General features: G+C 39.3%; 9 protein-coding genes across 16 annotated transcripts; 4 read left to right on the forward strand and 5 right to left on the reverse strand.

Moving 5' to 3' along the window:
- Nucleotides 1-585: 585 nt before the first annotated feature.
- Nucleotides 586-16,034, reverse strand: asxl2 (ASXL transcriptional regulator 2). Of its 4 annotated transcripts, none has more exons than XM_036592559.1 (13): nucleotides 15,815-16,034; nucleotides 13,121-13,203; nucleotides 12,838-12,840; nucleotides 9,917-10,025; nucleotides 9,295-9,436; nucleotides 7,749-7,867; nucleotides 7,251-7,371; nucleotides 6,860-7,000; nucleotides 6,609-6,769; nucleotides 6,400-6,496; nucleotides 6,180-6,285; nucleotides 5,453-6,077; nucleotides 586-5,347 (listed from the first exon to the last, which is right to left on the reverse strand). In XM_036592559.1, the coding sequence occupies exons 1-13, from the start codon at nucleotides 15,869-15,871 to the stop codon at nucleotides 3,473-3,475; spliced, it is 3,639 nt and encodes a 1,212-aa protein (XP_036448452.1). In that variant the 5' UTR covers nucleotides 15,872-16,034; the 3' UTR covers nucleotides 586-3,472. The 4 variants fall into 4 exon arrangements, with proteins under 4 accessions (XP_036448452.1, XP_036448450.1, XP_036448453.1 ...); XM_036592557.1 differs by having other exon boundaries at nucleotides 6,860-7,033; XM_036592560.1 differs by lacking the exon at nucleotides 12,838-12,840.
- A 1,190-nt stretch (nucleotides 16,035-17,224) lies between these two features.
- On the reverse strand, nucleotides 17,225-22,575 carry kif3cb (kinesin family member 3Cb). 2 transcript variants are annotated; one of them, XM_036593757.1, is made up of 8 exons: nucleotides 20,848-22,575; nucleotides 20,644-20,745; nucleotides 20,423-20,545; nucleotides 19,464-19,582; nucleotides 19,190-19,306; nucleotides 18,988-19,096; nucleotides 18,719-18,876; nucleotides 17,225-17,614 (listed from the first exon to the last, which is right to left on the reverse strand). In XM_036593757.1, the coding sequence occupies exons 1-8, from the start codon at nucleotides 22,297-22,299 to the stop codon at nucleotides 17,506-17,508; spliced, it is 2,289 nt and encodes a 762-aa protein (XP_036449650.1). In that variant the 5' UTR covers nucleotides 22,300-22,575; the 3' UTR covers nucleotides 17,225-17,505. The 2 variants fall into 2 exon arrangements, 1 of the variants encoding a protein (XP_036449650.1); XR_005008558.1 differs by lacking the exon at nucleotides 17,225-17,614 and having other exon boundaries at nucleotides 18,772-18,876; nucleotides 19,191-19,306.
- A 786-nt stretch (nucleotides 22,576-23,361) lies between these two features.
- Nucleotides 23,362-26,565, forward strand: slc30a1b (solute carrier family 30 member 1b). 2 transcript variants are annotated; one of them, XM_036593758.1, is made up of 2 exons: nucleotides 23,362-24,224; nucleotides 24,878-26,565. In XM_036593758.1, exons 1-2 carry the CDS (start codon nucleotides 23,639-23,641, stop codon nucleotides 25,753-25,755), a joined length of 1,464 nt encoding a protein of 487 aa, XP_036449651.1. In that variant the 5' UTR covers nucleotides 23,362-23,638; the 3' UTR covers nucleotides 25,756-26,565. The 2 variants fall into 2 exon arrangements, with proteins under 2 accessions (XP_036449651.1, XP_036449652.1); XM_036593759.1 differs by having other exon boundaries at nucleotides 23,362-24,092.
- A 9,744-nt stretch (nucleotides 26,566-36,309) lies between these two features.
- Nucleotides 36,310-45,684, forward strand: hadhab (hydroxyacyl-CoA dehydrogenase trifunctional multienzyme complex subunit alpha b). Its single transcript, XM_036594194.1, has 20 exons — nucleotides 36,310-36,437; nucleotides 37,435-37,476; nucleotides 37,643-37,713; nucleotides 37,801-37,934; nucleotides 38,120-38,258; nucleotides 39,746-39,865; nucleotides 40,062-40,164; nucleotides 40,266-40,388; nucleotides 40,483-40,601; nucleotides 40,810-40,866; nucleotides 40,987-41,096; nucleotides 41,242-41,376; nucleotides 41,472-41,643; nucleotides 42,276-42,362; nucleotides 42,446-42,586; nucleotides 42,753-42,821; nucleotides 42,907-43,102; nucleotides 43,212-43,326; nucleotides 44,144-44,289; nucleotides 45,048-45,684. Exons 1-20 carry the CDS (start codon nucleotides 36,368-36,370, stop codon nucleotides 45,191-45,193), a joined length of 2,295 nt encoding a protein of 764 aa, XP_036450087.1. The 5' UTR covers nucleotides 36,310-36,367; the 3' UTR covers nucleotides 45,194-45,684.
- A 1,537-nt stretch (nucleotides 45,685-47,221) lies between these two features.
- LOC118824202 (ras-related protein Rab-10-like) lies at nucleotides 47,222-53,445 on the reverse strand. The gene is made up of 6 exons (XM_036594201.1): nucleotides 52,921-53,445; nucleotides 52,166-52,226; nucleotides 51,864-52,002; nucleotides 51,397-51,486; nucleotides 51,140-51,241; nucleotides 47,222-49,043 (listed from the first exon to the last, which is right to left on the reverse strand). The coding sequence occupies exons 1-6, from the start codon at nucleotides 53,045-53,047 to the stop codon at nucleotides 48,960-48,962; spliced, it is 603 nt and encodes a 200-aa protein (XP_036450094.1). The 5' UTR covers nucleotides 53,048-53,445; the 3' UTR covers nucleotides 47,222-48,959.
- A 1,169-nt stretch (nucleotides 53,446-54,614) lies between these two features.
- Nucleotides 54,615-64,624, forward strand: tmem62 (transmembrane protein 62). Its single transcript, XM_036594195.1, has 14 exons — nucleotides 54,615-55,040; nucleotides 55,670-55,784; nucleotides 57,343-57,480; nucleotides 58,419-58,464; nucleotides 58,829-58,970; nucleotides 59,069-59,193; nucleotides 59,639-59,761; nucleotides 59,875-60,030; nucleotides 60,242-60,401; nucleotides 60,867-60,980; nucleotides 61,068-61,173; nucleotides 61,264-61,359; nucleotides 61,706-61,824; nucleotides 62,521-64,624. Exons 1-14 carry the CDS (start codon nucleotides 54,846-54,848, stop codon nucleotides 62,836-62,838), a joined length of 1,953 nt encoding a protein of 650 aa, XP_036450088.1. The 5' UTR covers nucleotides 54,615-54,845; the 3' UTR covers nucleotides 62,839-64,624.
- Nucleotides 64,625-65,139: 515 nt separating this feature from the next.
- On the reverse strand, nucleotides 65,140-69,254 carry ptgr2 (prostaglandin reductase 2). The gene is made up of 9 exons (XM_036594199.1): nucleotides 69,081-69,254; nucleotides 68,820-68,938; nucleotides 67,978-68,169; nucleotides 67,714-67,884; nucleotides 66,685-66,894; nucleotides 66,404-66,525; nucleotides 66,037-66,124; nucleotides 65,897-65,936; nucleotides 65,140-65,800 (listed from the first exon to the last, which is right to left on the reverse strand). Exons 1-9 carry the CDS (start codon nucleotides 69,118-69,120, stop codon nucleotides 65,736-65,738), a joined length of 1,047 nt encoding a protein of 348 aa, XP_036450092.1. The 5' UTR covers nucleotides 69,121-69,254; the 3' UTR covers nucleotides 65,140-65,735.
- Nucleotides 69,255-69,991: 737 nt separating this feature from the next.
- Nucleotides 69,992-105,037, forward strand: mideasb (mitotic deacetylase associated SANT domain protein b). Of its 3 annotated transcripts, none has more exons than XM_036594191.1 (13): nucleotides 69,992-70,069; nucleotides 78,866-80,839; nucleotides 87,014-87,292; nucleotides 88,602-88,953; nucleotides 89,509-89,575; nucleotides 90,584-90,726; nucleotides 92,755-92,858; nucleotides 94,484-94,559; nucleotides 95,171-95,259; nucleotides 96,656-96,799; nucleotides 96,898-97,023; nucleotides 97,599-97,783; nucleotides 101,190-105,037. In XM_036594191.1, the coding sequence occupies exons 2-13, from the start codon at nucleotides 79,229-79,231 to the stop codon at nucleotides 101,425-101,427; spliced, it is 3,414 nt and encodes a 1,137-aa protein (XP_036450084.1). In that variant the 5' UTR covers nucleotides 69,992-70,069; nucleotides 78,866-79,228; the 3' UTR covers nucleotides 101,428-105,037. The 3 variants fall into 3 exon arrangements, with proteins under 3 accessions (XP_036450084.1, XP_036450086.1, XP_036450085.1); XM_036594193.1 differs by having other exon boundaries at nucleotides 96,901-97,023; XM_036594192.1 differs by lacking the exon at nucleotides 69,992-70,069 and adding an exon at nucleotides 75,043-75,818.
- Nucleotides 105,038-116,642: 11,605 nt separating this feature from the next.
- On the reverse strand, nucleotides 116,643-121,910 carry crip1 (cysteine-rich protein 1). Its single transcript, XM_036594202.1, has 5 exons — nucleotides 121,758-121,910; nucleotides 118,065-118,159; nucleotides 117,796-117,853; nucleotides 117,187-117,239; nucleotides 116,643-117,002 (listed from the first exon to the last, which is right to left on the reverse strand). The coding sequence occupies exons 1-4, from the start codon at nucleotides 121,795-121,797 to the stop codon at nucleotides 117,199-117,201; spliced, it is 234 nt and encodes a 77-aa protein (XP_036450095.1). The 5' UTR covers nucleotides 121,798-121,910; the 3' UTR covers nucleotides 116,643-117,002; nucleotides 117,187-117,198.
- Nucleotides 121,911-127,711: the final 5,801 nt, after the last annotated feature.

A 127,711-nucleotide genomic window follows, 5' to 3' on the forward strand; every position in this document is an offset into this window, starting at 1 on the left:
ATCAAACCACTCTGAATGGCTTTACCTCTCAATGACTGAATAATTATGCCGAAATAAAAAATAGTTGAAATCCCCCTTAAAATAGTGATGAAAGGCTGTAAGTGATTTTTTTTTAATAACTCACTGTTTGCAAAAATAAACTAAAAGGGAACAGGAGGAAAAATCAAACTCATGGTAAAAATAAAATAATCATAAAAGCTAGTGACATAATGGATATGGTTACTCACTACTATACCATTTATGCAAAACCCACTCTGTACCAAGGAGAGTGTACAATGGTGTAATTTATCACAGTAACACTGCCATATTACCCATGCCTAAAAAGCACTCACTCAGTACTGGTCCTAGAGTACTACAGCTGCTCTGTCTGCCCAACTAAAGTCATCAGCCAATTTGCAAAACTTTTCTGAGTAGAACTGGGCAGAGAAAATGCAAAACTACACAAGGCAGTTCTATTCTAGGACTGAAAAACACTACTTTTTGGGGCCACTTACTGATCCTTGAGGGACCCCTGAATTAACATTACTCCAGTCGTATATTCTTCATTGTTAAGTCCAAAAAGAAGGAGTCACTACATTTGTTCATTTTGATGTATTTTATTCTCATTTATTGATAAAATACACTTCTGCTTACAAGTGCTGATTACATTTACTATATTACATTCACCTTTATTTTACATAAAATATTTGAAATCTTAAAACTAAAAATGACACATTATAGGGAGGCACCCTCCACCAGATTTTCCGATCTCCACAACTGTGATAAAACATTGCATCTCACATCACAACACCTCAGTCCAGAGTGAGTGAGGAGAATATTCCTACTAACAGGTATGTCATCAGTCATGTCAAAGTTTTATAAAGGTTGGGGACATATTGAGGTTTATCTACAGAGGGTGGATGAAAACAGTTTAACCGTGTGGGCTGAAGTATTTTATGTAATTGTCATTAGTATTGGCCCAGAAAAATACACATTGCTTATTTACTCAATACCAAATTAAAAGATTAATCACAATTGTCTACCACTAGGGATGTCCAAAATTCATATTCAGATAAAATTTTGAGTTAAATGTAAATCACTGTTTCCAATAATGGTAAATCAAAGGGAAAACAAAATTATCACAGTTCTGTTATGTCTCTACTGTGTATGTGTGTGTACATACATGTTTATACACACTGTAATCCATACTGCATATATCAACATGAAAAAGATCATATACATTTACCCACTGACATGACAAAGATCAAAAATCACCTGAAAAATACCCTCACACCCAAAGACAATCCATACAACTACCAAGCTAGTCTGGACTTTTTCCATACACCACAAGCAAACACGACACTGTGGAACCAATGTGTGTGTGTGTGTATATATATATATATATATATATATATATATATATATATATATATATATATGACAGAGATAAAGCGATAGAGAGAGAAGCTAAGATCTTTCAGTCGTCAGTGTGACTTAGAAGTTAAATTTGAATGATGCCAGCTAACGCCACGCAAAGATATTTACTTTCAAAGAAAAACCCACTTGAGTAGCAGGTAAATGTATTCCAGGCAAGACTATCCACATGAAACAGATAAACAAAGACAAGTCTCTTGGGGGAGCATATATTCTTGGGAATTCTGGTACAAAAATCATTTTATAAAGTGTTATGTACACCCTGGATAGAGGCATAACAAGATGGGACAGTTAATATAAAGATAGTAAATACCCTGTTTCTTTAAATGTTTTGTAAAATGACTTGTAAATAGTATTTTATATTAAAATATATTAATTAAAATATATTACTTTTCAAAACTAGACAGACATTAAAAACAAAATCTGATTATCTAATTCCCATAAATTGACTTTGGTATATTACCAAGCAAAATCTTTTAAAATTGTCTTAAGTAGAAGGCAGAAAATTTGACAAAAACAACTGATACCCAGATGCATAACATGCAAACTTTTTATGCACGTTTAATATACTATATATGTATCAAAATGTACCTGTAAATCTGAATTGTTTAAGGACAGTCTAATATTTAGAGTTTAGACACAAATTATAGTGTGATTTGTCTCAAGAAATTTCTCACAGATAAAAAGCCTTAGTAATCAAAGTGGATATGTTCAAGCAAGATAACTGAAATCGAACTTTAAAAAAAGAAGAATTTCTCAGTACATCTCAAGGAAAGCCAATATTTACAGAATAAAACCAAAAATCTTCATATTCTCCCTTTTGAGTGTTCTACTGTACTTCATTGCTCACAAACATTTTTCATTTTTTATTGTTATTCTGTTTAAAACATAAATGACATTAAGTTTAAAGAATATCTACAGTCCCAGGATTTTTTTAAGAGGCATTGTCAGTTCACACTCCTCACTGGAGCAGCGTAAACAACACAAGCATGATCAGATCTATATAGTGAAATGACAGAGACCTGGGTTTGCTCCTGAGAGGGAACATTAAATGATTTGATAGAGAAGTGCTTCAGCTCCCCTCAAACTCAAAAAGTTTGCATTTATAGCTGATTAGCAAGCAGTCCATTCAAGTTAACAGTTTTAGTAATACAAAAGTGCAACCCTAAAAAAGACATATAAGATTTTCTCTTAGATGAGATATAAGGGACTTTGATGTTGTCTTAGATTTAGATGAATGAGCCTTTTTTTAATATAAATATAAATATACAAATTATTGCCACCTTCAATCATCAATATAAACCGGTTCTTACATTCCACCATATCCCTAAAAAATTTGTTTTAAAAGAAGTGCTAGCTTGTGATATTTACTCCCTTCTGCTCCATAAATAACTTCTTTTTTCTTTTAAATCTACCACTGATTATATTCACATCTAATAGTACCACTTTAGCCTAGACAAAAGGCAGGTCAATAAGATAAATTTTATATTCACAGTTATTCTTGAAAGTAATTGGTATTTCAGCTCTGTGATTCTTTTCTTGAGTTACAAAGACATAAACTATCCAATTTGCCCTGCTGGGTAAGCACATCGAAATCATTACTGTTTTGGATCCAACAAGCCGCACAGTTCTTTAAAAATTGCTATTGAAAGAAATTACAAGGGGAGGTCATGATCTTCACAGCTACAAAAATAGTAATATACTGTTACTTTCATTTCTAAAATTTTATGTTACAAAAATATTACAGAATATGATCAGCGTTTACATATTGCCACTACTCAATGAGTCTTGCATCTAGATCAAGGTGCTCACTTTACAGTAAACTGACTGAGAGGAAGTATTACTCTGCATTGCACAAATTATGTACATGAACCTCTAACATACTAAACAGCATAAAAGCCTGACTCCTGTATGAAAATAGTTATATGATCATATAACCACAGTGAGAACTTCAACACTGAGCTGAAAATTCAAAAACTCTCACTAAACTCTTTACTCAAATGATTGTTTTTTTTCAGATATTTATGATCACAATTGTCACCATTTGTCATCATCACCATTATCGTACCACCAGACATGAGACACACAGCTTGGAGGGACCAATGCAGTCATCATGACAGAAGGCCCCACACCCCTTGCACATGATCATAGCCTTTAATCGACAGTAGCACTTTGACTGAACATCTTCCATTCCAGAAGCTTCTATGAAGGCCTGCTCTGGTGATGCTTCACCTTTGCTCTGATCTAGAAGGTGACCAGCAGGTATGGCAGTGACAGTCACAGAGAAAGACATCATTCCCCCGTTGGCACTCTCACGACTGCAAGTGACTGTAGGAGAGGTGCCAGTGTTAGCAATGCTGTTATTTAATGAGGGAGGCACAGACATGCTGATGGTGCCACCATAGAAAGTACCCATTACAGGTTCTTGCCCATCATTTGAATTCTGTGACTGGAAAGATTTCACTTGTGGGTGACATTCGCTCAACTGATGTGGCCCTGAGATACCCTGTTTACTACTGCAGACATCAAGGTGCGGTCTTGGAGATGTGTCTTTGGTTTTTGTAGAAGTGCCACCTTCTCCAGTACTGGATGAACAGCTGAGCGCCGGAGACTCCAACTTTATTTGAGGACAGTGTTGGTATCCTAGTGCATCATCTGGTCTTGAGATGAGATATCCCTGCTGTTCAACTTTAACCCTAGGAGGGTTAGAGTGTCCTGAAGAAGAGTGAGCACCTCTACTCAAATCAGCCCCTTCTTTCTCTTCTCCTTCCACGTTTTCTCTCTTTAGGTTGGCCAGATGGGGCCGCTTGCTGCTCTCAGACCCTCTGCCATATGTGGAGATATTGAGGAGGTAGTGTCCTGTCATGGCAGGTTTGGCCACCCTCTTTCTTCCGAAGAGGCCTAGATGGAACCTTGGTTGGTTATTGCAGCTCTCTGGATAGCCTAGTTGATAGGGCTCAAAGTGAGACGGCTGAGGGACTGACACGGAGATCTGGCTCTGCTGACTTCGATGTCTCAGAACATGGATGATCTGCTCCTGAGTGATCTTGTCTAGCTTGTCCATACTGATCCCAGGTCTGCCAGACATCATAGATTGACCTGAAGAAGCCTGCAGTCTAGATCTGCTAACATCCTCTGTGTCTATGGAGTTCTCCCTGCCCAACCCTTTTGTGGTAATGCCCAATTTCCCGTGATCTTGTGCTGGAGTGGTTACTGATTGCACCTCGGTTTTGGCAAGTGGCTTTGGAAGAATCTTTTCAAGGGGAACTTCTTTACCTTGAAGGAGCTGAGTGACCAGAGGATTGTTGGCAGGGATTGAGGAGTGAGATTTGGTCCCTGACAAAGGTGCTTCTTGTGCTCTCTGATTATGAGCCAGTGTGTTTAAAGGTGGTAATTGCATCCCACCAACTGCCAGAAGGGTATGATGATCCTTTGAAAGTGGGTCTGATGCACACTGAGTGGTCTGGGAACCCATCAAAGACCTGTTTTCCTTTAAAAACAGTTGATTTGCACAAAGACTTTGAGCAAAACCAGAGTCTGTCTGCCCAGTAGCACCTGAGGAGGGAGATGTTTGGGAGAGAAACCCTGTGCTTTCAGGAGCAGGAGAAACAGAGCTAATCTTTACTGGTGATACAGACTGGCTTCTACTACTTGCTGGTGAAAATTCCTCTGATAGAGACCGGGCTGGAGAAGGTGTGGAAGTGCCTCCAGTTGAGCCAGGTCCCGAAGTGGCTCCTCTGGTAGCTGCGCCTGCTGCTGCTGCGGCTGCGGCAGCACGCTGTTCTCGAGCTAATTTGGCTTTAGCTTTGATGTCAGCTAAAGTGCGAGCACCGGTGCCTCCAGGGCGGATACTGGGTGGTGTCAAGGGATGGGGAGTCCTTGGAGAAACTTGGCCTGCAGCTGGGGGAGCAGGCAGGATTCGCGACACAGGGATCTAAAAATATAAAAAGTAAATTCAGTATCAAACAAAAAACTACAATCAACCAAAATAAACCGAAACTGCAAAATGAAAAGCAAAACTGTAAAACATGAAACCTACTTTTAGAGGGGGTACTCTCTGTTGCACTGTTACCGAAGCTATTGCTTGAGGTAACCCTTCTGGTGGGGAGAGGCGAGGTTTCTTCTCTGCTGTTTCTTGTTCACTAGAGACTTTCCTCTTCAAGGACTCCGTGGTAACAGCAGAGGTTGGTGATACAGTCCCATCAACTTTAACAGACTCAGTCTCCAATGCATCTTTTCCTTTAGGACTGATACTCACAGCTTCCTGATGAGGTTTTGGGGCATCAGACTTGGTCTCACTTACTTGAACATTTTCATCTGTTGCAGCTGATGTTAAAGGTTCTTCTTTCAGTGCAGTTGCTTCAGACTCTTCTTGTGCCAGCAATGCAGTCTTTGTGTCTGGAGATGTCAGCGTCTGATCTGAGGTGGAGTGACTTGCTATGATTGATCCTGTACAGAAAGACTCTGATTCTACATGGCTTATAGGTACTGTTGATTTAACCTCTGTGGATCTCTGCTCCTTTTGGCTGACCTCAGCAGTGTGGCTTGGCTTCTGTGCTTCTGTTCTTGACTCTGATCCTCCAGACAAGGTTAAGTCTTTAGCTGGTACAGAAGTGCCTTCAACCTGTGTCAGCTCCCTGGATTCTTCAACACTCAATCCAGACCTGGAATGAAAAAGTCCTTTATATAAAATTCATAATTCTCTCTCCAACATGGCCTTTGATCTTCTCGGACTTAACATGTACTGAATGTACAGACAAACTTACTGTTCCCCATAGTAGCTTTCAAAGAAGTGCTCTTTCCAATGCTCCACCTTTTTCTCTTTCTCAATCTCTTGCCGTATCCTCAGTCTTAACTCAGGGGTAAACTCACCTGTGGGTAAACATGTTTTAAATATACCATCTAACATGTGAGGCACAAGGTGACCTATAGTTAACAAGCATTTGAGCAAGGTTTGTTTTATGTACTACAAATACAGAAACCAACCTTCTGCCAGCCTCTCTTTCCAAGATTGTGCAGCAGATGTAAAAAACTCATTGTTCAAAGCAGAACTGGTTACCCTCAGGAGACCATCCATACAAGACTAAAATAAAGGATGATGTAAATCCGCCATTAGTGTTAGGTAAATCACTGGTGTGTTTCTTCAATTTAATTGTCAAACAAAGTAATGACAATGTTCTTCTTTTTCTCCCTACCTGTTGGTCAATTTCTGGCAGCAGCTTCAGAAGCTTCTGTTGACAATCTGGGGGCAACATGGAAAATGTGTGCTTGTTGATTAGGGCCCGCAGGTTAGTGTTGACCAGAATGGAATCGGGAGTCTCCACATCAATCTCACATTTGGTTCGTCTTAGCTGGCCTAAAGAAAAATAATAAAATAATTATGGGAATGATCAGTTTTGACAATTCCAGATAGTGACACAAACAATGGATAACTGAAAACACTCACGGGCACTGAGCCGACTGGAGCGCTGAGACATCTTCCTGGCACCAACAGTGTGGCACACATCTGCTTTGACAGAGGAGGAGGAGCTAGAAGTAGAATTCTGGGGACTGGCCGGGCAGCGCTCAGACTGTTTCAGTTCCCAGCCTACAGTAGTGAGAGAGTCTGGATATTTCATTGCTGCGCCAACACAAACGCATATGCATAAATGAATATTATTATATGTTATGGGTACAACACATTTTAGTAACACGTTACATAACAAAGCTGGCAAGTGAACACATTTGAAAAAACATATTTAGGCATGGGTGTAATCATGTCATTTGTGATTTTTCAAAAAGGAAGGAAGAGCTATTTAAAGCTAAAAAAAAAGTACAATGTGTGCTGGAGAACATACCAGATTTGGCAGATGCTGAATCAGTCATGTCTTTGACAGTTTTAAGTAGCAGTCGAGGGTTGGAGGCTGTGGAAATTCCACACTGACGGCGCTGATTTCTCTGCTGCTGTTGTTTCAGAGCCTTAAAATACAGAGAGACTTATTGTGAAAAAGGACTGTTAACAAGCATTTCTTGCAGTAACTGATGGTTAAATCACTAACGCTGTATTGCTACATCTGTATTTATTAAGTAATAAGTCTTTCAAGACAGAAAGAAAAAGTCATTTATTATCAGATGCAGATTGGGACTGTTAATTGTAATTGTTATTCATTAACCCCTAGAGCTACACAGTACAGTCATGCAACAGACAGTTCTACACATAACAGATACTAAGCACATATAATAACACATAAAACACAAAAAAACAATATTGACAACATTGAAGTGCTTTGTTGCATGTATGTTAGCTTGTAGAGGAAAGCTCAAACACAAACAGAGAAAGGCTGAAATGCTGACACCTGTTTAAGTGCCTTCTTGCTGTGTTTCTGGGATGAAGAGATGAGCTTGTTGCTAGAGACTGAGGGAGAGGAGCAGCGAGACTGTGGAGATGATGGTTGTGACTGCAATTTTGCTGGCCCTAAGAAATAAAGAAGAATACTGCACTGAGCGTGTTCAAACACACAAGTATACACACTCACACCTATCTCTCTCTCTGAGTTAATTAAGGTCAGTTCCATTCCATTCACGTGTACAATACAAACGCAGTTTGTAACAGATGTTTATCTTGTAAAAGTGCTGAGCCCTAATTTAACATATCCAAGATAGGCATTTTGCATTTACTGGGATCTTGCATCATTTTGCAGATAGTTAATGTAGAATTCATTTCAACATACTGTATATCTACAGTTCTGAAAATAAACCTTAAAATAAAATGCTGACCAAAAGCATTCAGTACGTTTCCTAATACCCTACAGCGGCTACTATAGTCACCATTTATTCTGAACATCCATGCTCAAAATGTATTACCACCTTAAAGCTATTATTAAAATACAACATTCAAACATTCATAAAAATAAAGCTACTTGAAGAAAAAAAACGAAAGAAAAATTCTATGAGTGTGTTCAGATGATTATTTCCTGGTCTCTGCAGTACTCATTTCAGTCTCGCCTGCATAACAATATTAAAAGTTTTCAACTATGATCAAAGTTTGACTCAGATATTCTACTTACGGTAATTTGTTCTGTATATCTCCACTCTTATAGCATGCATTATTCTGTAATATTCACAAACACTTTTGAAGGACAGCCTGGGGTAAAATGTTCTGTTAGCTTAACAACTCTTTACAACTCTCAAGTGTATGAAGATGAGGAAGTGGTCTCGATTTGCAGAAAAAAAAAACATTTCCTGTTTGAAGGCTGATTTGATCTGCATGAATAATGTGCTCACAAAAAGAAACTCAGCTGAAATATCACACTAGCAATGGTTAAAAAAAAAATCAGTGAACACTTTCAAATTTAGCCTACATATTAAACTAACAATCTATAAGAGAGGATCCATACTGTAAGTGAAAATATATTTGCTACTGAAAATTTGAAAACATTTTTTTCTAACTCATTACAACTCAGATTTTAGCAAATGAATTACAACAACAACAAAATATAACAACACTAATGGCTACAAGTGTAAAGGACTTGAAGATAATTTCTAATATTTTTAAAATATATCATTAAGTTGACATGTTATAAAACTATTTAGAAGAAATACTTAATGGCAGTAATACAATTTAAGTACATACAGTCAAGATGTGCCCATTTGCTATTGTAGATTTATAAAAGTATACTGACAAAGCTTTAGTTTATCACAGCATATGCAGATTCAATTTGAACCTGTAAAGACTTAAATGTAGAGACCCAAAATAAACAATTATACTTTTCCTGAGTAATTGGGCCATCTTTAATATGACTACATTGCTGACATAACATATGAACATGTTTATCATTTGAATTTGCATTGGTAGAACTGTGGAAGCTATAATTACATATTGTTAATAAGAAAGTGAGGTACCTCTTCTCTTCCACCTTCCTCTGCGGCCCTCTTTGCTGCTGGCACTGTTGTTGTTTTCTGTGCTTCGAGCGTCAGACGTGTTATCGCTGCTATCTTCAGAAGCCTCCTCTGAAAGTTCTTTCACCACATCTGCAATGTCCTTCTGCTCAGTCATCATATACAGAAACAGATGTCAAGGCCTATTTTCTCCTAATGAGTCACCGTGCTGCTCTTTAGTTGTAATCCACTCAGTGATTTGCTACATCATTTTTGTATATTTCATACATAAACATTTATGACCAATAACTATGCAGGGTGAATACACACAAGATCAATATTATTTTCAATTGCACATCCATAACAGTAGTACAGTCTCAAGCTTTGTCACTAGTTAGCTATGTAGATAAACGCAAATGATGGGGTAATGTAGTGGCACGGGTACAAGCTATGAACAGGGGTCAACGGCGCTATGTTCTAGCACTTTAAACATGGTTGTGAAAGATCGCTATTTTCTGTTTATGCACATTATGTTGTAACATTCACACGTCTTCCTGTTTGAAATGATAACCAAGGCTTGATTGCAGGATGTTCCTTTTCTTCCAAAGTCCTATTAGGTTTTGGTTTCTGTTTTATGCGCACTAACCTTCAGTGTATAGACTCCCATTCGACCAGGGACTTTGTAGAAAATCCCCTCCTCACCCCGGGAGTTTGTGTGGAGCATAGCATTGAGGCAGGCAAGGGGGGATGTTCCACTGGATAAAATGAAAGTACAAACCACAGTGTAACCTCTAAAGGGCTGATACATGGAAAACACAACAAACCATGCATTTTCACCATACTTACTGTTGATATGTGCAAGAGGGAAAGGGTATGAAATTAATTTAACAAACCAGTGAGATTTATTTGCAAATTTGTTTTTAAAAAGGTAATGTACATTATTTCAATCTTTAACATACCACTAAGAAGCAAAGTACTTTTTGTATAGAATGAAAATATAAGAATAAAATATATTCCATCAACTCAGGGCAAAGGGCATTCCAGCGAGGACTGTAGGTTTTTTCCATCAATAAAAATAGTGAACAGAGAACTGATTAAGCAGGGGGTTTATTGTGCCCTCAAACAAGCGAATGCTAATGATGTAAATGACGAATTAACTAGCTAGCAACAACAACAGTCTACTTAACCTATGAATAACATTTTAGCAAAGAGCAGAACTACACATCGATTAACATGTGGTCATGGGAAGAAATGAAAATATACTTCAAGCAGAATCTCTGTGAAATGGAATGAGCATATTTTGTTTTCAGTAGTGGCATGTTTAGCATCTGACTTTGTGTCTTACCTTTTGGAAGACAATACGTTGAATTTAAGAGTGAGTAGAATACTGCATGGCTTTTTAAAAAGTGCTGAACAGCACAATAAATGAAAAATAAAAATGAATTTATTACTTTTTTAACTTATGTTTGGTTTGTTATCTTTTTACAGTGTATTTTACTCTGCACTTAATGTTGGTACAAACAATAAAACTAGCATACCCTTATGTATACATGGATAATTAAAAATACTATAATATTATGCAAAATCATAGTCAGTTATTCATTAGTTTTGTGTCATTGGGTGCACAGAAATGGCAACTCTCAGGCTCTGTTTTCTCTTCAAATTATATACACTCTATAACTGTGAATAACAGACTTGAGTATGTGGCACAAAAATTCCAATAGAGTCGAACTGCAACGAAAGGCTTTCCCGTAAAACAAGAACGCCCACATCAGGAACGCCCACTGATCATTCACTGGCCAATATGTCTGCAAAATTTCTTCTCTCATTGGTGGATACAACTCAATGGGGAAAATACACCAGTATTTGTAAAGACATTACTAATACTAAATTAATATTGTTTCTACATGTTTACCTAATGAGCATTCGGCATTTAACAGCAAATATGCATGAATCTATAGCTTCTAGTGATTTGTATAGAGTTCTGTCTTGCAGTTTTGTGATCCCCGACTTGAGCTTGCGGTCTGAATGCCTATCGTAACAGTAGCAATCAGCAGTGTTTTCAGCAGTACTACGCAATCTGCTCCATACCAGCCGTTATTTCAATTAATGTGTAATAATGAATTATAAGGTTAACGTCCCTAATGAGAAAAAACATAGAAACCATTAAGAGTTTCTGTTGGTTCTTGGGGGTTTGTGATGCGTTCTGGCTTTTCTTGATGGGTTGATAATGTAAAGGATCCTAATGGTTTACTAGATGACCTGACTGATTCCAGACACATCTCTAATTCTACTTGGAAACTATAGTGGTCTCTACTGGTAACCATTAGGAGGCAAAAACCATTAGATTTTAATCCTAATGGTCTTTATTCAGCAGGGGCTACCGTGGTGTTGCCAACTTGCACAATATAACTTTGGCAAGGTTACCATGTGCTTATTTTCCACAAGTTTTTAGGTTGTGCTAAAACGTTAATTTAACAGTAAACTTACCAACATCATAATTTGTAATGAAAGCGCTCGTTGTTCTTGACCTTATTAATCTTTCCCATTTTTTTCGCACTGTTCTGTAGAACGCGTTTTAGGGCCACTGTTAATAAAAATAAAAATAGTAGACTTCGAGAATAAAGTCGTAATATTTCGAGAAAAAAATATATATATTTTGTAGAATAAAATCGTAATGTTTTGAGAAGAAAGTCATAATATTTCGATGATAATATCGTAGAATTAGGACATTAAAGTGGGATATTACCAGGAAAGTTCGCAATATTATGTCCAAAGGTTTGCAAAAGGAAGGTAACAAACCTCCTCCTATTAAAATGAGACACGCTGAGGAGTGTCTCCCTGTCTCTCCTGACACATCAGCACCAGCCTGTTATTAGTATAAGAAACGGCTGAAAAGGCTGAGTAGGAAACTGTGTTTATTTAGAATAAAGAGCCAGACGGACTCGGAGGAAACTGCCTGTCTGTTTTGTTGAAGGAGAATCGCAGGTAGGGTCGTCTACACAACTAACTAACTATTGATGGTATCCACGCCATTCGAAGAGGGCATGAAGTTTCACAGACAGTGAGAATGATGATCAAAATGATCGATTCACAAAGAGACAGGAGTGAGTGGAACTCGCTCTGCGTCTTCGCTGTCACCAGTACAGCAACCAAGACCCCAGCGCGTTATGTCAGCCCCCTACAGTTAGCCCGCTTTATCTGACGTCACACAAGGGGCGTTTCTGGGGGGTGTATCTGCATCACAGAAACGCCCTCATATGGTGCTGCAATTAGACCCTCCTCAAAAATTCAAGTCTGAGAGCTGTGTACAGGGCTGAAGGACCAGGGAGAGAAATGCTAAAAGACAGCACAGGAGCACCATCGTAACACTGCCTTTAGTTATGGTCATGAGGAAGCGCTATTGTGAGAACTACAGCCAGTGAGTACTCTCTTGTTGGGTTTGTAAAGCCCTTTGCATGCTGTCAATTAGGGGATGGTTAATCGCATGCAAAGGTATGGGCCCAGGTCTTCTAGATTGAAGTTAGTGTAAAGAAAAGTGGGGGATAAACTTTTATTTAATCTTACCTTCTGGAAGACAATAGGGACAGTGAAACAAAAAAAAGAGATGCAAAAATTAGAAATGTATGTGCGTGCACTCAGTGCACTTGCCCTGAAGAAAATGACAGTGAACTTGATGAATAAAAACTACAATCAAAACCAAAAGAAAAAACATTTTCGTCCAGATGTTAGCAAGACTGAACAATCTGAGGTGATTATAAATGTGTACTTGATTGTGAAATGTAAAAAAAACCAAAAAAAAACAATATGCGGATGTTGACAAAAAGCGTGTGATAGATGATGACCTCACCTTATCTCCTTAAGTCGCTCTCGCTGAATCACCTGGAGGATCTCTTTATGACTCATTGGTGTGTTAGGGTACTTTTCAAGTACCTGCAAAAGAAGAGGAGAAATAAAAGGTGGTGTGTACTGCCTCAGCCCAAAATAAGCAAAAACAAGTTCAAAATTAGTGTAACAATTCAACAATAAATTCATTGACATATTGCAAAAGTTCCTGCCCTTCATTTACCGTGCTTTAAAGTACATTATGTATTCAAAAGTGTCCAGACACCTCTAAATCTTCTAATTAGTGAATTCAGCTACTTTAAGGTGCACCCAATTCTGAGAACAGCTACACATGAGTCTAAGCGTACTAAGCTAAGTGTTGGCTAGAGGCGTATTCAACCCTCCAGGATCGGGCTGTTGAGTGGTGGAACTGTGTTTTCTGGAGAGATGGAGCTCTATCTAATACCGTTAGGATGACTTGGAGTGGCGTTTGTGACGCAGAACTAATCATCTATCATCAGTACTTGACTTCACTAACAACAGTGATTCTCACAGCAATGTTCCAATGTCTAGTGTAAAGCCTTCCCAGAAGAGTAGAGGCTGTGACTGCAGCAAAGGGGGTACAAAGTTCCAATTAATACCTTTGCTTTGGATGAGCAGGTGTCTACAAACTTTGACATACAGTGCATTACACATTATTGAGATCTCTTTCCTTTAACTGTTCTTTACAGTAGTAGATTATTAGGTTCATATCATTATAGGGAAAAATGTTAGGAAAAAACATTACATTGCTTAGAGATATACTTGGGTGGCAACTAATACATCACATGATTCTGATATTTTAGCAGCTTTGCTGTGAGAACGCCTAATGATCAGTGTATAGACTTACAGGTAGTGTTTATGAAAATGCAAACACACCCGGAAGATCAGCCATGTTCACCACAGTGTGCAGGGAATCAATGCCAGTGTGTTTCACTGTGTTCTGAGTAATGCAGACACCTCAGCTGAGCTGAGACTTTGCTTACAGGATGAGGTCAGTCACTGGACCAGAGCCTGAGAGCTGTTCCTTCCCCAGCTGTGAGAGGGGTGGTGAGATTTCTCATTTTTAGAGCAGATTAGTAATACCAAGACTTCAGCCAACCATGACTCATTTCCTTTGTCTAAGACCAGGTGAAGAGAGACAGCATCTTAAAAGTGCAAAAAAGCTTTTAGCTAAGCTTTTCTTTGGTTGAATTTTTAATTAAAGGCCAAGTGACCGTCCACTCGCAGCCACTTTCACATTCAGACCCCGTTTCCACACCTTTATTTTTAAAGTAGGCTCAATTTCACTCTTCCAGAATCACATGGCCAAGCTGGGAGATGGGTAGTAACTAGTCACATTCACTCAATTATGTGTACTTAAATAAATGTGAATTTTTCCTACTATTTCAATTTATAATACATCAATTTACATTCAGGTATCTTTATGAAGATTTAATTAATATTAAATTACTTTTTCATCAACGTTACATTTCTGATTTAACACAGCTCAGGTTTATCTTTTTATTGCATGTGTATCAAAAAGACAAGAATCGCTCCAAACAAACTTCAGTTCCTATGCTGATTAACATTGGATGCACTAAGAGGTTCCACTGCAGTTCTGTACGTTGCTCTTAAATAGCTTTTTGACCTGGACTTTTTTACTCATACACAGGTTAGTTTTGGAAAGGTACTTTTACTTTTACTTCAGCCATTACTTTACAGAACTAACAACACTTTTACTTGAGTATGGGGTGAGGCTACTCTACCCACCTCTGGTCAACCACAGAAACAATGTGACATATGTTAAGTACTACTTTATTACTGTGTAAACCACTTACATTAACTCATCTATACCACTGTTTCTGCCTCGAAAGGCTACAGCTTCGCAGTATTATTTTAATATAACATTAGCTCCGTGCTTGTTGACAACAATACGTCAAACTTTGACTAGCTTTAATACTTTTCAACTGGCCGGGAAGTTCATTCTCATACCTAAGAAAAATATATTATTGGGCTTGACCGAAACACACGTTCAAACATTTCACAGGAAAACTCAGTGTTATCAGCTTGTCAGCTGTTAAAGTAAACCGAAATAGCCGTAGCCTCGCACGTACAAACTGTACGTTAGCAAACTGCTAACGCTGGCTAACTAGTTGGCTAGCCAGCCCTCAACATGCTAACTCAAACTAACCAATAAAATATGCCTTGAAGTAGCTGACATCATTCGGCCAGCTACACAAACGTTCACAGAGTACAAAATGTGCAGCACAATGACACGTCTTCAAAAGATTAATCGTGAAAAACCGCCTGTTTGGTTATGTTTTCACTCGCTAGCTTAGTGGACTGCTAACGCTTAGGTGAAGTGTTGAGCAGCTAGCTTAGCTTAGCTCAGGCAATGTTAGCTGGACACATAACCTAAACGTCATGCGCGTAGCTACGTCTGCAGTTGTAACATGAAAAATAGACCCTGGGAGAAAACTTTATAAACCGAGTGTCGCGGTAAAGCAGTATATATCTTTATGCTTCGGTGTACACAGGTCGAGGTGACTCTTTCAGCGGCTTCGTAGCCACTCAGGCCCCGGTTCGCGCACTCCTCTCTCCGCCTGCACCAGCAGCAGGTCATGAACTCATAAACACAGTTGAACAAGAGTGGGAAACAAGCAAAACACACGAACAGCAACAGCCCCGCAGCTTTTACCGTTTTCGCCGCCTCTGCCCACGTCCTCCCCTTTTTCTTCTTCTGCCGTTCCCTCATGTTTGCGGTCGGGGTCCCGAAAAATCGACCGAATGTGAGAGCGCGTTACTGTTGAAATGGTAATGTTGCTTTTAGTTATCGTGCAAGACCCACCATCTCTGCCATATTGGGTGTTTTACTGTAAGTAGCGGGTCACGTGACTCGGCGAGACGTCATCTTACTGTACCGTGACAGAGCGGGGAAAACACCTGAAGGTTACTGTGTTCACTCTCTCACTCAACTGTGTAGAGCCCTGCAGGCCCAAAGCGATTAACGCTAGTTTACTGTAAACGCTGGAGGTAAAAAGGCAGCAATACAGATTTGATAGGCCTTAGTCTCACTCAACTCTCTGGCGCTGTAGTGCAGGTTTTTACGTAGAAAACTTTCACTTCAAGCTAATCCCTTCGTGTCAGCAATGTAACACTGTCTTTTCTTAAAAGACAGTGTTACATTCACAATTTCTACATAATTCACAATTTCTTCACAATTCACAATTTCTACATAATTCAGGTGTTAGGATCTAAACAAAGTCACTCAGAGTGGTTTGGTGTGAAATGGTGCACTGTGGAGAAACTCACCAACTCAGATTAATTACACTGGAGGTGATAGGAACCAGAAGCAAAAGCAAATATAGCCATTTTATTTACTATCTATTATGTAAAACAACCACTGAACCTGCACATGCCTTGTGAGGTTTTATATGTAGTGTTGATAATCATGAAGTAGTGGTAAATCCACAAATAAGTTTTCTTTGGATATTATTTTACCTTACCATGCCATGCCTGTACCTCATCGCTATAAAATAATTTAAAAGTATATATGTTTTAGGTTAAAACCTTATCTCATTAACAATATCTCAGGTAGAGTATCTATAAACATTTTGGGTAATAACTTTATGTAAGGTAGCTTTTAAAGGCATTAAACTCGTCAGACATTTGGTTCCTATCACCACCACTGTGAACAAATTTGATTAGGATTTTCTAGAATGGTGCATTTTGTTTCAAACCATTCTGAACAACTTTGCGTGTATTTCAATGACTGAATAATGCAGACATAAAACAATCAGTGGAAATTCCCCTTAAGCACCATGACCAATGACAGGGTTTTCCTGTGGTTGATACCTTGGTGCTTATATAATTAGTTGGTATTGTCTTCCTCTAATGGTGTCACTGAGTTCACTTTGTAATAGAACTGAACCATTTTATGGTAATTATATCCACTAGGGGTCAGTGATGTTAGAAAATAATAACTTGGTGGTGTGATTGAATGAATGTTTCACTCTCCATTGTAACAGGAATGAGCTGAAAATCCAATTATCAGTGATTGTAGTATTAGGCTGCATGCCATTTAAATTAATCAGACTGCAGATCACTGTTTTGTCATGCAATATAACCATTTATCTTTGTCATGGATTTTATTCAAGAGTGACATTACTGGATTATACATGACACATTTAGATCAAAGTTCCAGGTAAACAGGAGAAAACTGTGCTTGGAGTGGTTGATCAAAAGTGTGCTTTGACAGAAAGTTAGTGTGCATAAGTAAAAACTGAATGATCTTGCAGTAAAGCTCACAGAAAAAAAGAATAGAGCAAATGAGTCTGTTGATAAAGCTTTGCATTTACGGCATGGCAAAACCACTGTGTTTAAAATACTTCATGGTTGGAGCATGGCTGCGCATGCTCCCATGGTAGAAGGTGGGCACTGAGACCCAGAGGCCACAGAGCTGGTTGATGAAGTAGAAGGTGGACTTGGTCCTTGATACCTTGAGAGAGAAAAAAAGATCAAGGTTCAAGCACCTAAAGATGGTCAACATAAAAGCAGTAGAAGATAAGCTCCCTGAACAAGAAGTGCATAATTTCTGGTTAAATGGTTAAGCGTCTGATTTCCTCAATGACAGGTAAGAATGGCACCAGTCTCTTGAGTTCCTGTCCATTTAGCCCACCTTTTCAATGACTTTGTGTTTCATATCCAAGCAAAACAGAACACTGACATTCCCACATTGCAGGATGACAACTGTAGGGTGTCTGTATGTGACTCGTTCACAACAGATATGATGGAACACATGAATTCGAAGTGATGGGAATCAATGGAGTTGATTGCACACAGTGATCCCAATTCAAAAACTAAGACATAGAAAAGGACATCTGGCAAAAGTAGAGTGCAGTATCAATTATAATTGATCCTAGCAAGGAAATTTGGAGACACTAGCTAAATTAACCAACTTTACTCATACAGTGTGCACGTAGGTGCCGGCAAACTTGAACATCACTGGGTGGAAATGAGTCCAAAGTTTTGGAGTCTCTTGATTCCCAAATGCCAGGAATCAAGGAATTGATTCTTTTTGGGACCGACTCCCAGCCCTACCTCATCCCAGCTCTCACTTTGGAACAGCAAGTTAAATGCTGAAGTCGGTACAAACAAATGTAGGCTGGGAGGTGCATCTAGTTTATGGTAGACATGGATAGATTAGACAAGAGACTGGTGTAATCTCTACCTGACAGGATTGTCATAACCAAGCATTAGAGAAGAAATTATGCAGGTGGCTCATTTTTTTGTGTGGTGAGCTTACACTATTTGTCCAAAAGTATCTGGACACCACAATTAGATATTCACAATTAGTGAATTTAACTCTTTTAAGCACACCCTTCCACTGACCCATTGCTGGCTAAGGCATACATTTGCCCACACAGCTTGTATAATCTCATTGAGAAACATTGCCAAATAGAATGGGAAGCACTGGAGCAGCCGCACATGAGCCTAATGTCACCAAGCCTCTTTATTACCCTTGATTTTAGAATAAATGATGAGCGAGCAGGTGTCTACAAACTTTATACTGCATTTTGGCACATGATTATTTGGCACTCACCACGATCTGGCCCGCATGACACGGGATGCTGTTGTCCTCCTCCTGTGGTGGCTAAAATCACGAAGGAAGTCTCGCGTCCTCATTTCTGCTCCTTCTAAATCCAGGGGGACCATGACTGGTGGCGACATATCCAGCTCCAAAAGCATGACATTCTCTGCCTGTGTAGCACCAAAACCTGGTTATCTCATGAATGGTTCTTCAGCAAATGTATTTTTGCAATAAATAATCCCTCTAAATTGCCTGCCTATTAGTGGTCACTGTGTACCAACCCGGTATCTGGAAGGAGCTCCTGTTGCCACAGCAACCTGCGCATGTTGGCTGATCGGTCTCTTGTATCCCGCTACAGAAGTTGGCCTTCGTCTGACACGAGGAGAGTTGCTGGGGAATAATGTGAATAATATGAATTTATTTGTGAGTCGTGGTATATTTGATGAAAGTGTTAAGAGTGTGGAATGCAACTGTTATACTCACTTTTCAGAGGGGAGTAGGGGTAAGACTTTCCACTGGTCCTCCTCACTGTCATAGTGGAGGCGGTTTAAGATCTTGTTTTTGTCCTCAGGAGGAATAAAATTGTCAATAATGAGATTCCTACAAAAATAAAAGACAAACAAATCACATAACAAGACAAACAATCATGCTAAAATGGGTCTTGCATTGGATTTACTGCTACTATATCCATGCATCATTGTTTATGAATAACTTTGGGCTATACATTTTTTGTGGAAGATAACTGTAGTAGAAATACTTGAATTTCATCTCTCTTGTCAGCTCATTCAGTGTCTGCTCCAGTTCCTGTCTTGTTGTCACATGTTCATCATCGATGTCTCCTATCTCAGCTCTCACCAACTGCAGTTTGCTATACAGCTATGTAAAGAACAACAAATTATATATTAATATTCATATAACAACTGTGATCTGCATACAAAAGGAAGATACTGTTGGTGCCATATCCAAACCCCTCAAATTTTCTTTTTACGATTTTAAAAATGCAATTATGGTCCAAGATGATATAGCATAAAATATTACATTGACACAGGCCTACGTTAAAGTTCAGAAAGATCTTTTCCTTCTCCCAAAAAAAGATCCATTCCAGAGATTTTAGATTTTGTTATGACAGCAATGAGATAGGCTAGCATTCAAAAGTTTGGAGTCACCTGTTACATAACAATTGTTATTCAATAATCAATTTAATTTAAACTTGTACACAATGTAGAATGGAATTAAACAGTACAACTTAAACCAGTGTTTCTTCACAACTAAAAGGGCCCATATCCTACATTGGTCTTGTATTTTTCCCCCCTGAGGCCCACTCACATGATTTTATGTACCAAAAACAGTCATAATTCATGTTTGCCTGACCATTTTCAGCCTCTTTTTTATCCCTTAGAATTAAACAGGCTGTTTTTTCGTTACTGTGCCTTTAAGAGACTCAAGATGCAGTCCAGGTTGAAACATCCTTTATAGCTTCAGTATGATAGTTTTATAGCTTTAAACCACTTTATTCTAAGTGGACAAAAATGGTGACTGCTTTTTGAACATGAGGCATTCGTTTAGTTTGAAAGCTATCAAATATTCTCATCATTGTAGAATCATCTTAGAGATGTATCTGCAACAAAACTGGTTTATAACATTCACACTATGTTTATAGCTTCAGTTTTGTTCTAATGTGTACAGCTTGAAGGCCTAGTTGAAGACCCGCTTCACCTTCTTTAGCTTTTTGGTCTTAAGCTCCACCTCCTGCTGTAGAGAAGAGAAAGTTTCTTTCAGTTCCACCGTTTCTTCATCCTGCTCAAACATCAGCTGCTGCATCTCCCTCTCCTGCCTCTCCTATGAGAGGTCACACACACACGCACAGCAGTATCTGGTTATTGAGATTACTTTGCATCAGCTGAACACTGTGGTTAGTGTGCATTTCCATTTATTACCTGCTCTGCAATCTCCTGTCTCTTCAGCTCCAGCATTCTCTGTTGCTCGTTGGTGTGGTCGATGATGTTCTTTCCTCCAATCAGCAGCTTACTCTCCAAGGCCTAAAAAACAACCATAGCAAATAGGATCCAAATTATAATTCAGTTTATTGCCTCAGAAAGAATGCTCAGGCTATAAAAGGCCTAATATGTATAGGCTCTAACCTTGTATTTTTCAATCATGATTTCCATAGTCTGCTGCTCCTTCAGTAATTCCTCCATAGTCTTTGCCTTCTCATCCACCATGCCTAATTTCCTCCTAACCTCCGGGCTGTCGTTGGCAGCGGTCTTGGCCATCTGCCCCACCTGCTGCTTCCACCAGTATTCCTCAGCACTCTCTTCCTGCACCATCTCAACAACGTCCACCTCACGGTTTCTGGGTGTCTCCACCTCCCCACTGCTCATGCTCCTCTTCATCCTCATACTATTCCTCCGCCTCCTCCTTTCTTTCGCCAGCATCCCTCTTTCCTCCAGCTGGGCCTTCAGGCGGGCTATCTCTTCTTGAAACTCTCGCAGCAAAGCATCTTTGGGGTCCTCGTTGATCTTTGGCCTGTTCCTGATGTTCTTTGCCCTGTTTGCGAATCTCAGGGTGGTGAGGGTCTCCTCATAGTGGCATGAGGTGGGCCCTATTGTAGCCACCATGACTGTTTTGGAGTTCCCTCCCAAAGAGTCCTGCAGTAGGCGTGTGAGTTTGGAATCCCTGTACGGGATGTGGGAGTTTTTCCCATCCACCAAGGCTGATATGACATTTCCGAGAGCGCAGAGGGACAAGTTTATTTTGGCGGCCTCTTTGAACCTCAGGCCCTGGACACCTGTCTTGCTTTGACGTTCGCTGCCTGCCAGGTCCACCATGTTCAGCTTGCCCACACGAATGTGTTCCTCTCCATCAATGCCCATCTCACTGCATTCGATGGTTATAACAAAAACGGCATGTGACCGTGAACTGCGCTCATTCATTTTAGTGAATCCAACAGACCTGGACTGATTCCCCAGATTCATCACATGCTCAATTTCTTTGATGTTTTTGGTCACCACTGAAGAGAGGTCTTTGACGTACACGCCTTGCTCTGGGTTTTCCTTAAGCTCCAGCTTTTTATTGTTGTCCTTACAAAGGAGGTCCCTTATTTCATCCTGGTATATCTCCAGATAAGACACCCTCACCAAGTACTGCTGATTCTGAGATCTGGATATGTGAGTGAAAATGTGCTGGAAGGAATTTGGAATGACTCCTCGTTTCTCCGGATCTGTGGGCAGACCCTGCATGGTGTATGTCTTCCCAGTGCCAGTTTGACCATAGGCAAATATAGTTCCATTGAAGCCGAGCAAGACTGAGTCAATCAGGGGTTTACACGAATAATCGTACAGGTCACTTTGTTTTGATGCCGTGTCGTAGACGGCGTCAAACGTGAACGTTTTCACCAGAGTTCCCGGCCCTTTGGGGTTGTGTATGCTTACCTGTCCCAATTTCACGTCCACTTCCACTATTTTCTCGTGACTCATCGCCTCTTCTTTCTTGTTTACAGGGCGGCACCGCACCACAACCTTAACGGCTTCTGATTTCTTACCTACCGACATGGACCTCGGTCTCATCAGCACCGCGCTGTTCCTCTTAGACATTGTGCACCTTCAGACTGAACCGAATGTAGATGAAAAAACACGGCTCTACCAGAGCGGAGGCATCATCCGTGAACGATTCTCCTCCATAAGAGAAGCGAGCAACTTCCCACGTAGTCCAAAAACGGCTTCTCCGTGAAGCGAACGTATATCCACTGTATGAGCATCAGCTTAAACTCCGATAGACACCCGCATCGTCCCCAGTGATGATGACACTGACGCGGCTGTGGTCGGCTGTGTGTGCAGGCGAACGCCGCCCTGCTCTCTACCTTGCTGGTCCACACCCTGCATGGCTGCAGACAATGGACTCACAAGCTGAGCATCATCCTGCCTGCTGCCTCCGCTTACGCATTCTAGCGCGTATCACACTCAGTTAATATCACACTCAGTTCAATATTCGGCCATTTTTTTGCAAGTTGAATCATTCGGTGTCATTATAACGCAGCCTATAATGTTTATATACTGTGGTGGGTGGGTTCTAGCAATTCTAATAAACTTTGTTGCGCATCCATTTTTTAAATGAGAGAGGTGGGGATTTCTAGCACGTATAAAATAAATAAATAAAAATAAATGGATGGATTTTATTGCATTTTACACTGAAAATAAATGGTGCTTTGAATTCACCTGATTCAAATGTGTCCTTTGCACATAAAATGTGTCACATCATCTCAGTTCATAACAAAAGAAGTACAGTGACCGACAGCAGTTTTGTTGATGTAATATATTTTATTTAACTCAATAGCATTTGAATCAGGAAACTTTTTTCAGTGTTTATATTGCTAACGGTGGCATTTATTGTTATGAATAAATAAATTTTAAATAAATAAACTAAATAGACTAAAATAAAATAAAAAAGCAAGTTTTTATTTAGACAAAGAGCGAATTTTTAACAATTCTGTAATGAAACTTATACACACGTTTCCATTTTTGTCAGTTTTCTGAAAAGAAAGTGAGGGGCTGCATAGACTTAACTGCGGTCGTCCAATAGGAAATGGCGGTGGGCGTGTCCCCCCGCGACCGAGTGCAAAGTTAGCCGGCAAAGTGCAAAGTCTGTTTAAAGGCTCGGAGGCGAACAGTTAAAGTGGGATTTCCTCTCAGTGGGTTTGTGTAAAGCGATGCCGTTTCTCGTCTCTTATTTCCTGGCGTTGTTTAAAACGGCATTCCTCCGCGCGTTGCCCATAGCGACAGCGCGTCAGGCTGTTTATTTACAGCCTGGTTTTTGAGCCGCCGAGGTTGCTGCAGGACTGGCCGAGCGCAGAGGGGCTGAGGGGGCCAACATGTAAGCCAGTACTCGCCCTTTTCTCACAAGCGCCTCTTGTTTTGCATTGCTCGGGGTAGAATCATGGCTCTGGGGCAGAAGCACGGGCGCCTGCTGTGCATGCTCTGCCTAACTTTCAGCTTCTTCGTCGTGGAGCTCGTGGTGAGCAGAGTGACCGCGTCTCTGGCGATGCTGTCCGACTCCTTTCACATGCTGTCCGATGTGATCGCCCTGCTCGTGGCGCTGGTGGCCGTGCGCTTCGCCGAGAAGACCCATGCCACCAGCAAAAACACGTTCGGCTGGATCCGAGCCGAGGTCATGGGCGCTCTGGTAAACGCCGTGTTCCTCACCGCGCTCTGCTTCACCATCTTACTGGAGGCCGTGGAGCGCTACGCGGACCCCCACGAGATCGAAAACCCACAGGTCGTGGTGTGGGTCGGTGTGGCCGGACTTCTCATAAACCTCCTGGGGCTTTTCTTGTTCCACGGTCACGCTGGAGCTGGAGGGCACGGACACTCTCACGGCGGGCACACTCACGGTGGGCACTCTCATAGGAAATATGATAAGTCCGATAAATCAGCAAAGAAGGAAGCTCAAGAGGAGGCTTACAACCTCATGGTGAAAAGCCACTGTGGTCATCCAGGTGACCATGCTGTCCAGATTGAATCAGGTATTAGTTTATCAGACAGTCTAGTTCTCTTGATTTAACATCTGATGCTATTGTTTAAATTAGTTACTTGCTGTAGTTTCCATAACAATATAGAGTGAATATCAGTATTATATATTATAGGCCTGGTAATAACACTTTTTTCATTTTTCAGTTACATTTTTTATCAAAAATGAAAAGTTGGCATGTTACCCTTTAATCCAAATGTTGTCAAGCAGCCAAGACATATTTGCTGCCTGATGTTTGCTTCTTTAGTTTTGCTCTGGAGCTACGTGTCTAATAAAGTAGAAGTCAGTGCCAAAAGAAAAAGATTTTGGATGACATAGACTTCCATTATTTGTTGGCTTTATTAGCCTCATAGCTACTTACTGTGCCTTGGCCAAATGACTGCATTTGTCTTCGCCAGTCGGCAACGCTTTGGGTTTAATTTTTCAGTGAACCATTATTTAAAAAAAACTTGTTCCAATTTCAGGTGATGCTTAGTAGTTTGTTCTTTGTAGATGTACAAATGGACTAAGCAGTGTAAATTGAATAAATTGATTGCTTCAGTTTTTGCGTGCTGTACATTATCCCATTTACCTAAAACCAATCTAAGTTCATGCGAGTTGTTCATGTTTGGCCATTTTGATATTCATTTCCGTTTTGACATTTTTCAGACATCATCCTAAGCCATAACCTGGACGTCCAGATGAATGGTGACATCTCGCTGGAGTCACTTGAGCCCAGTACAGATTCAGCCTCCCAGCTGAACATGCGCGGAGTCTTCCTGCACGTGCTGGGCGACGCCCTCGGCTCGGTCATTGTAGTGGTCAATGCTCTAATCTTCACGTTTGTATGGAGGCCGTGCCATGGGGAGGAGACCTGTAGTAATCCCTGCTACAACAGCCACTGCTCTGACCACCAGCACACACATTCAGAAATGGTGGGTTTGTCCAATGGCACTGCTGGTGTTGTCTCGGTAGCTGGACCCTGCTGGGTACTCTACCTGGACCCCACGCTGTGTGTAATAATGGTGGTCATCTTGCTTTACACCACCTTCCCCCTTTTAAAAGAGTCAGCCCTCATTCTCCTGCAGACTGTGCCCAAGCAGATTGACATGCAGAGACTGGACGGTAAGCTGAGGAGCTTAGAGGGGGTCCTGGCTGTCCATGAGCTCCACATCTGGCAGCTGGCCGGCAGCAGGATCATCGCCACGGCCCACGTCAAGTGCCCTGACCCGACCTCCTACATGGACATAGCCAAACGCATCAAAAGCTTCTTCCATGATGAAGGCATTCACGCCACCACGGTCCAACCAGAGTTCTCCTCTGACGTAACGGAGTCCAGCGTCTCCGAGTGTGAGCTCCCCTGTTATAGCCAGTGTGCCCCGAAACTCTGCTGTGACACAAACTGGAAATCCGGGTCTGAATCGGAAGCACTGGTAGGCACAGAGGATTTCTCCAGTCAAAGCACTCCTCAACAACACACTGTCAGCTGGAATATCAAGCAGGAGCCAGAAGTTGTTCTGCAGGCGCAAATGGAATCTACAGTTTAAGTCCAACACTGAAATGACACTCAAGTTAGCTGTATTTTAATGATGTTTATTACATATATTGTTCAAGCTACTGTGTTGAATTTGCCAGTTGCTCCAGAGCAGTTGTTGAGACAGAGTCAAATCTGCTTATGGCAGAATTATTCTGAGAATGGTGTACCTCAAAGCCATGTTAGTTTTCTAATCACAGTACTGTATGTTTACCTGTTTAACAAAACTAAATACAATTCCTGAGGTTACTTCTGGTCATTGATCAGTTAGATGTTTATAAAAGATGAGAAAAACGTCTATGCAAATAAAGCGTGCATTAAAGGAAAGACTACTGTTTCAATCGATGTTGACATTTTAGTAGTATAGTGCAATAATTAACTGTATTATTTTGTAGCTGTAATTTCAAGGAGTTTGGAGCACTTTATAGCCATAATGTTCACTTCTTGCACATCAGTGGGAGTGCTACCCAAGTGCTTTATGCAGTATAAATATGTATCAATAAAGGCATAAAATATTTACATTGTGTGTTATCATAAAGTTATTTTAGTTGAGTATTATGACACTGTTAGCTGTAATGTCCACCAAGAGCCAGAAGTTGGACGGCAGACACCAAAATGTCCAATATGAACATGAATTAATAAGCCCAAACTGAAAAACAAGAAGGGTTTTCATGAATTTCCCTCAAATGAGAAAAAGTTATTTACATCCTAATAACATTGTTACATATATTTTTGCAGGAACTATGTTGGACTAGCCTATAAGTCCAGAGCAGTAGAACAAACGAGAGTCAAATCTGCTTATGGTAGAATTATGTTTCTGAGAATGGTGTACCTCAAATCCTCAAAGCCATGTTTTCTACCCAGAGTGCTGTATTAATAACTAGAAAACAAATGAACTAAATGCAATACATAATATTCAAGATTGCTTATGGAGTTAGATGTAAATCAATACAAATACAATATGAACTGAAGGAGATACAAAAGAGTATGCAAAAGTTTGGATGTCCCCAGTCAAACTACATGTTTTCTAAGTGGAAATAAGTTAACGCATCCTCTACAGAGAACACGTCTGCCCTTTTTAATGCATTTTAATTGCTGTTTATTTGCTGAATTATATATTGTGAATAACATATTGTGAATTCTATATAATTGTGTGTATGTGTGTGTGTGTGTGTGTGTGTGTGTGAAAAAGTTATAGCACATTTTAAAATTTACTTTTTAATTTCTTTCCTAATAAGGTTAAACCTAGAAAAACTCCAGAAATCGCGCACTAAAATTTGCAGAAAAAAATGCCACATTTAAGCTTGTTCCCTATAGAGGATCAAAAAAACTTCATTTGATCAGTGGTTTTGAAACTAGTCAGACTGTACACTGATTTGATGGATGTTGATATTTGGGTAGTATAGTCCATTAATTGTTTTGTATTACTCTGAAAATCTAATTTTAAAAAATTGGAGCACTTTATAGTCTCAGTGTTCACAGAGTGTTTTTATGTATTGTAATAAATATGTATCAACAAAAATGTAATATTCTTACATTGCTTATAATCATTCCATTATTACACTAGTGTCGTTATAATGCTGCCTATAATATTTATATACTGTGGTGAGTAGGTTCTAGCAATTCTAATAAACTTTATAACACCTCCATTTTTTTTATTTCAAGGAGGTCAGTAGGAATCAGTGTAAAACCTGTTCAAAATATAGGCCTCCCAATCATTTCACCACTAGTGGTTGTTAATACTTGGAATGTTTTAGCTTTTTCTGTGGCCAAGATGCCAGCACACATAATCTGATTAACTGTTAAATGCTTTAAGGGACGTCATTTATTATAAAACTGCTGCCAAACTACATATAAGTAATATAGCAACATTGTTTTAATTATTTAACTAGTGTGTAGCATTTGCATTGTGAGCATTGAGTTTTCTGCGATTAAGGCTGCAGACAAATGTTATGTATGTTTAGTTGGGAATGCCTGACTCTCATGCTGTATGACATCTTATCCCCCTAGCGCAGCTGTCTAAACACAGCATGTCTCAGATGGACCTTGACACCATCTACACATTCACACATCCATTGTGACCCAGTATACAAACACTGTGATTACAAGAATTGTTTGAACGCCTCTCTTACGAATATCTGCTCTCGTTTAGGGCTTGTAGTAGTCGCTGAGAAACAAAAGTGTTGGGTTAGAGTTGAGAACACAGTGTGGTTTAACTTAATGAGGGCAGTGTGATGCAATCACTAATGCAGTGTGTGGGGCACTGTGTCAAAAAACAATGGAGAATAGGCCTTATTCAGTTCAAGCACAGTCCTCCAATCAATCCTCTAGGATAAGAGACCAAAAGTTATGTTTAACATTATGTACCTTTTAACAAGAACTGATTTACAATTATACAGCTATCAGACCCTGTTTTATTTTGCTGTGAGGTAATACATAAACTACTGACAGCACTGCATGAGTGGGAAGCTTATGGGGTTTGTGTATGACTCCCTTGTTGCAGATTATCATGTGAAAATAGTCCTGAGTACAGCCAGGAGAATTTCATACATCAGTTACAATGGAGTTACTGTGTTCCACAGATAAACAAAAATAATTTTGTCATTCGCTACAATGATGCATTGTCCATGTTAAGGGCACAACCCTGTTCATAAGATTGTGGTGCTTACCCTTTTTTTTCTCCTCGTTCACTTTCTGCGTTAACTTTGACCTACTCCTCAGCTGAGCACTTAGTCAATAGTGAATCTCATGTTTTATCTTGATATAATCACAAAATGGAGGTCAGGACTGTTTGTACAATTTAAATTGCGTGCCTACTCGAAAGGTATTGTGTATGCAGAAACAGAGCCTTTGGGTCTTCAGTGAAAGAGGGGTGTACCCTAACTACAGTAGGTGTAGAATGGTTGGTGGAGAGTTTGAAGAAAAGTGTGAAATGTTAACTGGGTTTTCAACGGACTAGTCTGATGATGCTGATAAGGTTTAGACAGTGGGGTTGATTGTGGTTTAATTGATTGAAAGACTTCATTGATTGCCTATTTCTTTCTTTTGTATACACATTGCTGAAAGTTATGGTAGGTGCTGCCGAACTGCATGTTTTGTTGCTTTCTTTCAGTTTCAGTTTCTATTTATTTGCTGAGTTTAACATATTGGAAAAAAAACGTGAAAAATAAAAATGGGCCAGAGCATTTGCACAGTTTTTTTGTTTGGTTTGTTAAATTCAGCAAATAAACAGTAATTGTATGTGTGTGTGTGTGTGTGTTATTTTAATTTCACAAATCCACAAAATAAAATTTCACTGTTGCATACAACTACACAACAACAACTACAACAATGATGATAATAATAATAATAATAATAATACACTCATAGCCAACTTGTGTCTTATAATGTAAGACATGAGAGGTGTTTATAGGGTAACTTGGGGGGAAAAGGGACTACAGGGTATAATCACCCTCCACCAATCTTTATTTTTTGATTCTTATCAAAAGATGGAGCCAAATCTAATTTTAATATATTAATATACTGAATTTGTATATTGAATGTAGCAGCTTACAGTTGAACCCCATTTTCTGGTAGATTTGCAGAGGAAAAGTTTTTGACCACTGGTCTACTGTTGGTTTTATGGTTTCAGTTTCTTCATTACGCAACACAACATATTAAATGATCCAGTTTTGTATTCATTTCAGTTTTTTTTTGTGTGTGTGTGTGTGTGTGTGAATGATCACAGTGTAGATTTTACCACGGACCAGTGACTGGTGGGAAAACACAGCAAGAAAGCACACGGATGACAAGTGAATTTCAGATTGTCAAAAAAAAATTTTTCTCATATCTGTGCCAAAAACTGAAGCCTGAAGCTCAGTAAAATGGCAGACAATTTTAAGCAGCAGTGTTACCCCGTGAGGTGTTGGCATAGTAAAGTGTTTCCTCAGGCCTTCACAATTCCAGTCTAATTATTCACAACACAACACCTCCACTTTATTAAATACAAGCAATAGTTCATGGCCAAGGGGCGCTGTGGAATGTGAATGTAGGATCTCCTGGAAAAGTGTGCAATGACACAGTTCTGATATTATCCAGTTTTTGGAGATGGGCAGCTGGTAGCACTTTGTTTACAGATGTTGGCTGCAATAACATTGTTCTTGATGATTCTGCATATTCTTCCAAAATCTGTTACCTCCATTCAAACGCTGGCTGCCTAACACCACAACATGAGCTGTATAACATTCAGACCAGCCGTTCATTTAAGAGGCTCAAGAAAAGATAGAAGTGTTTCTGCAAAATGACGGACTGTAGTGTGAAGTTTGTGAACGACATTGTGCAGTCTTGCTGTGTTTTTTATAATTCTATGCAAGAAACCAGAACATGTTTACTCCAGAGTCGGACGCAAATGACCAACCTCAAGCTTTAAGTCGGGCCATGTCTGAAACTTGTGATGCTGATGCAGACAATGTGAGACTTGTCTTAGTAGCATTCTGTAAATAATGTACACATTTAAAACTTGTACCCCACCCACAGAGTGATGAGATGGAAGACTCTTGATCTCTTACTGTTTTGATCTCATTTCGACAAAGCATATGGTTTTACCTTGTTATTAATAAATGCTGCTTTTTACAGACACTTATATTAATCTGCAAAATGGCAAAATAGAAAAGCTGAAATCCTTAAATCCATTTAACATGCAGAAAATTTTATGTTCGCTGTATATTGGATGAAAATATTTAGTCTAAATGTTTAAAATGCAAATTTGCATTTTCTACCATGAAAATTACGCCATGCCATATGATATATATGATATATGAACATTAGGAATGAGTTTACAGGAACATTAGAAATGAGTTGTGAAATACTTCAAGTACAAACTTCTTTCTTAATTTCTATATTTTTTCTATAGTTTTTTCTTTTGAACTATGATAGGCAATCTGTTCATTATTTGAAAGAAAATGCTAAATTCTTCCAAACTGTATGTATACATATATCACTGTATGACAGACTTAAGTGGGGTGCTATTAGCAGGGATGGCTCTGTTGTCACCTGAGGTTAACCAAACCTTTACATGTGACATACAAGTGCTATAACTTTTCCCATAATAAGCGAAGTTTCCCTGTTACTCTTCGTTACTCAGTACTTCTGCCTGAGCTTTTTCTTTTAGCTTTTCTCTAATGTCAGTGGTGGGACTTTCCCTGACTTCAGCAGGTCATCCACACCAAATGACCTCTTAATTTTGACACATCGCTGTCATAAGTCCAGATGTTTAACAATGCCCATGTTTACTCCATAGTCCAGTGCTGTCTGCTACCTGCCATCATTAAAAATGTTGTGGTTTTACATATAGTGCCACTGTTTACACTGACAAAAATTCACTGGTTATTTACAATACTCATACTGTATTATACCCATACTGCATTTCTAATGTAGTATGTGCACCCACATGTCTTAGGATGCTCAGTTTTGCTACAATATGTAGTACAACATAGAAACATGTTCACACTGTGAACCGAACATCATATTACAGGAGTTACTTGTGCTTGCACCAGTCATTAAAGGGGATTTTTCAAAACTTCTGCATAATTCAATGGTTAATATGTAAACAACGCCATTCAGAGTGGTTTGATGTGAGATGCCACATTCTAGAGAACTAAGTTGTGAATTGTGCACAATGGTGGTGATAGGAACCAGATGTCTGAAGAGTTTAATGCCTCCAGAAGCCTCCAACAGAATGTTATTACATGAAATGGTAATGAAAATGCTGCCTGATGATCGAGAAATTGTTTTACAATAGTTCTGAGATATGATTTTGGACTAAAAGTTTTAATAGTAAGTAGTTTTAATAGTTTGATTTACCACTATTGTGACCTTATCAACATTATATGAAACTAAGAAGACAGGTGTAGGTTGACTAGTCATTTTGGATAGTAAATAAAATAGTTATATTTGCATTGTAGACATCACAACCCCTGGTTCCTATCACCACTGTAGAGAAACTAGAGTCATCGGGTTTCTCCACAATTAACTATTTCACATTAAACTGCTCTGGGTGACTTTGTTTGCATCTCATCTAATGTATTATGCAGAAATTTTGAAAAACTGGTGTAATTCCCCTTTAAGGCTACAAAGATGGAAATAACCAAATACCTATTACTTGACATTACAGGATGAAGTAGCTAACTGAAACACAAAACACCATCATAGTGTGTAATATACATTCAAACATATCTAGATGGTAGAGGAATTCCAGTTTAATAAACTAAATCTATGTAATTAATATTTTGGATGTAAACAAAGCCATTCAGACAGGTTTAAAGTAGTGGTCGTGAGAAAAACCAGGGGTCTTCATATCTACCATACAAATGCAAAACCATTTCTACTCCATATCTACAATGCAAATACAGACATTTTATGTACTATCTAAAATGACTAGTAAACCCACACATGACTGAGTGGAAATCTGGAAAAAAAGATGTAATTTACATTGGATTTATATGAATTTTTAAACATATTTTAGGGCATAAAGCTTTAGGCGTCTGGCTCCTATCACCACAGCTGTGAACAATTATGATTAAGTAAATTTCTCTAGAGTAGAGCATTGAACATCAAACCAAACTTTGAATCTTTACCATTTTACTCTGCAGACATTTTGAAAAATCAGTTCTGGGCCCCGATTGTGGAGACAGTACCAATTAATGCCCCCTAGCGGCCAGGCGAACAACCACACGCATTACTGATGTAGTGTGTTAAGGGCATATATTGCAATATATATAATGCAATATAATCTGTTAAAACAGCCTACTCATTTACCTTTCTTACTGTCTGTAATAACTCATATCATATGGTTGTAATATATATACAAGGTGTCACACATACACATTTATGTCTATAAATGTATATATTTAAATGTCTTTTTGTAATCAGTGTTAGAAGACTTATGTAGATAGGTAGATAGCTATTCAGTGTCCTGGTCATTTTTACAAAATTGTATATCCCACATTATATAAGACAAATAAGTTGTAATAGATTAATTACAATCACAAATAAGTAAACGAAACAAAGACATTATTTGGTAGTTTAAAACACAGGTTGATAAGTCTCTGACTGAAACGAGATGATGCAAATGAAAGCCCTCAACTTTCATCATACCAGTAAACGCCCTCTTGTATACTTGTTGATAAAAATTGATCACTGCAGTGCATTTGAGATTTGTCTTAATTCTCAATGAAGTGCTGACAACCCTTTTCAAGACAGGAGCTGTGGGATTGTAGGCGTTTAAAAATTTCCGCTGTTCCATGATGTCCACAATGTTGCCATCCTGCGTATCTTGCTCATATTGGGCAGAAACAACATGTGGCAGTGACTGATAACATCAGCCATAATGATAACCTATCACATCTGTTACTCTGATCTTTCAGCATCCTGTAGTCCTTCACTTTAGCCTCTGCGAAAATGGACTTGGTAATATCAGATGAAGGTGTCAGTTATTCCTTTAACATAATGCAGTTTATAAAAGCCAACACGTTTTGCAAAATCACCCATCTAGGGTATAAAACATTTTTAAATATTAAGGTGCCAAAAAGGGTTCCTCGGAGCAGTGCCATAGAATATGGGTGGGGAACTGAGGACTGGAGTCCAGCACAGTTTAGTGATTTCCCTGTTGAAGCACACCAACCAAACCTGGTAATTACCTGATGAGGAAAATCAGGTATGCTTGAGCAGGACGATCACCAAACTATGCTTTGGATGACACTGAGGTCACTACAACATGCAATTTTATTATCTTAAAAAAGCTTTCCTCTGTTTTAGGGTCCTAACCAAACATAACCATACCTGTAGTACTGCAAGAACCACTGATCATTCACACAACATGGGGCAGGGGAAAATGTAATTCCCATGAGAAGTTTGATATTTCCCAGAGGTTTTAATTGCTGGGGTCAAACTGACCCCAAGGATAAAAGATGTTAGCAAATTTGAAGATAGCAGGAGGATTAAATTCTGGTGTTTTGTAAATAAGATAGAATTTTAGATAGAAGACAGAAATTTAAAGATGCATGAAGAACCTCTAGATGTAAAGGGCATATACTAGTTACAAGTTTTTCCTGGTGCCATATGTCTATGTCCATGTCTGTTTGGTTGTTTGGAGAAATTGCACATGTACTACATGGGCTGTGGATTGCACTGAAAATCTGTGTAACTTTGAGAGCAAGTTTACATAGTTTGGCAACATTTCTGATAAATGCATCCAATTCATAACTTGACTGGCCTGATGCCTGTTTCACTATCCAGATGCTTGAGTACACTAACACTGGATGTTGTGTACTGCCAACCTACCTGACTAAAGCCATCAGTCATTTAGCCAGCCTTTCTTGTGTTTATAATGGGTGTGTTACACACTCAGGTATGGATTACTGACTGGGGCCAGAGCCCAGGGTCCTTTGACTGCTAGAGGCCTCAGACCCCCATGGGTTCTGGAAAGCTCTAGGTGGCTCAAATACGTAGGACACTCCATCGCACATGTAAAGATTAGATTAACAAATGGTCTTGAAATATGTGCAAATATCTTATTATTGACTAATGTGTTTTTGTTGTTGCCATTCAAAAGGGCTTTTAGACAGTGTTAATATTTCTTATACCTAGGAAATATAGTTCTTTGGCTTTTATGTCTCTGTGAGGCATGTGGCAAGGATGCAGTGCCATTCATACAGACTTGTTTATGCCCAGTCTAGTCTACCAGACATCATGGTGGCCTGCACTGTAAGCTTAGATTAATTGACAATACTCCACTTTTTCTGTCCTGCTCAAGCTTGAATTAGATAGGTTAATTTGATCTTTATAGAATAATTGTTCTTTATAAAATAACATGTTGGCATCAGTTAAAACAACTTCATTACTTCAAATGAAATGTTTTTGTACAGTAATGAATAAATGGCTTAGATAAGATTAGAATTGCCCACTTCTCAGGATTCTAATAGCTTAATGCATGTTTGCCATTCTTATATCATTCATGATGTGATAGGCCAAACTGGTAAACTTGAACCCAAAACACCATCATGGTGAGAATAATAACAACATGTAAAATGCATTCAAACTTTACATTTAACATGAGACTATGCTATGACACAAAAATAACAAAGAGAAATTATATTTATAAATTAGAAAAAAATAATGAATTAACAGAATTTAACAAAACTACTATGAATGCTGGGAGTCTTCTTGGGCACAAGACTCTTCAGTCTGTAGGATTTATCCAAATGAACTGATCTTAACTAAATTTACCAAAGGATTATAACTAAGGATTATGAGGAAATCTAGCAATGTATGTGTTACTAGATATGAATGAATTATTTTTAATAAAGTAGTAAGGTAAAAGTTATTGCAGTTATTATGTTTTATGGTGTGTGGTACAGGACTTGGAACTGGGTTTTCCATCTTCATAAAACTGGGTGAAAGGTGATCATTTGAGAACCTTCAATGTCTTTAGCCTGAATGAGGGCGACTATTGCTGATGTCGTTAAGAGGGACACCATCTTTGTTGACTGAATCTCACCAATGACACTGTGTTTAATTTTGTTTCTGAGCCCATCTAAATCTGCATTATAGCAGTTTTATCAGCAATTATGTATGTAGTTTTTTACTATTTTACATATAATTTGCATAAATTATATCAAAACTGCTTTGACCAAGTCTGTTTTAGATGGGCAAGATACCTACGGGTGCTCTTAACCCCCATCACCTGCTCTCTTTCTCTCTCTCTCTCTCTCTCTCTCTTCTCTCTCTCTCTCTCTCTCTCTCTCTCTCTCTCTCTCTCTCTCTCTCTCTCTCTCTCTCTCTCTCTCTCTCTCTCTCTCACTACATCAGCCTTTTAGACTCTTTGGTTTTAGTTTTAACCTTCTAGACTGTTTAGTTTTATGCCCTAGGTAAGCCTAAGTGTTTTAAGCGTTTTTCATTCAGTTTTTAGCCATTCTTTCAGTTTTTCAGTTATATTTCCTTTTTCATATTCCTGTAATCCTGAAAAACACTTATTAAATTGTATCATCTTTATTTTTTTTACTTTTAAATTCACTGTGTGGTCTTATCCTTTCAGTTTAGGTGTATATTGCATCAGAGAAATTTTGAATGCGTCTATTTTCATACATTTCTAAGCTTTGCTGTGGTAAATTACCCAACAGTGTGTGCTGGTGAGGTTACCATTTACCCTTCCATGACACAGTTTGGCTTGAAAGAAAAGGTAAAGAAATCATTATTTAAATCTTGCACAAAAATGTTCAAATCTGTGACAAACTGTTACAATGCAGACACAGCAGGACATCACACATTAATATCTAATTGTTGAACTGCACAAAAATCTAGCTGACTGGAGGTCGTAGTGGTGTTGCAAACGAATGACCCATCTGTCATCATACAAGTCCTCTTATACACATATGGCCAGAAAGACGTTGCCGGGTCTATTAACGCACTGTATTTTACACTCACCGAGTTTAAACGGGAGTTCCTCTTTAAGAGGTCCTCATCCTGAGCGGACCGCCTCCTTTAGGCAAAGAGGGAGGAGTCAGTTTTGCTATAGCGGCTCTGATTGGTCGAGCAAGTCTTGGCAGACTTTTATTCTTTCTTCCGCTCGTCAGCATTGACCTCCCAAGATGGCAGGAGTGCGAGCTTTGGGTCTTCTGTCCAGACTTACAGTACGGCAAAGATACACTCTTTTTTCAGGTATCCACACTTCACAGGCTTATACCTGAAGTTCAGTAACTACACTGCACGGCCTTTGTTTTTCCCTCTAGTTCCTCACCTCAGTTGGGAAGCTATTAGGCTAATTCATTGGCTAGTAACGTTGGTAGCTGCTGGCTAACCTTACTGCTGACCCTCAGCGGGCTTAACATTTCCTTCAAAATACGGTACATAGCGTTTTATCGTCCATGGCTGCTCGGAGCTATGCGCACATTTAATAAAGCAGTTAAGGGCTCGAGTTTATTAGGTATTTTAATTAACCTAATTCGCTAGCTTAGCTTGTTAAGATAGCTAAGTTACCATGGTTGTAATTCAGGCGTTAGCTGGAAAGAGATGAGTAAAGGGGCGCAGGCGAGTAAGTGAATGAATGAATGAACGGGGTCAGCTGTCTGTAAACTCTTTGCTTGGTTTTTGCATCTAGCTGCTCGGTTCTTGCTCTAACAGTGGTTGTATTAACAATAGTGTCCCTGCTGTTCTGTAATCGGGTGATTTCACACTGTTAGTCCAGTTAGCAGTTATTATCTGGCCTTCTCATTTTGCCATTTTGCTGATGTGTGCTGTGAAAATAAACCGTGTTTCTTCTACTGCCCATTTTTTAGAGTTGATTTCTTAAAGTTATAAGGACGTTTCTGGCAAAGTCATTACTCGGGATATTGAGCTTGTGGAGGATATGGGTTAAAGTTCACTCGGGTGTCTGCTGTCAGTCAGTGTTTCTGTCCGCCCCCCCCGCCCCCAAGCATTCCGCCGCCGATTGACTGTCCTGTCTTAAGCAGGCCTGGCCTTACCTGACCCAACACTGTTTGTTTTATTTTTATCATTTATTAATGGATTAGGAATATTTATTAAGGGTAATTTTTATAAACCAAATGTTCTTTGTAATAAATGAATATTCACAGTTGAATGTAATTAATATTGTAGGTACTCGGTTGAATGTCTGTTAAAATGTAGATCTGTTTTCTGCTTTTTTTTTTATACAAAGATACTTCTAGAAGAAACTTCAGTGTTGCATCCTCCTTAATGGGTAAATGTTTGTTGATTATATTTCTGTCTGCCTATCTGTCTGTCTAAATTAAAGTTGCAATGAATGCAAGTTGCCAGTACTGATGATGCATGTTGTTACATTGTGTCCTAGTATTTTGTTTTCCTGAATATGTTAGAAATAACTTGGAACTTGAATCTGTATTCAGCTCGTACACACGTAAACTATGAGATCAAGGGAGATGTGGCCGTTATTCGCATCAATGACCCGACCTCAAAGGTAAATTTGGCTTCAACATGTTTACATTGTTGTTTTAAGTTTAACAAATTTCTTTTAATCAATTTTATCTATTTCTGTGTTCTCCAGGTTAACACCCTGTCAGTTCATATGCAAAAGGAGATGACTGAAATTATGGATGAGATTTGGGCTAACAATGCAATCAAAAGTGCCGTACTGGTCTCCTCCAAGCCTGGCTGCTTCATTGCAGGGGCTGACATAAAGTTAGTAATGTGTACCCTACATACCATTATCATGTGATAAAGTTTTGGTTTTGATTATAAGCCCATCAGCCTTTTCTGGAATATGGAAGTTGAAATGTTAATCCTGTGGTATTATTGTCCTGTGCTACTGTGTATGAGTGTTCTTGTTGATGTTTCATTTCCTTAACTTGTCTGCATTGTTTTAGCATGATCCAGGCCTGTAAAAGTGCAGAAGAAGTAACTTATCTCTCTCAGGAGGGGCAGAAAATGTTTGAAAAAATTGAAAAGTCCCCAAAACCTATTGTTGCTGCCATCAATGGATCATGTCTTGGTGGGGGGTTAGAGGTAAGTCACATTCAGAAACATGTCATAATATTTTTATGTTAATTTTATGTCTGTTGTTCACTATATACTTTATCATGCCTGTGTTTAATAAAAAGATCAAGCTGAACGGTTGCAATTTTATGTCAGATTGTTTCTTAAATTAATTTCTGGCTGATTATTAATACTTTATCAATATTAGATCATAGTTTGCCATTAGTATATTATAGTTTATTGTCTTCCTGAGAGGATTTTTTTTCCCAGTCCAGATACAACAGCAACATACAACATGTAAAATCCTATCAACTAGTTTTAAAGTTAGTTTGATGGCATACACTATATGGACAAAAGTATGGGGACACCTACACGTTACACCTACAAGAGCTTTTAGACATCCTATTCTAAATATACAGGGCTTTTCGGGGGCCTGTCAAGTTCTTCCATACAAAACATACCCAACTTTGTCTTTATGGACCCTGCTTTGGGGAACAGTCATGCTGGAACAGAAAATGGCCTTCCCCAAACTCTTCCCACATGGTTGGAAGCATACAGTTGTCCAAAATGTCTTATGCAGAAGCATTAAGATTTCCCTTCATTGGAACTAAGAGGTCTAGGACATCCCCTGAAAAACAACCCTGTAGTATTATCCCTCCTCCACCAGGCAGGTAACATTCTCCTGACAATTCACAAATCTCCATTCCCTCACAAATGTTTGTAAAGGCAGACTGCATGGCTAGGTGCTGATTTTATATATAATTTATATATATATTAATTTTGTCCATATAGTGTAATTTAATTTTATGACATTTGTTAAGTATCAGTCATTTTCAGTGATATTCAGAGTTTGCAAATCACAATAGGAAAGCTAGTGCACATAGTAAAAATTAGCTCTGGAGTAATGGTATATTCTGTGTTTTTTAAATGATGTACAAAAAATACAACTGTTTAAAAGTTTGGAATCACTGTTTTTGAATCGTTTGGTTTTAGAGAAATGTATAATATGAATTTGGCATACTAATCCTGTGCAGTTTCATAGTTTTCAAGTAATTAGTAAGAAGCTAGAAAACTTTAAAATAATTAAGGAATCTTAAACGTGTCCAGAATGATGAGTCGAGTTGTAAAAGATTGTAAAATGACTAAGAAAGCTGTATAATGTTGCGAATTAAGATATGATAAATTATGTGGAAATGCCTCATATTTGAAAAATGATTATTCTGTGGTAGACAACGTGACAGAAAATTGTTGTAAATAGGTAATTACAGTATATAGTAACGAATAAATGTTGAATAAAACATCTAAATATAGCTTGGTGTTTAGTTTGTTTGATTTAAATTTATATTCAAAAGGTATTGTTGTATATAAACTACACAAATTATTAATATGTGATTCCAAGCTTTTGGACGGTAATGTGTATGCCTGTACTTTGATCTTTTAGAATTTTTTGTGCTGAAAAACAGATGATATTTAATGTACAGCCTGATTCTGAGAAATTACTCTATACTCCTTTATAGTTAGTCATCGCCTGCCAGTACAGAGTGGCTACAAAGAATAAGAAGACAGTTCTGGGCACCCCTGAGGTCTTGTTGGGTCTTCTGCCTGGAGCTGGAGGAACACAGAGACTGCCAAAAATGGTCTTTAGTAACAAATAGAGTAAACAGAGCAATATTAGCACACTAATTAATTTATAACTTGTAACATTCACTTCAAAGTTGTATGCTTCCTGTAATGTATTCTCTGATAGATTATAATTATATGGATTATGAATTTGATTTGTAACAGATTATAACTCTGTATGTTAACAGGCCTTAAATGTTTGTTTCCATTTAGGTTGGTCTTCCTAGTGCCTTTGATATGATGTTAACAGGAAGAAACATCCGTTCAGACAAAGCCAAGAAAATGGGCCTGGTGCACCAGTTGGTTGACACCCTAGGTAATAATGTTTCCTTTCAGTTTTTTTTTTCTTGCAGTTTTCTCTGAAAAATACTGAAGGTTCATCAGCTTTTCAAATGAACAATCTGAAATGTAACCCAGGTCCCGGATTGAAGAGCCCAGAGGAGAGAACTATTGAATACTTGGAGGAAATAGCTGTTGACTGTGCGCGTGGAATTGTCAATAAGAAAATCCCACTTGCTAAAGAAAAGAGCGTGATGCAAAGTATGTTTGTCTTTTCTTTTTTTTGTTGTGTTCTTACTGTTCTCTGTCCTGCATATAATAGATTTCTCTTTGCAAATAATGTGCATCTTTTCAGAAATACAAGACTATGTTATGAGCTACCCGTTTGTGCGAAATCAGATCTACAGCACTGTGCAGAAAAAAGTTATGAAACAGACAAAAGGATTATACCCTGCCCCTCTGAAAATCATTGAGGTAAGTTCTTCTAAATTAAAAATATACATTTAACGTTACTTTCCCAGTGAACTGTGTCATTGTAAGTGAACATCAGGAAAGAAAGATTATAGGTGACTGTCTTTTCCCGTCATTATAAAATGTGGTTTTAAGCTTATATGGGTCATTTTTCAAGGCACATTCAGAGTCATTTTAATGTCTACTAATGTGACCTTACTTTGTTCCATAGTGTGTGAAGGCTGGTGTGGAGCAAGGATTAGATGCAGGATACCTAGCAGAGTCACAGGTAAAATGAATTCACTTGTAGAATGTGTTTTTTCTTCTGTATCTACTGATTAGAATTACTTTAGCAATCATGTAAATTCACATATTTCACTTTATCTTTCATTCACATTCCACTTTGCAGAATTTTGGCAAATTAGCAATGACGTCTGAATCCAAAGCACTTATTGGACTGTACCATGGCCAAGTTGCTTGCAAGAAGAACCGTTTTGGAGCCCCTGAAAAGGATGTTAAGTAAGTGCCTACTCTCAGGATTGGGGTCAGCTCTAAGAATAGACTGCTTTTGAAATTGGCCTACTGAACAGCCTGTTTTGATTAGTGTTTTTATGTTTTTGTAGACAGTAATTGGTGTCTTCCTTAACCAATCCCTTCTTTATAGAACACTGGCCATCTTGGGAGCAGGGCTGATGGGGGCAGGCATCGCTCAGGTGTCTGTGGACAAAGGCATTAGTACCATTCTAAAGGACACTACACTGGAGGGACTCAACCGGGGGCAGCAACAGGTTTACAAAGGGTGTGTAAGAATTTAACTATATATCACATCATAAGAGATTCATGCGTCTGTTTGAAAGAACACCATGTTACATCAATCCTTGTTGTTACTCCTAGACTTAATGACAAGACCAAGAAGAAGAGCATTACCTCATTCGAAAGAGACAGCATACTGTCCGGTCTTACTGGACAGCTGGACTACAGTGGCTTTCAAAAGGCCGACATGGTTATTGAGGCTGTGTTTGAGGACATTGCCATCAAACATAAAGTCTTAAAAGAAGTTGAAGCTGTAAGTAGACCATTAATATGTAGTATAGTCAGTTTCTGTGTAATTTATAGCCTGAGGCTTGGCAAGTATCTTTTTTACTCTGCATTTAAATTACGTGATGTTTAAAGTGGACAACAACTATCAGAGCTGTGACTTCCTAAGAGCTCTTTGCCACCAGTGTGGTACACCATATAGACTCATAGACTCCGTAGACTTGTGTATAATAATCTTCATTTGCTAGAGGACAGCTGCACAGTGTTGTAAACCTAGGGGAAGCAGTTGGGGGAAGTAGGGAAAGAAAAAAATACACATTTATTTAACATTTAAAAAGTCTGTGACTACTGAGTGGTTAATGAATTGAATTGGATGTGATTGGATGACTCCAATACAGATGGAATTGAATTTTCAAGTCAGAAGCTCTGAAACGGAATCTAAAACTAAAATCTGTATCGCATTTACGTGTAATCAGGTGCTCTTATCTGGAGCGACTTAAACAACCGAAACAGTTCATTTTACATTATCATGTTGAGGCATGTTTCTTAAGAAAACAGTGAACAAATCACATACTACCACTTCATTGAGTTCAACATCCATCTTTATGTATAGGATGTGTTTCTCATTTTTATTATACATGAATTATTTCATTCTAACAGGTCACTCCTCCTGAATGTATATTTGCCACCAACACGTCAGCCCTCCCAATCAAAGACATTGCAGCTGCCAGTACACGACCAGAGAAGGTAGGTCATCTTTCAAGGCGCTTTGAGGATTTTGAGATATTTTTTAGGTATGCTTGCAAACATAATCTCTCTGGTTTTCTCAGGTAATTGGAATGCACTACTTTTCTCCAGTGGACAAAATGCAACTTCTGGAGATCATTACTACTGATAAAACTTCTAAGGACACCACAGCCTCTGCAGTTGCAGTTGGCCTGAAACAAGGCAAAATCATCATTGTTGTTGGGGTGAGTTACCGTGTTTATCATGTATGACACTGAGCTGGCTTGACAGACCCTTCTTTTTGTGTGTTTTTGAAATTTAATCTCAGCTGTATAATCAAATTAGAACTACCAAATACTGTACAAAGTTACATTTTGAAGTCCCCATTAAACAAAATCCTTTAATTTACAGGATGGACCTGGGTTCTATACCACCAGATGCTTAGCTCCCATGTTAGCTGAAGCTGTCAGAGTACTCCAGGTATGTTGAGTGTCATTCTGTAAATGTTAAGATTTTATTTTGTTCTAAAACTATAAAGTAATGTACTGTACCTCTGTGGACACAGGAAGGAGTGGACCCCAAGAAACTGGACTCGTTGACTACAGGATTTGGATTTCCAGTGGGTGCAGCCACCCTAGCTGATGAAGTGGGCATTGATGTGGCCGCTCATGTGGCTGAGGACCTGGGCAAAGCTTTCGGCTCTAGATTTGGTGGAGGAAATCCCGAACTTCTGAAGACGATGGTGGAAAAAGGTTTCAAAGGTAATAGAAATCAAGATTTATAACATTTGAAATTTGTTGGAAAGATGTCAGTCATTGTGTACATATTGGGGCCCACGCTGATTTTGGGCCCACACTGATATTTCGCTAGGCCGCAAGTCTGGTAAGGGATGCTATTTGTACCAGCCTGGACTCAAACACAAAGATATCAACCCAGAACTTGAGGAGATTCTTGAGCTTTACAAGATGACACCAAACCCTGCAGTGTAAGTTTTTTCTTCTTCACCGCAAGCTGTGTTCTCACTTAAAGCCCTCTAACTCTATCTTGGAAAAGGCTGCATGTTTGGCTAATGCGTTTACAGTATACCTCAAACCAACACAGAAACAAACTCAAATGAAATGAGAGTTCACTGTTTAGAGTACACTAAATATCAATACTAATTTAAATTGGGCTACCTGCTGCTTGTTCAGAGGCAGAGGCATTGTTGAACATTCTGAATTGACTTACATTTGCATCATTCCTTTACAAAATTCTGTTTGAAAGGAATGCTGGGAATGTTTCCTGCGTGATACAATATATCCAATGTCACTTTTTTTTTTCCAGTTAGACTGGGACTTCTATTACTTAACCAATTTTACAATAAAAAATAATAAGAAAAATATATACAAATAGATAATGGTTTCTTTCGTTTGTTGATTAGTTATTAGGCAACTGTAGAATTCATTAATAGTCATTAATAGTAATTCACAAGTGGCAGGCCTTAGCTGCTTCTGTTTAATTATATGTGGTCATTCTGCCAAATTCATTCAATTGGTAATTGGTTGCCTCATAACGGACTGCAGTTTACTTTTCTTGAAGTGTTTACCTGGTTAGACTGACTGCATATTGTCTAGTCCTCCACAGTTGCTATAACTTGTACTGCAAATGAACCAACAATGGTTTCATTTAAAAAATCAGACACATCACTTACAAGGCTGTGCAGTGCAGTAGTGTTGATGCTTTGAGACTCTTCCAGCTCAGTATTTTAGAACAGTTTCCTTCCTGTTTCTGCTTTTCTGATGATGTTTGCTTCCACTGAGCAGGTCATCAGACTCAGACGTGCAGTACAGACTGGTGTCTCGCTTTGTGAATGAAGCTGTGTTGTGCCTACAAGAGGGCATCCTGGCCAACCCAGTAGAGGGAGACATTGGAGCTGTGTTTGGTCTGGGATTCCCCCCTTGCCTTGGAGGTGAGAATCACAAAATTTGGAATTTACTACTACGTTTAAGCCTCAGAATTATTATCATCTTGCTACGTATTAATTTTAACTAATTACTTACATAATTATTTATAAATGAATTACATTGACATTTCATTTACATTTTGTATTGACTGCATGTCTCACATTTACAAACATTGCAAAAGGCAAATGATTTTTTTTTTCTTTCTGTAAAACAAGACTGTATGCACAAAAGTAACTTTATAATAAATAGGTTTGTCATATCAAAATGATTTTTTAAAAAGTCTAGAATTTTGACCATGTTTGCAGTAAAGAGAAAATTGTGCAAAAAAATTGTGTGAATTTTTTTTCCTTAATTATTCCTTTATGGTTTTATGTTATATTACATAGTAACATTTTTTACAGATGTAGTGCACCATGTTGGACCTTTCTATTTATACTTAATTTAAGATCAGCATAAATCAGTTACTAAAATAAAATGGTGTCATTAACTAACACATTTCACTATAACAATTTCTGTTGGTGTTCACGGAAAAAAGAATCAATACAGATATGTGGCTAACCTGGTTCTGGTTCTGGCACATTGCATGTTTTATGAATGACGATTTGTATACATTGGCAAAAGCCAAACACGTACTGACTAGAATGTAACACATGATCAAGTAAAAACACAATAACAAAAGCAAAGAGCCAATTCCTCATTTATTCCCACACAATGTAGTTTTTAACTGTGATGCCTGGTAAATTATGTTATTCTGTTTCCACAGGCCCTTTCCGCTTTGTGGACACCTTTGGCGCTGACAAATTAGTGGAGAAGATGAGGAGGTTTGAGGAGGTGTACGGGAACCAGTTCACTCCATGCCCGCTCTTGCTTGATCATGCCAAAGATCCAAGCAAAAAATTCCATAAGTGACCTAATCATGTGCCATTAATGCCATTTATAGAATGAATTCTGTTTTTAATGTAAACAGAACATGACCGACTTGGTGCACTTAGAGAGAGAGAGGGGTCAGAATGTGTTATCATGTGAAAGGCCTCTACATGTTTAATGAAAGCAGATAATTACTATGTGCTTGACTAATATTAAATAGCCTTTTTACTGAATTATAATTTTGAGTTTGAGTTGCTTTTGTAAATTTAACATATTTGATAGCTTTGTATTTCCAATGGTTGTAAATGATGGTGAGAACTCAATAGGTTAAGGACATTTCTGTACAGTGTCAGACCAGATCCTAACAAGCAAAAACTGTCAATATTGTCTTTTCTCTTGTGCTTGATTTAGTTCAAGAGCATTCATTTATCTGTGAAACTGTTTTGATTTTTGGTGAATATTGGCACTTGCTGAGATCTCACTTTCTCTGGTTAGACAACAATCATGAGACAATAAACAAATGTTTGAAAGTTTCTGTTGTCACCAAATAATAAACATTCTCGAAATGTTCAATGTTAAAATGCTAAACATTTCCAACAAACTTTGGCTTGCACACTTGTCACACCTTGACCAAATATGATCTGGATGTGGTTTTGGTGTCTGTTAGTCTATTGTGTTATAGTACAGTGTAGAAAGCATCATCAGTTTTTAATCTTCATTGTGCTTTATTGCATGTTTTGAGTTCTGTTTCACCCTGAATAATATGTAGATTATACTTATAAAAGGGCATGCAAGTATTCAGAATACATATCCAGAATACAGAAATGTAGTATTCATAATCAGTCTAAGTTACGTTTTGTATAGGCAGTGTTCAGAATAGTCACCTTTTACATTTTTAAAAGAACACTTTTAGAAAACACCCTGTGGATGTAAAAAAATATATATATATACATCTTACGTTTAGACGTTTATGAACAGCCAATCGCTGCACATTTGTCCAAAGGAGGAGGAAGAAAACTACGTAAATATGCATAAAATGAAGCTTTTGTAACAGTGAAACCCAGTGCTGTTAGAGCTTACTGGAGTAATAATTGTTTTGTATGCTTAATATCTGTAGTATGATTTACTACTTCTGGGGAAAAAACTGATAACCTTCATGTGATTAACGCCACAAACATCTTGAAGAAAAATCACCCAGTGGGTGTCCACTATCTATACAGTCAGTACCTGATTCATGAGAAGCTCTCACTGACCATTCCAAGAGCTGTTTAAAGAATCCTCTTTGTTGACACTCAGTAATGTCTTCTGGGTTTGTCAAAAGGTGTTACAAAATGAATGGTCCCATGGTTTTTCAATGCAAAATCATTGTTTGTAAATGTGTATTAATTTTATACACACACACTCACATATATATATATATATATATATGCACAGAATGTTTAGACACTGCAGTCATATATTTGAGTGCTTCTGACCTCCCGATATAGGACTTTCTCATGGCGCCGTATCTACATTCATTACCTTCATAAATGTCACTCAGCAACTCGCCAACCAATCAGCGCTTAGTGGTAGTAATGCAAACCAATCAGCAATCAGTAGCAGCAATATTAATCAATCGGCTCTTGGTAGCAGTAATGCTAACGTCCTACGGCTCAAAACCTGTTAACTAGAAAAACTGAAGCATACAGGTAACTTTACTTAGATTTTTTCAGTGGTATAACGTTACATCCTTCACCTTTTCAAAATTAAAGTAAGGTCCTGCACAAATGGTTATAAACAAGCTTAATTTTTCGGATTTAGCCGTTTAGCTCATTTCATCCCCAACATAAAGGACTCGCCCGCAGACGCCCTCTAGTTTTGAGGTCATGTTTTAATACAACAGGAGAAATAGGAAGTGGCCAGGCTCTCCTCAGACGAGCTCTCTTTACCCTGCCCTAAAGCAGGTTAGGCATGCAGTATAAATGACTGTGTGCGGGTTACAGTGATAAAGTGTCTCCATATCAATGTATTTGCTTAAACAACTATTATTATTCTTGACGCTGATAGTTTAATTAAACACAACAGGCTGAATGTTTGTGAAAAGTGAGTTTATTGCACTACAAAACTAACATCAAAACCCATCACTCCCTTTATATTGTAACTACAGAGAATTCTGAAGGCAGAAACTTACTTATTACTCATTTTGCTATTAAGTCACCAGGCTAGTTCATCAAGAAACATCCCATTCATCAGTATGATTTTTCTCATTTTAGAGTTATTAAAAATGTAAACCAGGATTGGTTCTTAGGCTAAGCTAAGGTAAACACTGACCATCCACAACGTATCCCTTTAAAACCGTAAAATAATAAGAATCTAATACATTTACTACCCAACTAGTCAAGTGTTCAATCTCAAGTGTTTGATTTGGAATTGCCAGTGGCCACCCCGGCAAAGAAGCCTAGAACTGACCCTGACATGAACCAGGATAATTAAACCATCAGTAAAAAAAAGTGCAAAATGCATCAGTAAGAAGTTACCATAAAGCTGTTATTTTAGATTTAAATGTAAAGCCAACATAAATCATGTGGCTCAATTAATCCACTCAACACAGAAAATACTAATAAGTCCCTTTTGGGATAGTATTAAGAGAAAATGTATAAAATGCACCCAAACCACTGTAAAGATCACAAAAATAATCACTTATAACCAAGCAACTTCCCATGCTGAAATACCTCTGGTTAGTATATTATAAATGCAGCGTAGAAACATTAGTATAGCTTTAACCTATCCTTGCCATCACCCAGAATGTCTTCTAGAGAAAAGAATGCAATTGAAACTGATATTCAAAGAGTTGCTGGAAAAAAGAAAAACTTTTATGGAAATGACAAATTCTGATACTGCTTAAAAGAAGAATATGCAATTTAGAGCAAATAAAGAGCAGCTATTTAACTGAATGTGGTAGTAACAGGGCATGGTTCTTTTTAGGAGCCTCTTTTATATTTCCACAATGGACCTTTGCAACTGGGACTTCAGAGAAGTCCCTAAAGTGCACGATCTCAGGCAGATGTAATACACGGTCAGTGAGCTAGAGCAGCATTTGTTCACACAACATTCATTCTGGAAAGTTCAAAGTGTGCATCATCACTTTTAGTCTACACAGGAAGGGATTCACTCAGTTTAATCATTTTTCGAACCAAACATGAGATAAAAAGTCTAGTCTAACCTGTAAGCGAATGAAATTTATTAATAAAATATAATGAAGACCAAGAGAAGGTCGGTCAGCGCCCTTACAGCTACGGTATGTGCACTCAGCATTCCTCGTTTCACAAAAAGGCTCTGGAACAACAGAAACCTTGCTGTTGCTGGTGGTAAGGCACAGCTTTTGAATTGGATAAGGGGACATGGTATAAAAACATTCATTGACAGTAAAATTAGTAAAATTAAAAACTATCCAAGAACCTTACCATGAACTAAGCTCCCACATCTCCAAGTGGCATTTAAGGCACAATTAGTGTTCACCACAACATGAATACTAAGTGTTATATGTCCCTTTCGTACTTAGTTCTCATTTATCTACTAGTCTGTGATTATATGTATTTTCTCCCTTGCACAGTGCTGTTGACAGATTATCACTAAATGTACCAAATGCCCTTTTTGTTCTTTTAATTAATAGGAAATCAGGCCCTCTTTTTTCATTTGTAGAAAAGCTTGTCAAGTAGAGTGAAAGGTAAAAGTCTTATCCAGCATAATGGGCATTTAGGTTAACATTTACATTTAAGTTTTAAGAGACCAATCAGAAGTGGTGTAAATCATGCGAAGGGTTTTCTGTTCAACTGCAACACCTGACACCCCCTGCAGAGCCACTTCTGTTGTTCATATCAACATTTTCATTGGTGGCTTCCTTTCCAGGTGTCTGAAAGAAGAGTAGAATAGTAAAATTTAAAAGACAGTTTATATACAAACACTGAAACGATTCTAACATTTGTGTCTAGACGACTCTGGGCCAGACGTACATATAGCAGTATGCAAAAGTTTGGTCACCCCATATGTAACAAAATACATATTTTGTGAATTTTTGAAATGAAAAGAAATATTCTGAAACATTTTTGGGTCGGCCTGCATGCATAAAACTATCCACAGATTTTTAGTGATGTTCCAATCAGAGGACTGTGAGGGCTTTTCCAAAAGCTTCAGGTTGTGTTTCTTGAAGTAGTTAATGGTACATTTTGAGGTTTGTTTTGGATCATTGTTCTGTTGTAGATGCCAGTCTCTTCTCAGCTTCAATTTCGGACTGTCATTTTTTCTTCCACAATATGCTTAGGTCTAGGAGAATCTATTTTTCCGTCTACTCGTACAATGTTTCCTCTACCACTGGCTGTCACGCAGCCCCAAAGAGTAAGAGTTCAATCCCCATGCTTGACAGTTGCCAGATGTTTTTTTTTTTCTTTTCATCAAATGCTACTCCATTTTTCTTCCAAACTAACCTTTGGTGATTGTGGCCAAACAAAATCAGTCTACAGCACTTTTTTCCAAAATGCCTGCATATTTCAGAGGGTTTCCTTCTGACGACTCTTCTATGCAAATCAAAGTAGAATGGGGTCCTTTACTGTGATCTGAGGGTTCTGCTTTGCCGTTCTGACCAGCATACAAGGAGCTCTATCAGAGTTTACATGGTCTGCCAGAGCCTCATTTGACTTTCATATGTAACCTTAACTGCCATTTCTTAATGACATTTCAGGCAGTGAAATGTGTGAGGAGGAGCTTTGAGATCTTTCACACCTTTCACCTGCTTTGTAGGCATAGGTTAGGTTGATTTTCAGAGCCATCTAAGCCAGATGCTCCAAGAAGCCCATTGAGTGTTGAGTGTTAACACAAGATGTTAAGAGTCAGACAGTTTATTACGCTGTGGAAATGTCGTCAGCTGACTAATCGTTCTGAGACTTAACAGCTGGAAAGGTACCTTCAAAAGCTGGAAAACTTTTGCACATGCCACAATTTCTATTTTTATATATATTTTTTTAGTTTGTAAATGATGTGTTTACTTCCAAAATCAACAAAATTAGTAATCTGTCCAGGGTGCCCAAACTTTTGCATAAAACTGTATGTGAAATGCACGCGATGCAGCCACAATACATACTCAAAATTGACATATGGAAAATTAAGCCTGTAGCTAATCATGCAAACTGTGCATAACACCCCAACACCCCATTTGTCACCAAAGAGACAAAATTGCGAACTCAGTAATGGAGATAGTGGTGTTGGTGAATAAAGTTCTTACCCTCCAAAGCATGTACAGGAAGGTAATTCCACTCCAGCTCAAAAAGTACAGCTTAAAAATTACAGGTTACAATTGCATATTGCTGCCACCTTTCACACATTTCGCACAGTGCCTTCTTATATATGTACATCTGGCCCTTAGAGTTGAAACACTTATTTTGTTGGCAAACATTCTTTTACTTGTAGCAAATTGAATGAGATTGTGTTTTTCTGTTGGCAATTATTCTTTTAATTTTAGTAAATGAAATATGTAACTTGCAATAGCTTCACCCATTTTCTGTATGAATCTCTCTCAAACGCATATATAGGGAGAGGGGCACAATTTTCGTGCCTATGGCATGTAGACTGCATGTTTCGGCTCATACGCCAGTTTCATACAGAACACATGGGCAGAATGCGTTCAACTGGCACACAAGGCCCTCCATCTTCTATTACATTTAAACCATGTGTCAGACTACAGTCCTGGCAGTTCAGCGCACAGCAGAGTGAAGCATTCCATCTCATTAAACACATATGATTCACCTCAGCAGCTAATTAGAAAGGCCTTTTTGACTTGAATTCAGATAGTTTGAAGATGGAAAACGCTAATCTCTGCAAAGCTGCACCCCTGAATGAAACTTAAGCACTAAATTGATTATATAAACTGACACTACACCACACCACAAACAGCAGCAGAAGTAAAAGAGTTTTGTATACTCTACTAGAAATACATTTGCCATACAGATGACTAACCTTTCGCAATATTTCCTCAGCAAGTGTCAGGAAAGCTTTTTCAATGTTGATGTTCGCTTTTGCACTCGTTTCAAAGAACCGAATATTGTGTTCTGAAGCAATCTAAGAACAAAAGAGTCAAATATTAGGACAAAATTAGACAAAATCGTCCAATATGTTAAAAACTCAAACCTTAAGCATACATTGTATATATCCACCAGGCCGTTCACACATCTGCTGTGTAGCAAAATCTTGTGTACCTTGTCAAAGGAATTTACCTGTTCTCCCTTTGCTTTAGGTACCACACGCATGTCTTCCATATCACACTTGTTACCAAGCAGCATTCTTTCCACATCCTCATTTGCATGCTGAAGAAAAAATCAAGATCTATGTTATCAAGCATACAATCCACATGACAGAACACACTAAAACTACTCTGTTTAGTTTTGCCTTAGTTTCCTGAAAAAAAAAACGTCAAGCATTTTATGTAGAGACAATTTACTTCCGAGGAAGAAGCATTAAACAACAAACACAGATCAAATTGGAGATACTGCACAACAAAGCAAAAGCACATATGTACAAAATATCAAAAGGTGTCCCAACCCTTCAGACACACTGGCCTTCATGTTAAACTGCAGTCACTGTAAGATTAATCTATGATCTAAAGGGCTAAAATGACTTCTGCAAATGAGCACATCAGTTGCAGGAAGTCATATTAGCCCATCTGTTGTGGTTAGTGGCCCACCTCTTCAATGTTTCTCAGCCATTTGCTGATGTTCTCAAAGCTTTTGGCATTGGTGATGTCGTAAACCAACAAGATCCCCATGGCTCCTCTGTAGTAGGAAGTTGTGATTGTGTGAAAACGCTCCTGTCCAGCCGTATCCCTGATGGGAAACCATTTAAAATGGGCAAAATAAAATCACTTATGATACCACAGTTAAGCATCCAGTTTCAAACAAAGATATTTTCAAAGTCAGCTAAAGCACTTAACATTATTTATGTTATTATACAAGACATATTAATACATTTTCAGTATTAACCACCTACCATATCTGAAGTTTGATCCTCTTGCCTTGCAGCTCAACTGTCTTGATTTTGAAGTCTATTCCTGAAAAATCATAGAACAAACATTAAGACACCATTTTTCCAGTAGTTATGTAATCTCATCACTACATGAGATTTATGGTATAAATGGTGGCTTAACTAAATACTCTCAATGAATTTAGATTAGGGATACTCAGACGATCATAACATGGAGCAGGCAAGGTGCTAGGATGGGCTGGGGTTAGGGGATAATAAGCATTTCTTAGGTCAGACATACCATATGTCTAAAAGTCTGTAAACACATGGTCATCCAGGGTTTATATTAGGTATTGGAACACTTGTAAGGATTTGGCTGCATTCAGCCACAAGAGCATTAGCGAGGTCAGGTAGTGATGTTAGCTGTACGATTAGTTCTAGATCATAAACACCACTCGAACCCATCCCAAAGGTACTCGATAACTCCAGATAATGCAGTTTCACTGCTCCACAGCCCAGAGCTGGGGGGCTTTACACCCCTCTAGCCGACGCTTGGCTCTGGGCACGGTGACAGCTTCTCCAGAGCATCCGATTCTATTAGCAATGCCTTTGTACAGATATAAGTCATGCAGTGTGTGCAACGGAACCCCCTGAGGAACCCCTCAAGCAATGGGTGCAACCTGAAGTGGCTGAATTCACTATTTAGAAGTGGTGCCTGAATACTTTTGGACAATATTACCTTACTCGGTAGCTAGATAAACACGCAGTCGTGCTTTACTTACCGATCGTTGAGATAAACGTTGTATTAAAGGCGTCGTCAGAAAAGCGAAACAACACACAGGTTTTTCCTACTCCTGAATCTCCAATGAGCAGGAGCTTGAACAACAGATCATAAGTCTTCTTAGCCATTTAGCATAGAGATTCAGCGCGGACACCTCTTCGGTCAGCGTGTCCAAGTAGAAAGAAAAGCTTTGTGATGTCTGAATTTGAAAAGGTTACCGACTGTATATCATACTACCCAAATGTGATACTAAAAGCCAGCTCGATGTTGCTGCTGTCAAAGTTTGTTAGCGCTAACTAACTTAGCTATTAGCTACAGCAGGGCCACTTTCACGGCACAACAGAAGTAACCTACTAATTAGCTTAGCGCTAGCTTGTAAATCGAGGGCGATGACAGTATTTCCTCGGAAAGCAAATGCAAACTTAAACTGATTCTACAGCAGATAATAAAATAAAGTAAGTTTACGCCTTTCCCAGTTACGACTCAGACCCGACATCCGTCGCGGAACAAGCAGCGACCTGCGCATGCGCAGACTGTTTATGTTGGTATGAGGGTAGGATGTCCGGTCAGCGTTGATCAATAAAACGTGTAAATACAAACTGTGGACTTTTTCAAACATTGGCACGTATTTCAAACTCCACCATACACTATACACTGTTCTTATGTTATATGTACCATTTCAAACAGTATCACATAGTGTATGCAGTTTCAAACATTACATTATGTACTTTTGCTATATTTGCTATTGTTATACTTTAATATTCAAAACCTAGTCGTATACCAAACCCCAGTTTAACTGTACAGAGCTAATCTAGTGTGAATGTAGTTGGGCAACATTTGCGGAGGTGCTGCGTCTACGGCCAGCCATTTTAATTTCTGACGTTGATTAAAGAAGACCCTCATAAAGCTATCTATCTATCTATCTATCTATCTATCTATCTATCTATCTATCTGTCTGTCTGTCTGTCTGTCTGTCTGTCTGTCTGTCTGTCTGTCTGTCTATTTAGCCTTTGTCTTAGTGTTTAACATGTTGATCTTCCAATGCCCTGTTTTGAATTTATAAGTCTTTTTGATGATTGATTAATGATGGTTGATTAATAAAATAATAAAAAAAACGAATTAATTAGCAGGTCCTGGCGTTGGAAGTAAAAAAAAGCTTGTAATCTAAAGTTTCGTAATGTCAGATAACTTTTAACAAGTAAAAATGTTATAAGTGCTGGTAAACATTGCTTCCTGTGCAAATTCCATTATTTAACGTAAGAACAGGAATGAATATTTTTACATGTAAGAACTACACCTTTACATGTAATAAATTCATTTTAAATACTGAGAACAATTAGAATAATTAGAACTTTAACATCTCAGAATGTATTTATTTGTTTATTTATTGTGAAAACAGAATTAGCGCTGCTAAAATTTCATTCATGCTAGTAAAAATACTCTTATTAAAATAGGAAATCGGAAAGAGTCGGAAAAAGTCATGACTTTTTATAATTCCGATTTACACATCATTTTACACTAGGGCAAACATTATTACTTGTTCAAACTTAATGCGCTGATTTGTAATAAAAAGAGCATTAAAATCTATCAGTGCTTTGCTGAATGGGTGAGAGTGAAGCCTCTCGTCTGTGGAGGATCTCTGGCCTCGCTCTAAAACTACAGCGAGGCGGAAGTGTATGTTGCGGACAGTGATGACAACGCGCCGGTTCGCCCTATTACAGCCCCCCTCACTCCCTCTTCACTCCCCACCTCACTCTGCTCTCCTCTCGGCGGAGGGGGTTTAGGTGGTCAGGATTTCCCATGACGCTCCGTCAGTACGGGAGCATAGGGGCCCCGGCCAGCGGTGCCATGAACGGTACATGTCAGTGATTTTCTTTGTAGAGCTGACATTTCCGTCTCGTTAGCCGTAACTCTGCTCCTGTCAGGATGCTTAGGCTGTTCACTCTGCTGGTGGTGGCCGGCTTGGTGCTAGCGTGCCTTACTTCCTGGCTGTTGGACAGCTATGACACTACCTGGCACCCCAAACGGAGTTTAGAGGAACCTGAAGGCGAGCAGAGTCAGAGGAAGAGCGAGCCTCCTTTTCCCGGAGGCGAGCTGGAGAACATCTTCTGGTTTGTGCAGGTGAGCGGAGCTCCGTACTGTTAGACCAGCCCGGTGACTAGACAACATGTCTGAGACGGTCAGATCAGGGAATGTGGTGACGAGCGAGGAAGCGAGACTGCCAGAGGCCACAGCATCAATCTGTTGTTAAAGCTAGACATAATGCACTGTAAACATGTAGCGTTTTAACGCACCTTACTGTAACATTAGCGAATGCAAGGACGTCCTTTGAAGTAACACCACCAATTTAGCTTTACTGTTCTTGCACACCATGTTAGCGTCTGACTAGAAAAATCCGGTCCACATTAAATAGTTCAGCACTTGCAGTCTGGCGATCGCTTGCAGAATAGCTGCTGCATCATTTAAGGTAGATCCGGGATTTCGTGTTGGAAGCCAACTTGAGCCTCGTCTGCAGACCTTGTTAGAAAAATATACAATCACTGAAACACTGGCACACGATGTTGAGTGAAGCAAAGACTGCTCTCGGTCCTGATTTGCATCAGCCCGTCTTCCTAAACGTCTGAGAGAACCTCATACCATATAAATGAGTGTTTTTGATTTATGTGTATGTTTTTTAATGTTCTGTGTGGAGAGCGAATATAAACGCTAGTAATGCGTTTTGACTGCGTATGTGTTGCTGTTCTGTGCAGGTATCAGATATTCATATCAGTCGCTTCCATGATCCAAAACGTGTGCCGGACTTTGAAAGGTTCTGCGCTCACACTATTATTGACGTGATCAAACCGGCCCTTGTGCTGGTTACAGGTGAGTAAACTATGTTAGAAGGGACAGTTTGGTGGACATGGTTTAAGCCAAGGCCTGGACTAAGCTGTAGTGTTAGAGGGCCCATATGCAACATATTTTATTATATTTCAGCTTTTTTCCCTCAGAACCATATTTTTATGTTTTTATGTACCAGAAACCGTCATATTTTTACATAATTATTTCCAAACTCGTTTTACTATTTGGAATTAAATACGTTGTTTGTTACTGTGCCTTTAAGACTGATATATGTAAATGACCTCTGTTCTAATAAGCTGTCGTGTATTGCTGCTCATTTGAAAAGCATTATGATCTGAAACACTCCTTGTAAGTTAAACATCAATGGGCAGGCTACAGGCTGATTTGGAGGATATATTTAAATGTGATATATTTTTTTTCATCATAAAAACAGAGAATTTCAAAACGGGCCTGTAGGCTCAGAAGAGAACAAAATGTTTTCAAACTTTAACATGGTTTACCCCCCGTATCAAACCTTTATTTCAAGAAAGTGAGAAATTCGGTGCTCCATGACATGGACCTTTTAATAGTGATTCACCATTGTCTAGGTTTAAGTTTAGTCTGGAAAGTCAGCCTCAAAGGTTTTGCCTCAGGAATCTGCAAATGTGGGTTCTTTCTTTGATTGATACACCCTGAAATCATTATCATGTAATTCTCAGTTTGTATATTAGTTAATTGGCATTAGTAACATTTATTGACAATTATGGTATTTAAAATAAAATGACATATTATTGTTAACGTGTAATGAACTAAAACCATTGATTAAATGTAGGTCAGTTTTTGTATCAGTATAGACATGGGAATAGCGATTAGTAGGTCTGTCACAATCCTTACATAATCACTTGATTGCAGTTATTTGAGTGAATTGCCAATAACTTAGCTGACTGTGATTATTTTCCACTCTTGTTAGCTTTCACAGTCATATGATAATGTCACAATATATGGAATATGAGTTGGATGCATTTCCATCAGTTGAGTTGAGGCAGATGCATGTTTTAGTTTAGTTTATTTGACAGTAGCAGCAAATATTGCATCTTAGTTTGGATGTCAAGGAAAAATTCCTAAACCTTTTTCCATTGTGGCACTTAATATACTGTTTAACAGCAATGATAGCATGTATAATGTTAACAGGCTGTATTCATACAATAAATGTAAATAAACACATTTATTATGAGACAATAGTGGTCAACAAATGCTCTAACTTATGACAGATGCTAGAACAGCGGTGAGTACTGTTTGTTTATTTGAGCTGGAGCTGTGTCTGTTACGTATCAACAACCAGGAAGCAAGATAGAAAACCATGCTATTTGGGCAGTTTAGGCTTATACTTGTGTTAATAATTTCAGACAATGAACAAATTAAACTTGAATTTTTAATTTCTATTACTTATATGGCAAATGTGAATGTAAGCTAAAATTTCATGATTGTCACAGGCAGAGAGTTTTTAACAGAGCATCCAGGCTACTAACTTGCACATCAGCTTATATGTGATCAGCCCAATTGTAAGAGTTTTTGAACCTGTTTGTTACCGATTATTTACCAGGGGACTTAACAGATGCAAAGACTGAGAATAAAGTCGGCTCACTTCAACATGAGGTGGAGTGGCAGGCCTATCACAACATTCTGAAAAGATCACGAGTGCTGGAACACACTAAATGGATTGACATTCGTGGAAACCATGGTGAGTACCTTTCTCTCTTTTTCACATTACTATCAGTGACATTCCCACAAATGTAGTCCCCAGGCATGGTTGATTATTCTGTGTTATGACGGCAGGGTGCTTAAACCTTTTTCTTTGTTAGAAGATCAGACTTATTTGTTTAGTTGAGATCATTTTCTTGATTTAAATACTGCTTCATGTATGATGTAACCTTACTATTGATGGTGCCACCACAGAATATGCAACCAACATATGATAATTAGGATGTCTGATCCAGCCTGGTTAGATGTGATAGTCGGTTGTTTAGACAAGAAAATATTATATATATGTAGATAAAAAAAAAACAATGTGTTGAATGTGTAAAGGAAGCCTTAGAGCTGCGTCACCCTCTTTTGTAGTCTCTGCTGTTTATTTAGGTCTAGTATAGTGAGTCATCTCTATCAACCATCTGTCAGTATCAAAACAATTTAAGGACACATCTTGAAATTCTCTATTTACCAGGCATGTTAATGACTTGAAATGGAGCCCAGCACTGATTAGAGCTGTATGTTTTTCGTTTGCAACTGTGATAAGTGAATTGGTTACAAATGTACAACTTTTCCAGTCCAGAATGTTCAGGTATAAAGTAAAATCTCTGTCTGAATCTGATTAAGTGCTACATCTGAGCATTTGTGTATAAGCGGATCATAGAGGTGGGCAATATGGCAAAAATATAATATCACAATATTTTAAGACATTTTTGTGATGCACGATATGTAGATAAGACAGCTCTCATGAGTGCAGCTCTGATACCTCAACTTGTCTACTGTATTTGTACAATTTCCCCTTGGATCTTGTAATTGGTGTTGCATTAGCTTCCAGGCAAAACCTCTGTTTATTCATATACATATATGCACTGTTGTCCTCTGTTTCATGAAAAATGCAATCCACACCTATATTCTCTTATCATATCTCCTTAGATGCTTTCAATATCATATCTCTGGACAGTGTGAACAACTACTACAGGTCTGTGCAAAAACTTTAAGACTGCGTGATTTAGTTTGTTTTTCTAATGTAAACTTGACTGTTCTGTCATTACTAGTAACCTAAATGGATACATTAATTTGCTTAAATTAAGGTGGATAATTAAGTTCCAATGTGAAGGATTATGGAGTCTGCAATAGAATGGAGACTAGCTGAGTTATTGACCAGCTACAGTGTGCCAACTGTAAATGCACAAGTAGACACTGAAGAGGATCCAGAGTACTCGAAAGCATTTAATTAACACAAAATCAATTTGTAGGAGTGCGGAATAGTCTATCAGGTATTAAAATATACATAGCTGTTATGTGTATGTATTTTTTTTTTTATTTTGTTTTTGGGTGTTTAGGAAGTATTCTGCTATCCAGAAGGTTGGCTCCTTCCACTACGTACACAGTACTCCCTTTGGGAACTATTCGTTTATCTGTGCAGATGCCACTCTCAGCCCTGGACCTAAGCGTCCTTACAACTTCTTTGGAATACTTAATCAGGTATGTGTTTTCACAGTGAATTACAGTCCAGATAGTTATGTTTGTACATCCCTTTAAAGCTCATTTATCACCGTCTAATGTTTTTATGTTGTCCACAGAGTCAAATGGACACATTGGCCACCTTCAGGGAGGAGAGCTACAACAGCAACCAGACTGTCTGGTTTGGACACTACACCACCTCCACCATCATCTCCCCTTTCCCTGGAGTCAGGGCCTTGATGAGGTTAGGTGCTGCTGCCACGTTAACACTGAATGATGATGCAGGCTTAGTGAAAAAAAAACACATGAATTCCAATCTGATCTTTCTCATTAAGGTGCATGGCCACAAATTGGATATGTATCTGATCTAGGATGACATATGATGGTGGCTCAGATGAGTGAAAAAGATCAGATTTGCGTGTTCACACATTTCTGAAAACATCAGATCTGTGTCAAATTAAGGCAAAAGTTTGTGCCACTTCAGCCTGGTACTGTGATAACAGCTTAAGAAGTACAAAGAGGAAATACAGAATGAGATGAAGAAAAATTAACATGTATTAGGTCACATTAATTATACAGTTGGTTGGCCTTGAATTCCTGTCATATTGTGTTGGTTAGGCTTCATTTCTTGTCCTGTTGTGTTGTTTGGGCTTGAATTCATGTCCTTTTGTGTTGGTTGGTCTTTGCAGCTCAGCTGTGGTGTACCTGTGCGGACACCTGCACACGCTGGGCGGCATGATGCCTGTCCTCCACAGTAGACACTCAGGGGGCACGCTGGAGCTGGAGCTGGGAGACTGGATGGACAACCGCAGGTAAAAGCAACAGAGCTGAGTGGATAAAAGCAATAATAGGATAATATTATATTTTATTATTTAGGGAAGCAGTTTTACCTAAAATAAAATTTTTGTGTTGTTCCTGTGATCAGGTACAGGGTGCTGGCCTTTGACCATGACCTCATGAGCTTTTCAGACCTGACATTTGAGGACTGGCCAGCGGTGGTCATCACCAACCCCAAAGATGCGCAATACCTGCACCCAGGAGTGGAGCCGCTGGGTCGCATCCACAGCTCTACACACATCAGGTGTCCCCTCTGTGTGTGTCTTCTTGAGCCTTTAAGCCCCTCATGATTTTCCCCCATCTGCCCTCTCCATACGTATTGTTTATTTTCATCCTTTAAAGCCAAACCTCTTCTTCCCTGCATTTTATCTACCTATGGCAAGGAATTGTTTTTCTAGTTGCAGCGTTGGGTGCTCAGTGCTGATTTTTTTTTGTGTGTCTTTTGTTTTCTACAGGATGCTTGTCTTCTCAGCAGCACCAGTCACAGCAGTGTATGTCAGCATGGATGGAGAGACCCTGGGGAAAGCAGTGTCTGTGGGAGGGCCTCTGTATGTGCTGCCCTGGGATCCATCCCTGTACACCACTGGACTGCACACCATCAGGGTCAAAGTGGAGGTAAATGAAGGCTGCACCAAGAATATATCTGAATGTCTGTTACAGGCTTCATGTGATTTACATGTATGTGTTTGAGTAGATTACAAATTATATTAAGCCCTGTGTGGGAAGTGAACATAGCTAGTTATTTTTCAGTTAAACCCACATATCAATAAATTAATCAGTTAATCATCAAAATAATCACTGGATTACTCAGTTCTCACCTAATCAATCATGTCAGCCCTAGAATTACTATAGAGGAAATATAGAGTTTTTTTTTGGAAACATATTAGTGGAACATACTTTTATGGTAATTACATGCTTACTGATTTTGCTATACATATGTTTTATGCCAGAAAGTAGTACAAAGTGAAGAACTGAAATACAGATTGGAAAAAAGCAGCATTTGCATAGCAGTTCTATCATGTCTCTGTTCTTGATGAATACTTCTCTCCCTCCTTGTGGTCCTGTGTGTATGTGCACAAGGACTCAGCAGGTCGCTCCAAAGTGCGAGAGCAGCATTTCACACTGCAGGAAGATCTCACACCCAGCTTCGGCTTCCTACAGTCTTTCATCCTGCTTACTGACCACTACATCCTGGTAAGGAAGGGCAATTGAGTGAACACAGATTTAGAATGGAGACCATAGATGGCTGTCTAATTCCCAAGCTTGTCCGTGTGTTCACAGGCACGCATTGCTTTTGTGGCCGCTGTGTTGCTGAACGTGGGCACCCTTGTGGCCTTCAGATTCAAGCAAGTACCGTCTGCCCGAGGGCCAACTCAAAGGAAACATGGTAAAAATGACAGGTTGCCAAATGATCATCATAACCCTAACTGAATGGGTCCTAACATTCTGACCAACCACATATTCTTTGTACTCTTAGGGCTGTTTTCTCAAGCTTGCATTTCCCTACAACTTGTCAGCAAGATTAATATCTTCTACTACACCCTGCTGCTGTTTAATCTGTGTACAGCATTAGGTAAGTTTTTGAACAAAGTATTGCAAATGTCACCATCTCTGAAGGTTAAAAAGTTGTGCTGTATAGTGAGCACACACTGCGTGTAACAGATCTTCCTAGAGATATAACATATATACAACCTGCAGCATACTCATCGCTATCAGAATCTTTTTTTAATTTTTTTTATTACTATTATTATTTTCCCGTCATTTGAAAATTTGCCATATGCATGCTTAGTTACATCAGTGTACCTGTTTTTCACCTACAAAACTTTTAGAGATACAAGATTGTGTTACAGCAATGTTGTCTTGAATACTGTCTTGCTATTAGTGTATAGAGTGAACTTGTTTTATCTGGTTGATTGCAGGTCCTTGGTTCATTGGGGAGGTGATTGATGGCCACACTGGAGCCTGCTTTGCTTTTGGCGTGTTTGTGGATGGGCATTTTCTAGAGGGTAGTCTAACCTATGTAGTGGGCGTTATACAGGTAAGAATGGTGACAAATCAGAGGATTAAAACAGGTCTACATTTCAGTTCATACCCCAGGTTCATACAGCTAGACTTGTTATTAGTTCTTAGTGCCTTGCAATTTCTGTGGGGCCCCTTACCATCTCTTGAAAATGTTTAATAGTATTAACTATAAATGTCAACTGTATATGAAACAGAATGTTGCATTACTGCACTGCCTAATAAATCAGTTGAACAAGGCTTTACTATACAGTCATAGTCATATAATCTTTAAATGTAGTGAATGCTGCCCTGTTTGTGCCTCAACAAAAGGGAGAGGCAGGAGAAAGTCTCTAATATATACATACATATATATATATATATACATATATACATATATATATATATATATATATATATGTATGTATGTATGTATGTATGTGTGTGTGTGTGTGTATGTGTGTGTGTATGTGTGTATGTGTGTATGTGTGTATGTATGTATGTATGTATGTATGTATGTATATCATAATATATAATATGTTTGATGGATGTAAATTTATTTTACCCATTTTCATTTAGTTATGGCACTAAATGTTTGAACTTGTACACCAAGCTGCTTGTTGAGGGCTCTCTCCACCTGGAACCCATGAGGAGCGTGTTCCACTGTTCGCCCAGCTGTCACTCCTCTGCTAAAAGGGAATATTTTATCCTGAGATTCTCTCTCTTTCTTCTACAGTTGGTCTTCTTTAACATGCCTCTGACGTGCTACCTCTGCTGGAGTCTTCAGCAGCGCTGCCGTGGCTGCTCCTTCCGCTCCCACTTCTGCCGGCCAGGATGCCGCTGGCGAACTCTGGTCATTCATGTGGCCATGCTGCTCCTCCTCATCTGGCAGGCCTACTCCTGCTACTTCCTCCTGGAGACCTACGGGTCATTGGCTTTCTTCTTGTCGCCAGTGCGTACCTGGGCACTGGCGATGGGTCTGTTTCTGGTCTACAAGGCCTGGAGAGGATCAGCTCCAGACTTCGCTGACAATAAGAGCGACACGAAGTTATGACAGCAAGACACTGTGCAAAGACCCTTCATGTCCACTTTGCCATATTTTTAAACATTTTACCAGTTCCTTGTTTTGTGCCAAGTCTCACCCCTCTTCCTCAACAATCAGTATATTGAGTTATTTTTTGTCATGAAAGTGAGGATGTCATTTTTGTTGGAGTCAGCATTTCTGTTGCAAAGGTGCACAGGTCCTTTTATTTTAACATGAATCTTTGTTCATCTCTATCTTTTATCAGTAGATGAAGCTGAAGATGTTCCAGCATTTTAACACAGACACTAGTGAACAATAGTTCACTAACTTGTTCTGCTGCCAGACTTCATTTTCTATGGTCAAACACTCTTCACTTAAAATGCATGTGAATATTTTTGGACCAACACTGAGGGCCTACACGGTTAACAGAAGGGGAGGGTTCATGGTTTTGTATTATGGATGTTTTCTCTGAGAAACAAATGAAATGTATCAGTGGATCTGGTCAAGTGGTTGAAAACCAGTATCTCTGCTTGAAAAACCTCTTTAACCTGCTGGCATTGCTCAATAGGCACAGTCATTACGTTCTTTCTTTATCTGACATGTAGTTAGCTTTGGGCAGGGGTGGGAATCCTGAAACTTATGAGCTTTCAGTTTCGTTCTGTGGCTATCAGATGGGCATCACTAATTGAGGTTTAGATTGAACTTGTTGGTGAATCAGGCACGTGTGAATCATAGTCACTAGAAGAGCAAAAACAATCTTCCTGATAGCTTTTTGTTACCTGCCTTCTAGTGCTGCTTTAACCATTAAGACAGAAAATCCAACCCCAAGAGCTTCAAGTGCTCTTATGCTTTCTTTTGTAATTTCCATTCCCTCTATTTCAAGTTTCACCTGGCTGTGTAATCAGTTGATCGGTCAGGTAGTAGTCTAATGGCACATAAAGTGAACCCTTGTAAGATTCAGGATGTTTTTAACCAATCAACACTTCACTTCTTGCCTCTCTGTGTGAAACAAGCTGTCAATAGTTTGATACGTTGATAGTTAGACTATCGTAAGGCACATGAGGGGTTCCAAGCTGGTGCCTGCATGCAATCCAGAGTTTTGAGGTAAAGTTCTAATTACACTGTCAAGAAAACCACTGTTTTTGTAATTGCATATGAATGTACAATGTACACTCTTCAAGTAACATGAAAATGCAGTCACTGGTGTATATACACTACACCTGAGCTAACAGAATGAGTTGAGGGATATTCCCATTGGACATTACCGACCTTGAGATTAGGTTTTCTGGCTAAGTGAGAAATCCTGCTTTGAAGAACACCTTTTCCTCACTTTATCTTTGGCTGTGAACACATGCTGATGTAGCGCACAAATGAGGATGCAAACTAAAGAAACAATCAAAGTCAAAACATAATTCACACTCATCGTTTAGCGTTTAGTTTAGCATAATTACAAGAGACAAAGCAAACTAGAAGATAATGGCAATTTTACATGCACACAATACACAGCCAAGTTAAAAAGGATATCAGTTTCACTGCGTCCTGCACATGTTGTTTTTCTTTCCCTTTTGTCTTTTCTGTCTGCTTCACCAGTCCAACAACAAATTTGCTGTGACAAAGTTCCTGGTGTATTTGTTGGCTTTTGTTGCCTTTCTGTGTCAGGTCACTCAAGGTCTCTGCTGTCTCTCAGGAATGTAAAGACTTGAACAATGGGCTGCTCTGGATTATCTATCAACAATGTGAATGGTTTTGGAAGGGTTATTGCTTTTTTTGGTCATTTGTTTTTCATTTGTGGCACAATAATTACGAGTTTATGTAATCTGGTGTTTAACTCATTACTTGTTAATCTTGTGATGAAATCTGAATGTTACTTGAAATTACTTTGATTTTGAAGTGGTATGCTTTTATAATTTATTTATCCACATTGATGTAGTAATGTGTTCTGTATTTCTGTTTGTGGGCATTCCCTTGTTTTTAGTAGTCATGCTGCTTTGTAGTTCCATTATTGCTGAACAATGCTGAACAATGCTTCTCTCCTCGTTATGGAAAACCAGTTATCCAGGCATAGTAGTACTTGTGGATCATTCAGAATACAAATGACAAAGCAAAGGAGATTTCTTACAAAATAAATATCAGCTAACAACAATGGCACCCATACCACCGTTTTACAAGCCAGTATGAGCTCTTAGTTGTCGTCCACAAGTTACTGATTCTTCATACTTAGCATTTAATATATACAATGTGTAATTGAGGTACAACAAACCCATGTATTTCAAGGGCCAAGTTATGTGGGTCTTTTTGAAGTCACTGTTTAAAAAACTGACACAAAGGTAGTTTACTTTTAATTTATATATATTTTTTTATTTTAGTTCAGTTAATTGATTTCAAACAATCACTAGAAATTCACTTGTTTGACATGGTAAACATAGAGGAATTTGTACTGAAATGTCATGGTACTACAACCACCATTTTAAATGACAGCTAACCTTCAGCTAGAAGGTTAGCTGTCATTTGCGTATTAATCTGATACTGCTGCTCAAACTGAAATGATTGTCATACTACGAAAATCAGTATTAGATCCACAAGGAAAAATCAGTTTAACTAATTAACTAGCCTGCTGTATTTAGTGCATATCAAACATATCAAAATGTCAAAGCTGTCCATTGAGCAGATTTTCTTGTAAGCCATAATTAAGACACTTTTCAAAACCGCAAATAATGAATTAACTGAAATTGTAAAAATGAAAAACAATGTGGTTTTGTTAGGCACATGACTTTCACTGAATGGCTTATTGACAATCTAATACCACATACAGCAGTATAATTAAATTATTAAATAATTATACAAACACTATATGTGGTAATTACCACTGAAAATTCACAGGCCCCTTGTGAAAACAAAAACAGTACCCTCTGCTGGAGAGATGTGGCTCAGTCAGAAATTTTTACAATTTGCTTCCCAATGTTGCCTCCAGTCATCATGGAGCAAAAGGCAACTGCAATAAAAAATTAATTACTGGGATCAGAATTTAAAATGTGCAGTAAATATGATGTAAATATATATAGATATTTGACAGTGATTTAGATCTTACCACCCATGTTCTCGATTCCGTTCACTACAGTTTCCAACAGCTGAAGAAATGAAACAGTAGAATCAAATTTCTGCAGAACAATACAACTGTGTGTGTGAGTATCTGCTAAAAATCTTTTCTTACCACAGTTTCCTTCCTACCTTAATTTGACCTGTCTTCACCCAATGACTCAGCTGCAGGAGCCCTTCTTCATGCTTCTCCATGTAGTTCAGCACCATAAACCTTTCCCTAAACACAAACAGAGAAAATGGTTTCACTGGCTCCAAACTTCTGTGACAAGCAACAACCTGACTGAAACCCAGCAACTACATCTTACAAAAAAATACTACTGAGCATCCGCTAATTTTAATAAATCAAAGAAAATTCTGTCCACACATAGAATGTAACATTAAAGTAGATCTACAGGGTACATTCTATAATCTCAAAGAAATGGTCAACCAAAACATAACTTTCAATACTGTTATTCACTAGACAACACTGTAAGAAACTCTATAAACTTGTTAGTACCTAGTGATGTTTTTGCTGCACAGAGCTTCTTGAGTTTCATCACTCAGTGGAGGTGGGTAGGGTACATCTTTATTGTACTGAGAGATCTGACCACACAGGATCACGTGACCTCCATTGTTCATCTGCATTGTAGATTGGAGATAAGCAAAACCCGCCATTAACAACAATGTACTCAGTAGCAAGTTTATTAAATACACAAACTCTCTAAAGGTACATAACAGTAAGCTGTAGGCACGTTGTAATATTAGAGGCCACAGGTGGAAGGTAGTCTATAGCCCTACCTGTGATATGACTGTGTCACTGATAGGACCTCCCACATTGTCAAAGTAGATGTCCACTCCGCTGGGACAAACTTCCCTAAGTGCTGTTGAGATATCTCCCTTTTTATAATTCACAGCTGCTGTGAAACCCAGCTCTGACACCAGGGATTGGCATTTCTCATCTGATCCACAGATCCCGACCACTCTTTCACAGCCGTCCAGCCTGGCAATCTTAAAGCACAACAGTATACAATAAAATAACATACAGACATATCAACAGATTTTTAAAATGAGCATGTCATGTAGGTCAAAGACAGAGAATATAGTATAGAGAGCAAATTTTAACGTCTTTCATATCAACTTTCATACATTCATATCAACTTTCATTATTGTTAGTAGGTCTGGGTATTCAAAATGTTTTGACTTCCTGATATCAGAACAACATGTTTTATCTATACCTACTTTTAAATACAAAAAAAAAACTACAAAAACATTAAATCCCTCTAAAAATCCCCTCCCAATTTAGTCATGTCTAATTCCACCCACTAGCTAGGTCTCCCCACAACAAATTAATTGCAAAAAAATCTATTCCAAAAAGTGCAGTCACAGCTTGGTACCAAGCAGTCTCCGATTTTGAAGACTGTATAGGGGATATTCAGCAACACTGCTGCTATTTATATTTGTATTTGTACAACAGACTGTTAGTAACATATTAATAAAGCCAATCACAAGTCTAGATGTTGAAACAAGCATGCTGATTGGTTCACTGACTCTGATAACAACTAATTTGGGGGAATTTGAAATTTGATCTTAAATGAATTAATTTTTTGTTACACAGTGGTACTGAAGTAATTCTGATGTTACCATAAAAACCCTAAATATAAATTTCTTGGCATTAATTTTTTCCTCCTATAATTACAGCTATAGCGAGACCTAAGAGAAGTTCTACTTTAACTGATTGTATTGATTTCATTTGTAACACAACTTTCAATATCTTAATCTGTACCATAACTTTCAGTGTTCCAGACCCATTTAATTCTGCACGCATACCTGTCCAGCGAGGGAACCACAAGCTCCTGCTGCTCCACTGACGACCATGGTTTGGCCAGCCCCGGGGGTTACATGACCCTTCTCTCTTACACCTAGAAGCGCAGTGAGTCCAGGCATACCTACTCCACCCAGAACATATGACAGGTGCCCATCAACCATCCTGGGGTCAACCTAAGAAAAAGCGCAAGTCGGTCATACAATTCCACAGGAAACATAAGCATGTCTAACTTATGCATAGGACTGCAGTTAACAAATCATGAATACCTTCTGTAAAAGGTTACCATCAATCACATTGTGAGTTTGCCAGTGCCAGTTGAAGGAGGTGACAATGTCACCGACAGCCAGTGCTTCATTCTTGCTGGCCTCCACCACACCAACCCCACCTCCATCAACACACTCCTCCAGCCTCCATGGCAAAAGATAGTCAGCACCCGTGTCATCATTCATGCGACAACGCTGTACAGAAGAGTTTCAGTTCATTTTCAGCAAAGTCTTTTTTATAGAGCCATTAAGGCAGAGCTACAGCTGATAATTAGTGATTTTTAGTGATTTGTTCCTTTTTGTTCAATCCTTAATTTTAATATCAGTCAATCTCAAAAGTAGCATTTAATATGTTATCTGTCATGTTACATAAACATTCTGTAGCACAGCATTGAGTCTCTCTGCCTTATGAGTCCCACAGAACTCAGAATTTTGTGTTTCCTTGATCAATGTTGTTTTACTACAACACCCAGCATGCATTATGCAAATCCCTCCACTAATGTAGAGGTTCATAAATACAGATGTGATATTTGGCTTCTTATCAGTAATGTTAGCTATCTGGCTTCTTTTTGCATTAACCAGATAGTGGGGTAAAAAAAGACTTTCAAAAAACCTGCCCCCAAAAATCCACCCGAAAGCATTTGTAGTGTTTCAAAAGTTCCGAAAAAAAAAAACTGAAAAATCTCACTCTCAAAATTGAGTGGCATGACTGAATGAGGGGTTTACTGCAGATATAGCGATGCTTATATTTTCTATTTTGTGGGCCGGAGTTCCTGTTTAATATACTTGCATTTGCGAGGACTACTGTGAAGCCACTGTCACGAGTGTAAAGACTCGCAGCTCACCATGTAGGGGTCCACAGACAGATACAGGGTCCTGACCAACACTTCACCCTGCTTCAGGTCCGTAGCCAAGCTAGTCTCCTCTACTCGGAAATTCTCTGGAACTGGACTGCCATTGTTTCCTTTACACAAACAGAAACAGACCTTATATGTACCTCAAGATTTATAGACTGCTAGGTTAGCTAACTTAACCTAGCTTACATAAGCAGCAGTTCAGAAAAACACTCAAAACACATTCCGCATCTAAGCACTGCGTTAAGTTACCTGGGCGAGAGGAAAGCATAACTCTTTGCACCGTTAACATCTTGATAAAAACAGACAAATATGCTACTTTAACCGCTCAGAAAAAGAAACTACATAGCCCTCATGGGGGAGTTCTTCCACACAGTGCTTGCTAAACTTGCTAGCAAACTCCTTCATGGCCTGTTAGCCTCCTTCAAAATCATGTGACCGTCAACTCGGGCCCTGATTGGTCCCTGTGTGATCACAGTTAGAGCTCTAGGTTATCCACCTTTTTTAAAGTTTAGGTTACGTTGTGTGATCACCACAGGGGTATTTCATAAAACAGACTGTTCTCAGTTAACCAGACAACTCTTAAGTAAAAAGTCAAGTCTGATCAATATCGGTAAGGAACACTGTTCCTTTTCAAAATTTTTAATTTTCGGCTTAATAATTTCTATGAGGCTGAAGTCAACTTCCTATTCTCCAGCTTCTTGTACGAATTCTCCCGTTCCACCTTAAACACTGCAGCAGTTACATTCTGCCGTATGAGCTTGAGGCGCCAGAATGTAACTGCTGCAGTGTTTAAGGTGGAACGGAAGAATTCGGACAAGAAGCTGGAGAATAGGAGCCTAGTCATTTTTGTACTTATTGACGCATCCAGCTTTGTGAAATACTGTCATGTGTATCTTTTGGTTGACGATTTCAGTGAGTTACAGCGTTTGTGGAGCTTTTATCCGTTTATCATAAAGAGCCTAAAACATTCACCAGTACAATAACCTTAAAATGTTCATTGTTCAGTTTAGCGTAAATGTGCACTTGCTCTGCACGAGTGCAATAAATGTTTAATGAAATTTAATTCCTTACGGAATACTGTTCAGTGCGCCAAATTTGGGAATATCCGTTTTTTCAGTAGCGATGTTCTCATGTTACTAACTAGGAAGTGACGATTGAAAGTTTTTTTCGCCTCTCTTGAAAGCAACACGCATAAAGCAGAGTGGTGTGTCTTCAAACTGCGACGCAAAAATCCTGAGGTACTGTAATGCACATAGTGTTGTGTTTGAGTGTCGATTTTCTAGTCAGTGTTGCACGAATTAGCGACGTGTGTTTGGGCTGTTTGGTGCAAAGCGTCGAAATTAGAGCTTCACCTAACGCGCTGGGTGGTTCCTTTCTGAAATGACAGAAGTGCATGTCAAATTCAAGCTACTGTAGATGCTTCCTAAACTGTAACTGTTCGATTTAGGGGGGTTTCCCCCTCCCACGAAGGCTCTGCTGTAAGGCAGCATGTTTGAGGGTTTATTTAGTGCATTAGATGACAGTAGATGTTGTCTAAGAGAAATGTTATGTGTTGCAGAGATGATTACTTTGATTTAAGATTTTGCGTTTCTATCATCATTGGGGGTTTAGAGGTTGATGTAAGTAAAGTAAATCTATGACAGTTGTATCCTAACTGCAGTGGGAGGCTCAGGTGGTGTTGCTTTAATGAGGGAGAAGCTCAGGCTTCTTTTGCTTGTGCAACTTCATGTTGCAACAACTGTAACTATTTAATTGGCTCTTCTGCCCTCGCCTCCCAGCTTTTCTTTAGTTTTGTGCAAGCATTTTTTTGTTTGTTTGTTAATTATTTGTTTTGATTCTGAATGGTTGTTAAAGTAGAGTACCCACTTTGACTTTAATGTGTGACTATGAAATAGACTTTGGGTGGTATTTGGATGTAACCATAATTTGAAGACTGAAGCTTTACATTTTGGCATGTGTCTAACAAGCAGTTAAATCAAGAATCTGCACATTGGATTGGTATGGGCACGGCTTTACATATCACAGAATTTTGAAAATTGTGAACAATTGCTAATTTTTGTCATTGATACCTAAAGTAGTGTGAACTGTCTCATGGGTTGGATTGCTTACATTCAAAAATACTCTTACTTTCATGTGCAGCGCATAGCTTGTATCGAGAATCACTGGCCTGAATGTTTGTTGGCTTTGCACTTTATTTTAAGCTGAGGCAGAGACAGCACACACACACACACACACACACACACACACACACACACACACACACACACTCTGACACATGGCTTGGGCCCAGTGTCTGCTTTCCTTTGGCAAGCATGCTTGGTCATGACTGTAGCTGTTGTTCTGAGCTGCTCAGTGGCCTGCACATGCAGCACTAGGTGCATTAGAGACAAGTGGCTCTAAAGCCTCTCTGTGGTTTTCAGTTTGAATGAGGGAATCCTACCAAATACCATTACAGGTTCAGGGCCCTCAAAGCCATTAAATCTGCCCACTCTGAAATGGCCAAGCTCTCAGTTTATCCATACATGTCTTAAGATTATCCCAGATTAAAGCAACAAAAAAAAAAAAGAAAAAAGGAAAGGGGGAAAAAGGCCTTTCTAAAGTGTTTACAATGTTATTCTCATGTGGAATACATTTCACACAAGGCTTTGGGCTACACTACATACAGTAAAGCTTGTGCAGTAATATATTGTGTGTGTGTATACTAACATTTTAATATTCTGAAAGTGTTTGTTTGAGCCTTTTTCCTCATGCATGGACAGTCTTAAGATTAAACATATACATTTCCAGTTTTGAAACAGACATTAAGCCTGTTGACCTTTGACTTAAAACGACTGCAGGGAGCGCTGCTTCCACTGTATCCTCCTTTACCTGACTAATGCTCACAATTACTTCCTCAGTATAGACTCAAATAGTGAACCTCGGATAGTGTGACTGGCATTAACACCGTTCTGTCTCTCAGCACTTCTTTTAACAAGTAGTGCAAACGTGCAGGGCTGGAAAATACTTATGTGATTGTACTCATTACTGTATGTAAAGAGATATGTGAAAAATGTTACAATCACTACATATGTTGTATACATGCTTACTCATGTTTTACAGCAGTGTTGCATCTTAAAGGTGGGAAGAATTTTAAAAAACTACTACTGCTTTGGGTTGGATTTTTCAGGGCTTTTTTTTTGGTGGTGGGGGGGGGGTTGTTTTGAAAAGTTGTTTTACTGCTAAGCCAAATATCTTATTGTAGCTGTCTAACTGTATTAATGGTCTTTCAATCACCATTGCAGTGCAGAGAATGGGTTACTCATATGATGGAAATGAATAATCAGATGAGGAGGTGAGCAAGCTAAAACCTAAATTTAGCTAGGTAGCTACCGTCTAGATACTTTACATCAGTATGCCTTTAACTGCCTTGAAAACTTGTCACTGTTATTCATTTTGTGCTAAATAAAAATAGAATTGCTGTTTTCTGGACAGGCTTATCTTTAAGTATTGTCTTGAAAGATTTGTACTTTACAGGAGTATTAGTAAAACTCTCTTAAAGGAAAATGGGCCTCGTTCCCCAATATCTTCTTAAGTTTCCTCTTACATTTGTTCTTGAGAAAAGTCTTATGAAGTCTACATCAGATTTGTGACGTGTTCTCAAAGCACAGAATTGTTCACATTTTTTGTGCTTTGGGAAAACAACTCCTCATAAGAACAGTTGGTAAATGAGGCCCTTTTCTTTAAAGTAATTGGTACAAATATGAAAGACCATTATATTGGGCCTCATTGAGTAATATCTTCTTATTTTTTTCTAAATTTGTTCTTGAGAAAGGTCCTAAGAAAAAGTCCTGTTCTTAAACCACATAATTATGTGCATCTTTGTGCTCTTGAGTGTGCATCTGTTCTTACCTAAGAACAAATCCCAAATAAGAGAAGACCAGTGAATGTCAGAATCTTTGTTAAAAACTGTGTAAGTGGGTTTTAAGAAGACATTTCTTGAGAACGGTTGGTTAATGAGGCTCATTGTTTTCCCCATGTATTTTATTATTATTGCTTTCAAACATTCTGTTAAAATGGTAGTATAAAATGAAACTGCCAAATCTCCAAAGTGGTGGCTTCACAGGACGAAGCAAAAATGTTCTTTGCATTTAAATTAAGTCAACATAATGTGATTTTTCTAAATAAGTTCAGATTATTTGTATTGTTCCATTCATCATGAATTTTAACCTGATGAAAAGGGCAGCCGCTGTGCTCAAATTATGTAGAAAAATAAAAAAAATAAAAAGTAGTATTTTTTTTCTTAGACAGCCACAATAGGTTGCCTTACAGTGCCCTGTACCTCTCTGCCATTAATAGAATAAAAATAAATACATTTTAGACCAAAACCATATCTCATAATTATTGTAAAACACTGTCTCAGGCATCCCACAGTATATTTGTAACCATGTGTAATATCTTTTTGTGAAGGAGCCTTTAGGCATTAAATGTTTCTGGAGTAAAATGTTTTAAATTAAATGTTTCCTATCACTACCACTACCACATCTGACTCTGAACTGGTGCTGAATGAGTACTGAACAAGTTAATTAAGCAGAAATTTTCAAATTCAGTGGAATTCCCCTTTTGAGTACAGTTTTTCCTGTTTCCCACCCCTGAAGATGTGCATCTTATAGCTATTGATTGAACAGCAGTCCAGATAAATCCAACCTACATTTATCTGAAGGATGAATTCTAACTATGTAGGGTCTGTTGTATGATTAGTTTTCTTCTGTGATGTTTCAACCAAGAGGTTTTTTAGTACATAGTTGTAATATATGCTACATTTTGTCAGTACATGCTCATAGTAGACCCCTGTGTTTTTCCCCCAGTAGTATGTGTGTGAACCGTGCAGACATGCAAATCATGAACAAAGTCTCAGAGAGCAGCCTTCTCTCATGCTGATGTGTTTTTTTTTAATGAGATCTGGAATAAGACAGGGGCTGCATTCAAAACCACACTATATTATACATAGGCATTTTTGTTAGTATATACTGTACTAATGAATGTACTACATGGGGGTGCAGCATACTACCAAAGCACTACCAACAAAATAGTATATCACTAAGTGTTATACATTGGTATAGTATGTATAGTACAGGTGTAACGATTTCAATACAGTATTAAAAAATGAATGGTTGAAATGAATGTTTAGGCAACCTTAAGACTCCTAAAAGTGTAAATTTACAGTTTTGAAACAGACATTAAGCCTGGTGACTTTAGACTTGAAACGGCTGCAGGGAGCACTGCTTCCACTGTATCCTCCATGAAGTGACACATGCTCACAATAACTTCCTCAGTATAAACTCAGATAGTGAAACTAAGATAGTATGACTGGCACCAACAACGGTCCTGCAAACAGACGTACGGGGTGGAAAATACTTAATGTTTGTACTTCAGTACTGCCAGGGAAAAATGTAACCCCTGCTACATATGTTGTAAACATGCTTAGTCATGTCCTACAGCCGTGCTGCATGTTGAAGGTGGGAGGAACTTTTAAAAAGCTACAACTGCTGCAGCCAAAACCACATACTATACTATGTTATACACAGGCTTCTAAACATACTATACTAATGAATGTACTACTACTAATGGGGCTGCAACCAAAACAGCATACTACTACCATCAGCAGCAGGGGTGGTCTTTGCATTTGACAAAGGTAGTCAGCTGCCTAGGGCCCCCATGAGCCAAGGACCACATGAAAAGTACAAATTAGTATACTGTATGTGATGATGTTAAATAACATATTCTGAAATACATATGTCATTTAAAAATAGCTGTTCATATTCAGTCATTTCAGTGTAGCCTCAGTGGTCATGGTTAAAATGGACTAGAAAACAAGCAAAATGATCTAATTTAACTTAAAAACATTACTTAAGTAAAACTATCTAGAAATAAGTTTTATAATCTTAAATTATACTTACAACAATCTCACAATGAGGAAAAAATAGACGTATTGACTAGATTTAAGATCATTTTGCTTGCCAAGATATAATTTTTGCAGTGTAAATGGTTGCAGCACTTAAGGCCCCCAAACATCAACAAATTTTAAAATGTGCATCCAGGGGCCCCATTTCTGATGTATATCCTGTACTGAATGCAGCTTAAATTAATAACTTCTATGGCCTGTCTATATGAAATGGTTTTAACATGTATGTTAACATTGTGCACCAAAAAAGGGTGCACTTAATTTACTCTATTCGGATACATCATTTCCTCCTGAATGATTAAACTGTTACATCAGCACAGTTTTGTCTTCACTTTACTTTTGGCAATAGTTGTCTTGATGTAATATTTGATTTATGTGGAAATGGACAGATTTAGTTATGTACAGAGAAGAACCAGCACATCTAGTAGTGTCATTTCAAATCAGTAACGCTGTTTTGGATAAACGTATGGAATCTAAAACAATGTGTGTTGTTTTCCTGTAGTTAATGTATAGTGTAGTAGTTTGCGGGCAAGGACGCAGTTTCCCCACTGACGGAATTTCCCGCATGACCCCGCAGCGCCCCGCGTGGAAGGGAAGGCCTTATATGGTGCTGGAAGTGGGTGTGGCCAGGCGGAGCAGGAGGTGGATCACGAGACTCGAGCTGAAACAGAACGTGTTGTTTCGCCACTGCTGCCTTTTCTCTCTGCGCTTTTAAAAGGCCGCGCGCCGTGCAGGCTGTAAAGCAAAAAGGCGTGCTGTTTCCCCAGTTTGCCCTCCCCTCCATGACTCCTGGCTCGCTTTCTGCACGGAGAAAGAGAAAAGAAAGAAAGCGACCCACTTTTTAATTCACGCCACTCGTATGCGCGAAAAATCAATCTCTTGAGTAATACAGGAGTGAGGTCAGCGCAGCATGACTCAACCTCGGATATGCATGCAGTCATTTCTGTACTATTGCATTACCCACCGGGCGCATGGACCTAGCAGCCGCTCGTGCTGCGACCTCCTGGGCGAGACGAGGCAGGAAAAGCAGAGAAGAAGCGAGAACGGTAGGCTTTCTCTGTTAGCTAGTATCTCTAAACTAAACTGGGTCACGGGTATGTTTACCAAAATGGTGGACACTTCAGACACTTCCAGTAATCGAGTGCAGTAGCGAGGGGATTTGTAAACAGCTTAGCTGGTGCGCTTTGTCCCGAGTTTGAACTTCAACTTGATGAAATGCAGCCAGCGCAGAAGATATACAGTACAGTATTCGTATGTGGCCGCTGGCCGCCCGCTGTACGTAGTATAGGGTCATAGTTACATCCTCCTCATATCGAAAGCTACGGACTGTCGCTCGTCAGTTCAGTCAACGTTTTACAGAGTTGACAACTCGGAAAAGACTGAAAAGGCTGCAGCGTTTCGCCACTGTGCCGTACCACCACTTTTTACCCCCGCTGCGATTCGTGCTTGCCTTTATACGGCGCATTGTTGGCTCACTTTGTTGCAACGTGCCGTGGAATTAGTGACTGGATAATCCCTTTTCTGCAACAAAGGACTTCTCGTAAATAGCGCTGAGCTGGCTGGACTGGGAAAGTGGGGAGGGGGTCCAGTCCAGGGAGGGCACTGGTGGCCTGTGTGCTCTTCTGTTTAGGACAGGTCGTTTCTGTGTCCTGTGCCCGAGCTTGTTTTTGCCTTTGGCTCGCAGTTTACATGAAAAGTCAAGCTGGATTAAGTGACGTTGCAAGCCTATTAAACGCGCTGCTGTACCTCGCCTTCTGCTGAAAGTGGGGGCTTATTGTGTAACCACGCGTCGTCGCTGCAGTTTAGGTCTTGGTAATATGAAGTGGCTGATCTGTTGCTGTGTTTTTAACGCACACTACAGTCTTATTCCTCGTTCGAAGGAGCGAAATGCACATTCGTGCTTATTGTTGTTCACATATATGATCCTCGGCTGTTTTCGAGTGGGCTTGTTTACATTTATTAGCCCAACACGCACGCTGGTCCTCTTGAGTTCTAGGTGCATTTCCCGTCAACGTGTGTAGTCAGATTACACTGCGCCGCCCCGTGAGGACCATGAGAGAGCAGCTGCAGCTGGCTATTTCGAGTACAGATAAAGTAGCCCCCTATGCTGTCATGACATGGTGGTCACTACTTCTGCAGCCCTTAGATTGTCAAAACCACTTGCCTAGAAAGCAGTTTGCATAGACGTGCATGTGATTTCCTACGCACGTCTCCTCGTTGTCCCGTTATAGACTGCTAATTACCACCTCAGCTACATTATATGGTCAAAAACAGTGTCCACCCGCCTTTTCTAGTAAGTGAATTCAGCTACTTTAATGTGCACCCATTGCTGACACAGGCCTTGTATAATCTCAATAGAAAAGCATTGCCGGTCGCTCTGGTGCAGCCGCACATGAGCCTAAGATCACCATGCTCAGTGCCAAGTGTTGGCTAGAGGGGTATAGCCCCCCAGCATTGGCCTGTGAAGCAGTGATGGAGCACCATCCAATACCTTTGGGATGAGATTGAGAGCATTTTGTGATCCAGAACTAATCATCCAACATCAGTACCTGACCTCACTAATGCTCTTGTGGGTGAATGCAATCAAACCATCGCAGCAATGTTCCAACATCTAGTGTAGCCTTCTCAGAAAAGAAGAGACTGTTACTGCAGTAAAAGGGGCCAAAGTCCTGATTAATATTCTTCACTTCAGAAGAAATGTTAAATGAAGAGATGTCTACAAACCTTTGGACATATAGGCTAGTGTATGTGCACTTTTGTCCTTTGGACATTCACTGGTCATATTATTACACTTGCAAGACATGCATACAAGCTCTAACTGCTGTTGTTGCAGATCAGTCATTGGAAGCGATGTATTTTCTGTTGTGCAAGCTTCAAACCAATGCACTTGGTGATAACATGTAACAAATCTGTTCAGTAGAAGACAGGATTCTTAGTGTGGCCTCAATCTGCAGCCAAGTAGTGCACTTGTGAATAACCCTGAGTACTGTTTTCAGTACTGATTGCATGTACTGGAGTACTGATTGCGTAGAAAACTGATTGCAGGAGGTTGTTCTTAAGTTACTTATGGCGTTGATTTTTAAAGTCACGTATTGCAATTGAGGAAGAGGAACCATCTGTCTGCGAACTGAAAGCTGGCTGGTAAAGGCAAGCTATTAAAGCTTTTTTTTTTCAGGCCGTCACAAGTCTCATTATAAATAATTGAAATGGGACATGGTGTCCCTGCTCTGGAGCCTTAACTGCAGCACCTGAATGATTTAGATTTTTAACATCTCAAACCTGTCTCTCCTTACGTCCCAACATAATGTGAGAGCCTATGGCTTTATTTTGTCAGTGCTTAGCAGAGAGCAGAGGTGATATAACCACAGAATAGTTTCCATGGAGAAGTGTTTTACTGCTGACAAATGTTAATCTATGAAAGTGTAAATTGTCTTGAGGCCATTGCAGTTGCAACCCATATTTTTTTTTTGAACATTCTGTTTGTTATTTTGTAATGTTCAACAATGACAGCGCAGTATAGTATAAACTAATAGAGTTGCAGCCCATATTAACATGTGAAAATAGAAATTGTTGAATGTTAATGTTTGTTATGTTTGGGTGATTGAGTATTTATGAAACAGCATTATTATACTGAAATCTGTAGCTGAGTTTCATTATTGACTGAAAATTGAAAGTTTTCTCTCTCACTCTCTCTCTTTCTCTCTCATCGCCCCATCATAAATAATTGTTCATTTGTAAATGCACACTTTTCCAAACTCACAGTTGATAGCTTTCTCACATTTCCTGCTGTGACTCACAATGTGGTATTATTGGTGGTTTTCTGAAATGAGTGTGAGATGTGAGAGTGTCTTTCTGTGTGTGTGCACTGCAATGGAGATTTACAAACAACATAACCTGAACCTGAACACCTTTAGCACGTAAGCCAAGCTCCTAATGACAGCACTGAAGCACCACACCTTAAATGCACTCAAACCCTTTCACAGGGTCTCTATTCATGAAAAAGCTGAGACAGGCATTTCAATTGGAGTCCCGCTGTGTCCTAAGTACTTCCACTCAAAGCTGACCAAAATGTTTTTGACCACTCTCTTCTCAGGTTGTCACCCATGAATGTGCGACACAAGGCAAGCTCCAGGCGCCTCAGTTTCTGTTGATATCCTTGGAGCAGGAGAAGACTTGGTGCAAAGCTAATAGACATGTTTGCGTGTCTGTCATACTGTGATACTGTGATTTCAGCAAATGGGATGCTGCAGTTTTGTGTTTTAAAGCTAACTTCCATTCCAACTATGCTAAGCAGATTTGGATGACCACAGATTCTTTAAAACTTGTTGATACATTTGCGAGTAAAGAGGGACACAGACGTTTCATCCCACTGGAGAGAGCTCTGTGTGGTTTGGGGATCTGAACTCTTCTTGCCCCGTCACAAGTACACTCCAGCCCTCTTTCAGCATCCTTATTCATGATAGCCATGAGTTTGCCACCTCAACAGAAACCCAACACAAAGAGGACAGGCAAGCGCATCACTTTCTTTAACGAACAGGCTGTTGCCATGAAAGAGGCCTCTCAGCACGCAGAGGGTTCATACTATGGCCTGGGGGCCCCTCCCTCAGAGCAAAGCCACAGCGAGGCTGGGACTGTAGAAAGCTCCAATGCAGAGGCGCCACACATGTACCTCAATTCTGTCATTTTCAGCCCGGAAAAGGGAAATCAGAACCGTGGGCATTACCAGCAGACTATGCCCATGAAGTGGTCGCACCAGGACCCTCCCCAGCAGCCTCAAGAGAGGCCTGGGGCTTGGTCCCAGGGTGTCGCCATGGCAAATTGGCCAAATTTTCACACATACCTGGGAACTCAGGCTGGTTTTGCGAAACAGATTCATGAAAGCATGGCGATGCCACAGCAGCAGTCGTCTTCCATTAGGATACCAGAAAAGCAACAGCAGGCAACCAATGCAGGTGAAGCCTTTAGAGATGCTCCTAAAACCAACAGGGGTCTGGACTGGGAGCAGCAGCAACAGCAGCAGGCTTTTCAGCAGAGCCACAAGCCTGGAGTCTTAAATCCCCAGCAACATGTGACATCCAACCCTGGGAACACATCAGTGCTTCAGCCCTTTCAGCTAGCTTTTGGTCAGCCCAAGCAAAACTTAGGTTACTATCAAGTATTCCAGGGGAATAGAACCTTGCCAAATTTGAACTATGGTACCCAGACGAATGCCCAGCATCAGATTCAGCAGTTGCAGCAACAGGAGCAACAGCAGCAACTTCAGCAACAGCAGCAGATCCAGAGACTGATGCTCCAGAAGCAACAACAGCAGCAGCTTCAGCAGCAGCTTCAGCAACAGCTTCAACAACAGCTGCAGCTGCAGCAGCAGCAGCAAGCACACCCAGCGCAACAAATACTGCAACATCAGCAGCAGTCGCAACAGCAAGTACAGCAGTCGCAACAGCAAGCACAGCAGTCTCAACAAATGCAGCAACAGATTCAAATGCAACAGCAAGTACAGCCACTACAGCAACAGCAAGCGCAGCAGCACCTGCAGCAAGCTCAACAGCAGCAGCAAGCGCAACAGCTGCAATTGCAAAAGCAGCAAAAAGCTGAAATGCAGAAGCTACAACAGAATCAGCAAGTAGTGGAAAATTACTCCAGTGGTCAACAGCCACATGCACCCGTGCAGACTGAGCAGCCTCAAATGACGGAACAATCCCAGGATACACCTGAACCTCCATCGACTCTGGTCCAGGACCTTGACCCCCAGCGCCTGTCTGCGGTTTCTCAGTCATCTACTGAGACGCAGCCGCAACCTGGGCCCAGGAGATCACGACGCCTCTCCAAAGAGGGAGGTGGACCTTCAGAGAACCCCTTCCTCATGCCTGCTGACCACCAGACACAAGGCTCTCACAATGGAGCCCCTGAAGCAGGGGAGGCTGCAGCAAAGCAAGGCATTCGAGCTGCCCCTACAGGGGTCATCCAGAGCACACGGCGAAAGAGGAGGGTGTCTCAAGAGGTCAACCTTGAGACCCTGGCTCAGAAGGCCTCTGAGATGGAATCCCTACCCTCACACACTGTGAAGGTAAGTTCATCAGACACTTGACACTTTAGACCAACTTTACTCTGGTTCTTATGCTACAGTGTAATGGAGGCATAATCAATTTGTAATGGATGGTACTCTTCATACATGCTGCAGACACTGATAATTGTGTTATTAAGAGCTTAGAGTAAGACCTGAATTACTTGTGAGAGAAACTGCACAATCACTTTAGTTCTCAAGAGCGTGTGTTGAAACCATTCTGAAAGGCCTACTGGTTCTACAGGTTTCACTACTCTACAGTAGCTGGCTGCTCTAAAAGAAAAGGGCATGTGCCACCTGCTGCCGTCACAACTCACATGAGCAGTCAGTCTAAACCACTGCCACGGTGGCTGACACTTCATCTGCGAATACTAGTTACTGTGCTTCGTCTTCAGTCCACCAGTCTGCATTAGGCCTGCACTCTGCTGTTCTCACTCACATGTTGTTGACATATGAGCGTCAGCACTGGGTGTAACTTAGAGATAAATTGTAATTTAAAGATACGATTCAACATTTTGGCACATTTTTTTAATTCATGACCCCTTATTTTATTTAACGTTTCACCAACTGTGTGTACTACCAACTAGGTCCTTCTGAAGATATGACTGAAAGCTTTATAGGGATGCACAAGGCTTGTTTAAATTGGAGTGCATATTTTTGTAGGACATGCCTGCATTGGCTTTGAGGTTGGTCACTCTTAAGTTCAGGGTGGGGTTGGCGCTGTGTTTGGTTGTGGTAGGTTAATTCAGAACTCCCTGACTTTATACACTTAAATAAATAGGCTATAAATTGCCCCAAATCATTGCGATGAGTGGATGAATGAAATGTGTGGTTCATTTGAGAATGGTTACAGAAACATTTAGTGACTAAACAAGTGCAGCCTAATTGTTTTATATATTTAAATTCAGTAAACTAGGAAAGTGTGTTCAGCTCTCAAAGGGGAATTCCACCAATGTTTAAAAATGTCTGCAAAGTTCTATTGTTCAGATGTAAACATCTGTCATTCAGAGTGGTTTGATGTAGGGTGGTTAAATGTAGAGAAACCTTTCTCATTTCTATACAGTGGAGGTGATGTCTACAGTGCAAATATATTCATTTTATTTACTATCCAAAACCTCCAGTGAACCTACATGTATCTTCTGTGTTTTATAAATAGTAGTAAATCTGAAAAAATAAGGTTTTTGGGGGACATTTTGGCCATACAATACCCTGCATGTACCTCTCTGACATGAAGGTATTAAAAAGATATATTTTAGGCCAAAATCGTGAAAAAAAAAAATTAAATGGCTGTGGCTTATTAACCATTTTATGTAATACCTTTCTGTTTCCTGTCTGTGAGGTAGCTTTGAGAGGGATTAAACGCTTTGGATGTCTGGTTCCTATCACCACTGCTGTGAACATGTCCGTCTCAGTAAATATCTATAGAGTGGAGCATTTCACATCATACCACTTTGAATGACTGTTTACATTTTAACCATTCAATTATGCAAGAATTCCACTTTAAGTGGTGAGAGTCTATCCTGCTTCTGAAGAACTAGCTTCTTTTCGCATAGAAGTGCTTTAGTTCTCTGTAGCTTAGCTGTGCGTAGAATGTAAGGATTAAACTGATAAAAATTTTCATAGAAGTAAAACAAAAGTGATGAATAGTCACAGCAACAAATAAGATGTGCGCAAATGAATATGCCAGAACATTATTTTTTCTATATTGAGATGTAGCATATCATTTTCTGATTAATTTCTTTTAGAGTGTGATTTATAAATGTAGTTGGTTCCTAGGGCTAAAAATGTTACTGATGTGTCAGCTTAGGTATGTTTATTCTTTTTATGACTAAAGAGAAAATCAGATTCATGCCACTGTTATCACTAATACTTGGATTTTTTGTTTATATTTTCTGCCACCTGTTCTCTGTTCCTTTTGTATTACATAAGCCTCTGTTGTTGTAGGGGGTCAACAGCTTAGCACAAAAAACATGCTAATAACAATAGATGGGGTGGGTGTGTGGGTACATGTGCTGCTGATTGAGGCACTGCGTGAGTGGCCCTTAGAGCACAGTCTAAAAAACTCAAGCTATGCTAACCTTTGTAGCAACTGTAGCTGCCCACACTTACTTATGTTTTAGTAGGTAAAAAATACTTAAGGGTAGACAGCAGGCTTTTGCATGTCCTTCCTCCCTGAGTGCGTGTGGACTAAGCTGTTGCCAAGGCCACCGGGTGGGTCAAATGCTACTGCGGACGCTACTACTAAGGCGGCAAAGCCGTTCAGATTAATCTATGAACTTTAATTTCTTCATCTATGTGTCTGTTTTTACAACTCATGGGCATGTGGTAACCTAATGGAATTTTTTGAGGGCTTTGTTTCTGCAGTGAAATGAAACTAGACAGGAGCCTATCCATGTGGCTCATACACTCTGTGTGCTAAACGTTCTCACGCCTGGTCTGGTTACTCAGGAGAAAAAGGAAATGTCTGTACAAGACAGGAAATGGGGCTTTCATAGAAGGGTTTGCTCTGTTTCTTGGACTCATATTGAAAAGAAGAGGATTTAGAAATTGGCGAACATTGAGAAATCAATGCAGAGCAAGTTCACTTGTGCTGATACTCTTAGCTGAGGGAAAAAGTGTGTACGTTGTGTAACAAGCAGAGACGGAAATGGCATTTCTGTCAACAAACATAACCACAATAAAACTTGAGTTTATTAGCCTGAGATCTTATCCTGTGGTTACATGCCTTTGTTTCAACATTTTGTTGACACAAATTACAATAGCATGTCTATGCATGCGTAGTGCCTGCCTTTGACTTTTGAGCAAAATAGTTCTCCTTGAAGAGTGAGTGCAAACACTTGAAACTGTTCAGCTGTGTCTGCTTGGTCTTTAAATGCATTTCTTACTTCCTGACCTGATCTACATTAATCAGCCACAACATTTACACCACTTTTTTGTTTATAGATTTATTGTCCATTCTGTCAGCTTGTTTACAACATAGGTTGACTTTGTAGTTCTCTTATTACAGACTGTAGTTTCTCTGCATACATTGTTAGCCCCCTTTACCCTGTTCTTCAATGATGCACTGCAATGACACTGATGTGGTGGTGGTGTGTTAGTTTGTGTTGTGCTGGTACAAGTGGTTCAGACATAGCAGTGCTGCTAGAGTTTCCACTCATTTTCCACCTTATTAGACACTCCTACCTTGTTGGTCCACCTTGTAGATGCAAAGTCAGAAGCGATGGCACAGTTTGTGTTAGTCATCTTTTACCCATTCATCAGTGGTCACAGGACGCTGCCCACAGGATGTTGTAGGCTGGATATTTTTGTTTGGTGGACTATTCTCAGTCCAACAGTGACACTGAGGTGTTTAAAAAGTCCAGTAGCACTGCTGTGTCTGATCCACTCATACCAGCGCAACACACACTAATGTGACCTTACACCAAACAACTTTTCTAGCAGTTTCACTGTCGCAGAGAAGTTTGCAATGTCAGAATAAAATCATGAGTCTTGCTAGAGTTCATCTCAATCGTTTAGTGAAAGGTGGTCAGGATGGCTGTCTTATGTTTTTTTTTTTCCTCATCCTGAGATTGCGGTAAAATCAACCGTCTTTAATATTATCACAAGTTTTAAGTCTTGGCTGATGCAAATAGTAACGTGGCGTGCGTGAGAGCAAGCGAGCGCATGTGCATGGCGTGAGAGAGAGAGAGAGAGATAGTGAAAGAGAAGAGTGCAAGGGAGACAATGCATGTGTGAGTGCCTGACATTTTTGTAAAAAAGGCATATCTGCCACACTTTAAAACAAAAATCATATTAACCTAAAAATGTAAACTGATTGTTTTAATATTTGAGGTTCACTGAGGATGCAGCAGTAATGTAAGGAAAAGTGCAGAGGACTTTAAGAATGGCATTGTTAAAGAAACATCAATAATACCGTTCTTAAAGTCCTCCTCAAAGAGTGCGTTTACATGCACTTAATAATCCGATAACTGCAGAAAATCTGATTTTGTCAGTAATCCAATCCAACACGTTTACATGCTCTTGAGTAATCAGATAATGTGAAACTCCGGGTCTACATGAGTCAGGCAGTAATCAGATTTCTGCTTTGCAACCAGCCAATAAACTCACAGAAGAAGACGTGACGTAAACATAACATAAAACTCAAACTTCATGCTACAGCTTTTTTTTTTTTAACATTGCACCACTTTACCTGAAAATATGCACATATATCATGTAGAAGATAATGAATATTTAAATCCTTTATTTTGTGTTTGGTTTCAGCACCTTTCCAAAAGTGTTTTGCTGCCATCTTGCGACATCCACAGTCTGTTCTCGCGCATTTGCAGACTGAGAAATCCGATAGAAATCAGAGTACGAGTATACATTCACTGAGAAATCTGATTAAATCCAGCTCTCTTTATCAGATTTCTTAATCAGATTTCTAGATCAGACTATGGTGTTTACATGACCATTTGTATAATCGGATAACTGCAGAAATTCGATTATGATCGGATTACTGAGTGTGTGTATACGAAGTGTTGTTTTTTCCTTTTTTTGCTTTCTGTTACAGTGATTTCTTATTTTGTTTGTTTTTTTAGTTCATATACTTTATGCTGAATCACTGCATGTTTTGTTGATGTGTAAATCTTTATATAAATTAAAAAAATAACTGCACATTTTACTGGTTAATTTAAAAAATTCTGGGTGATGATCTGCCAGAATACACAGTTCTACAGTAAACTGGGCTAAGCCCCAGATCTTTACATGGCCAGCCAACATATCTTCCCATTTGTACCACTATGGTGTGAGGAAGGAAAAGTGTTCCTCTTTTTGTAAATTTCCATCATGATGCATGATGGGAAATAATCTCAAAACTCTAGTTGTAGTTGTGCAAATAGTGACCCTGCAGGATCCCCAGTCTTTGCAAAATCATAATCTGTGACTAAAAACTGACTGTCTTTAAATGTGAGGTGTCAGACTTCAGTCTTTCAAAAGTCTTTTCAGAGTCTTCTAGTGTGTGGTTAGCATACACTACCAGCATGTCAGTGTCACTGTAGTGCTGAGAACGATTCACTACTCAAATAAAACCTGCTCTGTGGTGGACCTGTGGGGGTCCTGACCATTAAAGAACAGGGTGAAAGTGCACCTATATGGTAAGTGCAACTGATAAAAATGGACAGTTATGTAGATACAAGGAGGTGGTTTTAATTCTATGGCTGAATGGTGTAAACTTACTGAGTACAAGGTCTCTGGCCAGAGTAGGGAGTTAGCTGCTCTGCATTAACTCATTGTTCTTAATCATAACAAAAACAGAAAAATGGAAGCTCTTTTAATATGCTGCCTGAAGAGGAACAGCCTGAATCACAATGTGCCGACATGCTGTTTAGCCATTTATGATTGTTAATTTAGCTTTTGAAAAGCTCCTATTGTTTGAGAGGGTATTTAAGGAATAACTGCTTGTGTGTGTGTGTGACAAGTAATGGAATCTCACAGGCCATCATACAAACTGCAGGCCTAAATATTCACACACTTGTCTCAGTTGTGTCAAGTTACTAAGTAATCTCAAGTAGACTTGATTATGACCTACTTTATCTATAAAAATGGACAGAAGTACAGACACATTTCAGGCCTCAAGGTGAATGCTATTACTGTTTTTAGCAAAAGAGCATACATTTTTTTGCCTTGTTACACAGATAACACAGATATCATGTCAGTGAAGATTTAGGCATGCAGTTGGCACAGTGTTAATCAGTCAAATTGTGTGTGTTGTTGATTTGGAACAAACAAACATGGCCTTTGTCTGCAAGTTTTGGCACTCAACTTATATTTGTTTGCTGAGTTTAGCAAATATTATTTGTTTGCTGAGTTTATTTTTTAGGAAAAAATAAAACATAAAATATGAAATGTCATAACTTTTGCACATTTTTGCCACATTCTTTAATATGTTAATTCAGCAAATAAGCAGTAGTTCTGAATTAAAATGTGCAGAAGTTTGTTCTCTGGAGAGGATGTGTTAAGTTATTTTCAATTAGAACATCAACAAAACATTTAACCAAGGGTGCCTAAACATTTGCGATGACTGTAAGGTAATTTATATTTTTGGGAAAACTATTTTTTTAGCCATACCTACTATTGTTTCTAGGTATTATATGCCTGTCTTTATCTCTAGATTTCATTTGATGTGTTGTATCCCTATAGGAGCCTCACAGGCCCTGGAGTCCCTCTGCGTCAGGGCCTGGTCGAGGGATAGAGGGGGTGAGTGCCAAACGGGCCCGAGATGAGAGTCTTGTGCCACTGGTTATTCCCGTGTCTGTGCCAGTGCGGCGGACTGATACTTCCCCAGACAAGGAGCAGGCCTCTCTCTCAGCCAGCTGGCCTCTTCGGCCCAATGACCCCAACCGCCCTGACCACAAACCCTCTGTCATCGTCACACGCCGACGCTCACTTCGCAACTCTCTGTCCGAGAGCTCCGGCCAGGTGAGTTTGGCTCCTATGCCACTACACTATTGGTGCCCAATCCTAGTACCCAGCCCTGCACATTTTGTGCTTTCTCTGCTCTAATGCACCCGCTTTTAATCAGGACTGAAATTGTGATTTGAACCCAATATGTAGACCAAGGTGTAAATCTGAACTGTAGGCTGACAATATACTTGTCAGACCAGATCTGAACCCGGCAAACAAGCAACTAGAGACTGAACAAAACCTTTCAAAAAGACTTTCTTAATGATGGTGCCTGTTGAGTTAACTTAGCAACAGTTACCTAGCTGTCCTCAAAGCATTCATAAAAAAAATTAAAAATAGCCTTATCATCGGCTAGCAGGGATGAGGTTTAAATTCCACTTTTATGTGTCAGTCTGTGCCTTCAACCAACATTCCAAACGTTTTTGCTTGGATGAACTTTACTTAATGCATTGCTTTCTTGCTGACCTTGTGGACCTTGCTGGACCTTGCTGCCAACAATACAAGTGACTCCAATGTTCCAAATTAAGTGTTTCAGGTGATAAAAGTAGGACGGAAGAATGAAGCAGTGAGAAAAATGTAAACAGGATGACGTTAAGGCCAAAATCCATTAAAGAGACGGACTATGGCAAAAGTAAAATTTGAATCCGATCTGAGCCTGACAAACATTTGAGAAATGATGTCTGAATTTAACCAAACTGAAAGGGAAGAGTCAGTTGGTTCTCTTTGAGTTTGGACAAACATTTCAAGCCCTGCTCACTAAGGACTTGTTAAAACATCTAAGTGTTAAGATCATCTTAACTGGTAGAGAGAGTGTTCAGTGTGATGCTTGCTCTACCGTTTAAGAATCATCTTTGTACTAAGATGCTTTTAGGAAACTGGACCCTAATTACTGGGTCAGGTATTTTAGAGCAGGGAAACCTTGAAGTACTCCAGGGGTGACACAGCAGGACTCCAGGAGCAGGGTTGGGAGTCAATGCGCCAGGTCCTCTGGTCATGATCTCTTTCTTATCCACACTCCACCCCTTTGTTAAAACCTGGATTAAGTCCCCTAGGAATCATCACTGTTAGCTTTTCAGTCCTCTTGTATCCTAATCCTCTGTACCCTAATCCAGGGGAATTTCTTTTTCTCTATCATTTTTTTTCTCTCTTTCTTCTCCCCTTTCCTGCCCCTGCAGTTCCTCAGGGATAGGAGGATCTTGACTCAAGTGTTTTACAGATCAGGCAGATTATACAGTTTCTTTGCCATCCAGAGGAAGTGCTGCCATAAATACTGTCATCTGTTTTAATCCCCCAACCTTATTTTTGTATGTGTCCCAAACTCCAGAATGGTGGACCAGATAGTGCCGGAGATGCTGAGGGCAAATCGGGCAAGTCGAAGCGCCGGCCTCGTCCTGAGCCCCTCTTCATCCCGCCACCCAAGCCGGGAACCTTCATCGCCCCACCCGTTTACTCTAGTATCACGCCCTACCAGAGCCACTTGCGCTCGCCTGTGCGGCTGGCCGACAACCCTCTCACCATGCCGCCCTACACCCCTCCCCCCATCCTCAGCCCCGTGCGAGAGGGCTCAGGCCTCTACTTCTCCACCTTTCTCTCTGCTGCTGCGGCTGCTGCAAGCACTCAGGGCTTACCCCCGCCCGCCACACCCAAATCAGCCACCCGCAGCCTCCTACGCTCCAGTAAGTGTCCCGTAACTTGTGTTCCTCTTACTGTGCTTCTTCTGAGGAAGCACTGACGAATATCTAAGTGTAGATTACAGGGATATGAACATTTGTCACTGATACCACTGCTGATTTTTACACTGCTAAAAAATATTATTATTAACTAATAATTCTATTAAGATACTACTGCTTCACAACTTCATATGTTTGATCTAATTTGTAGGAAGCTTTAAAAAATTAAGTGCTGATTAAAACTCAAATGGAACTTATCATGAACTTACTGTAAGTGAATAATCACTGTATTTTATTAATCATTTAATAACTTCTTGTTGTTCAAAGAAAACTTGAAATATTAAGCATCTTAAAAAACCTGTAGTATTTCAATCTACAGTGCGTGAGTTATTGCTGAACAAAATTACAGCATTTGTTAATATGACAAGTGATTGCAAACTTGTAAATGAATGTATATTTGCTAGGCACTCATAGAAACAGCTTGCGTATGAGGATAATTATGTGTGGACGCATATGATTATCTTTAAGTAATGGAGTATTTTGTTTTTGTTGTGGGTTTAGACAGTACCGAAATTACTCCTCCTGTGCTGTCCGCTATGAGTGAGGCCACTCCTGTCAGCATTGAGCCGTAAGTACTGATCGATCTCATAAACACAGGCGTGCACGCCCACAGTTTTGCCTAAACTTCTAATTACCCTCCACATCCCCCACATCAGTATCGTACATCATGTTGTAAAAGTCGTATCAACTTAATTCTGCTGTTAATATAAATTTTTTTCTAAATGGCAGACACTACTTTCCTTATTTCCTTATTCAGACAGCTTTCAGCCTGAATCCTTGTTTGTAGTTTTGGGTGATGGTGTGACTGCACTGGTCTTGGCTGCAGTAGTAGTTTTTTTTTGTGCAAGTGTTGGGGTGGGAATTGCGGGCTCAGCAAAGCAGGCCGTGCTGGGATGTCATCTCTGACTGGTACAAGCTGGTTCATCTGTGTCTAAGAACCATGGTGAAGTTGCAATACATGCAGTTTAAATCTAATGAATGGCCACATCTCTTCCCACTGGACCTGCCATAAGTGTGATAAAGGCATATCCTGGAACAAAACAATAAAACAAAATTTTTTTCCTTATCCTCGACCTTGGCAGTCATAGACTTGGAACAGGTGGCTCTGACAAACTTGGATGTTGTGCAAATTACCCATGGCCAGAGTCTGCTCACTCTAAAATACCACAGCTTCAAAGCATAGAAAGGCTCTGTCTTGTGGTTTAAAAGCAGAATTCCAACCAAATCTTGAATCTTGTTTTTGGTAATTTTTTTGGTGATTAGCCGATCAACAGCAGAAGTGATTGTCAATACTAGTCAATATGGTCAATAACTGTGTTGCAAACTAGGTTGCATCATTCTTGGTAGATTTTTATCACGTTATTATGATGGCCCAGTGAAAGGTCCTCTATTTACCTTCTCTCTCTCTCTCTCTCTCTCTCTCTCTCTCTCTCTCTCTCTCTCTCTCTCTCTCTCTCTCTCCCTCTCCCTCTCCCTCTCTCCCTCTCCCTCTCTCCCTCTCTCTCTCTCTCTCTCTCTCTCTCCCTCCCCCTCCCTCCCTCCCTCCCTCCCTCTCTCCCTCTCTCCCTCTCCTCAGGCGGATAAATATTGGGCAGCGGTATCAAGCGGAGGTTCCTGAGCTGAGGGAGCGCTCGGCCGCGAAACTCGACCCACACAAGGCTGAGCTGGTGTGGGCGCCTCTGCCAGAGCTGGAGTGCAAAGGCCAGCAGCAGGAGAGAGGTAACCCCACTCACACATAGCACTCTGTACTCATCTGCTACTGCACTTTTGCAGTTGTATAACTAACTCTTTGTAGATTTATAGATATTGCAGAGAAAAATGGAGTTTATTGCAGACAGAGGAAATAGCACATGGTTCTGAGAAAACCTCTTCTCCAAAACAGTAACTTAATAAGACAAGCAAAAAATTATTTTAACTTCTGATAATGAAACTTAAAGTTACAGCTTGGCAGTGTGTCTTCTGTGCCGGTATTCTGTGATCAGGTTCAGTGTGTCAGTGTTTCGCAAAATGTGGTTTGTGTCTGGTTAATGTTTACAGTATTGTCTATGGTTCCTGTTGCTGGAATTTTGAGAGAAGCAGAACAAAACAAAACAATCGTCTGGCGTAGAGTACCAGTACCAAAGTTAATAGTGCAAGCTTTAAATTCAATCTGATAGAGTGGTTACAAGATACACTGTATCTTGTAAAAGTATGATCAAAAGTATGTGGACACCCCTCCTAATTATTAAGTTCAGGTGTTGGTCAAGGTTTATGCTATCGTCAAAGTTTAGTCTTCTAAGCCTGGCCAGCTATTTACAATTATTTACAATGCATGACCATAATAATCTCAATTTATGGTTTTGGATTAGGTCATACAGGAGTGATGGTCAGGTGTCCGCATACTTTTTGCCATATAGTGTATATTTGGAAAATATCACAGCACTCTACTGTGCAAAAGTTATGGACCACGTCTCATTCATTTATTTACTGTCCAAAACAGCGAGAAAACTATATATCACTGCTCACAGAACAAAAACAACAAAAAAATTATATAATAAAGGCAAAGACACACTAAATACAGTCAGACATTTGTTAAAAAGAAAAATTATAATAAAATAATAATAATGGACACTTGTCCTCAGTGATGGAACTCTCGCATCTGGATGGCAGTAAAATTATTACATAATTTCTGTGAGCCTGGATGTTTGCATCATACATGCTTATGTCATTGTGCTGTAAATGTGCATGCGTGAAAAGGTGATGACGTTGCTCATGTCAAGTAATGTTTTGATGATATTATGTAGCTGTATGTGAATATAACATGTTTTATGCATGTTGCTGCCGTTATAATCACCACTTCAATCAACCTGCAAGATTTCACTTTTTTGATAGACTTTTTGTTTCTCCTCCTGCTAATGCGTTCTCAGTGATAAGAGGATGGAGACAATGTTCTGCCACTCTGCAGACCAAGTAAATGGTTGAAAGACTTCCAAAGCATCCACTGTTTTGTGATTCAAAAATATGCGTGCCAAAATACAAAATACAGCGAGTAGCAGCGATGAGAAAACGTTTTTTCCCAACACAATGTGACATCTTCCTGGAGAAAAAAAAAAAATCAGAAATTGGTGTCTAGAATATTTGTCAAAAACAGTAGGTAATTTAGCCTGTAACTTTCGCAGGGAAGAGGGAGAAAAACCAATGTGGGCAACCTGGATGGAAATAAAATCACAGAGGAGCACCTGTAAAAGAGGAAATTACCCCAGGACCTCATGTAAATTTAGTCCCATCCAAATAGGGCTTTAGAAGTGGGTTGCATTTTCTAGTTCTCGCTATCCAAGCAATACGAAGCTTTGTTAGCTTTTCCAATGTTCTTCTTTTTCTTCTTTCTTTTTCAGTAACAGCTTCTCACAGTGGAAGGAATACTGTTGATGTGATGTTTAGTACTGTATTTGTCCTTCCTTATGCAAGTTGATTCACTTGTCTTATGTCTCCTCAGGACTATCCCCTGAAAATTTACTAGCTTGTACTTTTTTGAGTACTGTAGAATTTTATCAGTGCTGCTCATTCCTACCCGAAACTACTTGAAAAGTTAGCTTTTTCAAAATTTCAGGCGATGCTGAGAGCAACTGATGTTTTCGAATAGTGTTTCAAAAAAAAACTGAAGAACATTGTGTTTTCTTATTCAGAGCAGTGACATGCTGTCAGTCCATTCATACTTTTATTTGAGTAACCTTGTCATGTTGTTTCTGTCTGTCTTTCTGTCTGCAGTGGATGACCTCATGCACCTGGCCTGCTCCAGTGCACTCTTTGGAGGAGGGACCAATCAGGAGCTGGCCATGCACTGCCTCTACGAGTGCAAGGGTGACATCATGGTGAGTGGAAGATGATGTAAGGCTACACCGGTGCTGTGCAAGTGGACTGCACTGCCTAAAAGAAGAGCCAAAATGGCAGATGAATCATACTGACTCATACTGGCAGAAAATTTCCCCTTGAAATCATGTTTTTCTGCACTCATGTAAGACATAGTTGGGTAAAATCCCTGAAATTGACTCCATCAAATTTGGCCAAGACATTCACAGTCATGACACTTGGCAAAGAAGTTTAAGTGACTGAATGATGAAAGTGTTTCAAGCCTGTGTGTCCATGTGTCTGTAAGTAGTATTGTGTGCATTGCTTTGCTTTCTGTGTGCACTCAGCTGAACCAGCAGCAGCACAGAGGCCAGCCTATTACTGCTGAGCTTTCACTCTGGCGCCATAGCAACCAGCTGTCAATTACAGAGATACACTAAATGCAACTGGACCATGTGCCTCTGCGTTGGAGCTGCAAACTGTTTCAGTCTGCACGCCTGCTGTCCTTGTACTGTATAGGACTATCTGGCGTTGATGACCGCTTCTGATTACATTAGGAGAATTACAATGGCATGAAAATTCAGTGTCTATACCAACAAATTTTTTTGCGTTTGTGTTTAATATAGCACTGCTCTGTGTGCTCAGGAACAGACCCAGAAGGATTAGTCTTTTGCTTTGGGCCGTCTGCAGTTTGCAGCTCAGTGCTGAAAAATAAAGCGACAGATCGCATTGGAGATGGAGGGAGGGAGAGTAGGAGAGGAATATTAGCCAGTGACTGGCGCTGCTTGGTTAAACGCCTCCAGCGAAATGCTCTTGCCTATGTTGCCAAGGAGATGGAGAGTGTCTGGCAGCACTGTCTCTGTTTCTCTCTCTCTCTCTCTCTCTCACTCACTCACTCACTCGCTCTCTCTCTCATCCCCCCTTTCACCCCATCTTTTTCTTACTATTTCTTACTCTCTCTCACCTTTTCTTGGTTCCTTTTTCTTTCTTTCTTTCTCGTGCTCTCTCTCGGTTCCTTCTTTATTTCTCTTTCTCTCTCTATAACTCTCTCTCTTTATCTCTCTCTTTCTCTATCTCTCTGTCTCTCTCTCTCTTTAACTTTCTTGCTCTCTTACCTCTTTTTTTCTCTACTAATTTCTCTATTTTTTTACTATTACTTACACTCTAACTTTTTTCTTGGTCTCTCTCTCTCTCTCTGTTTCCCTTTCTCTTTATGTCCCCTGTCTTTTCCCTATTATCTCTCTCTCTTGCACTCTCTCTGTCTGTCTGTCTGTCTCTCTCTTTCTCTCTGTTATTTTGTCTATTTTATTTCTTGTTCTTGTTCTCTCTTTCTGTCTCTCACCGTCTGTTTCCTTCTATTTTTCTCTCTCTCGCCATTTCTCGTTCTCTGTTTCTTGCCCCCCTTGCTCTCTCTCTGTTTGTCTCTCTCACTGTGTATGTAAGATAGCGTTCTTTTTTGTTCTCATTAATCTCTTCATATCAATGTGGGCTGTGGGGCTGGTCATCACTTTGCCCTGTCAGTTTTCCTCCACAGGATTGACTCTTTTTCTTAAATAGTATGGTGAACGATTGCTGTATGCTAAACTAAAGCACTGTGATTTTTAGTTAAAGCAGTTTAATAATCATTGTCCACCTTTTTCTTTCCCAGGGAGCCCTTGCCCTTCTTTTGCTGAAAACCCCCATCTTTCCCAAATCTCACCCTCTGGCAAACTACCACTACTCTGGTAAGTACCTCAGTTTACCCCCTTTAGTCATTTTGCACTCTGTCTTTCTGTTTCTGTCTCCTCTCTCCCCTCTCAGCAAAACCTCTCTAACTGTGTTTGTGTCTGCTTGGTGGGACTTTTTCTGTGCTGGAATTCTGCACCATGCTCACTGTCTCTAGTCATAAACAATACCAGCTGAGTTCTGGGGGAGGGGTGGGCTGGGGAGATTACTGGGTGAAAAGGTGGGGGTGGGCCAGGGCTGTTGGTTACAGACTTGGGGAGTGGGTGAGGCGAGAGAGAGAGAGGTGGAAAGGGGGAGCATGTTTGCAGCATACAGTTAATCCCTGTAAGAGGACAGGAGCACCATTGTTTATTTGTCTGTGTGTGTCCTGGCTGTCTGCCGTGTGTGTGTGTGTGTGTGTGTGTGTGTATGTGTGTGTGTGTCAGTCACACTTGTCTGCGTCACTCTTTAAGCATATACCCTTAACATAAGTGTCTCTCTCTCTTCTCTCCTCTCTTCTCTCCTCTCTCTCTCCTCTCTCTCTCTCTCTCTCTCTCTCTCTCTCTCTCTCTCTCTCTCTCTCTCTCTCTCTCTCTCTCTCTCTCTCTCTCTCTCTCTCTCTGTCCTCCAGGCTCAGATAGCTGGACGCCTGAGGAGAGACGCTGCTTCAACAAAGGCATCACTGAGTACAAGAAAGACTTCTTCAAGGTGCAGAAAATGGTATGATCTTACAAGATGATCCTCCCATCAGAAGATGTCTGGATTAAAAAAAAAAAGAAAATAACTAATTTTGATGTGCTCCTTCATTTTCAATCACTTTAACCCAGAGACACATTTTTAGTTTTATACACTGCTAACAGAGGAAAGTCTGAGCTTTCTACTGATACCAGTTTTTGCATAATTTATTTTTTTATATTTAACTTTATTTATATTTAACTAGATTAGATTTTGGATTAGATGTTCTCAAACATTCTTGTAGAGGAAAAGGACCCTGGTGTTTATTCAGAAACAGCCTAAATAAATATTTAGACTAAATTAGAACGTTTGTTTAGACATAAGCCAATATTAACACTTTTGTTAATGTGCTAATGTAAAGTGATAATATAAGTGATAACACACATAAACACAGGCACAAGCAAATCTCTCGGTGGTATCTGGTGAAATGTTGTCTTTGGGCGGTATACAGAGAGATGATGCTTATCAGCTGAATGCAGTGAACTTTTCAGCGTTCCCGCAGTTGTTCATTTAAGGCTTTTGCACAGCTCACTTTCTTCCTCAGCTAAACACAACTTTCTGTCAAAAGTAGCAAACCCTAGCTAGAAGCTGTCATTTACTTAATTGAAAATACACCAAACCTTTCAGTGGCTTAAGGACACAGTGTCTCTTCTTAACTTGAAAAAGATTAAATATTCAATGAAAGGTAATTGTAATACATTCTTAAACATCTTCCGTTTTCATTCCCCTTCCCTTTTTGTCTCCTGACTATTTCGTTGCTTAACGCACACTGTAAAATAAATGACCTGTAGCCTTATTTGTCTGTGGGTGGGGTGGAAGGGATAAGGAACAAGTGGAGTTGTTGGTATTTTGTTTGTTTTGTTTGGCCATGACTCTTATTTCTCTCTTTTTTTCTTCAATAAAAAGTCTAAATACCGTTGGGATGAGCTGGAGTGCTGTTAGTAATCGATAACTAAGCATCCAACATGAGTACCTGATCCACTAATGCTCTCGTGGCTGAGTGCAATCAAATCCTCACAGCAGTGTTCACAGCATCTAGTGTAAAGCCGTCTTAGAAGGGTAGAGACTATTACTGCAGCAAAGGGGAACCCCTTATTCACACCTTGGATTTCAGAAGAATAAACAGTGGTCTACAAACTTCAGGACGTATGGTGTATGTTTGAGTGTTTACAGTGTATTTTTGAATGTAACAGTAAAATTCAAACAGCCTGAAAATTAGAATTTATTTGATAAACCAATAAAACATCCCATATTTTTGGCCTAAATTCTGGTTTCTACACATTGTAACTTCCAAATCAAAACAATACAATGTGTCACATATCTGTCTGATTACCTCAGGACTGAGTTCAATGGCCAAATCATGTTTATGTTTGATTTAAAGGTGAGCTCCAAAACAGTGGCTCAGTGTGTGGAGTTCTACTACACCTATAAGAAGCAAGTGAAAATCGGCAAGAACGGCACACTCATGTACGGCGAAGCAGAGCTTCCTGAAACGCGGCCCACAGAGGAGGAGGTGGACTATAAAGTAAGCTATTCTTTGGGTCTGTGGGTTTGCGTGGGTGTTTTAATCTCATCGGGACGAGTGCAACAGGTAGTGTTTATAACCTCACTTCATCCAATCAGCAGAGTTCACAGAGATTTGAATTGCGAAAGGAGGAGGAAGAAGTCAGGAAGTGGGACGGGTCAGGTGACAAGAAGAAAGAGAGCAGCCCTGGCCGGTTGACGGAATCTATACAGGCCACTGAAAATGTGAGTATAAGTGGATGTGTCCAGGCCTTGAGTTACAAAGCGAAGGCATGGATGGATAGATAGATTTTGGAACACTGTGAATTTTAAGAGTTAGGTGCTTATTGGTCAATATTTTAAGCAAAATATTTTATCAGAAAACCAGAAAAGAATGACAATTACAATTTAATTTCATTTTAAGTGTGTTCCATCTCTTTAAACTGCAAGGGCCCACACTTTGATGCTGCATTCTCATAATGACATAATTGAATAATAATTTTATAATATTTGTCAAATACTTCATAGTAGTAACTGAATGAATAAGTCTTAAGATTATTACTGAATAATAAGATTGCATGAGAGTTCTTGTAGCTTGAAAGGTTCACTGACTTCTTGTATGACTTTTGCAACAACTTCTTGCACTGGAATGAGGCTATATCTGGCTGAATTGCAAGTCGTACACAGTGCCCTCTTGTGGCCTCCTACAAGAACAGCATGTGTAACGGCATGCTTCTGTAGTTGCAGCCTGCAGGCCTATAGATTGAGTGCTGAGCTGTGCGGTGCTGAAGACTGTGAATGACTGTAATTTCCCTCTACAGGCTGGTGCGGTCCTGGTCTTGAGGCATCAGGAGGATGGAAGGAGGGATCAACCTGTGTTCGGGGTCAGCCACACCATGGCCGCACCTCCTAAGCCTCGACCAGAGAACACGGCACGGAAAAGCGGGGGCGGTGCCAAAGGCACTGTAGGACAGGAGGGAGAGTTCCCCTGCAAGAAGTGTGGCAGGTAAAAGACAAGCTAAAGTTCATTATTGGAAGGCCAGGACAGAGTAACGAGAAATCAGTGTTGCTGTCTAAGGCAAATCCCATACACCAAGTAGTCACTCAGCCACTGAGTTCATTAAATAGCTGAAAAAGGAGCAGTAGACTAAAGCCTGATTTTATTATAGATGAAGATAAAAATGTTATACAGTGTCTGAAACTACATAAGCAAGTTTGAGATTACTTAACAATTCTGTGCACTTTGAAGCAAATGTAAGCAATTATATGATGCTAATTGCGGATCAGAATTGGCAGATATTTGCTCTAAACGCTCAACTATTATTTTCATGAGCCAGGTAAATGCACTCATTCTGCTATACTTGTTGTAGCGTAATTGTGTAATGCATCATGCTCAATACTTACTTGCCACTTTCTTTTGATATTGTGCTGCATTTGATTTGTGTTATTTACTGATTTTTCGTGTAAGAATTTGAAATGGCAAGCCTGTTAAATAGCAAATAATGTTACGTATGACGTAACTTTGGCTAATAGATAGTACTTTGTATACTAGCAATGTACTGGTGTGCGTCATATGTTCACTTAGCCCACACAGTGTGAGCTTCAGGTAAAAAAAAAAATAAATAAAAATAAAAGGGTTAATAAAAACGGCCAATTTAGCTCTAAAGAAATTTGAATTAGCCATAAAAACTCATGATCAATGTATGTCTATTGCTAATGGATGCAAACAGTTAATAGTTTGTTTGTTAGCGTTAGTGTGTTAGTTCCAGTCCAAAACTCAAGAAGCAAACTTTGAACACTAAACTTGTTGGCTGATTAATGACATCCAGGACAAAAATGTGTAAATTATTTTTTTTTTCAGGGGAAAAAAAACACCATTCAAACATAAGGAGCAAAGCACTCAATAAAAGCAGCAATGTTTTTAATAGAAGAGCAGTAAGAGAAGTTGTGACTTGCTGAGGCATTTGACAGTTATTGTGATTGACGTTTCACACTTACCACTGCGTTCAATATTTGCCTAGGCGTTACAACTCAGTGTATATTACAACAATAGTATATATATTACATTAGTATATATTGCAGCTTGTATATATACAGGGAGATTCACTCAAAAGAGGCCCCAAATATTCTGTAATAACTCTTGCTAGGATGAAGCAATCTGAACGAAACATTGTGCAATGTGCTGCTCAGTATATGAAGCTTCGAACAAGCTGGAATGCCCCTGCATCGGAGTGATGAGGTAGGCGCTGGACAGCCGTTGCAATGTTTAACCTCCCTTTGCAGTTTCCAGGTGCATACCCCTGTACCACTTTATGTGTCTGGCAGAAAACAGAGATCACTTCCAGCATTGCATGTAATGCAATCGATTACACATACGTCAAGGTATGCAGCGTATTTTTTGGTTTAGATTGCTTCATCCTAACGGGAGTTACAACAATATTCAGGGCCTCTTTCGAGTGAATCTCCCTGTATAACCCATATATGCAGGTTTAACTGAAGCAACAGTTCTGTCATACTGTATATGTTTGATATTTGGTTTTTATCTATCTTGTTTCTCTTAGCCGAGTTGCTGTTTGTTTGCTAAGCGAATAGAATGCAGCTTGCCATAGCATGCATTTTCAGTGGTGCAAGTTCTAGTTGGATGCACTGACTGGCTCAGCTAGCACTGAGTAGAGCAAGCACAGGAGCTGTGCGCTGTTTTATGAGGGAATCGATAAAGCCTGGCGCTTCCTCTGGGTAATCCGCATCTGAGATTGTCAGAATAGGAAGCAATAAAACGGCAGCATCTGATTCCAATAGGAGATTTCGTCTAAGCCATGGCAACGACTGGCTTTGTTATTATCAACAGTCTCTTAGCAACTGAAAGTCTTATGCGATGTTGAATGCCGTGCCCTCTGGTCTACGCATATCTGCCCAGTGACTGTGCGTTTATGTATGTGCTACTGTGTCTGTGTGCATCTGTGCACTTAGAATATGAAAACACCTCGTACGTGCTGTCCTTCTGCCCACTCACCATTGGCCACTGCTGCCCATCTGTGTTTTGCTAGTGCATCTGCTCTCTTCTTGTCAAAAAATGAATCTATCACTCATTCTTTTCGCCCATCGTACTCTGTGGTCATAATCTGCAAATGTGTTAAAATGGTATGACTGTGGCGTCTGAATCTCAATATCTGTGGTATCAAAATAAAACCTCATCTTCAAAATGTATGCATATCAGCAGATGCACTGACATGCATTTCCAGCACCTTGCAGAGTTTTTGCTCTAGCGTCTGTTATATTATTTGCTGTAGTATTCTGATGCTCTTGAAGACATGTATTGTGCTTAAGATGTGTTTGATTTATGCAGGAAGGTAGATCTTCTGTTACCAACACAGTTTTTGAAGTTTCTGACAACACAGTTTGCTGACAACACAAGGCAACACAATGTTAACTGACTAGTTTATAAAAGTTTTTCCAGGATTTTCTTTTGGTTTGTGGTGATGTGCTTTTGCTCTAGCACACTTTCTGGAGAAAAACATTCACTGTCTTTGTTGATACTGGTCCCTTCTACTGACCAGTTTTTTAACAATTAATAAACTTATAATGCAACACACCTGATTTAGTTTATCAGGTCTTTAAGAGCATCTGAATGTCGGAATCACTTGGATCTGATTAGCAATAATGCAATAATGTTCTGTTGATCATCAGAGTATAAACTATAGCTGCAAACATTTAGTCAAACACATTACTGCCCATTATTTCTTAAAAAAAATAGTATTCATGTTTGTTTTTCTACAAAGTTTGTGTACATTCTAGGCTTGTTACATATGATTACATTAGTAATTGAGTGATCTGCTCATTATTTTGACAGTTAATTGAGTAATCTCGATTCAGGGACGCGAAGGAAATTGTATTGTATTGATTTGGCTGTGCGCTTTTGGTTCACTTTTGTGAGGTTTCACGTACCAAAAACAGTTTCACTTTAGCATGACCATTTTCCAACTTCTGTGAAGTGGCCTACAATAAAAATGACATAACGATATGCTTTTCAAATATTCCAATATACATGATGTGAAAATATACACAAGAAAGCCTTTAAAAAGACTTCATTAAACAATTGTGTCAAGAAATTTTAGTCTCTGTTTCTTACTGTAAGAGGGATTAGTAGGAGAGTTTAAAGTATGGCTTGTCATATATTTTGCCAACAAATTGCCAAAAATCTGTCCATTTTCAGGGTGTAATGATACACTCAGCCCACAAGGTGATTCAGTTCACGATACTGGGTTCACTATTTGGTATTCTCCTGATATTTTGCACAAAATTCAAATAAAGAAATGTGACGACTATAATCTTTGTGTTGCACAACTTACTAATGACACTAGAGCTGGGAGGCTGTCCTTGAGTAACCCCAATGTTTTGTGTGCTCTTTGCAGGATATTCTATAAGGTGAAGAGCCGCAGCGCTCACATGAAGAGCCACGCGGAGCAGGAAAAGAAGGCAGCGGCTCTGAGGCAGAGGGAGGCTGAGGAGAAGGCAGCAGCAGCGGCAGCAGCCGCCTTAGCAGCCAGCCAGCAGAACGGAGCACGAGGGGAGCAGGTAGGACTGCGGCGGGCCAGTAGTGAGGACTCTTCAGACGAAGATGAGGACGCAGACGATGAAGACTGGCACTAACGAACACTCACCTTCACCGTGGAGAATCGGCAGGCACTTTTGCAGTCTGAGCTGATACACCAGAATGTGTAAAGCGCCATACAGTTGGAAGGTTCACGCTCTTTTGCTGCCCTCTCAGGTAGGGCTGCACAATACAGATGATGTGGACAAAATAGCATATTGTGAATTTATTGCTACATATTGCACTTGCAATACATTAAAACATTGATGGTTTACGTGACACGGTTATAAGTTAGCCTGTATTATTCTGCCCAAAATTAGTATTTTTTGGTTGTTTGAATGCCTTTATTTATCAAAACAGCCACAGAAGCTCATATGGAACATCGGAGACTGTGCTCATACACATACATCATTGGTTGTGACTGAAATGTATCTCTAGCCTCTCATTAGTATTGTGCTATATAGGTGGGAACTATTTAGTTTACTAAATAGCAGTAATACAACACAAGAATGAATTCAGACCTTTTCTCCTGATCAGCTTGTGTCACTTCTCAGCGGTCACTGAAAACAAACCAACATGAGTTGATTGCGAGGCTGGAGTTGGCTTTGTATTTATAGCAGTTCACTTGGGCATAACACTTTTAAAAAGTGCAGAGGGGCGAGGACAAAGTAAACAATTCTTGGTCTGTGAGTGCAGTAACTTGCAGTTTACCAGTCAGTGATTTTGCTGTACGATGAACAGCATTTTGGTCGTTGTTTTTAATTGTACAGAGAGTTCTCTGTCTATTGCTTAGTAGCAAGAGACTTGGAATAGACCTCTGAAGTCATGTCGGCATTCTGTAGTCAGCATCATACACATATAAGGAACTGTAAATCTAAGCTGTTTGGTTCGCTATGGGAAGAATGAATGGCATTTTCGAAAAAATTGTTGCCATCACCTCCTGTGGTAAACTAAAAATGTTCCAAACCTGACACATTTTGCTGTACAGATCTTTCTCCTCCAAATAACACTGGTCCCCTGAATTATGAGGTGGTTAAAGAGTCAAAATACTACTATTGTTACATGCAGCAGTGGCAGCTTGCACACTGAATTGACATCAGAAGCCTCACCAAAACACTCCATGTGAACCGTCATTTCAGTGCACAGGACTGGTGGCTTGCTTGTAGCATGTATGTAGCATTACTTGCTTTTTGACTGCTAGAGAAGTTCTCAAGAGGATCCACTGGGGAAAAGGGTATGTTGGACAAAACGTGTCTTGTATAGAATGGGTCAGTTTACCACAGGAAGCAAAAGCAGTGATTTACAAAAAACACCATTTATTTCATAAAGTCTGCTTAGATCTGGAGTTCCTAATACGGGCATGACCGCAACTACAGAATGACACATGATTTCAGATGTCTATGCATGTTGGTATACGATCCTTCATCAAATTACGTTTTCTTGATTTTGTGAAAATAAGGTTACGCACCCTCTACAAACAAAATTTGCTGGCATTTTCCAGCAAATTTTAATATTCATTGGAATATATATATATATATATATATATATATATATATAAACATATTGAGTGTGCTATAACTTGCACAGGCCACATTGTCAAAATCACTTTAGTATTCCGTTTTACGATCGGGACACTAAGAGAAAAATTACCACGGTACTCAGTAGTACCTTAAAGCGCAAATAGGGATCCATTTCGGGTCACAGCCACTGTGATTACTTACAAGGCTTATTTAAATATCGCAAAGGCCAATATCAATATCACAATAATGACAAGCAAACTGATGTTTTGTGCAGCCCTACTCTCAGGACATGCACTAGACATACGCCTTCAGGGACTGGCTTACTCCCTTCTTGTGTATGTGTGATGTGTATACGTGTAAAAGAGAGTGTGTGTTTGTGCGTATGTATGTGCGCATCCTCAAGGCATTCAGGGTTTTTTTTCCAGGCATAGGGCTACAGGGAGTACAAGCCTGTGTGTGTGTGTGTGTGTGTGTGTGTGTGTGTGTGTGTGTGTGTGTGTGTGTGTGTGTGTGTGTGTGTTAGTGTGTGTGTGAATAGAGAGACTAGCGGTACGGAGCGCTGTCCCTCAGCACTTTGAGTCCTCTCACAGCACATAGTGACCTGGGTACAGCTCAAGAAGTCCATCCTGCTCCTCCACCAATTACAGACTCGCTTCGTCCCTTTATTATCGACCATGACTAACATGCAGCAGTAGTTCAGTCACTGCTGTGGACACTGCAGGACACACAGCCTGGCAAAGAGAGAAGGAAATGACGATGGACACGTCACCTGTGCTTTACTGTTGTGTCCTTCTTTCTTTATTTTCTAAGTGAAAGTCTAAATGAAAGTTCTCCTCCAGTTGACTGCCAAAAGCTTGCACAGCCGTACTCCTGATAACTCACTGGTTTTCTAGTGCCGTAACTTTGGGCTTTGTTTTTGTTTAGTTTTTTTTGTTTGTTTGTTGTTTTACATTACGTTTTCTTATGGCCACCTTGCTGATGCCTTGGATGTTTTTGACACTTTTTATCTTTACATGACAATCAATTTTACAAAGGTTCCTTTTTATATCCAACAAAATCTCATTGTTATTGATATATTCATTAATTATTATTGTTGTTGTTGTTGTTGTTATAATTGTTATTATCCCTATTACTGTTATTGTACTGTTTTATTGTTATTATATTGTTTTTCTTTTTTGGGGTAACATTTGAGGTGAAGTTCTTTTTCTCATTTGACTATTAGTTTATTTAAGATGTTTGCTATCTGTGCGTGCTGTGTGTAGAGCTTCTTCAAGGAGGAGTCAGTCAAGAAAAGATGTGAACCGAAGGTGAAAGTGCAATAGAACAATTTAAAAACTTCATGCAAATGTCCTCCCTCCCCTCCATAATTCCAGCCTAACTTGAACTTGAACCTAAGCCCTAATATAGCCTGACTTGAACAAGAGCATTTGAAAACATCTGCTTTAATACTGTAGCGAAATAAATTTTGAACAAATCTGTGTCCGTGGCTGTAAAATTAAGCAGAGGGTGTTTGAACTTTTAGACGGTGGAGAAGAGTCTCTGCACTGCCTCTCTTCAACTGTCCACTGGTCTAGCACTTGACTGTGTATCCATGGCAACAAAGAGGCTGCTGAGCCCCCCACCCCCCGTTAAGAACGGCCACGCTGGGGAGCTATCAGCCTAGAGTAACGACTCCAATTACTGCTTATCACACTTGAGTTGGCTATGCACTCTGTGTTTGTGTGCTTGTAGGAGTGTATGCGTGTGTGCATGTGTTACACTGTGGTTGTGTATGTGTGTGTTTGTACACATATGTGTACATGCGCCTGTATGTGTGGATACATTTAGGTGTTGCACCAATAATCAAACTCAGAGCCAAGTGAGAAAAAGAAGCTTTCTGATCCATTTAGAATTTATTTTTGTTTTTGTTTTTTTTTTTAAATTCTGTATTTGTTAAATTGTGAAGAAAATGACTTGTTCTTTCATAAGGGCAAGGGATGATGTGTTAAAATTGTCTAGCCAAGATTTTGCTTTTTAAATATCAGAAAAGTTAAATGAATTAATTGCAGGATTTGTTGCCACGGAGCCACTTTTCTTGCTTTCATTCAGCCAAGGGAAATGCTTGTATAGATATTGAAAAATATACATATATATATATATATATATATATATATGACAAAAAAACAAATTGTATACTTTCTATGCTATTTTCATAGGGGCTCGTACACTAATGGTGACCATGGACAGAAATCTCAAGTGCTTTTTACTACAGTATAACTTATTTGTGTTACATTTGATTATCACTTGTTGTTTTGGAATAATAAATATGATAAAAAAAAATCTCAATGTCATATTTGGATACAATGGCTGTATATTTACATTACATAATAAGGAGAAAATACTCCTAGATGAGCTTGGTGGACATCCCATTACAAAACTATGGGTAGTGGTATGGAGTTGCCTACCCCACAGCTATAACAGCTTCCACGCTTTTGGGAAGGCTTTCTATAAGATTTTGGAGAGTGTCTCTGGGAATTTGTCCCCATTGAGTCAAAAGCATTTGTGAGGTCAGGCATGAGAAGGACTGGCTCACAGTCGACATTCTTATTCATTCCAAAGATGTTCAGATGTTCATGTTGAAACAGGAAATGGCCTGTTCAAACTGTTGCCACCAATTTGAAAGTATATGACAGTTTAAAATGGGCTGTAGCCCAAACCCTGAAAAAAAACCCCAGACCATTATCCCCTCTGCACCAAACTTTACTGTTAGTACCATGCATTCCACCTCACTTGTAGGTAGGTAACATCCTCCCAGCATCCGCCAAACTCAGAATTGTTCATCAGACTGCCAGATAGTGAAGTGTGATTAATCACTCCAGAGAACACATTTCCACTGCTCCAGGGTCCAGTTACAGCAGGCTTTACAACACTCCAGCCACTCTTGGCAATGCACATGGTCATCTTAGGCATGTGAGCATCCGCCTGGCCATTCGTGAAGCTCCCGACACACAGTTATTGTGCTGATGTTGCTCCCAGAGACAGATTGGACCCTGTAGTAAGTGAGGCAACAGTGCATAGGATAGTGGTCTACTGCTTCGTGGCTGAGCTGTTGTTTCACTGAAATGCTTCCATTTCACAATGATAACACTTACAGTTGACTGGGGCAGATCTAACAGTTTCACAAACTTGACTTGTGGCAAAGGTGGCATCCCTTGACAGTGCCATGTTTAAAGTCACTGAGCTCTTCAGCACAATCCATCCTACTCCCAGTGTTTGTCTGAAGCACAAGTACAAGAGTCTGTTCATATTCTTTGGGCCATATAGTATGTGTTTGTATATAATTTGAATCTGTTTCTTAAAGAACCCTGCTGGTGACATCCCTTCTTAATAAAAAATAATGCATAGCCACAGCTTACGAAGTTGTAGGAACAGGATCCCAATGTTTTGCCACGACTCAGTAAGACAGGATTATTCTGTTTTGACAGTTAAGTGATGGCCATGACTTGGCAGGGCTAGACCAGCACTCATATCCTGAAATTTTTTGCAAATTCAAGTCCAAGTCTCCCACTTTACTCAATTCAAACTAGTATGCAAGATGCAAATACTGTAGTTTTCCATACAGCCAAAATGCAGCAGCACACTGCTGTAGTTACTATTATTTCTCAGTCTTGAGACTGTCAGAAGCAATTATGAAAACACATTTTTGTGTGAAATTCACCTCTGCTTCCTCTGCCACATCAGTACAAGGGGTCAGAAGTTCTACTGTGACTGATATCAGTAAGGCGTTTCAGTATGACTGCAGCTGGTTTCAGAAGGACCTTTTTTTCTTTGAGGTCACCGAAACCGCCAGAAATGGTTATTTGCAAGAGAGTGTTGCTATCAGATTTCTTTTTCTCACAATCTCACAATTTCAAAACCAACCCTTAGTCAGCTAAATGTATTAGTTTGGTGAAATAATGAGACAAGTAACAGTAAAAGTACCAGGTCAAAATCTGTTAAAGTACAGAGTAAACTTCTTAGAACATCTATCAGGGTGGGAGGCTGGAGCTTTTTTTGATGCACTCTTTGTCTAAAACCTCAAAAGGTAGAGGTGTGACCAATTGCAAAGGAGTACAGATGCTGTCACCAAATGTAACTTAATGAAATTAAACACAAAATAGAAATTAGTAACAAAATGTTAATGACTGAGGAAAAATGTAGATTGCTTTTCTCACAAAATACTTTACTTACCTAAGTGGAAGTAAATGTATTATGATTTAAACATATGAATCTGTCAAAATGTTCCTTTAGTACATGTAAATGTCACTGGCTACTACATCTCTGTTTATAAAGGTTACATTATTTAAGGGCCAAGCGAAACAAGCTATGTAAAACATTACAAAGACATTTTTGAGCACCCTATTGTACTGCCAGTGCTTTTGCATGGAGATTACACAAGCTATGTGGGCAACTCAACTCCTGTGTCAGCAATGGGTGCATGGTAAAGTAGCTGAAATCACTATTAGAAGGGGTGTCTGAGTACTTTTGGACACATAGAAACATATCATTCTCCCTGCAGACAAAAAAAAAACATTCAACGGTAGCAGAATAAATCAAAGGAAATGTGCTCAGTACATATACGGCCAGTGAAAGATTAAGACGTTTTTTCTGTCACATTCGTTGGGCTGCTGTGCACAAAATAGGAACACGTGCATTTACTATTCGCAAAGACACTGCATTTCCCACAGTGCACCATCATCCCTCCAAGATATAGGTAATGCTAACGGAAACACTGGTTGTAATGTGTAGCTATAAGCTAACAGTCTCGCCACCCAAAGCGCATATTACCCCCCAATCTATTAGTTAAGATAGCAGCTGTTATGTACTGCAAGATCCCTAGCAAGAGGATAATGGGCCACTGTTGGCCCGCTGATGGCAAAGTTGGTGGTCCACAGGGATTTTGCTCAGCGTTTTCTGGGCGTCCCACCGGTGGTTAAGCAGAGTATTAGACAAAATTCCACTTATCATCGCTCATTTTCCACTCACAGTCTAATTTACTGACTTTCCATTCTTTCCTTTCTTTAGTTATGCATTGTGAATTGTTAGTAAAGTAAATCATTTTAATCTAGCACAGTGTCAGCAACAACATTTTCTCTAAAATCATTTTTATATTAGTTGTTATTTTTTTCTCTCAGTTGTAATATTTGTTTCAGTTTGTTTTTTTTTCTATTGAAGAGGCTAGGGTGATGTTAACACAGTGTAAAAAGCTTCCTTAATGGTCTCATGTTTTCTTTTGTTACCACTAGATGGAGCCAGTTGGCTGCTGCAAACTGAATATGGTGGGCAGTGGTGAGAGTGCATGCTTGGGTTGTAGCTTCTGAATTCACATTTTGTCCTATCTCTTAGAGCACATGTGTCAGGTTCCAGTCCTCGTGGGCAATAACACTGCAGACTTTAGCACTCTGCCCCATTAAACACACCTGATTCAGGTCATCAGCTAATTAGCAAGGCCTTGATTAATTGAGAGTGTTAGATGAGGGTAAACACTAATCTCAGCAACACTTTGGCTTCGAAGGTCCCAAGTTTAACATGCCTGCCTTAAACCAGGATTTGGATCACTACAGATTAAATCAAAAAATGGTTTCACTGAAATAATATTCAGTTCAAGTGATACCGATTAGATGTAAAGTTACACAATTTTGTTTGAGTAGCCAAGTCAGTTTGCTCTTCGTTCTGCCTGTTTCTCAACTGATGAGCATTTTGCTGTGCAGTGCCATGGATTCAGGTGATGTCAAAAAGGAAGTAATGTGTTCTGGCCTTTTTTCAAAATAAAGCAATTATTAGCCTTGTAAGCCTCTAAGGGTCTGGCTGCGATCTCTCAGTCTTCCAGCAATGCTGTGGCCTGAAGAAGCCATGTGGAATGTAGGGAGGACGTGTAGAATGTTGCTGCGGTGTAGTGTACAGATCCATCTGGGTCATTAACTTCTTCAGACTCAAGCAGTTGCTAGAATAAGTAACTGGCAGTCAAGCAAAGATAAATGAGTACTATGTAAATACATACACACTTGCTGTATTTCTGGGAGCACTGGGGAGGCTTGATACCCCTTTAGCCAAAACATGAGCACCCTATTGTACTGCCAGTGCTTTTGCATGGAGATTACACAAGCTATGTGGGCAACTCAACTCCTGTGTCAGCAATGGGTGCATGGTAAAGTAGCTGAAATCACTATTAGAAGGGGTGTCTGAGTACTTTTGGACACATAGAAACATATCATTCTCCCTGCAGACAAAAAAAAAAACATTCAACGGTAGCAGAATAAATCAAACGAAATCTGCTCAGTAACCACATTTACCAGCTCTACAGTCACAGATTGGTGGAATCTCATTGTGGTGTAAGTTGTGCATAGACGAGATGACCTTGTGCTTGTTTCTAGTTCTCGTCAACTGACCTTATGATGAGCATAAACCTTCAATGCTGCCACCTCCTCTCAAAGCCTGCTTGAACATTTGCTGACATGCTATCTAATGATAAATACTGTCACTGTCCAAAGAAAAATATATATCTCCAAAATAGTAACTTTACAGGAGAGGTCAAACACGTTCTTTATTTCAATGTAAGTTAATGGACAGAGATTTTATTCCAAGCAGTTTGGGAGCATTTCTATTGGTCCAATCTTCAAAAGATTTTCACACATTGTAAAGGACAGCTGCTGAGCTCAAACGATGCAGAAAAGTAAAAATCACAAAAAATGGAGATACATGTTTTTCTTTGGACAGCGACTAAACATCATCAAAAAGCTTAAAGACCTGGATGATAAAGATTAGAAGACCACACACTGACTTCACAGCACAGTAGACAATTGTGTTTGCATGCCTGTTACATATGATGGGATGAAGCTTTCATGAACCATGCCTCTTACAGGAGAACTAGACAATGAACAACATCTGGATCAGCTGGAGCAGAGATGAGCCCCCACACTGGAGCTCCCACTTAAATTTACAGCTCCTGTAGTAATTACAGTAATTGTAGGGCAAGGCTGTGTCTTATGTTTACATTTCTAATTTAATCACTCTCTCCATAGGGGACCTAAATAATGGACTGCAGGAGATGGCCTGGATACTGGAGCTCATGCCATCATCCCACAGTAACTGTCCAGCAGCAGTGTTGTCCTCATAAAGCAGGCAAGGGGCTGTTTTTCATTAACTTCTTTTCTTTTCTTTTTTATTTTATAAATATAATGTATTTGTTATTCTACTGCTGGATGTTTAGTGGTCTGTCAGTTACAGAGCAAAATAAAACAGCTCAGTTGTGGCTGGCCTAATGGCATGTTGCGGTTGCATATTATTAACAATCGGTCAAGTCTGCCGTTTACCGCTGATTCATAGATCTAGCGCTACTATCACTACTGCTGTGTAGCTACGCTAACACGTTAGTACTTCAGCCCCGATTTTCGGACGAGCACACATATAACGAACGACAGGGTCACAAGCTCTAGTAAAATGTCGCCATGCCTCATATTGTCGTGGAAAAACATCGAGCCGACAGTACATATACGGCCAGTGAAAGATTAAGACGTTTTTTCTGTCACATTCGTTGGGCTGCTGTACACAAAATAGGAACACGTGCATTCACTATTCGCAAAGACACTGCATTTCCCACAGTGCACCATCATCCCTCCAAGATATAGGTAATGCTAACGGAAACACTGGTTGTAATGTGTAGCTATAAGCTAACAGTCTCGCCACCCAAAGCGCATATTACCCCCCAATCTATTAGTTAAGATAGCAGCTGTTATGTACTGCAAGATCCCTAGCAAGAGGATAATGGGCCACTGTTGGCCCGCTGATGGCAAAGTTGGTGGTCCACAGGGATTTTGCTCAGCGTTTTCTGGGCGTCCCACCGGTGGTTAAGCAGAGTATTAGACAAAATTCCACTTATCATCACTCATTTTCCACTCACAGTCTAATTTACTGACTTTCCATTCTTTCCTTTCTTTAGTTATGCATTGTGAATTGTTAGTAAAGTAAATCATTTTAATCTAGCACAGTGTCAGCAACAACATTTTCTCTAAAATCATTTTTATATTAGTTGTTATTTTTTTCTCTCAGTTGTAATATTTGTTTCAGTTTGTTTTCTTAAATAAAAAGCTATGTGCTTTAAAGATCTGTTTAAAAGAGATTAAAAACTAGTTAGACCCTGTATGCTGAAAAGTAGTCTGGGTGGTCCAAGGGTAGGCCAGCAGTGGCTAACAGTGGGTGGGGTGCTGGACCGATATATGTTTTTAGCTAGGTTAGCTAGCTAACTAGCATGAACTAATGCAAAAACAAAAACACATTTGTCATACAGTGTTTTGTCTGATATGAACTTCATATGTATTTGTGATACATAAGATAATAAAGACACCTTTTCCTCATGACAGCAAGGAAAGAGCAATAGAGAAAAATCAGAACGTTTCAGCCATATGGCTTAATTGATTTGATCTTTATATTTGCCATCGGGCAAGATTAAAGGACGTATAGACCAAAAGAAATGTTCAGATATGGACATTAGTGGTCTAAGCAGGTTGCTGGTCTAGGGATTGTTTCATCGTGGGGCTGTCCTGGGGCTTCTTTATGGAATCCCAGCCCATTTCCTGTAAGTATAGCAATAGTGTCAGAAACGTGGCCGTCCACACCTCGCAGGTGCACACAGCTGAGACGGGCCTTTCCTTCTCCACTCTTGGCCCTCATTAGCAAACACTAGCTTGCTCATTACAGCACATCTGGAGAGACGTGCTGCACTGGAGCCAGATACTTCCAACAAGCATAATCCCTTCCAGTTCCCCTCTGTCATTCTTGCAGAGCGGAGGAGAGGGAGATGGAAGGTGGGAAAGAGAAAGTTGAGAGAGTTGGGAATATGTCCGAGTTCCATGTCCAGTCAATTAAAGAAACGAAGACCAGATTCAGCAGTAACTCCCCCTCTAATCCACGATGAATAGAACTCTGTCTCGGTTGCTCTGTTGAATTAAGACATTCAGATGATTTATTTGAAAAATGGTGTTTAACGGTGCATCTTGGTTTTCAGTACAGTACACCTTGCTGAGCATGTTACTAGATTTCACAGATGATACTATAAACTTGGACCTATAGGTATAGCAGGTTTGCATGAAAATGAGATTAGAGTTTGAAGAGTTTCAAAGTTCAATTGGTTTTCTGTGAAAGTCTCCATTCTAAAGAAACTTAAGGAGTCAGAATTGTTCACACTATTTTAGCAATATCACCATTACATATTCAAATCAGAAGACGTGTAGGTTCACTGGTCATTTGGGATGGCAAATAAAATGACTATATTTGCTCTGTAGACATTGTAACCCGTGGTTCCTATCAGTCAATTAGAGAAACGAAGACCTACTCAGATTTCACTGTAAAGAAATCAGAGTCGGTGGGTTTCTCCACAATGCACCATTCCACATCAAAACACCCTGCGTGACTTTGTTTACATCTCAACAGTTAAATTCTTCAGAAATTAAAAAAAAAGAAACATAATGGATTTTGTCTGCAGTCAAAAATAACAAATATTGTATTGTAAATCTTCGTCTTATCTACTTTTAAAAATTGGCCCTTCACAAGGTTAGCTGTTGCAGTTTTTTGTTCCTTACAGTCACATGGTTATTTTACTAGGGGTTATATAGAATATGTGTGATAGGTATTATAATTTATTTTCAGTTTTATTGCTCATTATATACACAAGTCCGTTATATATTCATGTAATGAGAGCATTGTTAGTTCTATTTAACTGGAATTAATGCAGTGCAGTATGTCAGATATTTTGATTAAACTTTTTATGTTTAAGTAATCCAGGATGCACCATACAACATACTACAGTGTAGTACTACGCAATTATCTAACAGTAAACACTAGATAATTGTTAGACTTAATTAGTTGGGGTAGGAATCCCTACACATAGGCACCTCATGATTTAGTTCTGATTCACAGTACCAAGTTGCGATTATAAACAAATTGTAAGTGCATCTTAATTTTTATTTCTATATCCCACATTAGGATCTTTCTTCCTGTACTTGTTATTAACAAATAGTATTAGCTTAGATGAATTTGAATGAAGCCTGTACTCTGTTCACTTAAGTCTAAAGGCTTGGTTTCTCATCTAACAGGTTTAAATTAAAGAAGGAAAGAAAAACTCTTTTTTTGTTAGTGTCACATATTGTATATCTTAGAGCTTGTGTTTATTTGTCATCAGTAATGTTGGGTGTTGTTAAAATATTTCATTAAAAACAAACGAATACAGGAGTTGACTAGAATCCTTCTTTGAAATGTCTCTGGGTGCATATGTTTTACAATAGGTGAAATGCAGGGCCTTTATATAAACCCCGTTATGACGTTTTGTCAACCGATTCAGAATCTTTTAACAGAAAATCGCAATGTGAAAATAAATTTCCTTCCCTATTCATATTAATTAGACAAAGAGAAAGATGCAAAATGTTATTGCTGTTGTTACAGCAGTCTGTGAAGAGTTATGCTTTCAACAAAAACTAACACAGCACACATTGACTTTTGGAACATACCACTAGCAATTACATGGGGGAGCAATTTCATAATAGTACAAGTGGCAAAACATTCCTGGGCCAAATGCCTGGACATTCTGGATCCCGGAAATTGTTTGCTTTGAATGCTGGTAAAAAAAAAAACTCTGTATAAATGCTTTTCCATTTACCTCCAGAGCACGAGGCTCCCCTGTCTGACAGCTTTAAAAAAACAAAAAAGAGCCAAATTTGATAGAATACACCAAGTGAAACTTCTGTCTTAAGAATGTAGCTATTGTCCACATGACCCACATAAAAGCTACATGTGGGTTAGTCAGGTAAAGAAATGTATACATGGAAATAATTAATGTACTTGGATTCTATAAATGGAGTCATCACACTGATTTACATGTGTCAGCAACAAACCCTAGCATTAGACTGATAAAGTGCCAGTACCTGGAGCTTGTGTCCATTTCAGTGGACAATAATGAGTAAATAATAATGAGTACAACCAATGATGAGTACATCATTAAGCATGGATGCTTTGAGCTGTTTTCCAGTTGGTTTGGTCACTGCAGTGAGGAACGCTGGCTCCTAACTCAATAATTTGACTGCAGAGCTCCTTCCTTGCTCAATAATTGGTCCAAAAGTTTGTAGTCATCTGCTCATCTGAAATAAAGGGTATTAATGGGGAGTCCCCTCCCCCCTTTTTGCAGTAACCACATCTACTCTTCTAGGAAGGCCACACTAAATGTTGGAATATTTGATTGCATTTAGTCACAAGAGCATTAGTTTGATCCAGGTACTGATTTTGGATGATTAGTTCTGGATCACAAACAGCACTCCAGCTTACCAGAGGTACTGGATAGAACTCCGTCTCTCCAGAGAACACAGTTCCACTGCTTCACAGCCCAATACTGGGGGGCTTTGCACCCCTCTGCCTGATGCTTGGCATGATGACCTTAAGCTTATGTGCAGCTGCTCCAGAGCGTCCCCTTCTGTTGCCAGTGCTTCTCTGTGGAGATTATACAAGCTGTGTGTGCAACTGAAAACCTGCGTCACTAATTAGAAAGGGTGTCTGAGTTCTTTTGGGCATGTAGTGTATCTATGCCTGAGTGTACAAAGTGACATTGTTACACAACTCTGCAAAAATGCAACCTCACAAAACCAAAAAACTGCTGAAAGATGAATTTTATGTTTTCTGAGTATATATTTTGTGCTAGGGAATCAAAGTTGACAGCTTTTAAAAACACCTTTGGCATATATAATCAGTGGTCATTTGAGTCTCTGAGAACACATAGCACTTACATTACTGCATAAATCAGTGAAAAGCTTTTAAAAGTTCCATTTTACACGTCAGGGTGGTATCAAGTAGCTGAGAGGTAAAAATGGCATTTGGAAAGTACAGTAATGTGCAGATTGTTACTTAGTTGGCAGATATTTTTATAATAATTCCATGACTCAGTGACTGAGAAACTGATAAACCTATTTAGTGTTATTTTTAGGGGAATGTAATAAACCCCCTTTTCGTTCCAGTTTTGAATCGTGCTCTTGCCCATTTAATGCCTTTTAGCGAATGTAGCTTGTGAAATATCCTGCCATAAAACCAGTGAAGGGAAAGCATCCTGCTGTTGTAACCCTGCTGAGTGAAAAGTGCAAGAGTTTAACAGCTCAGGCGTTTTATATGCCGCATAGCTGAACTGAGACAATGCACTGGCTAAAGAAGTGTGACAGTAATTAAAATAGAACTTATCTCAGAGACTGTCTGACAGGCCATGTTTTTCCATGTTGCGGTTTAGAGAGGACTGAGCATCAGTGCTTGGTGTATTGGCCAATGTTAGAGACTTTTAGGGAGTGCCGCCCTGTTCTGCTGTGTTCATCTCTGCTGTTCTGCACATGGACAAGCACTGAGTTACTCCAAAAAGACTGTGGTATTTTCACCTCCGGTACATTGACTAAAAGGAGAGGTTTCATCACTGAGGCAAGAAATGTGGTAAGCACGTCCTTCCTGTGTGACCCTGATAAGACCGCGAGGGTGGAGAAACATAAACAGCTGCATGATCTGAGGTTATTACTGATTTCTGCATCATCCAAATGGTCAACATCTCATTCACCAGCATTATGAAAAATTAGAAATATCAAAGAAAAGAGCAGAAAGCAAAGAAATAGATCATTCTTTCTGTCCCTATCTGTCTCTCTGGACAGATTAGGGGGAGACAAAGAGTCTTTGTTCAGAGGGCAAAGGCGAGAGAGAGCGAGGACGGGTGAGCGTTGGCTTGTTCTCTGTTAGGTCTTATTTATGTCTGTTACCATGGCGATAACTGTCCTGTGACAGCGGGAGGAAGCCGTTGCCAGCATGTCTGTGGTGGGGAGGGAAGTTGATAGCGGATAGGCGTGGCCAAGTAGTTCTAGAGCCAAACCGGGGAATGCAGTAACTACTGATTTACCCCCAAATCTCCACTGTTGAGTCAGTTTTCTCAAAATGAGCATGGGAACATTCTCGATTTGAATGTTCCATATGTAGCCTATGTGAAGGAATGCTACCATATAAGGATACACGTGGTCATTAACACTATCATTCTTGTCATCATTATTTTACCACATTTTATGTCAGTGCAAAAGGCCACAGCATATCTCCAACACAGATTGTGTAATCAAAACCCTTTCTGTTAAAAAAAGACATAACATAAACAATCTTTATGTTAAAAAATTCTGAACAAACTGCCTGTGTGTATATACAAAATACATAAATACATATAGACATAATAAAAATAGCACACTGGTTAAGTTAATGGTAAGACAGAATGTATTGTCCTTAATTCAATGCACAAATGTGTTGTTTTTAACACATCTATTTTTTTAAAGAGTCTTTATAAGTTCTAGGAGTAATTTTAACTCTTAATTGTATTGAAAGCTTAAAAGCCATTGGGTCATTTGGATCCATTTGGTGCAACTGAATTACTCAGTACAGAAGGAATTATTGACTTAAGTCTCTGTAATGACAGAAGTGTGACATTTATTCTGAATTAACACCGCCTGCTCTAGGCACATGGGAGCATGTGCTTTGCTAAAACTTGTTGACTATAATGCAATTTGTAGGAACCAATTTGTCTGATATGTTCCAGTACTTGTAGTTGTTTAAGTGGCAAAATTGTTGGCTAAGCTTTCTTCTGAGAACAAGATGCTCATTGAAAGAGACTGGTGGAGAATAGAAGTGAGTGTGTGTATGTGTGAAAATAAAATTGTAAAACAGTTTATGAGAAAGTGACACACTGCTTCAAATGTACAACAGAATGTTTAATTAGAAAAAAATTGAATAGTGCTTCAAAATTACTGGTCAGATCATCATTCCTTGGTGCTATAGCAAACTACAGTACATTCTCCAAAATAAAACCTACACGGCTGGCTTCCTGGGCATGGATCAAGGCTAGTCCTGGACTCATTTTGAGACTAAGCTTAGACTTAATCTAGGTCTAGGAAACCAGCCTTCAGTGGTTATAATACAAACTGGTATGGTCAAAAAAAGGCCATGGTTTAATGTTTCCTTTGGTTTAGCAATATATAGATAAAATGCAGTTGAACGGTGTCCTACATCTTACGGTCCCCGGCAAACGCTGGTTTCTACATGGAAGGAATCTGTAAGAAAGCACAGCCAACATAAGCAGCACATTATCAATAGGGGTTGATAGGGTGTGCACTAGTTAGAATAACACTAAGGCAAGTTTTTTCTGGATGTTAGTCTTGAACCACATCATCAGTAGAAGTTCTCCATTGCAAGTCTTTTAGCACAGAACAAGCAAAAACTGCTGGAAAAACTCACCTATGTCAGGAACTAATTGAATGTGTGACTCTCAGTGCCTCCACGTCCAAACCCTAAAGAAGAGAAAAAAAGGGAGATAATGAAGTCACACCATGTTAGCAAATAGTTTTCAGCTCAGTGGTGGCTGACCCACAACAGTGGAAACTCTGGTGTTCCATTTTCTGACTACGGAAGTTTGAAACAGAGGCCATTTGGAAGGAACATTAACGTTGCTTTGACAACCTCAGTCAGCTGATATGAAATTCCTACAATTCTTGTTGCGATAGACAGACCTTTCAAAGTGTGGCTGGACAACCATAACGGGTTACCATTATGTAAGACAGCCTGTTTGGAGAGTGGTATAAGATATCACAAGATAAAATTAGATAAGAGACTTTGTAAATCAAGATTATCTCTCTCTGAGTGCAGTAAAATGCATGTGGTAAAGGTTTAGTGGTATTGGGTGGAGAGTGTTCCACAGCATTCAGGTGGGTTTAAGGGGTTAATTAGGCCATAACTCCTATTCAGCTCTTTGTTTATTAGCTTGTCTTAGGTGATAAACAACTTTGACTGCATGACACAGTGCTGTACTGCAAAACTATGGTGCAGGAATGGTAAACGTTACCTCACCTTTGGGCCCAAAGAGCGCGGAGTAGCAAGGGTTGTTACAGTATGGCTTTCCATCATGCTGTGAAAGAAAACACATCATTCCATTTATAGAATATAAATGAATAATGGAGTGGGGCCAATTTGTCTCTCCCCAAAAGAAACATACTGCTACTGCAGCTTCAGACAATGTTTTGACTGCAGCCTTAATGCCAAAAGTCAACATCAGTCTTTTGAGTCCAAGTATCAAGTTACTTCTTTCATGTAATCATTTAATAGTGATATAGTTTTACCTCTGCGTGGGAGCCAGCGGACAGGGTCTTGTTGCATTTCTCACACTTCAGGCAGGGTCTGTGCCAGTCCTTACCTAGAGATGACACTCTCTCCGCTGAAACATAGAAAGGGAACACTGTTATTGTCCACTAATATACAACATAAAGAGTCCTTTAAAACTCTGCCATCCTCTGGATTGAGGTCAAATAAAGACCTCAAGAAGTTTGTCAGACTGTCTCCCTACAGTTATGTTTACTGAAATAAGATCCTTATTAGGTCCTTAAAGTTATGAAGATAGGGTTTTTGATTGCTCTTCATGGAGCTTTCTGTACATTACAGCTTGCTGTAATATTGAATGATGAAGCTTTGTTGCTGTTCTTTGCTGGAGAACTGAGCTGTTCTCAGAGCAGCGAGACTGCCTCTGTTTGTATTCATGACATGAAAGTCAAGTCACATCAGTGCAGATCAGTGCAATGTTTTTTTTTCCTCCCTTGGATAAGTCACGGTCGGGAGAACATGGTGGGCGTGTTTGTGTGGCCAGAGACATTCCCTCAGGAATTTTCAACCTCACCCCCTTCTCGTAAACACTGCTAAAAGAAAGTCTTTATCTGCAGGGCCACGCATGAGAGATTCTAAGGGATTCTCATAAATAACCGACAGAGGACTAAAAGCTTTGCGTCTTGAGGCCATTTTTATTATCATAGATGCTCATACATCGTTCTTTTCTCCAGCAGAGATGTTTCAAGGGAGTTTTTTGGGTCGGAGACTGCATCTGCTGGACGCCAAGTGCTGTTTGTGATTGGGACCATGCAGAGAAGATGCTGAAGAGTTATAGCTCCCATAAAAAGAGAATAGATGTCAAAGCTTTACATTTGAGATAACTAAAGCTTGTCAAAGGCTTTGCCATAAATAAAGTGTAGCGTGTGCACAGAGCTGAAATACTGTCACCATCTGTGAAATTATTTTGAGAAATTACAAAAGGTCCCATTCTGCAAAAAAAAAAAGGAATCCAAGTCAAAGCCACAAGTTATGACAGGAGTATCCACTGTCTGTAATGTAGTGTTGCCAAGTTATGGTTTGTGTGTGTGTATTTTATTGGTGTTTGGGGACATTCCAAAGCCACATGTGTTTATCATGATGTCCTCATCAGTGTGATGGGTGTGATGGCTTGTATAGATGTTCTCCTGAGCATGAGAGTCCCATTTACTGCCTGTGACGCAAATCAGGGAGCAGAAGAACTTGCCCAAAGCACACATACACCCTACCATGGAAAAACTCTTCATTGAGAAAGAGACACGCACAAAGGAAACTGACAGCACTGGATGGAAATTGTTCTTGCATGTCCTTTCCTGAAAATAGAATGATTTTGGCAGAGTGGTCACCAACCTTTCTCTTGCAGACCTTCCTGCCAAGTTCAGCTCCAACCCAAAACTCCAAAATCCAATAAAACCATACCATCCAGTTCCTGATTAGTCGGCTGATTCGATGTGGAACTAAACTTTCTATTATGATAGATCTCCATGAGGTGAATTGGTGACCTGAGTTTGAGGGTAAACATTTCTCTGAAATTGTGTCTGACTTTCTTTTGAAGTTTCATTTCTCATTTTTTGGTGCACAGTTGGAGAGCAGTTTCACATGTGTTGAATCTGTAAGCATTGAGGTAAACAATATACAGTTCCTTGATTGCACTTTGATTCAACTCAGTTTGGATTTTGCTGTGGATTGAGATTGCTCTCCTTTCTCTCGAACCGCCCTTTCTGCTCTAGCTGTGGGAGGGAAAGGCGAGGGATGTTGAATTCCTCTAAGGGTGGATTTTTATTGTTTTTCTCCCACTGTAAGGACATAATGCTCAGCTTCCATAAGGAAAGCAGTGGTAGCATAATTGCTTCCATCTGAACATTAGAGTCTTAGTGAGTGTGAAGAGAGCAGGTATTAACACAGTGTTTAACTAATGAAAAAAAGGGTTATTCGTGCACAGAAAGTAGTGAACGTAGAATAATGTTTGTACAATGCATAAAGGCTTCCAGTGCTTTATTGTTTCCTGAGCTGGCTTTGGAGCCATTTTGGCTACAAGAACTGATGAGAGTATAATAGCACCATTAGGAGTACAGGTGTGTTTTTTTTGTGACCTCCCAGATGGAGGGAAGCAGAAGAACATTTATTCATTCAAACCTGCACAAATGACGGATACGAGCTATAAAATGTGGAGAAAAAGCTGACACAACTGATAGGACAGGAAAAATTCTACTTCTATACTAAAAAGAAAGACCCATTCTTTTATATGTTAACAGGGAATCAGTAATGAAACAACCAGGAGCGTTTACTTTGGCAGAGGCTGCAGAGTAAATCTGCAGGGAAGGGAAAAGCAAAAGAGAGAAAAGAGGATCAATTCATCCTGCTGACAGAACAGTGACCTGGAGCCCAGACATACAGTGGAGAGACAGAGAGAGAGAGAGAGAGATGGCTTTGTACTCTGGCATCTCTGGAGGTTTATGCCTCTAAGGAATACCCCGTGCTCTATAACTAAAGTAAGAAAATGCTGAAGGCTGACTTAGATCAAACTGAACAGATCATATTCTAGCTGATTTTCTTCTGATCCATTCAGGCTGGGTTCGACAAAGTCTCTGGGATTAGAGGCAGTTTCCAGACATGTTTTTTTTCTTTAATCTTTTATTTTTCTGTTTCTTTTATACTTCTTTTTGACAAGCGTATGTAATTGCAGTGAGCATTCAATCCAAGAATTTGAATTTCTTCTGAATAAAATGTCTATTTATTTATTCATAAAACTTATAAAACTTGCCATAAAACTACTTGTCCTCTAGTTCTTGGTGGAGAATGTCTAAAAACACTACAACACATCCATTAGGCTCCTTTTAACGTCTTTTCGAGACAGACCTGTACTTAAAGAGGGTCTTGTGAGAGGGCGCACCATTAGAATTCTTAAATAACAAAGCAGGTCCTCACATACAATTATATGTTTTCATATTGTTTACAGTTTTACTCATGCTTTTAACCTTATAGAGTTTGCTTAATTAATTTATTTGATTAACGTGTACATTTGCACATGCATAAAATATAACGTACAATTACTGTTCATTTACTTACTTACTGCTGTTTACTTTTTCGACTTATCCTCTGTGCACATGGTTACCACAACAATAAAATATCCCAGCACAGTATGTATGTAAACTGCCTCTAACTGTGTTTTATTTATATGAAAACAGTGTACACATTTGAGTTATTTCTAAGCACAGTGTTTTCAGTGTAACATGCACGTGGGCAAGCTCAAAACGTTTCTTCAGAAGTGCCCTCCAGCCACCTTCAAACTTTCTGGCACAGTGATTTTTGCTCTAACTCATTGAATTACACTGTAATATCTTTCTTTTCTAACATTGAAGTGTGATAGTTTTTTTTAAAGAAAAGTCTAGCAATGAATTCTCTTCATTTCTTTCAGTTCCAGGTTTGCGTTCACTGAAAGCAGGAAATGAGTTCAAAAGCATCATGCATCATGTCTTATCTCTGCATACTTCCTTGACACTCCCTTGTAGTGCAGTGCAAAGACTGCTGGAATGCACTTGACCACTTTAACTGTTGTTTTGATGCAGTTTAGACTACCATGTGCGATCACAGTCACCACTTACTCAGAATTTACTCTTTATTTTCTGTATAAATTCTTCTCATTAAACATTTTAATTTAAAGCACGGTTTCTTACCAAAGTACACTTCCTTGTTGCACTTGGGGCACTTGGGCATGGTGGCAGAGTTGCAGTAAAGTTCCTGGTCAGTGGAAATCCCGTGGTGGACACACAGAGGAGCAGAGAGCAGTAGGAGCTGCACTGGCCACCTGTTTTATACCGCCGAGGAAGAGGAGGAGGCACAGGCTGGGTGTGTACTGTGTGTGCACGCGCATTTCGTGTGTGTGTATGGACAGACATGTATTCAGCTCCTTGTGGGGACACGTGTCCAACGTGTGATGACAGCAGAACATGAAAGTTTAGATATTGTGGTGACATTTGGATCTTTTATTTTTTCAAAAGAGCCAGAATATTTCCTTTGGGCCCTGATGTTAAGGTTAGAGTTGGGATAGATGCAGTACAGCAGCATTTAACTACAGTAATTCAGAAGACAGTGGAAAGGAGTAGTGCTCTCACGATTGCTCAGTTAAACTCAATTACTCTATTAAACTTGATTGCATGATTAAACTATAATAAAATATACCTTCTCAATGAATTGACAATGACTAGTTGAGTCATTTTAAATTGTAGGACAATTTAAATTTCCTGTTAGCTTCTCTCACTGTAAGAAACAGCCTCATGGACACACCCTTTCTTGCTCTCTTGCAACATAATTATCTTCAAATGTAGCTCAATTTTTGCTGTTTTTGTACTTTTTTGCATAATTAATAATAACTCCAGTTACCCTTTATAATGTTTGAAATTTGGTGATAAATGGACCAATAGAAATAATAGAAGTAATTTGAAATGTTTGAAAAGCTGTACAACTGTATTTTGTTGTTCAATTAAGTAATTGGCCTTTTTAGCTAAAGCTGCACCATGTAAGATTTGAGAATTTGGAGACCTCTCTGGTGGAAATGTGTAATTGCACACAATATGCGAAAGAACATGTTTGCTATGAAAATTTAAAAATGATTAAACATAGACACACCATATTTTAGCCTTTTTTTCTTCTGACTCACAAATAAAAACAAAATAAATCTTGCACAGTGCTGCTATATTCATCAAAATAATTGGTACCTCGCTTGATTACTAGTATAATCTTTAAAAGGAGAACTATAAGAACAGGAATTCAATCTTGTGCATGTGTAAGAGTCTTCTTCAAGTATGCAGTGGTGCTTTATATTTTCTAAATCTTTTGAAATGTTCTATACCACCAGTTATATTAGAACTTACTGCCTAACTTCAAAAAGCCTTTTGGATCTGAGGCTGTTAACTGTGGACTGTTTACCATCACAGTGTGTAAAGGATGGTGGGAGCTGCTCATTAGGAGCTGTTTCAGTATCTGAGCTTAGAGGAGACATAAAAGTTTACAATGATAAATTTTGCCAGCTCATTCCAGTTTTACCACAGCCTAAGTTCATTTTATTATCATTGAGTTGGTTGATGTTGTAGGTGCTGCAATGAAAGACCCCAAAAAGGGTAAATATTGCTTAAGCAAACTTCACCAGAGGATAATTAAGCATCTTGTAGTCTGTAATCTGTTTGTTTGGAATTTATTTGTGGGCATTTACAGCCTGTTGACTCATCACCAGAATTCCCTTTCCTATTGTGTTTATATGAAGCCACTCTACCTTACCTTGTTTATTTTCATTATAACTTTTCTAACCTTTTAAGCCTGTTCTGTCCAGTGACGCTTGTCGTAAACAGCATCGGCCTTTGAGCTTAAAATGTAACAACGCACATTCCCAGATTGTTGCAAGCTGCTCCTTCAGTTTTTGCCACGCTGAATACATTTTAAAACAACCTCAAAAATCACATAGAAAACACTGAAACCATGTTCGAAAACAGATATTCAGGTCTTAAATGCAGGCCCAAATTACCACAAGCATAGGGCACAGAAGTGCTTGTCTAAGCTCACCTTGGAGAACTGAATGATCAAGCTTGTTCAAAGGCCCACTACTTCTCTTTGATAGCACGTTTGTGGTCTGCAGCACACTTGCTCAAAAGAGATGAAAGAGAGAATTGATTAACGATTAGGACTTTATTCACTCGTTGAATAGGTTTTCAGAGTTTGGAGTATACAGGGATTCATCTTTGTTTATGGATTGAATAGTGTTTTGTCAGAGATGAGTGAGCTCTGTGCCCATTGTAAGTCACTGGAAGAAGGGGTGACTCATAAGGCATGATATTCATTAGATTCTAGTGAACATGATATAAAGAAGTCATAAAAGTAGTAAGCAGGCATAATAACTGACACAGTCTGTAATGTTTGTAAGTGACATTTTGGTGCGCAAAAAGACAAAAAGAACTATTGTATTCCCTTTGTAAAGAGAGATGACTGTTGTATTCCTGCCATTCTAGTTCCTGACCTTTCTGTGTGGCACTGCTATGAAAATATCTCGATTTTGTGTATACGTACGTCCTGTTTTGTGTGCATGTGGTCACTTTGCATTAAGCAAATATTGCTGTGAACCTCCATTGGCTTCTCCAGTGCTGACTCATCCCAGAAAAGATAGCAGAGCCTCAGACCAACCTGTGTGTTAATCAAACACACCATGGCAACCACTTGTTTTTCATGCACAGCAAAGTACATTCACAAATACACACAGACTGTGATGAATAATGAACTCACTTTATAAGTGACAGCACACCCTGATGTAACTGTTGTGGCATGTTGTTAGTCTGGGAACTTTGCTTGTTCTTTTGTGTTTTTGAATTGTATTATGCATATTCTTTGCATATGCTGCTGCTTAATGTAGTCCAGCTGATGTGCAATTTCTCTTGCCTGGTAAAAGCATTGTTATGAAATGGATAGTTCCAGTTCTAAAATGTGTTTGGCTGAAACCATTGTAACACACTTGATGTACTCACACACATGACATCTATCAATTCAGTTCAGTTTCATACAGCACTGTGCAAAAGTCAAAGATGACCCTTTGTCTGTTTAATTTCCAGTCAAAATTGGCTTGAACTTATTCATTGTTGGCGTTTAACAGAAAATTACACAGAGGCCAACAACTAAAGATAATATGAGATTTTTCCCTGTTTAATGTGTCCACTCTTTGCTTTTATTCCAACTTACATTATATTCGGAAGACTCTTTGTTAGTTTTTAGTGAAATCTGCAAGGATATTTTTCCACACCTTCAAAGTTCAGTCTTACAAAGTGGTTGCATTTTCTTCTTCTCACAATCTGGCAACTTTGTTTGATTTGCAAATTTTCTTTGTTTTTTCTTTTTCTTAGTAAGAGCTTCTTGACAGCTACACATTTTTCAGACCCATAGTGTTGAGTTGCCTTTTCACAGTTTAAGGGTGGAAAGAAAATTCGGTGGATTTTTTCAGATCTTTTTAAGAAGCAAGAGTGAAGCTTGATTTTCTCCTGTCTCTCAAAGATGAAAGCTTTAAGTACAGTTAATGTGATGGTGGCAGTTTTGGTGGTCTTCCAGGTCTTGCATGGTTGTTGGAAGTCCCATTTTCTCTGTACCTTTTAGAGTTTTTTGAACTTGAGTTTTGGAAACTCATTTTTTTCTTGTTTTCTTTGACTGGAAATAGAGGAAGTGTGGTCTTTGACGTTTGCACAGTACTGTTCTTTGTGCTGTGTTGAACAATCCTGCTGAATAATCTTTGATCACTCAATTGCTTGATAACCATAGCCTACCCTTAACTAATTAGACTAGTTGATGGAAGCATCCATTACAGAAAATAACTGTAGTAGTAAAATATGAAACAATGAGGTATAAGATTTCATAAATGTCTATAATAAAAAAGTCTATGAACCTAGTATATTATGTTCTTGTAGTACTGAGTTTTAGTAATTTATAATACTTTAGTAGTATTTTATAGTGTGTTGCAGTAATTCTCCAAATTTGCTACTACTAATTACAATTGTTCTTTTTCATTAGAGATTGTTTATTATGATCATAATTAATAATACATTAAATAATGTGTTGATTTAACGTTGGAAAAGAACAATGGGCCTCATTCACCAACAGTTCTCAAGAAGAAATTTCTTTAAAACCACATACACAGTTTTTGTGAAAATTCTGACATTCACCAAATTTCTTATTTGGGATTTGTTCTTATGTAAGAACAGAATCTATGCACAATCAAGAGCATATAGGTGCAAACAATTCTGTGATTTAAGAATATGTCACTTTTTTTTAGACTCTTTCTCAAGAACAAATTTAAGAGAGAACTTAGGAAGATATTGGTGATAAGAATGATACCTAATGTCTTACAAAACATAGCAAAACTGAGTTGATTTATAAAGCAGTTGTCTACGTTAGTGTTTGTATTGTCACATGGAGACTAAACACAGTGAATATGTATCCAATTGGTTTGAGCCTGAACTCTGTTTGCAGCTTTCCTCTCTTCAGCCTGATATGCTGCACTCGGTAGCTGCCAAACAAGTCAGCTCTCATTAGGTGAGTCAGAAAAAATGATCAGATCAGTTAAAACTTCTTATGGGCCACGGATGCTTTTGTGGCCATTTATTTGGGCTGCGAGCAAAAGGTTGCAAACCCCTGGGCTAAGTCATGTTTTTGTTTACATTTTAATTATCTAAATGAGTCATCGAACCCTACGTCCACTACAAAAATTTGTTTCAGATGTCTGTGTGTGGCTTTAACACTGGCACATTTGAGCGCATGTGAGATGGATCAGTCTCCACGGTGCTTCCCACAGCATCTCTATCAACAGGCTTACTCTCACCATCCCTGTATCGTGCCAACCTCAGTCACACCTGACCTCCATCTCCATCTCATCCTCATGGGTGTGTCTCCATAAAGCACACAGCCTCTGTTTCATCTCCACCTCAAGCATAGGTAACCTTTCCTACCTTCTAATTACGTTCCTGGATTCTGTGTGCACCTCCATGCTTTAGACACTGTGAGGTTTACCATCAAAGATTTTCCACTAAGCTTCGTTTCCTCCTGCTGTTGACAGCAGGTCCAGGAGACCATCTAGCTTCATAATGTTTTTCTCCTCCTCCCTGTCTCCTCCTTCTCTGTTATCATGGCCACATAGCCCCCTTAATACCAGCAGGATTATCTGATCTCAGCACCCGCAGGCCCTTCTCATTCTTGATTAGGTGCCAGCCTCCTACTACTGCAGACATGGTGCAGGTGTGAATGGTGTCGGGTAATTGTATTCTGTGGACAAGACAAGACGAAGTGAGACAAGATATAGCCAGGGCAAGCCAATATTGCAGGATAGATATGCAGTGCCATACAGTACAAACTGACTAGACTAGAATCACTTTGTAGGCTAATCTTTAGCTTTGTCTAAGTGTAATGTTGATTTAATGTAGTTTAAAGGTGAACTGAGCTGAGAACCAAGTTCTTAGTATAGTCCAACTCTGAGCAGGATCCTATAATGAAATTCCTTTTCCAGTATTTCATTCACCTACAGTCGTATGCAATAGTTTGGGTGCCCCTGGTCAAACTGTGTGTTTGTACACTAGCAAAAAATGTATATACATCTGGACATTTTAATTCACAAACACTGTTTATCTGTTGAATGTAACAAATTTAGAAAAAAACAGAACATAAACTGTGGCCTGTACAAAACATATGGCACATTTAGATTTTATAATGTTATGTGTGATTTGTTTGTGTTTGTGTGTGGTGTATGTTTATGTTAAACTCAGCAAAGAAATAGAAATTATGTATTAAAATTTGCAGAAAATGCTGTATTTAAGTGTGTTGTGTTTAACTTATTTTCAATCAACAAAACATAGATAATAAAAACATTTGCATATGACTGTATACTGTGCTTATGCTTAAATGTTGTCATTTCCTGCAATTTATATGCCTCAAAGTTCAGCATCTTAAGCTGTCACATGCTATTGCAAATATCACAAATAAAAATTATTGCAAAGATGAGTTTCCAACCTGAAAGATGCACACGAACATCCCTTGTCATAATAACAAGTAGGAAACATTTTTGATTTCAGACTTTCCAACTGTTTACAGACCTTTGCTCTTTCATAAT

Source organism: Colossoma macropomum, unplaced genomic scaffold, assembly GCF_904425465.1.
Source record: "Colossoma macropomum unplaced genomic scaffold, Colossoma_macropomum, whole genome shotgun sequence".
NCBI lineage: Eukaryota > Metazoa > Chordata > Actinopteri > Characiformes > Serrasalmidae > Colossoma > Colossoma macropomum.

Coding starts and splice junctions, on each gene's coding strand:
- asxl2 (XM_036592557.1), bottom strand. CDS start 15,871: ATGAGGGAACGGCAGAAGAAGAAAAAGGGGAGGACGTGGGCAGAGGCG. Junction 9,437..9,916: donor TGGGAGTCTATACACTGAAG/GTTAGTGCGCAT, acceptor ATGACTGAGCAG/AAGGACATTGCAGATGTGGT. Junction 6,770..6,859: donor CTCCAGTCGGCTCAGTGCCC/GTGAGTGTTTTC, acceptor ATTTTTCTTTAG/GCCAGCTAAGACGAACCAAA.
- kif3cb (XM_036593757.1), bottom strand. CDS start 22,299: ATGTCTAAGAGGAACAGCGCGGTGCTGATGAGACCGAGGTCCATGTCG. Junction 20,546..20,643: donor GACAGGAGATTGCAGAGCAG/GTAATAAATGGA, acceptor GACCTCTCATAG/GAGAGGCAGGAGAGGGAGAT. Junction 17,615..18,718: donor GTCATGCGGGCCAGATCGTG/GTGAGTGCCAAA, acceptor TTCTCTCTCAAG/GTATCAAGGACCAAGTCCAC.
- slc30a1b (XM_036593758.1), top strand. CDS start 23,639: ATGGCTCTGGGGCAGAAGCACGGGCGCCTGCTGTGCATGCTCTGCCTA. Junction 24,225..24,877: donor TGCTGTCCAGATTGAATCAG/GTATTAGTTTAT, acceptor GACATTTTTCAG/ACATCATCCTAAGCCATAAC.
- hadhab (XM_036594194.1), top strand. CDS start 36,368: ATGGCAGGAGTGCGAGCTTTGGGTCTTCTGTCCAGACTTACAGTACGG. Junction 38,259..39,745: donor GTCTTGGTGGGGGGTTAGAG/GTAAGTCACATT, acceptor ACTCCTTTATAG/TTAGTCATCGCCTGCCAGTA. Junction 43,327..44,143: donor ATGACACCAAACCCTGCAGT/GTAAGTTTTTTC, acceptor TCCACTGAGCAG/GTCATCAGACTCAGACGTGC.
- LOC118824202 (XM_036594201.1), bottom strand. CDS start 53,047: ATGGCTAAGAAGACTTATGATCTGTTGTTCAAGCTCCTGCTCATTGGA. Junction 52,227..52,920: donor AACGTTTATCTCAACGATCG/GTAAGTAAAGCA, acceptor ATGATTTTTCAG/GAATAGACTTCAAAATCAAG. Junction 49,044..51,139: donor CTGAGGAAATATTGCGAAAG/GTTAGTCATCTG, acceptor CTCTTCTTTCAG/ACACCTGGAAAGGAAGCCAC.
- tmem62 (XM_036594195.1), top strand. CDS start 54,846: ATGCTTAGGCTGTTCACTCTGCTGGTGGTGGCCGGCTTGGTGCTAGCG. Junction 57,481..58,418: donor TGACATTCGTGGAAACCATG/GTGAGTACCTTT, acceptor ATATCTCCTTAG/ATGCTTTCAATATCATATCT. Junction 60,031..60,241: donor CACAGCTCTACACACATCAG/GTGTCCCCTCTG, acceptor TGTTTTCTACAG/GATGCTTGTCTTCTCAGCAG.
- ptgr2 (XM_036594199.1), bottom strand. CDS start 69,120: ATGTTAACGGTGCAAAGAGTTATGCTTTCCTCTCGCCCAG. Junction 67,885..67,977: donor ATGGTAACCTTTTACAGAAG/GTATTCATGATT, acceptor GCTTTTTCTTAG/GTTGACCCCAGGATGGTTGA. Junction 66,895..67,713: donor GTGGTTCCCTCGCTGGACAG/GTATGCGTGCAG, acceptor TTGTGCTTTAAG/ATTGCCAGGCTGGACGGCTG.
- mideasb (XM_036594191.1), top strand. CDS start 79,229: ATGATAGCCATGAGTTTGCCACCTCAACAGAAACCCAACACAAAGAGG. Junction 90,727..92,754: donor AGGCCAGCAGCAGGAGAGAG/GTAACCCCACTC, acceptor TTCTGTCTGCAG/TGGATGACCTCATGCACCTG. Junction 97,024..97,598: donor CTATACAGGCCACTGAAAAT/GTGAGTATAAGT, acceptor TTCCCTCTACAG/GCTGGTGCGGTCCTGGTCTT.
- crip1 (XM_036594202.1), bottom strand. CDS start 121,797: ATGCCCAAGTGCCCCAAGTGCAACAAGGAAGTGTACTTTG. Junction 117,854..118,064: donor CCGCTGGCTCCCACGCAGAG/GTAAAACTATAT, acceptor TTTCTTTCACAG/CATGATGGAAAGCCATACTG. Junction 117,240..117,795: donor CGCGCTCTTTGGGCCCAAAG/GTGAGGTAACGT, acceptor TCTCTTCTTTAG/GGTTTGGACGTGGAGGCACT.